This window comes from Rhamphochromis sp. 'chilingali' (genome assembly GCF_963969265.1).
Source record: "Rhamphochromis sp. 'chilingali' genome assembly, chromosome: 20".
NCBI classification, from domain to species: domain Eukaryota; kingdom Metazoa; phylum Chordata; class Actinopteri; order Cichliformes; family Cichlidae; genus Rhamphochromis; species Rhamphochromis sp. 'chilingali'.
Genome location: NC_137947.1, coordinates 7,372,670 through 7,516,848, shown reverse-complemented (window position 1 = coordinate 7,516,848; position 144,179 = coordinate 7,372,670). Strand labels below are relative to the sequence as shown.

Genomic DNA, 144,179 nt, shown 5'->3' with positions numbered 1-144,179 from the left:
TGTACCGGCATTATGTATTTAAAATAACTGTATTCTATTACAGTTACCGTTTAAAAAGGTGGTATTCAGAATACAGTTACTTTGTTGAAATAAATGGATTACACGGCGGTCTTTTCCTGATTCATATGTTAGACTGTGCTCTCTTTTGGTATTTCCACGCCGGTGGAAAGCCATTATGGCGAGTAGCCTTCAGTAATAGTAATAAATCACACAGCAGTAGTACATTCATGTAGTTGTAAAAAGCATGATAATATATTAACTAATCCAAAGTATTTGGAATACGTTACTGTCATTGAGTAACGTAACGGAATACCTTACAAAATACATTTTGGGGCATGTATTCTGTAATCTGTAGTGGAATACATTTTAAAAGTAACCTTCCCAACACTTTCCACAGTGCTCACACAAAGTGTCTTCTTCCACTTAAGCCTTCAGTTGTGTGATTTAACCACTCAAACGTTTTCGCAGGAGAGACTGACTGCATGGCTGGTGTCTGTGAAGCTGTCCTTTGACAAGAGAGGCAGCAAAGTGACCGGAGGATGGAGCTCTGAAATGATGATAAAGATGCTCAACATGGGAACTGACTTGACCAGACCATTTGAATATCTGCTGGCCACTGGAAACCTCCAGTCTAAGACAGGTCCTGTCCAAGACTAATACATGGCCAGCTTTGAAAATTCACTAAAACATTCATTCATTCATCTAAAAATGTGCTCCCTCCTCCCACAGGTCTGGGCATGCTGCAGAACACCGGGCTGTGCGTTGTAGCTGACAAGCTCAACTTCATTCGCTACCTGTCTCACTTCCGCTGCGTGCACAGAGGAGCAGCGTTCGCTAAGATGAGGACCACCTCTGTGCGTAAGCTGCTGCCCGAGTCCTGGGGCTTCCTGTGTCCTGTCCACACTCCAGACGGCGAGCCTTGCGGACTCATGAACCACATGACAGCCAGCTGTGAAATTGTGGCATTGACCTTGTCCACCACGTCACTGCCTGCTCTGCTCTGTTCGCTTGGTGAGGACTGACTTCAGGCAGTTGTTGTACAATCTTACCCAGGACCAAAAGCTAGTCCATTGTCTACCACAGAACTAGACTCTATAGATTTGTGACAATTAGGGAGGAGAGGTCGGCGCGTGTGCTTGCAAATGAGAGACATAGCAATACTTTCATGAATCAATTGTTAAATAATACTTTTTGTAAGGTATTCCAATAACAGTGACCTGCCTGTGGGGAAACGTCATTAAAGTAATGCTGAAATAAAAGATTAACTCAGGCAGTCATTGATATACTTCGTAGGCCTGGCCAGGTAAAGTCTCTGCACGTGGCACTGGGTTGAAATGCGTTTGCTGTATCTGCTCGTTTAGGTGTCACTCCTGTGGATGGAACTCCTGGTCGGGCCTTTGCAGACTGCTACCCTGTGGTCCTGGACGGTGCTGTTGTTGGCTGGGTGGAGGCTGACTTGGCTCCAGTTGTGGTTGAATCACTGCGCAGGTTCAAGGTATTGTCTTCTGTTAGCTGCTCCCTTTAGCTGCACCACAGTGGATCATCTGCCTCCATCCCTAGCATCCTCCCCTGTCACATCGGCCCTCTGCATGTCCATCCATGAATCTTTTCTTGCTCTTTTTCTCCTGCCTGGCAGCTTTATCTTCAACATCCTTTGTCCGGTATATCCACTGTCCCTCCTCTGCACATCCAAACCATCTCAGCTTTGCCTCTCTTCGTTTATATTAATTTCTTATTGCCTCCATCCTGGTCTCTCCCAATGAAAAGCTATGATAACATAAGCTCCACCTCTTTTTGTCAGTTCATCAGAGCAGGTCTTGCTACCTACTTAAATCCCTTTTGCTCTTGTTGCTATCACCTCTGACACTGGTCTCCATCCACTCTACCCTGCCTACACTCTCTTCTTCACTTCACTTGTGCACTGTCTGTTGCAGGTAGGGCTGCCACAAACGATTATTTTGATAGTCGACTAGTCACCGATTATTTTTGCGATTAGTCGACTAATCAGATCATCATCCATTGGACGTACAGCGTACAGCTTATTGCACCAGCAGCATCTGGTCTTATATAACTATCATTAGCTTACAGCTTGAAGTGTTTGTGCTAACTAAAAATAAAGACAAGATGGTAGTTTATTAATTTTTAATGAAATTTGCAGATTGTTTCGGTGAAGTTTAATAAACTCCTTGCTTTCTAAAATATAACAGGACACCGGAGTATATTATCCAGCGTCTCACACTTCTGATGATCAGCTGTCTGCTTGAAGTTTATTTAGCTGTGCAAAAACTATAACTTTAATCTTAGCCAAACCGATTTACTCAGGAACAAATAAAATACTAAAGAAAGCCAAACAATAACATTTTAAGTTATCTAAGTGACTTATATATCATGTTTAACCTGAGTAGCGAAAGACAGTGGTGGGTTTGAAAACGATTTGCCGGGAGTCCGGTGTTCTCACGGCTCTAGTTAGCCTTGCCCCCGCCTAGCTAACGAGCTAGTGGGTAACAGACGTCTCCGAAAACGTCGGAGAGCTTTTGAAAATATGCGGTGTCTTGATAAACTGAGCAGATATTTGAGGTTTACACAGCTACATTCTCGCCTGAAAATATGTTAAACGTTTATTTTGTGACCCAGAAAGAATAATAAGAGTAAAGTTAAAACTAACTAGCTGCCGCCATTGTTGACAGCTGCGCTATGAATTCTGGGACACAGCTTCTTCTTCTTCGGGGTTTAACGGCAGCTGGCATCCTTGTACATGCAGTGCTGCCATCTTCTGTTTCAGTCCGTTATTACACCCTTAAATCCTACTACTCATTCCTGCGTCCTTTGTGATCTTACAAAGCTTCAAACGATGCGTCGACTATTAAATTAGTCGTCGACGATTTTAATAGTCGACATAATCGTGACTAGTCGACTAATCGTGGCAGCCCTAGTTGCAGGTTCACGGTATACTAACTCCTGCTTGGTGTCACCTGTGTATACTGTGCAGAAAACTGATCTTTAAAACTTATACCTCCAGGTGTTAAGAGAGAAGAAGATTCCTCCCTGGACAGAGATTGTCCTGGTTCCCAAAACAGGCAAGGCCAGCTTATATCCAGGCCTGTTCCTCTTCACAACACCTTGTCGCATGGTGCGGCCTGTACAGAACTTGGCTTTTGGCAAGCAAGAGTTGATTGGCACCTTTGAACAGGTAATGTGTTAAAAGTGGAGGGTTTTTTTGTAGCTGTAAGAGCACCGTTTTAGTCCGAGCACCTTTTCTCCTTTGCCTGCAGCTTTACATCAATGTCGGAATCTTGGAGAATGAGATTGAACCAAGAGTAACCACACACCAGGAGCTCTTCCCTCACAGTATGCTCAGTGTGGTGGCAAACTTCATCCCATACTCTGACCACAACCAGAGTCCCAGGAACATGTACCAGTGTCAGATGGGTAGGTTATTTGAATCTTTTCTTTGACAGTTTTGAGCAAACCTACATTTTCCATGAACCACTGTGCTCATTCCCCTTATTTCAGGTAAGCAGACTATGGGCTTCCCGCTACACTCTTTCATGGATCGCTCTGATAACAAGCTGTACCGGCTCCAGACCCCACAGAGCCCACTAGTCAGGCCTTATATGTACGACCACTACGGCCTCGACAACTACCCCAGCGGCACCAACGCCATCGTGGCCGTCATATCCTACACAGGCTACGACATGGAAGATGCCATGGTGAGTTAAATGAAACTGTTCTCTATTTTTAATCGGGATAGGGTTGAACTCTTGACACATGTTGTTTTCATCAGATTGTGAACAAGTCGTCATGGGAGAGAGGCTTTGCCCATGGAAGTATCTACAAGACGGAGCTGGTGGACCTGGCAGAGAAGGTGAAGGGAGAAGACGGCGTGGTGTTTGGAACCAAGCCAGGCGACCCCAAAGTGAAAGAAAAACTAGACGCTGATGGACTGCCCTTCATCGGATCGGTGCTTCAGTATGGAGACCCTTTCTACAGCTACATCAACCTCAACACTGGGCAGACCTTTATCTCCTACTACAAGTACGCGATAACATTTTTGTAGCAGTGTGATCATTTTTCATCAGCTCAGTTGTAAAATACCTCTGTTATTCACATTTTATGGTTTCTCTTCTCTGTTTGCAGGAGTCAGGAGGCCTGTATTGTTGACAACATAAAGGTCTGCAGTAATGACGGCGGCTCAGGCCGCTTCAAGCGCGTGTGCATCACTGTACGAATGCCCCGAAATCCCACCATCGGTGACAAGTTTGCCAGCCGCCACGGACAGAAGGGCATCCTGAGCCGCCTGTGGCCGACGGAGGACATGCCCTTCACCGAGAGCGGCATGACTCCGGATATCCTGTTCAACCCCCACGGCTTCCCCTCCCGTATGACAATTGGGATGCTCATCGAGAGCATGGCCGGCAAGTCGGGCGCCCTGCACGGCCTCGGCCACGACGCCACACCCTTCACCTTTTCCGAGGAGAACTCGGCGCTCGATTACTTTGGCGAGCTGCTTCGGGCGGGCGGCTACAACTACTACGGTACGGAGCGGCTGTACAGCGGACTGAGCGGTCAGGAGCTAGAGGCAGACATCTTCATCGGCGTGGTCTACTACCAGCGGCTACGTCACATGGTCTCCGACAAGTTCCAAGTTAGGACGACAGGAGCACGAGACAAAGTGACCAACCAGCCCGTAGGAGGAAGGAACGTGCAGGGAGGCATCCGTTTCGGGGAGATGGAGCGAGACGCCCTGCTGGCTCACGGCTCTTCATTCTTACTTCACGATCGCCTCTTCAACTGCTCAGACCGCTCAGTGGCTCAGGTGTGCGTTGACTGTGGCAGCCTTCTCTCCCCTTTGTTGGAGAAACCGCCGCCCTACTGGTCATCCATGCGCCACCGTAAGACTGTCTGCACCCTGTGTGGCAAAAGTGACTCTGTTGACTCGGTGTCTGTTCCTTATGTCTTCCGCTACTTTGTAGCTGAGCTTGCTGCAATGAACATCAAAGTCAAATTAGAAGTCAAGTGAATTTTATAGGATGTAAAGATTCATGCCTTAAAGCGCCAACCCTGCACACTTTGTTCAGACGGGTCTCAATAAAGCTGCTCAAATCATGCGTGCCAACAGAAGACGATAAACGCATAACATGATGTCCATGAAAAGTTTTATTAGCCCCAAAAACATGACCAAGTATCAGTGTATGATGGGATGCACGGGTTGACAATCTTCTGCGATGAATAAAAATGTTCAGTATCAGGTTAATTTGTCATTGCTACAGTAGAAGTCAAGACTACTCAGATCCATTAAGAGAAATTATGAAATATTAAAAGTGCCACATTGGACTAAAATTTCACACATGACCACAAAATGCACTGGAAATATAAAGTGTCCTGAAAATGTCCCCTTGGGGAAAGTGTGTGCTTAATACTTTACTGAGGTGCTACTAACAGTAAATTAGTGTAAAAGTGATCAGGATGAAGTAAAGGCACTGAGCCCGTTTCCCACAAAATCGTATTTTCTTCAAACAAAACTGTTTCAAGCTTGATTAAATAAGAATAAATTAAAACTGTCTAAAACTATTTCATCACAACAATGGAAAAGAGGGAGGGGTGAGCAGCTCTGGGTGAAAGGTGAGTTGCCTACAGTGCTGGGATCATTACTTTTTTTTTTTTTAATTAATGCGTTACATTACTCACTGGAGAAAGTAATTTGTTATACCACTCATGATATTAAATACATTAGCAGCCTCTTATATAAACCTTACCGGGATTTATGCTTCAGTGAGAATGCTGTGACCACTGGTGTAACCTGTAAATACACGTTGGCTCAAAGTAGTCGACAAACACTGTCGACCAGTTCAGTACGTCATTTCCTCTTGTGCATTTCCAGCTACTGCTTTGTTGAGGTTTTTGGATTTATTAGTAAGAGAATAATCGTCTCAGTATTATGGATAAATAATAATAGCGTCAATATAAGGACTAGCAAATGTCAGGAAATTCCTGGAGGGAGATTACTCAAACTATTGGAATCACCACAATGAAGACCTGGATGCAGGAGGAAAAGAAGGCCCAGTGTCTTGACTGATACAGCATGTAAAACATAACCACATGGTAATTAACACATACTGCGCCGGCACAAGTATAAACGCTAGCAATGAAGACAGCCGCTTGCGTAGTTTATGTCGTAGGCTCTACAAAGCAGAAGTCTAAATCAAGCCTTAGGCTGCACTCCCACAAATCCCAGCCTATTGAGGACATAAATATTCTCTTATTTTAGTTTTAAGTGTGACTGCAGAGCAAAGTTTAAACAAGACTTTGAATGGGTCAGCACTGTGATTCTACTGTAGAAATGGAGGATACAATGCTGACTGCTCATTACTGCCTTTGTTACCTACTAAAGAGCAGGCTTTGGCTGCTCAGCTTTAACATCTGCTTGGCTTCCTGAATGCTAGTTTGTGTGGGCGTGCTGTATGTGCTGATGCTCGCAATGAGACGATGTTGTCTTAGCAGTATGATGCAGTTGTTTCTGTCCTGGACACAGTTTGCACTTTACCTGTACACTCTTGTACTTTTGTGCAATAAAACAAAAATAATGTCCATATTCTCCAATTTTCAAAAGTCTAAAGAGCAGGTAACCTAGTAATAGGACGGCTGGTGATTCAGTCCCCATCTGCTCCAGTCTGCACGCCTTGGGCAAGATACTAACCCCAAGTTGCCAATCCATCGGTGTATGACACTGTGAATGTTAGATAGAAAGCACTTACATAGGTAAGGCATAGAAAAACAGTGCTCGTATGAATGGGTGAATGAGGCAAGTTTTATAAAAGCACTTTAGTTCAGTCCATTTAACTCCTCCCAGCACACAAGCTGAAATTAGCTGATTATATACACGTGTTTTTATTTCATCATGCAGGTAACTTTGTGTAACTGAAGAATAAATTATAACTAATGTGATTACTGAATTGAATACAGAAATGCATGTGCTATGGAAAAATTTAACGTGATTACAATAGGGCATCAGTCTGAAATGCCTTGAACCCAACAGTGCCAATGTCAAAAACATGCTTAATAATCTCGTACAAGTATCTTAACTGTACTCGAGTTTTTAACTAAATGCAATTACTTTGACTGCCTCATGTGTATAATAGTGAAGCTTCAACACACATTTTCTTACAGACTCTATGTTCAAAATTACGGTGTCTAAAATCCCAACCAGAAACCTCAAATTAAAATGCACCTCGTTGAACACTGGAAAACTAATAGGAGTAGTACCGTAATTGTCGGGCTATAAGCCGCTACTTTTTGCACAAGCTTTGAACCCTGCGGCTTTTAGTCAGGTGCGGCTTTTCTATGGATTTTCCATGATTTTTGTGATATCGTAAGACGATTTGTTTTGTTTGTTCCGCTGTTGTACGGCACTACGTTGCCTGGCGGAAGGATCGGGGTTCAAGAGTGGTATGTTAGTCACATGTCCGTCCGCCAGGCAACGTAGTGCCGTACGAAGTAGCGCGAAAAACAAACTTCAAAGTAGCGGTACGCGTTCAGCGGGAGGCGTGGATGACGAGCGGCGATAAACTTGCGAAAAGCAAGTTATGCTCAACTCCACCGGTGGATTCTGACAGCGTGGAAAAGTGCGAAAACATCCACGATCACCAACGGATTTTGAAGGGCTGGACTGCTGCATGATGGAGAGGAGGACACCGCCACGGCCCTTCTGAGGGTGTTCGACTCTGACACTGACAACGAGGATTTCTTTGGTTTTGAAAGTGACAACGAAGGAAAGAAGCTGAGAGTGGATGACGAAGCCATCCTGAGCCTGTTCGTTTCCGATATTGGAGAAGAGGACTTTGGTGGTTTTAGAGCGCAGGAAGAAGAGAAAGATGGTGAATGACTGACTTTTCTTCTTGTTAAAGCTGTGTCACTGCACCTGAGCCTAAAAGGTAGGCCGAATCTATTTTTCTGGTGTGCTGTAGGCTACTGTTATGTACTACATGTGCAAATATGTACCCATAACTTGTTTTTCAAAATATTAATAAAAGTGGTGTGTCTCCAAACAGCCATCTCTTTCCTGACAATTCCCTTTATGCATATTCTCTTACATATGATAAGTCAACATTGAAACACCTGCGGCTTTTAGTCAGGTGCGGCTAATGTATGTACAAAACAGGATTTTCCCCTGATTTTAGCTTGTGCGGCTAATATTCAGGTGCGCTTTGTAGTCCGGGAAATACGGTAGTCATATCTAAATCAATTATATCAATAGGTAAAAATTCCCACAACATCTCAAGTAAAACTCATTCACTCTTCACCAGTTGTTCTTATTGCAGCTGTGCCAGAATATCTGGTAATTCCAGAACAGTAGTGATAGTGTAGTCTGGCTTCTCTGACGCGCCCCCCCCTGCACTATTAATCCAAACTGTGGCCCGAACTCCGGCATTCAAGCCCCCCTGAATGTCTGTGTCCAGAGAATCTCCCACCATCACACAGTCCAGAGCCTCTACCTCCAGCATGCTGAAACACAACCTGAAGATGGAGGGGAATGGTTTCTGCTCTTTGTGTTCTCCTGCAATCACAATGGCATCGAAGAACTCCTCACATCCAGCCGTCGCCACTTTCTCTCTCTGGGTCTGGGCTACGCCGTTGGTCAGCAGCAGCAGCTTGTATCTGCTGCGCAGCTGTTTCAGGAGGTTGCATACTTGAGGAGAAAGAGTGAGAAGCTCCAGACGACTGCTTTTCCACATGTTATAACACTGAGCTGGCAAAGAAGGCGTAGAGCAATTCCCTACAGTCTCCTTGATGCTTTCCTCCCAGTGATGCGCACGGACATCATCTATGGTTTGACCAGCTGAGCAGTCAAAATTCTCATGGAACAGCTTCTGCTTGAACTTGTCACAAATGGTGCAGACGGTGCTGTCATCAAGGCCCAGCGTGGTCTTCAAAAATTCACTGGTCTGTATGAAATTCAGAAATTCACCACAAGATGTTAGCCTCCAAAATCCTTTTTTCATTTTATGCAAATGCAAAAAATAAAAATAGTCATCTGTGGCTGAAGAACAACCAAAGATACAAAGAAGGGCATTTATTTAGGTGGTTGTAGGGGCTTTAGTATTCTCGTACTCTAAACAAGCAATTTTGAGGTGCGACAGGATTTTAGTTCCTCACATGTATTATGTGCTTTTTTTCCTGATTTTTCCATGCTTTAGTGGCATTTGGAATTGTTGTAGCAAAAAAGATATATATAAAACAACTTTTTTTTTTCTAATCTCCCTTTCTTTATTCTCTTGTACAGTGTGAGTGTCGGGGATGGTCATCTCAGACGCACTGCTCTGTCTGTGAGCACACCCATCCACTAGCTGTTCAAAACTTTGGTTTGCAAGGATTAGCCAATCCGAAAGTTTTAGAAAGAAGGACAAACGGAGCCCCTGCCTGTTTAGTGATTAGCTGAATAGTGGCCCCTTCCGGACTCCGTATGCGGTCCTGCCAATCGGACAATAAAAGTGAAAACTAGGCAGCAACAGCAGCGCAAACGTCCATAACAGCCACTCAGTTAGTTAAAATAGACAATAAAGAGCCCCGAACTGAAGACAGTAAAATAAATGTATCATTGGGTTGACTGAAAGACGTCACTAGTCTACGCACTTCCATGTAAAACTTACAAAAACCGACTGTAATTAGCTGACGGAAATAACTTAAATTCTAGGCGAATAATTTCTTTATTTTATTACCTTTTTTAGCGCCACTTCACCTGCTCGACTCGTTTCAATGAGCGTGTTGTCCAAATCAAACAAAATCGCTTTCACAGCCATGTCGTCAGCGGTAGAGGAGTGCTCTATCATTCTACGCCAAAACGCTGGTCGTTTGCGGAAGTGCTGCCGAGTGAAACGATTCATGGGAGTTGTAGTTCTAATTAACATCAATCCATTGCTATGTAGCTGTTGGATGGAGAGAGACTTCACATACTTAATTCAACTTCTGCTTCTCCTGAATTTGAATATTTGAATGAAATGCAAATGAATGAAGTTTTATTATTATTATTATTATTATTATTATTATTATTATTATTATTGTTATTATTATTATTATTATTATTATTATTATTATTATTATTATTATTATTATTATTATTATATTCCTCCCTAGTTATTCCCTCTTATGTATCCCCGGTATTAATTGTTAACAATTTTTTGAGAAAACTAAAAAGAACATGATCGTCACGTGAATCGAATAGCCTTCAGATAGTTCCCGGAAGTGCTTAGCGGGTAATTACAATATATAAATACAGAACTTCAAAATTGCCTTTCCTACTGTAGTTTGTATTATACAAAAAGTGTAGTTAAATCTGTGGATAGTTTAACTTGCAAGCCTTACCCTCATATATTTTAAACTTGGTCTTTTTTTTCTTTTTTCTTTTTTTTAAAGAATGCTAAATAACCACAGTCAAATAATAATATAATTACTATATTTTCTTGGAACAAAATAAACATTTTTAAGTTAATCATTTTCTGACAGTTGTTCTTCCTTGTTCTTTCAGTCATGTCGTGATAACTCTGACCGCTAATCTCTGACTAAGACTTTCGGGAAACGACATAATGGGACTGTAAGGTGACTATAAATGATGATTAAGTGCACTAGCATGAGGATAAGTGCTCTTTCTTATTAAATACAATGCACACTTAGTATTTCGAATGACTTACTCAAAGAGCTCTGGGCATTGTGATGTTTTTCCTCGCGATGGCGCCATTAAAACGAGGTATTGCATTCTTGCGTCCAGCATTATGTTGCAGATGAGATTCCTCGCTTTTTGTAATGACAATAATTTTAGTTCTTGTTTCCCCGATTAATAGTTACTAATACCTTTGATTATAACTTTATTCACAATTTGTCAAAATATAAATACAAATATTTGCAAGCAGTACAATAGTACAAGTGATATTTACTTGAAATGAAATACATCAAATCAATCAAGAATCTGATCACAGTGACTCAACAAAACACAAAACATTTACACAGTTTTTGGAACTCAGCATCTATAGTGCATTGGTCTTCATGATTTAAACAACTTGATGAGATGTATTCTATAGTTCATGACATAAATTCTCATTTATATTTTTTAAACTGGAGTTTTTATTTTAATCCTTTAACTATTAAAAAATAATAAATTAAATGTTACTGTCCATATATAGGTTTTAATTTGTAAGATTTTTTTTTGCTATATCGTGCAATGTATTGGTTTAAAAAGTCACTGTAAAATTTGTTCAGGTTTCTCAGAAAAAGAAAAAAAATCACACTGAAAGGTCCCAAAAACTCATGTATCAAATATAATAGTTTTGGCTTTACAGCTTTAATTTATATTTCTAAAGCCCAAATATAGCAGCTTTCCTAAACGTATCCATTGCCTCATTGTGATTTAGACTCTGTGCACTATTTTCCACAGCCCTAGTTCCCTTTTAATGCGTGCACTTTGTCTGTGTCCTGCTTATCTTAACCACCAGAAGGTGATGATAGAGCAGGAAACCATCAGTGTCATCGCTTGTCTACATAAATTGCCTACGTGACTCTTGACCAGGCATATTTCTAATTTAAACCATATTCCGTGACACACACTCTTTCAAAATAAAAACATACCTCAGTTCTTATGCAACCTGTCCTTAACGCTGTCTCATCTGGCAGTGAGCCAGAGGTTCACACGCAACAGTGTGCAAGCCTGTTGTACTCTCGTACCAAACCTGATCAGAAATCACAACAATCCTTTCTCACGTTACTTCAGAGGACTCTGTCTGCAGCTCGAGCGATTGTGCCTTTTTACAGAAACTGGGGCAAAAATAGTGTGGGAGGCTTAACCTGTTTTTATCTGCCAGACCAAACAGCACTTGATGCTTGCATGCGAAGGATACGCTTATTCAAATTACAGACGTGCATTAAATGAATCCAAAACCTCTTTTTTTTTTACTCCTAAACTTAAAAGGGGAAACGAAACATAAACAGTGAATGAGTGAAGAGCACACTTACAAGTGTAAAGATGGAATTTCCCCTCTCATGTGAGGGGGGTGGGGGGTACAAATAACTTCCCTAATACTTGTCACTCTTTCCAAGAAAGTGCAGGCATCTGAATGACCGATGAGACCTGGTGTCTTTGTGTGCACGACAGCCATCCTCCTTTATCTGTATGGGTAACCGTGGCTGCACAGTCACACGCTATCTCTCAGCTGGTCACGAATCTCCTGCAAAAGACGGTTATTAAGGGTGCAATTCCTCTTTGTAACCTTTTCATAACAGGAATATGATATCAGGGTATTTTTGATCTATTTTTCCCCCTCCACTAGTTTAAAGATATTATCATCACCTGTTTTTCTTGTGACCCTCACTCGGCTCTTTAGATCCGAGGTGCTCATCTGTGTTTCTGATCTCTTTATGTGTGTGTGCGTTTGTGCTTTTGGCGTGTCTTCTGCTCTCTCTGGACTAATTCTGGGTCAGGCCTACAAGTCATTGGGACAGGTGAGTGTAGGATATCAAAAGAAGGTGGTGATCATTTGTTATTAAATGGATTTTGCTGCTCCGCCTCATTATTAACAGCAGGTGAATATGGTTACCTGAACTTTACAGGCATGTTCTGAGTGCTACGTGACACCAGGCATGAATCATAGGAATTGTGCAGGTCAAAAGATATGAGGATCCCCTCATGTAGATAGTACTTCATCTCTTCTTCTCATAACCAGGTGACACAACGTTTCATTAAATCATTGAAATATCTAAATGCTCTTCAGTTCTGAAAGATTTGGATCTGTCATGCACGCTGCGTTAGGAAGGATAACTGAAACCTAGTTGTCCCTACTTTGTAAAGTTGCCTCCAACAAACCTCCCTCTGATATAGAGACAAACTGCCACACACACATATACACGTACAAGTGAGATTTAATCGAGTGTAGGGGAATGCATGAACTACAGTCTAAATAGAGAAACACTGGTGTGTCAAATGGCACTTGTTATGGAAGCAATGGGATGAGTTTTAAGCTGCACGTACACACAAACAAAATCAACACAATCCGGGGCAGGATGGTGCCTCCTCGGGCGGTTATGAAATGCTCTCTGTGATCAAGGAGCGATACGCCTTTCTGCACAGCTTATATAAATTGTGTGACCTATAGAAGTGTCTCCTCTACAAGCAGCAAATCTCAATAGTCAAATCTTAAGCTTCATGCGTCTCTTGGGTACTAAAAAATCCAAATGCACATAAACTGTCCACTTTCTTAGTGTTTTTTTTTTTGTGGCTGATTATCATCTGAAATGTGGCTACTATGAATGTTCCTGTGTAGGAGAATATAGGACCTCCCATAGTAGTCTGGCTGGTTGCCAGTTCTTCCACTAGCCTCGGTTTCTGTGCTGATGCACCTGAGCTCTCCTGACCAGCCACTGAACCAGCGCACCAGCAGGGAGGCAGGCAAACTATGTGTGGGCAGTGGAGTATAGCACCGAGAGCATCAGAGCCATCAACACAGCAATCGAAAGCCAGTATCCAGAGGGCCATGTGTGAATTTATACTGTGCACATTGTCAGTGCTTTTTTTTGTATTTGAAATCATAAAGTTGCACACTGCATCAGATAAATGAAACTTCTATGATAAAAAAAGACAAATTTGAGGTTAATAATTGCTGCTGTTGTCTTGAATATATATCTTTCAACCTAAACAAATGCTTAAACAACTATCTAGTCAAAATTGGTGTCAAATATATTTAGTTTATTATGCAATTTTCATAAAACAATCTGTATTTAAATTCACCCTCCTAAGTGTTTACTTTTAAATCCCACATCTCCAGTTTGTAAAGCACTTTTTTACTGCAAATTAATACAAATACAAAGGAAAGACACAGACCAAACCAACAGGCTCAACGTATTAAAGTCCCAAAGAAAATTTCCCAATAAAATTATTTCATTTTGTTAATTTTCCAGCTCATCGAGTTTTCATTTCCATGAGCTGAAAGTGATGTCATTTCCCTAACACCTATAAGGATGTTGTATTTTATTATTACGGGCCTATTAAATCAGAGACGCTTGTTTTTTTTGTATTTGTTCCGGCAGGCCTACAAAAAAAAGAAAAAAAAGAAAAAGAAATTCCACCTAACGAATAATTCACAGATTTCAGAAGAGGTGCGTTCATCTTAACAGTAAGCCCTGGACGGTGACTCCCTTCCTCGTTTCTATTTAGGCAGGAACAAAGTCGCACGAATGACTCAGGATGTTAAAAATACACAGAAATGCTGCGTAACCGTGACTTGAGATAATCTGTGACTGCTGGTTTCACGAGAACGGCCAAGAAGTTGCAACAAGCTGAAAAGTTCCCCCGCACTGCTCTGCTGGCATGTCGCTGACATTAATTATAATGTCACATTTTTACAAGAGAGCAAAATAAACTGCCAGCAGAGTGAACCAGCTGACATATGTTTCCATGCATCCAATTACTTTTGCTTTTCAAAATGTACATTTATGTCTCTTTAGGTGTGGTCAAAATATGGCTTTTTGTCCCATTTTTAATTATTGGAAAATTCTGATATATTTTGAGGTGACTGAGTGAGATTCAGACTCACAATACACTAAACCAACCTCAAAATACACAATAGGAAATCCCTGTTATACATTCATGTTGTGAATATAATGAATATCGTGGATATCGTGTGTGTGATGACACAGCAGCGATGCTGAATGATTCTACGTCGTGTCACTGTATGCCAGTGGTGCAGTTTTTCAGGCTGACTGGATGAAGACGAGATGGGGGAGGCTGGGACAGATGACTGGATGAAGTGGATCCGACGCTCTGATGGTTCCTTCTCACACGTGCAAGGAAAAACACAACACACATGAAACCATAGCCAGTCGCTTGTACTGCAGCTCCTGAAAAGCAATTTAATCTCTTATCAAATTATTTTTTTTCTATCTAGGACTCTTTCAGTCTTATTTAGAGTTTTAAAATCTTGGTCAATACAAATTAAAAGAAGGCAGAAACAGATTTTTATAGCACTGCTTCCAGTAAGAATGAAAGGAAAGGCTGAAAATGTAATACAACACTGGAAACAGAGTCGACTTTGTAGCCAAAAATCTGTCAACTTTAGCAGGTGATTTGCAACTCCTACTTTCCCATGTAATCTTGAAACTCTGACATCATGGGTTGTCGCACGCCATTTGCCTTGGAAAAACCCCCAGTGGGACATTTAGAAAGTTCCAATCAACTGACAGCAGGTGATTGGTGAAGTCCCATGACTTATCACAGGTTTCCGACCCATTAAAGATGATGATAAAATCTTAAAAAAATCTAATGGCCCCTATCATGACTGAGGGGTTAGGATAAGATATGTTGTGCGTTTCAAGATTCTGTTTCTTTTTGAGGTTTTCCCCAATTAGTTTTCATTTCTGGGAATATAATATTTTTTTAAAGTAAAAGTTCAAGTTCTAGTTTATTTTGCACCAGGGTATTTCCTCATTTTCTTCTTGTTTTGTTCTTTTTTTCTGTAAAATGTTTACTAGACATAGCTTTGCAATATTATTTTCACTAATTCTAAAAAGAAATTGACACGTTTGTGGAATTTGTTTGTTTGTTTTTTGTTGACTTTTAAAACAGATTTACAAAGCAGCACACAGAAATTGCTCCATTTCAGACAGTCGGTTACTTTTACATGGACATTAAAAACCCCATTATGAGTCCTCTCCTGACTGGGAGTCATATTTGGGATCTGGCATTTACACTGAACCTGGTAAAGCAGTTTTCTGATTGTGTGACTGCCCTCAGTGTCATAACTGTAGCACGCCAGGCTGTTCCAAACCAGGATCCGGCCTTATCCAGGTTTTCTGAAACCAGCAAGCATATGGCAACACATTTTAGGATCCTACATTATCCTTCTCTTTTAAAAGGCCACTGTGGGTAAACTGAAAGCTCAGCTCAGCATCTAGTAAATGATAAATGACTTTTTTCTAGTCTTATTGCCCAATCAAAGCACTTTAACGCTGCCAAATTAATAACTTCTCTTATCGACAGCTGGAAAGCTTACAGATTAGCAAGTTATGTCACGTTTGTTTTATCTGTAAAAACCACTGAGTAAGAATTACAACATGTGGTGTTATAAGTGTTAATTATGACACACTGTAACTTTATAAAAACTTTGTGTTTTGATTTTATGGATGCTGAGAAGACAAGTAAAGTGGCCAAATGCCCTCAAAACAACCTAAATAATTATTATTGTACATGAATTTTTAAAAAAAATAAAAATGTTTCAACAGAATTGCGGGCGAAACATTACTTCATGTATACACACACCACAGTGCGGTGTGTGTATAATGTGCAGGGCTCTTCTCTGATATGACAAAAAACCCGCCCCCGATCAAATCTCCCTTTCCGTGCGCTCTCAAACTGGATCATCAGCTCGAAAAAAAAACCCGGAGGTGGAGAGAACAGATGGCGTTTAGCTGCTTGACACTTTCCATCTGATGTTTTTTTTTTCCTTCATCGGGGAGGAGTGTTGCCCCAGTGTCATTGCAGAGGTTTTAAAAGAGGCTTCCAGATGGAGGCTCTGGCACTGACGTGGAGGAGACATGACTCTGTATGGATTTTGTGTGTCATTCCTGCCTGTCCCTGTCTATGGGCTCACTATGAGATCACCCACCAGTCGCCTCCAAACGTATGACTTTAGAGCCATGACAAATAAGCGTGTCCTCTTTCAGTATGGAATAAAAGCGTGATCATTTAAAGGAAAAGTCACAGTCTTTTTCTGGTCATTATGACTCTGTGTGTAAACTTGCTTCAATGTGTAAACTGAAATGAATGTAATAATCAGTGCATCAGATTGAAATAACTCATTTTGCATGTCTATGCCATGTCACAGTGAGTTGCAGAAACCTTTGTAGGTAAAATGAAAAATAAACAAATGAATTGTGGGATAATATTTTGTATAATGTGTCCCCAAATGGCACACATGATCCAAAAACAGGTTGCTGTAATTTGGATTGTGCATGGAGTTGTGTTTCTTGTGCATCCTGTGCCTCGGGGATTTGGAAAAGTCTTCTTTTAGCAGGGACTATATGGCTTATGTCATTACATAATTGGATCAAGTGGGTTTTGTTACCTGGGCAATGAAATCAAGCATGCTCCAAACTATACTAACCAGTTCCCATTAACACACCCCTGAAAATGCTGCTGGCAGAGAATATGTGATTTATTTCAAACTTAAATCTAAAATACATATCGGAAGAGAAACCGTTTGCGTTTTAAAGATGCTTTTTTTGACTCGTTGGCATTAACCAAAGGTTCGGAAATGCTGGTGGGTTACATTCCACGCTCAACATCCTGTGGGTCTTTTGACAGAGCTCTCTCGTGAAGTAGGACACCAGATCTGGATAAGGGTGGTGACGGATGGCCCCCAGGAAGACTGTTAGCTGGACCCTCCTTTTATCTCACCTGGCTGGGAAGAACGAGGCCTCTGACCTTGGATGCAGAAGCTGAAGGGAGCCTTTGTTGTCAGTGTGGCATGGGAATAACGTTGGATAACAAAGAGGCCCTCTCTGCCGGGCAGCAAACTCCTCTTTTCATCTGTAACTTCTACACTGGTGAGAGTTACACCTGTGCCTTTGTGCAGGCTGTCAATGAGGTTATACAGCAGCACTGTTTATCTGCTGTTGGCTAAAACGATTCCAGCATGTGGAGCAGAGGGATGCGGAGTCTTAAAAGAAAAAAAAGGAAATATAAAAATAAGAGATAGGAAACATGAAGCTGTGACAACAAACAAAAAGCAGCCTAGGCCTATTGCAGTGTAACAAACCGAGGACCTTATCCAGCACTAACTACATGCTTTATCAAAAAAGGAAAATTGAAACCTAATTTTAAAAGCAGGAAGGGCGTCTGTCTCCAGAGTCGAAACTGGGAGCTGGTTCCACAGAAGAGGGCCCTGAAAGCTGAAGGCTCTGCCTCCCATTCTACTTTTGATATCCAATTATAAGCCCATAGTGTGAAAGCAATGTGCTCTGTTGGGGTGATGTGGTGTTATGAGGTCTTTGTGAGGTCTTTACCAAGACCATGGTGCATTCATGATAAGCAAGTGGGTGTAATGTGTCCTGCCAGCCAAGAGAGAAATGGATCTCCTACTTTATGTTACATGTAAACAATATTGCAACATGAATTTCCCAACACGGTCTGGAGTTCATGTGTGAACTTTAGTGGGGCGTTTTTTTCTTTCTTTCTTGATGAGGCACAAAGATAAGTCTAAATAAATCCTAATGTTGCACCATGTGTGCTGGATCTGTCAGCACAGGTGATTCTGTGCTAACGTGAGAAAAAGTAAAAGCAAAAGTAATAGAAACTAGTAATATCCCACCTTTTTTTGGTAATCATTCGGTTTTTATCTGCCTTTAAGTGCTTCATGTTCATATTCCAGATAGGAACTGTGAACCAGCTGAAAAGCATAAGGAGTGTCTATTGGTCAAGTGGCCACAACCAATTCAGGCTTGGTAGGAATGACAGTAGGACAGAGAGGCCAAAAGACATCAGTCACTATTTGAAATGAAAGCCAGTGCAGAAGTACTTTGAAATGCTTTACACATGGGCTGCCCCCACAAAATCTTTGGCTCTATGTTAGTAATTTTTCCCCCCCCACAAGTCAATGTGACATTATTATGTAAATGTACTCTTCAGATCAATGTGCTTGTCACACAGTGGAAATTTGTATTTATCTTGTATATTGTTTTTATTCTGATTTTTAGTGTTTATGAGTGTCGTTTTATTTGCATGGTTTTATTCTGTTTCTGTTGCATGGTTTTTAGTGTTTTATGTGACATGGTTTTTATCCACTGTGGACTGGCTGCACATGGGACAAATTAGCTGATAGGGACCACCTGCTGAGGCAGGGGTGTGTCCAGAGGTGGCCTATCAGCTGTGTAAAGACCTTTTAAAAACAGGCTAGCTGAGCACTGAAGGGGAGAGGCCCCAGACTGGAAGGTTAACGTGAGATGGCCAGCGTGACGCGGCGACCCAGTGACCCAGTCCTGGCCTCATGGAACGGCAACAGTAAGAGACAACGCGTGTGATCGGCAGCAGGGCAGAGGTTTACCTCTGCCTGCATTTGTGAGTAGGGTCTCTACTGTTGTTTACTGGGTGCAGCTGGATTGGGAGAGGGTCGCCAGGGCCGCTTCTGGAACCATTGTTCTGGCCCCTATTTGTCATTTTACAGGACACCGATGCAAGGGGAGCTGTGGCGCTGGTCGCATGATGGATTCGGGTGCAGAACACAAGCCGGGCTGGGAAGTGATGGGCCAGCGGAAGGACAAGAAGATGGGAGGCTCTTTCTTGTCTGTCGAAGACGAGGCTGGCGTGGCCTCTGCTCTAAAGAAGGAATTCCTGGCCTGCTGATGGACCCATAATGAACATGTGGCATAATTATAGCAGGGTGGGTTTTAGTGAATGTAGAAAATGGTAGTTTTACGGGTTTTAGAATTGTTTTATTTAGTTTTAGTAGATTGACAACATTTTATTACGTACATTTTAAGGGTGTTTTTATTTGTGCTCCCTGGCCTAGTAATAAACTGTTTCTGATCAGACCTGCTTCCTCTCTGTGCCCGTGGTATCTGACTCGCTTGCTCCCCCTTGTATTTTAAAGAATCTTTCTTTTTAGCGTGACATTCTGGCGCGACCGCTTTAGTGTCGTTGCGTGTTACATGCTGGTATTCATTTTGAAAATAATCCCATAATTAGGAAGGTTTTAAATGTTTGGGGATGTGATTGGCTTCACTGACGTGCTTGGTCTGAAGCGACTGACTGGGAACAGCAGGTCAGGAGGCTTGTTCACGGGTAAATCCAAGTCACATTCAAACAGTTTCAATTGCAGTGTAATGTAAAGCCTGCAATCATGCGTCATCTGTTGGTGAAGTAGCCAGGAGTTTTTCCACAAACAGCTTTGCTGTTCCTTAGCAATCATTCGAATCAGTTTTCCATTCACTGTTATTACAGCTTCTTCTGTTAATTGTACAAACAGTCCCTCAATGAAGTCTAATATTCATTTTTGTTTCAGTAAGTAAATGTTTGTGCATCTTCCTTTATGGTTTACACTTTATCTACCTCAATCCCACTAACCAGAAAAGATGGCCTGACCATAAAGCTATTTTTCGAACTTTATTTGTCTCCAATGTGTGAACCAATGCGTGCCACCATCAGACAGCTGAGATCACAGCACTTCACTTCAGAGTTTAGAAAATGAAGTGTAACCAAGTTCTTGTTTTTCAGCTTAAAGAACACGAGGAGTGTCTGCTGTGTACATGGCACATTCAGCCTGTACCTGCTTTAGCGGTGACTATGCTTTGGAGAATTTTTGTATTTGTTCTCAATGATTGATGCATATCCTGAAGGTACATAAAGTACAAGCTGCAAAAGCACTTAGATCATTTTCCGTGACTAAGAAACGGTGAGTGAGCTGATAGTGATGTGTTGGGGCTTGGGTTTGTAAGGGCAGCTATCTTTGCTAGTAAGCTACTGATGACCCAGACTATGGTTACATTCCAGGAGGGATGTTAGTGACTCAAACGCCTCTGAACAGGAACACAGTGTTTGGAGCAGAGATAATTGGTGGGTCGTTAAAAACGTAATCCTGTTACTGGATTATGTTTCTCATGACATGAGAGTTATACTGTAAATGTGTACATTTTATCAGATTTCATTGTACCTGCATTGCCAAAAGCACTCATACATTACACGTTTATAACTGACTAGTGCATCTATAAAATAACAGAAAGTGTCCCAGTGGACGTTTGGTCTTTTCCTTTCCCTCTCTTTATGTTATTATCACTTCACTTCTCTTTTGCTAACCTGGCCTTCACCCCCTGTCAGCTCCGGTATAATAAGCGCAGAGATAATCATAATGAATAATAATTAAAATAAATAAATAGAATAAAAAGAGAAGCCTATAGAGAGTCTATAGTGCTGCTATGAACTCCCTTTAGAAGCAATGAACCCTTAAGAAACAGCCCAAAGAGACCACATGGGACCACCCTCCTGTAGGCCCACCACCTGCCAGAGGCGCCGTAGGGGACGGGTGCACTGTCAGGGGCAGAGCCTCTGGATGGCCAATCCCTGGCTATCTAGGCTGGCTATTTAATAATTTAAATCATGAAATGTTGATTTGAATTTGTAAAAATAAATATTGTAAAAAAAAAATCTTTCAAAATTTAATTCACAAGGATATTTTTAAACATTTTATATTAATTACACACAAAGCTAAATATTTCAAGGCTTTTTTTTTTGAGAGATGATAATGGCTTATAGTTTATGGAAATCCCAAATCCAGTCCAGGGTCTCAAATTACTAAAGATCCAATGTAGATTTTGGACATTTCTCATTTACAATACAGAAAAGTCCAACTTGTGCATTGACTTTGGACGTGATCAAACACTGGACCAACAATGCAAGAAGATGAGATGGCACAGACTGCAAAAACTTCACACGGGATTGCAAACACTTTGGATTCAGTGTCTCTCCAATCTTTCTCTGAAAGACTAGTCCAGAGAAGAAGCCTCCGACGCTCTAACTGGTTTAGGAGTTGGTTGACTCTTAAAACAGATATGGTTTTTGTTGCAGAGCCATTAGCCTTTCAGAACAGCTCTGAAAGGCTAATGTTTCCCAAAAAACACCTTTTTCTTAATTTGCAGTGCGTTTGACCTCTCACCATAGAAAAGACTTACTGTGCCTTTCCCTACTCATGGAGAGTGTTTATGACCGCCTGGAAAACTTTCAAGTGTTCTCCATGATCAGGGTTTTATGTATGGAATTAGACTGAGGGATGCACCATGTTTATGCCTTTTGAATAGTTAGAAGCTGATACTCAAAATGTTTTTCAATAATGTGAGATACTGGATTTATAACTACAACAAATAAAGGCATGAAATATTTTACTTGAGAAAGGTTTATGGAATATACAGTCCAGACCAAAAGTTTGCGACCACTTGAAAAATGGCAAAAAAACATAATTTGCATGGCTGGATCTTAACAAGGTTCCAAGTAGAGCTTCAACATGCAACAAAAAGAAATGAGCATGCAAATTATTGAAAACTTTTTTTTGATATTCTACATTGTTGAGATGCACAAGTATTTGTGGATGAATCTTAACCCCTTACAAAATTGTATATTTTTTTACTTAATTACTTTTAACATTTTTTGTGCTAATTTTTAAATAATTAATTAAAAATGCCCAAGGCTGAAGGTTCCTTCCATCTTCACGGTCAGTCACAGATATACAAAAAACACCTTAATGCATTTGCCTTCATCAGAAAAAAAAAATATGCAAGAGTGGGTAAGAAATGTGGTGTAGAAGATATTTTCCCATCCCTCCCCAAATCCAAAACCAGGAAGCTGTAAATTGTTTGATAAAAAGACTCAGACAAAATGGCACCACATTGTTGTTTACTGTACCTGCCTGACGGTTATTTTCCGACTAAACACCAGAGCAACAAAACTGAGCCAACTGTGCAAACACAATGGCAGCCAACAGTGAATACAAGGCAGCGATAAAAATAGAAATGTGGATATATCACGTACTGCACAGGTAGACAATCCATTTTTAGGAAATATGTCAAGTGATGCATGGGGGTAGGCGGGATATGCAGGCTGTGACACACACTGAATTTTATTCCATTATCCTCTGCCACCAGGGTTCTTCTCTCTCTTTCACAGAGAGTTCCAGTTGAGGTGCATTGCTTTCTTTCTCAGGGTGGGACAGCAGTTGCCTTAACACAGTTAAGTGCTTGTAAAAACATACAGACCATAGTGACTGCCTTGTTGTGTGAAGGTGAAATCACGCCATACAGTATTTAAATGAGGTCCACTCAAACCCTCTGGTTTACAACACAATGGATCCACAAAGAAACAAACATACTGAGCACGTAGCGTTCCCATCAACACCCTAATCACACGATTCTTGGATCATTACTGGGTTTCGATTTCATATGTTGCGTGTTCCTGCGTTCCCATGAATTACACTTACACTACAGCTGAGGGATTGCAGCAGATGTTGACATCAATTAGCAACGAACAAACATGCGAAAACAAAGGTGTGTCACAAAGTTCTGAGGAAAGTGTTAAATTCAGCAGGCGCATGTACTGTACACTGAGACTTTACACACCACGGTGGGAAGCTGTCAGTGCCACTCTCAGCAGCCTGATAATTACCAAACACTATTTTAGTTGCACTGGCAGGAGACACCTGGCTCCACTGTCACTAAAAAGGCCTCGATGCCCAAGTGAGGCAGGGTACGTTTGAACATTTGGTAAAGATATGCAGCTGGTTTATTTGTAAGAGTTACTTTAACCAAGTAGAGTAACAGTAGCAATAACAGATATTACTATTCTCTGGCAGGTATCTGCAAATTAAAGCATAAATGCACATTTTTTTAAATAATTGCATAGGAGGCCTGCCTGACCTACTGGTTCAGGGGGCTCAGGGAACTTTAAAAAAAACAAAAAAGAGTGGTGCCAACAAGAAACATTGATTAACTCCTTGGACATGCAAAACTGACAAAAAACGAGAGGAAGATGCCAAACAACTACTAAGAGATGAAAACAAATCCTCTGACTGAAATACACATTTACAATTATTCAAACAGGAAATTAACCTCTTAAGCCCCAACGGCCCCTGAAATGGGGGTTAACTATAAATGATGGATGTGACTAAAAAGACATTCTGTGCCTTTGTGTGTGCATGCATGCTGTTCTCTCTCCAGCTGTAGGACTGAGAGCCACTCGAATTGTGCTTCAATCTTTTTTCTTCCATGGAGCAGCAGCTTTCCGAGTTCCTGTTTCAACTGGACTGATGGCTTGAATGCCTCAAGCTATACAATTGGATTCAAGTGTTGCACTTGAGTCTAGTTTTGAGGTACTTCTTCAATTTTCAGACTCCAATACATTTCAAAAGGACTTGTTCCTCTGCATTTACAGGGCACCTGCAGTGCTTTAAAATAAAAGTCTAATGAATATTAAGTCAAACACTGAGAAAACCTACATGCTGGCTGATTTTTAAACACTACTGACAGACATTAACCTTATAAAAGTTTATTATTTAAGCAGCACCTGTGTCCCAGCTGTGTCCGGTAATCATTTTGCAATCAATTTTTTCTGTGTTGGGGCAATGAGGTGACTAACTTGAACTCAGGACGACAGCAAGTAGGTCCTGCTGCCTTTAAGAAGAATAAAATAGAGTAAATAATAATCAGAACCATAATCATGTGTTACTGTGCTCTCTCTTGTTTAAGCTGACATGTTTAATGGACCTGAATATCACTACTGATGATAAGTATTAAAAAAGTTTTATGAAAGAGCAGCTTAACAACAAGAAAAAAAAAATGCTAAAGAAAATCACATATTTACATAAACAAGAACAGGAACATGAACAACTAGATGTGACATTACATATCTCAATGCATATTGACTTTACTCACTATTTTAAATAACATTGCATTGTATGTTCCTTTAATGCACTTGTTTTATACAAGTGTATATATAATATATATAATATATAATATATATATATAATATATAATATATATATATATATACGGTATATATATATATATATATATATATATATATATATATATATATATATATGACATATGAAATCGAAACCCAGGCCTGAACCCCCTCAGTGAGATCATTAACAAGACTGGCTACGGATACCGACTACGGAACGGAGCAGTTGTCAGCCACCTCCTGTACATGGATGACATCAAGCTGTATGCCAAGAGTGAACGAGACATCGATTCACTGATCCACACTACCAGGCTATACAGCAATGACATTGGAATGTCGTTCGGACTGGAGAAGTGTAGTCGGATGGTAACAAAGAGAGGGAAGGTAGTCAGAACTGAGGGGATTGAACTACCAGAAGGCAACATTGCAGACATAGAGGACAGTTACAAGTACCTGGGGATCCCGCAGGCAAATGGGAACCATGAAGAGGCCGCTAGAAAAGCTGCAACCACCAAGTACCTGCAGAGGGTCAGGCAAGTCCTGAGGAGTCAGCTGAATGGTAAGAACAAGATCCGGGCCATCAACACGTACGCCCTGCCCGTGATCAGGTACCCTTCTGGGGTAATAGGCTGGCCAAAGGAGGAGATAGAAGCCACTGACATAAAGACAAGAAAGCTCCTTACCATGCATGGAGGGTTTCACCCCAAGTCCAGCACCCTGAGGCTGTACGCTAAGCGGAAGGAAGGGGGCCGGGGACTGGTGAGTGTCAGCACCACAGTCCAGGATGAGACAACGAACATCCAAGAATACATTACTTGTTAATACATTGGGAAGATGGCCCCAACTGACCGAGTGCTCAGTGAATACCTCAGGCAGCAGAAACCCAAGAAAGAGGAGGGAGACGAGGAACCATCATGGAAGGACAGGCCCCTGCACGGTATGTACCACCGGCAGATAGAGGAGGTGGCTGATATCCAGAAATCCTACCAGTGGCTGGACAAAGCTGGACTGAAAGACAGCACAGAGGCACTAATCATGGCAGCACAAGAACAAGCTCTGAGCACAAGATCCATAGAGGCTGGGGTCTATCACACCAGGCAAGACCCCAGGTGCAGGCTGTGTAAAGATGCCCCAGAGACAATCCAGCACATAACAGCAGGGTGCAAGATGCTAGCAGGCAAGGCATACATGGAACGCCATAACCAAGTGGCCGGCATAGTGTACAGGAACATCTGTGCCGAGTATAACCTGGAAGTCCCGAGGTCAAAATGGGAGATGCCCCCAAGGGTGGTGGAGAATGACCGAGCTAAGATCCTGTGGGACTTCCAGATACAGACGGACAAAATGGTGGTGGCTAACCAACCGGACATAGTGGTGGTAGACAAACAGAAGAAGACGGCCGTAGTGATCGATGTAGCGGTTCCGAATGACAGCAATATCAGGAAGAAGGAACACGAGAAGCTGGAGAAATACCAAGGGCTCAGAGAAGAGCTCGAGAGGATGTGGAGGGTGAAGGTAACGGTGGTCCCCGTGGTAATCGGAGCACTAGGTGCGGTGACTCCCAAGCTAGGCGAGTGGCTCCAGCAGATCCCGGGAACAACATCGGAGATCTCTGTCCAGAAGAGCGCAGTCCTGGGAACAGCTAAGATACTGCGCAGGACCCTCAAGCTCCCAGGCCTCTGGTAGAGGACCCGAGCTTGAAGGATATATATATATATATATCTGCTACCCTATAACAGCAGGTTGCAACTAGCCTTGATCTTGATTGCAACACAATTGGCATTTAAATCTAGTGGAGATTTTATTGTTCTTTCAAAACTCTTTTTATTTTGTACCTGTTTTTATGTGTTAGGACTGACTCATTATATTCTGTGCACTACAGCGGGTCTCTGCTCTGTGCACTGTCCCTGCCAAGTACACTAGCTGAATTTTAAAAATAGATTTTATATATAATGCTTCTTAATATTTACTTTTTTGTGGATTCGCAAGCTACCATGCAGGGAGGTAATCCCTTTTGGTTAAGCAGATAATTAGAGCAGTAATAAGTTCAAACTATGCTTCACCATTCTGCAGAAACACACACATATAATGGTTTGTCATCTGCGAGTCTCCTTAATAATGTTTTTTTGCTCAGTTTTTATTCTAAACGTTTTATAACTCAATATAAACTCAGTATCGCAAAAGTACAAGAACAAAAGACTGTTGAATCTGCTTTGTGTTGTTGCCTTCAGATAACAGATGACAAATATTCGAACCGAGCCTACACCCATGAAACTCGGTGTTTGCATACCTTTAGGGAGCACGCAAAACCTCGATAAGTTCATATTTAGGCCAACCAAGAAAATATTACTTGGCCACTCATTGATTGTGCTGATCTCAGCCTCCTGTTGTCCTGTTACCCTCCTGAGGCTCACACAGACATTCCTCTGACTCTGCCCCACTGAGGTAAGCTCTTCTAAGGCTTTTAACTAAAATCTTGATATGCATGCAAGCAGCATTCATCTGATGTCGTGGAGTCTTAATAGCTGCTTCTGAAAGATTCCTCATTAGATATCGCACCGCCCTGCAAATCCTCCCCTCCCTCGCTCGATCTTTTCGTGAGAAGAAGGCGCAACAGAGAGCTGTCCGGGCAGAGCTCCACACGTGATGGTTGCAGTGTAACAATAACTCTCCGACAGCTCATCTTACCATCTTACCTGCTCCTGTCTAGTGAGCATAAATCAGACACAGGCTACAAGCATTTGCAAAACAGGGAGTTTGTGCTGTTAAAAGGGAATGAATGCATTTAAATATATTTTAAAAAATCCTGATGCAAATTTCAAAAGCCCTTTGAAAGTATTTGTGGCTGCAGAGCAAATGTCTCAGCAAGCGTGTTTGCGTGCATACATGAAAGCAGGAGTTGAAGATTACAGAGCATTGCGTGCTGCTGCAACCTTGTCCATCCAGTTTGGTATGTTTCATTCAGCCTGACACACACACTCAATTACCTGGTTATAAACAGGAATGTAAACTACAAGGAATGTCGACAAAAAAAAAACCCTACAGGACAGAACACAGGGACTTTTATGAATGGGAAAAAAAGCTGTTCTCACATACCATTCATAAATTTGCTTCGATGCACTCGCAAGACAATCCAAGCCTGCAGAGAGAGGCTAATACAATAAGCTGTATTGTTGTGATATTAAAATTACTCAGTGTCAGTTTTGGGGGAAATTACATCTTACAATCTAAAACAAGTAAAAATAACCCGAAGTTGCGACAGATATTTTTCATCTGCTGATCAAGTTGCTTGTGTGCTGTAAATGCACTCATTTGAATGTTCTTCCTGCTTGTAAAAGTTATCTGAGGCTGTCACAGCACATCGAAGTCTCACTGAGACGGAGTTAATCCAGAGTGACAGGCCAGATTTTCACCTCTCTGCCAGAGTACCAAAGCCATGACAACATTTTCTCTTTTTTTTTTTTGTTCCACCGAGACAAAAGTCAAACAAACAAACAGTCCCATACAATCCTAGTGGTGCTTTATGCTCCTTGACAACCAACCGGCAGAGGTTTCGATGGGAGTTGATGCAGCAGCACAGGAAGTTATGTCACAAAGGCTCTGAAAAAGATGCTTCTGCTCAACCTATTACAATTCACATGATTTTGTAAATGGAGGATTGCCAGACCTGCTTTAAGGTCTCAGTGGGAACACAACAGAAAGAAATTCTCAGTGTTCTCAGTGGATGTGCTGCAGCGCACTACAACCAGGCACTTATTGAATAAAATGGCAGTTAGAGGTCCTTCTGCCAATCCAGACAAGAGGAGAAGATTCAGTTCAACTAAATGAGTACCCAACAACGCCACTAATTAGAGTTCAGTCTGAATTAGTAGAGCATGTCGAGAAACACTCAAACAATGTTTGACATATATATACATCAATTAGACCAATCAATCAACAGCAGTATTGTAAGTTCACCCCCGCAGTCACGAAGGTTTTACACAAAATTACGTGAACGTGTAAACTTGGTTTTTTGAGAATAAAGGATGTTAAATGTTGAGAAGTGGTGTCTTAGAAAAACAAAACTAAGCTTGTGGTTTTACTCCAGCCTGCTCTCAGACAGGAACTAAACATCAAAGGATATTACAAGCATAAGACTGTGTTACAGTGAATTTAACTTTTTAGGTAAAAAAGCAACACTGGGGGCAACAAAGCAAACACTGATAGTCATCTTGCGATGATAAGGTTGTTTTTGTTCACAAACTCTTGTCTGTCGGCACATCCAGAAGACGTGTAGTAACCCAGACACCTGACAAATGTGCTACAGACTCTCACTCGAGCCATATTCTGGCCTCCTCCACCTCTGAGGAACATCCTGTATTTTGGCTAACTGCTGTTAAACCAACAGAATCCAGCAGTTTATTTGGGATTTCCCTCAAAAACGAGCGTGTTTTTGAAAATAACACTGATGAGCACTGTGAGACTGAACCAAACTCTATGAAGCACAGAGCATGTGGGTTATAGAACCAACACAACATGCTGAAAGATGCCAAAATGTCTTGTAGAGCTAAAGGTACAGCTGCAGTCATTTCATAATTATTACACATAATCATCTGATTATTTGTTAACAGACAATAATATATTCACTCAAATAAAGTAAAGCACGCATGCACACACACACACACACACACACACACACACACACACACACACACACATGCACAATGCTGATTCTGGCCCCCTCCACCCTCCACATGCTGAGGAGCTCTGGTAGTTTTGACAATGTTGTGACAACACGATGAGGACATTATGCTTGAGAGCACTGTCACTGCTGTCTCACAGTCAGTTTGGATCTTTTCACCGTGTGTGTGGTTGTGTGTACATGTAAAAATGTTTCCTCCTAACACAACAGGTTCCTTTGTGGTACAGGGGCCAAATCCCCACTATTCTCTTATTGCTTTGACTCTCAAAGATCCGGGGTCGTGACTCTTAGTTTCAACTTTGGCTTTATTTCTACAACTTTGCTTCCCATATGGAAAAGATATATATATATAAATCTTATAAAGTTTTTATCTGTCTTGTATGAAACTTGTATGAAAAGCATACAAGAGTGAAAACACATATAAGATCCCTTGAAAAATTATATAATGAAACTTGTATGTTTTGTATACTTACTAAAAAAATATATGAAAGTAATGAGAAAGTGGCCACTTTCATGAGTAAATCGTATATGTTTTTACTATTTCTTTTCCATATGGATTTCCTTCTATTTAACTCCATTTACCTCATCTGCCGTTAGTGAAAATATACAACAGCTAAAATGAACACAGACCTTTTTGGATAACTAAACAAAAAGATAACTTTATAGTCATTCAGTGGCGTCTGGGCTTAACTTCTCTAGCCAATTAACTTCCTTAGAGACTCTTACTTCCTGCCACTTAAGTAAAGAGTTTTATGTTATACAGAAATTTATTAGACCACCTGTAATAAAAACAAGAAAATACAAATATTTGAGAAATCTGTCAAAACTTCTTTCTTAAATTTTTTTTTTACTAAATTCACTGAACTGATTTCCCTTTTTTATACCCAAAGTTAAGCCGACACACAAACAGCTTTCAACCACTAAACCTAATTTTTCTGGTCAAGAATGCAAGTAATTAAATGTAATTTTGCATGTTAATTAAAGAAAAAATACTGGTAGATTAACCATTTCAGAAACATTAAAAATGATTTTGGTAAATTAACAATACTGTTAATTTAAGACAGATGGGCTGCACACTTTGTATATATTACAATATATTGAGTGGTGGGCAAATAAATCTGTTAAGCACGGTAGTAGCTTAACAGATTAACTCAAATTAGTAGCTCACAGTAGCTGTGAGGCTTTTGAATGATGAATTGAAGTTATCCAAACAGTGAATTTACATGTATTAAAATAATTAAATAATGATGGCTTGATTAAGAGCTCCTTTTGTTAAATTGACCACATTACACATACAAAAAGAGAATGTGCATACGTGAACTCAGATGATGTGTTTTGCTGTGTTGCTCTTTCTGTATTCCTCCACCCTTCCTTCTCTCAATAGAATCAGATCCACTGGGACTCTATTATATTTCTGTCAGGGGGTTTTTCAGTCTAAGGGGTAGGGTGTGGGTGGAGAGGAAGTAGTTTCCAGCTTAGGAAACAAACTACTTATTGCACGGTGGTATTTATTGCTCTTTGTAGGACTTTTTTAAAACTTGATGTACCACCCTCATCTATAAATGTTTGTCTAGATTCTTTATGTATTTGTTATACATCAATAATTCATGACATTTCATAGGGAAGAATATAAAAATGCTGCGATCAATTGAATGAAAGTGTAAACAGTTAATATCAGTAAAAGGATTTAGGATATAGGATATATTTCCCAGCAATAAAAAACATTAAACAAAAGTTAAATAAAGTAAAATAATTATAGTAGACTAAAGCGGACAGTGAAACAAAACCAAAAACCATTTAACAGAACAAATGGGCAATGAATGTACATACATGTTTCCATATACAGTACACAGGATTATATGTTAATGCTCACTGAAACATTTGTAACTGCACAACTTCACATATATGCCAGTAATTACTTGGACACTATTCTGTGATATTAAAAAATCTACATAAAAGAGCTGTGTTGCCTTTTTTATTTACCGTGCTGGACTTTTCTAGATTGACAGCATCTCCTGTGTTATCATGACGCCTGGATGAAAAGCTCACACATTTTAAATGAAGTGAATAAAGTGAAGTTTCAGACACAAAGAATCTGATGAGGAAAGCAGTTATAGACAGTTCAACACTGGACCAAATTCTTTTCTTTCTTTTCTGTTTGCTCGGTTGTTCTTCTAAATCTGCAAAAACGTTCTGCGCTGCGTGGACAGAGAACAGACACCTTAACAGAAACTAAGAATCAGTCGATAATTATTAACTCATGAAACAAAATTCAGAGACAGAATGGCTGTTACTTAATTTTGTTTGAGCACACAAAAAGCAAATCCTTTCTGACTTCTAAAATTTGTATTTACTTCATTATGCATTATGCCCATGCCTGTGCTGAAGTACAGTTTGTAAGTGATGATATTCTTTGTTTTTCTCAACTGCCTGATGCCAGCAAAAAAAAAAAAAACCTGAACTACTTCCATATGACTCCGTCTGATAGACTGTGAGTGCTGCATCAGCAGGAACTGCGGGCCCAAAGGAAATACCAATCCCCTAATGAAACAATAAGCTAAGAATATACAGTTCAGAGCTTGAGTTCAGTATAATAGAGGATCTCATGTGGCTTCTTCCTGCTAGCCTCATGGCCCGGCACTGTCCTTGATGAACTGCACACAACTGTCTTTCGCATCAGCTGATTTACAGAAAATGCAACACGATCTGTAAAATAACCTAAATTATGATCACACCAAATATTCAACATGCTCCTCACTACAAATCAATTCATGTCACTTTTATATTTACTTGCTCGAAGCATTTCAGAGTTTTGAATGTACATATTTCAGCCGTTCACTGGTTCCATTCATAATTCTGCCAAACAGCCCAAGCAAGTTTCAGGTCTACTTTACATGGTGTAATCATACATGTTCCCGCTTTAACCGTTGTGTGATTAATACAAGTGATGTAATGGTGTTGCTAATGCCCCAAAACAAAAATCCAGCCCTACTTCTGTAAGTATTGTTCCAGTACAATCAGTGCTTTATTTGTTCCAAGCGTCATCGCAATTACGAGCTAATACTTGTTCCGGGGTGTAATAATTTCCAGCATCTTCGCCATGATTGTGTAGAACCAAACTACAGAAGGGTAGAGTCACTATTTTTCAGCTATTGGTATCCAGCCATTAGAAAGACATCGAGAATCCCAGATAAAAGTAGCAGAAGGGTGTCCGTGGATGTCATAATACAGCCGAGCAGGCGACCTGTGAGACGACCTTCTGATTACATTTCTCAAAATGAACCCAGGATGTTCATCTAAAAGCACAGTTTCTGTGAAACTTAAAAGCAGCTTTAAACACCAAAAAGTTTAAAAGAAGGAAGAAAAAGACAATCATTTCCACGGAAACCAATGTTCTGTCCGCACCATCCACCTTCTTGGGCAACAGATCATTTCAGTGTTGTGGCTGGGCATTTTATACACCCTTTGTTTTCACATGACTGGCAAAATATGTCACAGTTTAATGCTTCAGAGGACTGATGCTGGATTTGTTCGGGGTTTACCAGCCATGAAGACACAAACATAAGACAACAATGTAATGTGATACAAAGAATGAGAGCGTTTGCATAGCTTTGGTATGCTGCATTTGTCCTTTCAAAAACCATGTTGTTAAATTGATAGGATGGAAATAAAAACCAGAAAGCATGCCATTTTCTTTTTTTTAAAGCTTGAATTTGATGTCAGCAACACTTTTGAAAAATGTTGGGATAGGGACAAGTTCATACTGTGTTACACAACTTCTTCATGGCTGCAGGCATCAGAGACGAGTAGATAAGATAAGATAGAACTTTATTAATCCCTCGGGTGGGTTCCTCTGGGAAATTCGATTTCCAAAAAAGCACAGCACCGACAGAAGTTACAGAGTTATACACACACACATATATATAAATACAGAGACAATATAAATAAAATATACGAAGGGGATAAATAGAATAAATAGGAATAAAAATAAAAATACAAGTGAATTGCACATTTCAAGTATTGAGTCTATTGCACTGTTGACTATTTACAAAAGTATTGCACAAAAGGTATTGCACAGTGAGGTGAAGAGGCACTACAGCTTAGTTGTTCCCTCCTTTGTCCTCCTGTTTCCCCTCCCTCTCCCCACCAGAGAGGAGTTAAACAGTCTGATGGCGTGTGGGACAAAGGAGTTTTTAAGTCTGTTAGTTCTTGTCTTTGGGAGAAGCAACCTGTCACTGAACAGACTCTTCTGGTTGTTAATGGCCATGTGCAGAGGATGCCCAGCATTGTCCATAATGTCCATCAGTTTCTTTAATGTCCTTTTCTCTGCCACTGTCACCAGAGTGTCCAGCTTCATGCCGACCACAGAGCTAGCCCTCCTGATCAGTTTCTCCAGCCTGGATGAGTCCTTCTTTGCTGTGCTGCTCCCCCAGCACACCACAGCATAGAAAAGTACTCCAGCAACCACCGACTGGTAAAACATCCTCAGGAGCTTCCTGCAGATGTTAAAAGACCTCAGCCTCCTGAGGAAGTACAGTCGGCTTTGGGCTTTTTTATACAGGTGCTCTGTGTTGCATGACCAGTCCAGTTTATTGTCCACCCACAGCCCGAGGTACTTGTACTTGTTGACCACCTCCACCTCCTCCCCCTCTATCTGAACCGGCAGTGGACCTGCTCTAGACCTCCCGAAGTCCACAACCAGTTCCTTAGTCTTTGAGGTGTTGAGTTGCAGGTGGTTTGTGTGACTCCATGCGACAAAGTTCCTCACCAGACTTCTGTACTCCTCTTCCTGATCATCCCAGATACACCCCATGATGGCTGTGTCGTCTGCAAACTTCTGAATGTGGCATAATTCAGAGTTGTAGCAGAAGTCAGAGGTGTACAGGGTGAAGAGAAGAGGGGACAGCACAGTTCCCTGTGGTGCTCCTGTGCTGCTGACCACTGTGTCAGACGTGATGTCCTTCAGCCTGACGTACTGTGGTCTGTCGGTGAGGTAGTCGGAGATCCAAGCCACCAGGCAGGGGTCCACCTCCATCCTGTTCAGTTTTTCTTGAAGCATACAGGGCCGGATGGTATTAAAGGCACTGGAAAAGTCAAGAAACAGGATCCTGACCGTGCCTTTTCCCCCATCCAGGTGTGAGTGGGCTCTGTGTAGGAGGTACAGGATGGCATCCTCCACTCCGACACCCGCCTTGTATGCAAACTGTAGTGGGTCCTGGGCATGTTGTACCTGTGGTCGGAGGAGGTTGAGGAAGAGCCGCTCTAGAGTCTTCATAAGATGTGACGTCAGTGCCACCGGTCGGAAGTCATTCAGCTCATTGGGCCGGTTCTTTTTGGGGACCGGGACGATGCAGGATGTCTTCCATAGGGCGGGCACTCTCCCCAGTCGCAGACTGAGGTTGAAGACTCGTTGTAGGGCAAATTCAGTAGTTTTGAAAAGCCATTGTTGCTTCATACGGGATTTCAGCTTGTTTGCAGAAGCTCTGTGGCTGCTGGATGTGATAAAGTAAATGTAGAGGAACAGATGAAATGAAAGTATGAATCAGCTCATTATTGTCACAGTAAACAATCCAAATATTAGACTGGCACATCCTTCATTTCCATGACAGAATCATATCTATTTCCATTTTCACCCAAGTCACTTGGATGAGTGACGAAATGTTTCTCCCACTGAAAACGCTACGTCCAGATGAACAGAATCAACCTTTGGAGATCTATTTTCATTATTGCTTAGTTTGACGATCAAGGCTATTCACTGCTTGTCCCTTCTCTACAGAGATTACCTGAATCTTTTATCACATTATGTTCTGTATATAATGATTTTTAATTTAAGAAGCTTTTTTTTTTAAATTGTTCATCTCTTGCAGGTTTTTTTCCCAATGCATTTCCTGTCCTAGCATTTCTAAAATGATGGCACAATTTTTTTTTCAGATAAGTAAATTAATAAATGCATTTTACACTTTAACCTTATGTTATCTAGATAAATATGGGATTTTAAATGATCTAGAAATCAATTTGCTTTCCATTTTCAGCTATTATGCACACAGACTGTATATAAAAGATGGACAAATCTTTGGGGTCTAAAAAGTGTAGCTAATGCAAAACAGGCAAAAAGCATGACGTTTACAGAAAATTTCCCTTTTCCTCACTTTATTTATGACATCGATAATAATAATTTCTATCATGTCAGTGGTAAGTGACTGACTTCACATAACAATAAGTGACGTCAAGGTGGCCACATCAAGCTTTTAGATACCGTCTATAATTACAAAGCGCCCGCTACTTTCATAAACCAATGCTATTCTAAATGCAACTCCAGTTTTTGCTTTGCATTTCTGAAAGTAACCCCTCATGATGACATTATTATGATCTCAAAGCTATGCTAAATTACAGCATTTACTGGGAAATTGGGTTTGAAAGAAACTGGTATTAGTGAGAAGGGAAGCTAAAGTGAACAGCTGATTTATGTTTTTGAAATGTAGGGTCAGCTTTTGGTTTTGGAGCCAGATATGTGTGTGGCCATTTGTCCTCTAGGAGCTTTCTGCTTGGCTACTTACAGCCAACCACAGCTGCCTATTTTCTCCTCCATCAAATATCCCTGGTCTGGTTCTTATGGTAAATAGGAGCTCTGTGTGGGACAAGAGGCCACACTTCGTGTGACTTCCTCCTCTGCGGGTAACAGCCTATCGTCATCTGTCCGTCATCATTAATTTCTTGTAAAAACACCAAAGACAGGACCCGGGAGGGGGTCGTAGAGAAGCGGGTTAGCTTCCCTTTGAGTGCTGCTTCACCTTTCACCTTGCACAGGGAGGAAAAGATAAACACAAGGGGGGAGACAAGTAAGCTTCAGTGACTTTTAATGACAGAGCCGGTTTGGGTTAGAATAGCAACTCTGTAATCCTGCAGAGACTAGATAAGATTAGGCCTCATCAAGCAAGTAGGAAGAAATGGCAGCTTATCGTGTTCTGTTTTCCTCTGCATTTGTCTGTATGTATTTGCACAGATTTGTGTTTTGTGCATGAGGTGGATTTAGATATACACACTGTGCACAAACATCAGAGGTCATGTGGTTCATCACTTCCTGAAGGATGCAGTCGTTTGTAACAACAGCTCTACTTGGAGCAGCACTCGGTAAATGAGCAAAAGCATGTCTTCACCAATTTTCATATCAGAGGTCTTGATCAAACTTGTCGTCAAAATGAATTTTCACATAATCCTCACCCCATTCCATTCACACAGTAATCTGCAAAAACAAAACACCTCCACATTCATTAAAAACTATTCACTGGTTATTTTCCATGGGCTTCTTGTCAGTCTCTTCAATTAAGCCAATAAAAACAACGACTGACAACAGTTGCGAGGATGGAGGCAGGCAAGGCTGTTTTTAGTTGGCGTGGATTTGAAAAGCGCAGTCATGCAGCTGAACACGTAATAAGCTTCCCATTCTTCCCAAAGAAACACCAACAGTTCAGTCGGACTCCGCAAACCCTTGAAAAGGTTTCCACCACCAGTAACACAAAAAATCCGACATGGACGCCGATTCAGAATTCAGGGGGAAAATGCCCTTTCAGTGTGAGAATGGAGAAGAGACGCCTTCACGGGCTGCTGATTACACTTTGGCAAGGGCCTCCTTAGAACTTGGCCAGACAAGAAAAGACCGTACAGATAGAAGTACCTCAATGAGCGCTCAGTTAATCCGCAAGGTCATTAGGATACTTGAAGCACTCATTAGCATCATTCTCATGCTTTTACATGGAAAGCTGGTGCTTTTTTTTTCACCGTCAGTTAAGAGAAGATAAACATGGGATTTGTGGACTTCTGGGAATTATTGGGGTGAGAGTTGGGGGGGAAGGTTATTGTGGGACAGTTTGACATTTGGAGTCACTGAGGTCGCTCTGTTGTAATGAGGCGCTCGCGGGCGGACCAAAGTAAAGGGTTTGCCCTGGCGCTCAACTCTCCCTGTCTCATCGCCAAGCCAGATGACAGTTTCGTTTGGTGTAGGAGTAGTTAGACCAATCACACGGCGGCGGGCCGATTCATCTCTAATGGAAAGTAATTAACAAGACAGGGCCATACAGACAATCCTAATGTGTGTTTTTTCTGTGTTTCTGTTAGTGTGTGTATCTGCACTTCTTGAACTTACTTTTATTTCCTCTACTAAAATCTTGCACCAACTTAGCAATAGAGAGAGTAAAGAATAGAGCTCAATAGAGCTCAACAGTGATGCTGAAAAATGCCATTTATATTCTCCATGGAAACTGTAAAATCTAAAGTAGATTTACTATGTGTGACACTGTGAGTTTCGTACTCCATTAGAAACCACAAGTCTTTATGACATCAGACTTTTTAAAAAAAAGGGCATTGTATTTGCGAAGTCGTGGAAAAAATCCTATCCATCCTGATTTGAAACAATGATGTCGTTGATTTGCAGAGGCTGCTGTAAAGTGTGTGAAACTTCAGGAAAAAACAAAGCATTGTACCATTGTCATGACAACTTGTAGCTGGTTGGCTCTTTATGTAAGGATTTCTAAAATATAAAAAGTAAATAATAAATATGAAAATAAATGTGGAAATTCACTTGTGGAAATGGAGTGTTCACAGTTTTGTCCTATGGAGGCTAATGTCAGCTAAATGCTAAATGCTTAGCATAGTAGAAGATTATAACTATTTTGGGAATTTATTGTTACTGTTGTTAGACATATTAACCTGGTAATAACTTAAATCAAAATCTTTATATTTACTTTTGGCTATTTGGAAGAATTAAAATAAAGTGATTGTGCCTTTAGCTGTTAGCATGATCATATAGCTTATTTAGTAAAACATGCTAACATCTGCTCCTTAGAGGAATCTGTAAATATAGTTTTTATGTTTTAGATTATACTTTTGGTCTCTTTGGGGCTGTAGAGTAATGTGTAAAAGCAACTTTAATGATGTAATTGAATAATGCCATTAACAACAGTGCTAAACAAAAGCAGTTAGCGCAATACTGACCTTAATTTTGAGCATTTTTTCAATCCCTCATATATATTCATTTTCCTTTTTCTTTTTCCTCTGGGCTGGTCTTTACCAACTCCTTGGAGGAAATATCTAGCAGTAAGATGTTTCATTATGTTCATGATATAGCTGCTTACTATGCCTCAGCATATATACAGTTCCTAAGAGCGTTTTCACTTATATTAGCGGCTTGCTATTCAAAGGTTTGTAAAAGTGCTAAGACTGAATCAAAATGGTAACAGGAAGTTATACTGCAAGAACAATGATGTTAAAATGCTTTATGCAGCTTAAGTCATTTTACATGAATACTTTACAAAGTATTCACCTGATCCACTGTCTACACAAAAATATTGACTTGTGCAGCTTTTAAATAACTTTGCATACAGCTCTGAGCAAACAGTTTTGTTCTTTTGAAGCTGTTTTCTTGCTGCACTGAAAACTCAGAACAAAGTGCTGACTCAGGTAGAGTTTCTGTGGGGTTATTTTCAAGTCCACTTCCAAGAACTGCATTGTGTTCTAGTCCTTGTAGATGCCAAAGCCCCTATTGTGTTATAAATCACAGAAAACTGGCCAGTGACACAATGAATTACTGCCTTTTGAATTACTTTCAGGGTTTAATAATCAGCATAACTAATCCATCTGTTCATTTTTATGAGAATATCTCAAAGATAACATTTATCTTCATACCATAAATCTGATGATGTTTTAATTCAAGCATGACTTGTAAACTCTCATGGGCATGCCAAGATTGGAATAAAATATCTTTATATATTTACCAAGCCTCAGTTATATATTTACCAGCTTAGCAGCTCTTTTCTGTGCCTATCCATGACAGGCAGATGGAGGGAGACCTGTGTTTAGTGAAGCTGTCAGCAGCTTTCCCTTCAGTTGTCACCCCTGTGATGAAGCACATGTGCGTGACTGCACGGCACCTTTAGAATAGCCTTGGGCAGTCCCCTCTATTCACAGCACTGATTCACAGAACATGATAAGGCCCACAAGTGCTCTAAAAGGCATTCTTTTCGTCCAAGGTCGTGCATTGCTCCACAAATAACAGACATAAATCAGTGTAATGGCCTAGTTTATTAATTATTTGTGTTTGCAGGTTATGCAATTTCCTGGTATGTCTTACCTTGATTTTCCTTGCACAAAACTATGCTCTGAATGTGAAAAATGTTGCTGGAAGTAGAACTGTGCTGTGCTGTGCTAGGCTGGAACTTTACAGTGCAACTGTACCTTTACCGTCTAAGCAAATCATCACCTGCACACACCTTTGTGAGCTCCTCCCCGAGCTCCATGCTCACTCACACGCGATGAGCAATTGAGCTGTCAGTCAAACAGGAAGGGAAACTGGTATCAGAGCTGCTAGCAAGGAGAAGCTTCAATGAAACGCTTGCAGAGTTGTGTAGGCCTGTATTTCCTTTTGCAGCTTTGAAAGGATTAACTTAAATGCCATGCACTGGTAAATTTCAGGTTTAAGGACTTTGTAACTCAGAGTTTATACAATATATTTGAAAATGCAGTGATACTAATAAAGATTAAAGGTTGCTTACTAAAAATATAGACTTCAAATACTGGCAACATGATGTGTTAATGAGATAGATCATTGATGAATAACTTTTTTTTAGACAAATAAAGATTATAAAGGATGTTTCTTGATATATACTGTAATTGAAAGGCATGTTGAGTGACTGACTTGGACACTTAGGAATATTTGATTTCTTTTGCTTAAGAAGAACTTGGCTTGTTTTTCAATATGTTTGAACTCATTGTCATTGCATTGTGAAGCAGTCTCAAGAGTTTTTATTTTAGGATTTGACTAAAAATGTAGCGCTAAACACTACAGGATTATTCTGTACATTTTCACCTTGCTTTTTTTTTTAAAGATGTTTAGCCTGGCTTTTTAGTTTGGTTTGAATCTTAAAGTAAACAAATAAACTGTCTGTATTTAGATTCATGACGGCAACTTTACGCTTAAACTGTTGATTTGGCCTCCTAAAGTTCCTACTGTCTCTGTAATAGGTCCTTCTGTCTTTTTTAAAAAAAAAATCTCCAATAGGCTTTGATTTAGTAATGTTGGTAAATTCCCTTCACTTGAAGCTGAAACCGTCACTCTTCAAAAAGGGATTCGACTCTAATATAGGCTTCAGAAGAAGGAAGTGGTAACTATGATACCCCATTTAATCCCATTTGCCTCAATCTTTCGTGGCAGAAAGAAGCGGTAACATTTTTTATCATTTTGTATACTAACAGCAACAGGAAATACCTACAAGAGCAGATAAATGAGTCCACATTTCCTCTCACCATTCAGTGGTACAGAGTTAAACCTATAACCTGCTGAGTAAAAGAAGTCAGCAGTTCCAGTTTTTTGTATTAACTGTGCGTTTTAAAGGGTATATTGTGTTTAGAATGATTATGATGAGGTCACGTTTGGGATTATTTACACTCTGGAATAAAAGGCGGATGGACGTGCTTGGTCTAACAGCCGGGTCCTGCCAGCCAAGGAGAGGGGCCAGGCACTTCACTGACTTGTCCCCACCCTCGTGTATCGGTTCCTTATTGGAATAAAAGAAGATCACACACTGTCACCTTATGAGAAGTTTTTCAAGCAGCAGCAACAGCAGCAGTGGAGGGTCTCGTCTCAGTAAGTCTCTACGCCCTTTACATTCATTTCATCTGAATACATTAACATTACATTAACAACCTGCTTTTACACACTTTATTTATAATGAGAAAATGTGTGTTTTAATTAAAACACACCATATGGACTAAAGTGATTGAAATACTTTTTTTAAAGGTCGTCAGACCCTTTTCTAGATATCATGTTAGGCCACAGACAAAGTATACGCTTAATTAACGCAGAATTTTCAAGGAAATTTGAGGTGTTATTGACCCGTAATTTTCTATCCTAATGAAATTTGTATAAATGTGGTTTTGCGTGTACTTCTATAACATAGTTTAGACATGTAAATATATACGAAAAGTATTGTAAAATCCTTTTTCTGGTCCTTAATAATTTGGATTACATTTCGTCAAAGGAAAAAAGGGGGAAAGAGATGGAGTTAAACTGGCCGTATTTGATGGAGTTGGATATTTCTGAATTTAATTTGAAGATACAACAAACAGTTCAAATTTGCGCCTGCAGCTTCTCTGTGAAAGTTTTGGGTCACGGGACACGAGCCATCGTCTGAGCCGCTGTCCGCGGTGCTGAAGCGGGTTTCCCGAATCACATCATTTCAAAACCAGACCAGATGTTAGCAGGAAGGCTCGAGCGGGGCTCTGACACTTGAACAATACTTGCAGATTCAAGAAAACTGAAACAGATTGAAACTAAATCTACACAGAATTTAATAGAAGAGCTATAAAATCAACCCGAACTCCGGATTCTATTTTTTAGATTAAATCATAGAGGGGAACAAATATTTCTGTCATTTAAGACTTGACCAGAATCAGCTAAATATCTGGACAGTAGATCTAAAGTTCCCGTTCGTCCACACGTGTTTGTCATTTGAAGATCTGAGAGAGAAACGAGGGTGTATAACCTGCCGCTAGAGCAGCTCCGATGCCCGGCATGGCTGTTAATTGGGGGGAATTAATGAGTCACAACACGGGGTTCGCCTCCTCCTGGTGGCTCGAACGAAAAGCGCACCCTCACACCGTCACCCTCGAGCATCAAGAGAAGTACTCCGCCAACACACCGAGCCCTGCGCCACGGACATGTGAGCCGGGAGTTTGTAGAAACAAGAATTTGTATTCTCAAAGCCGAAACACCAAAACGAGTAAAGGAGCAGCAAACATGGATTCTAGATCCCTTTAGCATTTTAAAGCGTCCCCATCACCCCGACTGCGTTTCTACATTTGCAACATACAGGCTGTTTGATCACACGCGACCAGTTCCCAAAACGAAATATATTATATCATTTGATTTGATCAATATATTTATATAATATATATTAATGTATATATATTTTAAATACAATATAAAATATTTTTTTAAAACTATGTTTTCATAAAAAAGTAAAGCAGTTAACAGTTAGCGGGTCCGGACTATATAAATTATTTGAAAAGATTGAGACTGTGTCGGGTGTTACATAATTCCCTCAGGCAGACTCGCACGTCGTTACAAGCACTTGGACTTGAAGCCATATTATTTAATACCGCATAGAAAGACTACTTATTCTACTTATTCCTTGTATTATTATTATTATTATTATTATTATTATTATTATTATTATTATTATTATTATTATTATTATTATTATTATTACTACTACTACTACTACTACTACTAATAATAATAATAATAAGATGGCAAACTATATTTAGGACTTGCAACTGGCAGTCCTGCTTTTATATTTTCTTAGAAGAATATCCAGTCATTTAATTAACGTATTGTTTAGGTCCCGTTGCCTGGGCGTGAGCTATCATAAGAAAGAGAGTAAAAGAAAAAGAGTCAGTGAGAGAGAGAGATGTGTTGGTGGTGGGGGTGACACCCTTTTGCAACAAACCTGCCCACTGTAACAAAGCCGTGATGTTGCGCTGTGTGGGGATAAATTACTTCGCCTGGTGTTGTGGGGCTTCAAAGCATGAGCAGGCTGCGGACAGAGAGGACGGATCTCCCACACAAGCTGCTGCACTGCCTGTGGATGCACAGTAGGCTGCTCACAGTCTGTTACTTTAAATCAGGCTGTGTGTGAGAGATACGCGCTAACCGGACTCTCTTTTTTTTGGAATGATTATTTTATTTGTCGAGGTTCTAGTGCTGTCCTTCGGCTCACAGAGAAACGTGTTTGATTATTATTATTTTTTTATTTTAAAGAATATATTTTTTTATTTTTTGGATCAGGCGCATTCAATATTTTGGAAAAATTCTAAAATATAATATTTTGCCATGAGGGAAAATACTAGGTATTTAATTATGCATTTTTTTCTACCCCATTTAATTGGGGTATCATATTTCAAGCCTTTAATCTGCAAACATATGCATTTAACAATGATTTTATGTCTTGCCTGCAGCATGTCTATCATGGATGTGACAGTGGAGGGAGTGAGCCCAGCAACTCCGAGGGCTCTGTTAGTGACATGCATGACTCTGCTGGTGTCCCTGCACCTGTTTCGGTGGCTGTGTCGGCAGCGGTCCCATTCCTGGCCGCCCGGCCCCCTCGCCTGGCCGGTCATCGGGAACGCACCGCAGCTTGGTAACGCACCGCACTTGTATTTTACGCGCATGGTGAAAAAATACGGCGACGTCTTCCAGATCAAGCTCGGCAGTCGGACGGTGGTGGTGCTGAACGGGGGGTCAATCAAACAGGCGCTGGTCAAGCAGGGCTCCCACTTCTCCGGCAGACCGGACTTCACCTCCTTCCAGTACATCTCCAATGGGAACAGCATGGCGTTTGGCAACTCCACGGGCTGGTGGAAGATGCACCGCAAAGTGGCCCAGTCCACAGTCCGGATGTTTTCCACAGGAAACCCCCAAACTAAGAAGACATTTGAAAATCACGTGCTCAGCGAGGGCAAAGAGCTGCTGCGGCTGTTTCTGAGGAAAACGAAGGAGGACAAATACTTCCAGCCTCTGACCTACGTCGTGGTGTCCACTGCCAATATAATGAGCGCGGTTTGCTTTGGGAAGAGGTACTCCCATGAAGATGAGGAGTTTCAGCAGGTGGTGGGCAGGAACGACCAGTTCACCAAGACTGTAGGCGCAGGGAGCATAGTGGACGTTATGCCCTGGCTGCAGTACTTCCCCAACCCCATCAAAACCATCTTTGAAAATTTTAAGAAGCTCAACCTGGAGTTTAGTGAATTCATTCGAGATAAAGTTGTGGAGCACAGAAAAACAATCGATTCAAGCACCATCAGAGACATGACTGATGCCTTTATAGTGACGCTGGACCAAATACGAGATAAGATGGGACTTTCTGAGAAAGACTATGTGTCCTCCACAGTCGGGGATGTGTTTGGAGCAAGTCAAGACACACTGTCGACTGCCCTACAGTGGATCATCCTCATTCTCGTCAAGTAAGATTTTTTTTAATCATTTTAAAAAATGACTTTATAGAAGGAGTTATTTATATGGATAAATAACTGCATGATAAATGACAGTTTATCTTCAACTTGTTGCTAAGGCTCTGCAGAATTGATGAAGTTTAGCTGCATTTGAGTTATGTAACAGCCCACTGGAGGTGTGTGTGTGTATGTGTGTGTACGTGTACTGGCAGTAATAAGCTGAAACTTCACACCACAATGAAAGAGAACAAAATGCCCAGTCAGCGTTTTAAAATCTTTAGTGCCATTTAATCTGTCCTGTGCCTGATACCTTTATCAGTGGATGGATTACAGAGCCACTATTTTTTTTCTGCTTGAGTTGTGGCAAGGACTACTCGTGTCTATGGACTATCTAACATGATCCATTTAAGCTGTTAACATCCTACAGGTCACCAGTCATGCATCTAGGTGTAGGCAGTTAAATTAAACCTCATTTTATTTGGAGGTGGGGGCAGGTGGGGGGGGGGGGGGGGGGGGTGTTAACGGCAGAAACCATTTTCTAACGAAAAAGATTCTTCATTCCACTTTGTTCACCAGCAAGAGTGTTTAACTTCTATCCTGGCAGTAGTCACCTTAAATGTGTGTTCACCTGTGATTGCAGGTATCCAGAGATACAGGTGCGTCTCCAGCAGGAGGTGGACAAAGTGGTGGACCGGAGCCGTGTCCCTGCTATCGAGGACCAGCAGCAGCTGCCTTATGTCATGTCCTTCATCTACGAGGTGATGCGCTTCACAAGTTTCGTCCCTCTCACCATCCCCCACTCCACCACCACAGACACATCCATCATGGGCTACACCATACCAAAGAACACAGTCATCTTCATCAACCAGTGGTCCGTCAACCATGACCCAAGCAATTGGTCCCAACCAGATATCTTTGACCCAGAGCGCTTCCTGGACCAGAGCGGAATGCTGAATAAAGACTTGACCAGCAACGTGCTCCTCTTCTCCCTGGGCAAGCGGCGGTGCATCGGCGAGGAGCTGTCCAAGATGGAGCTGTTCCTGCTCACAGCTCTCATAGCGCACCAGTGCAACATCACAGCCGACCCTGCAGTGCCGGTGAAACTGGGCTACAGCTATGGCCTGACTCTGAAGCCTCACCCTTTCTCTGTAGCCGTGTCTGTGCGCGATGATATGAAGTTGCTGGAAGCAGCTACCAGTCAGCCCTCATCAGACTCACAAACAAAAGAATAAATTAGATTCAAACTATAAGGTGCTAAAAGACATGAAGGCAGAGGAAAACGTAGAAACTTTTGTTTGAGGCTGAGCACCATATTTAATGTCTGGAAATCTCAGGCCACTGCTTTTGCTTTTTGATCTCATATACACTGTTTAAAATGTTTCATGTACCAGAGTCGAGACTGATTTAACAGCCTTTGATTACTGACTTATTCTAATCAGGGCCAGAAAGAAATAGCCTTGGTATCCAAATCAAAGAAGATGTACATCTTGTAGACGCCATCTCACCTGGATCAATCTCACATCTAACTTCAAAAACAGTCTCACATGCCAGCCAGCAATTAGGCACACTCCTTTGATTCATCAGATTAGAGGACTGCAGCACATCGCCAGCTGTGAACGGGACTTTCAAAGAAAGTCACACTGTGGTTACCTGAGTTCCAATTTACTGAAAAGCAGAAAGTTAAAGCTGTCAGTTAATTTGTTTTATTGTTGTTGTTTTTTTGCTGTTCTTTTGTGACGTCAGTTAAAAGAAAACAAAACAAAAAACAAAAAAAAAACCAAAAAAACAACAAAAAACAAAATATGATTTTCAGGAAGCTCTTAAATTCTCTTTCTCTCTGTATTCTTTGTCTTTGTGTTTATTTTCCTAATTAGGGCTCCAAACCCTTTCCAGTGCAATATCGAACTTGTAAAAGCAAAAATACGTGACATTTGAAGGTAAGCACTAAAGATTGGAGTTAATCCATTTTTGTGTGACGAAACAGAAAGTGCCAAGGTCAGACATCTTGCCAATAAATAAGCTAATAGCGGAGCCTAAAGCTTCATATCTGCTAACATTAAATACCTGACTAACACGCAGTTGTTGTTGTTTTAATATAAGGTATATATGTGTAGATACTCAGGAATAAGGCTGATAAAAGCCAAATAGTACCTTTTAAGTGCTAATGTGATACATCTATATTCTGAAACCTGTTGTAGATGCTGTTTTAAAGAACGAGGCAGAGGAAAACAAGGAGTACCCCGAGCAGACATGCTGAAGGGAACACTTGTCTCTTCTTGCTGCCCAGTTCATGTATGAGAAAGTTAATAAAGCTAATATTCGATCAGTGTTGAATTAGGGATTTGCTTCTCCTTTTGTTTAAATTTCAGTAATGAACCGAACCAGTTATGTCCTCTTTTGATTTCCACACTCATGTTGCCAGTAAAATTTCTTTTACCTTTTACTTTTTTTTTAATCCTATTTTTCTGTTACAGAAATGCTGATGAAATTGGCTTTGAGACAATACAAGTACTTTGTTAATTTTGTTTATAGACTCATCTAATTGCTGTGTGAGCACTGGAGACTAATAGACTGACTGTAAAGTCTTGGATTTGAGCATTTGTTGGCTTGCTGCTGATGCATTTGAATGAAATTCTGGCTAAAAAACCAACCGATTTTAGGTGTTAATGCATTTACAGCAGGCGGAAAAGCACGATGTCTGTGGACTTGTTCCACTGATGCTGTAATTCGCTTGATGAGATCAGAAAAAGTTGTATTGAAGATTAAAGCCGAAAGCATGACGAAAGTCAAGAAATACCTCAAATCCAACAATTTACATTACCTTTACCTCAAATGCGTTTTTTAATAGAAATATATACATTTGTGTAGATTTTTGGCACAAACAAGACATTTAACTCTGCTTAATGTAACAATACAGTGCTTTATGCTTCTGAGTACACAATGCTGCAGCTGTGATGTTATCTTGAGTGTTTCTTTAGTCTGTAATGAGATTGTACAGTTGTATAATAAAAAGATTTCTTTTTGTTTTTCACATTTGTAGTTGGCTCTGTTGTAATCAACTTAAAGGGAGAAATGATTACATTTAAAAATCTGTATTTAAAGCTCATAAATCCGACCTGATTAATAAATCACTCTGAAAGTGAAGGACCCTTCGCCGGGTATCATGTCAGGTGGGAACAAAGGAGAAGTGTTGGCGAGGTGCCTTTCCCTTCTCAGCATTTTATCTCACTCTGTCAGAACATCCTGTTCTTGATCAGCTGGATGATTATAGAAAGCTAGCCAGTGCACGGCCAGTTCAGACAGTAGTTGATTACTGATATGCCGTTCTCCACGCAACCCTTTGTCCATTTCTAATAATACAAAGTGAAATCTGAAGACTAAATAGTGCCAGTGAAGTCATGTGTGGCAATGCTCCAAGCATAATCTTTATGAATGGGAAGGAAAACCGTGGGCTTTCTTCAGCTGAAATGAGAAGACAGATGATAAATGAGTTAAAAAAGAGCAAAGAAGCGGACAATATTGTGGTTAATGCACCCAGTGCAGCTGCACAGCAACTTCAGGTATAACTGCAGGGATGGGACAAAAGCAGTAACCCACTGAAGGTTGATATCGTCTGTCGCCTTGCATTTCAGGAAGCTGCAGAAGGAAGCAAATATTCTTCTGTACAGTAACAGAGAGTGAAACATACAGACAAAGTGCATGGTGACTGAATGAAGGTGACGAGAAATATCATGCCTTGCACAGATGGGCGCGTGCTCTATACAAGCTTGGTGTGCATAAGAAGGGCTGTGGTGGTTTTATCCTGCTAAGAAATTCAAAATATTGCAAGAAGTGGCGCTAAGACGCATCCTATGTCATTACAGCTTAGACCTGTCAAGGCTGCATTAACAAGATTAGCATGAAAGCTTGTATCCTTTATTGGCTGAAGATAAAGCACGTACACATGCGGCCCATTCACACAAGATCCATCTGCTGTTGACTGCAAGTTGTGTAACTTAGACATAGCTGAGCTTAGATTGTGAATGGAGGGATATACGGAGATCTGAATGAATGTGAGTGAGATTAAAACAGATGTGGTATTCAGACAGAAGGCAGCCAAACTGTTGAAGCCCGCTGCTAGGAATGGTGTGATAGAACTGTAATGACACTGCACGGTTAAGTTAAAATGATCTTAACCGTTAAAAGTTAAAATGATCTTAACCGAGCAAGTTATCAGCAGGCTGTGAGCAGCAGGGGTCAAAACCTTCATAAAGGGGTTAAGTTGAGATCAAGACAAGATCAGATTGGTCAAGATATAAAGACACGAACAGAGATCAGTAGGAAGTATGAAAACAATTTTGAAAATTTTGAAGGTGATACCTGCAGTGTTATATAAATGCGGTCCTCTCTTGTGGAGGGACAGCTGATTTGAAGACTAATTTATGTAGGTCAAATATGGACCTATAGCTCTAAAGTACCTGGGCCTACAACAGGGTTAAAAGAACTTACTGTAAGTTTGTTTGACTCTCTAATCAACTTCAAAATGGCATAGGTACCATTTAATGAAGATAATGAAGAGCTGGGAATGTCATACAATCACTCTGTTACTGAATGATTAAACGGACTATGTAGCTCATAACCTACAGAGGAAACATAAATGTACCACATGAATTGGTACATTTCATGTAGCTAAAATCTTTTTAGCTCTATGAATACATCCAGGATTCAATAGCTTGCAGAACCACCTTTAGCAGCAATGACTTAAGCAATTGTTTTCAGTCTCTATCAGTTTCTCACATAGTTGTGGTGGAATTTTAGCCCACTCTTCTTCACAGTGTTGTTTCAGTTTATCGAGGCTCGCAGTCATATTCGTTTATACGCAGCTCTCGTAAACTCTTTTGTCCAAGCTTTAGTTGTCAAACAGATGGCCTCACATTTCATTCTAGCATACATTGGAATACACAGGAGTTCACGATTGACTCCTGTGGCGGCAAAACAAGCCCGAATCTCCACCCAACCACCACCGTGCTTGACAGTTGGTATGAGGTGTTTCTCTGAATGTGCTATGTTTAGTTTTTGCCAAATGTGGTGCTGTGCATTATGGCCAAATAGCTCTACTTTGTTTTCATCTGCCCAAAGGGCAATCCTCCAGAAATCTGGTAGTTTTTTAGGATACAATTTATAAACGTAAACCATGCTGCTGTTGGCAGGCTTCCTAAACAAGCCTGTAGACCACAGGTGTCAAACTCCAGGCCTTGAGGGATTTTAGATGTGTCCTTGATCCAACACAGCTGATTTCAATGGCTAAATCACTTCCTCAACATGTCTCGAAGTTCTCCAGAAGCCTGGTAATGAACTAATCATTTGACTCAGGTGTGTTGACCCTGGGTGAGATCTAAAACCTGCAGGACACCGGCCCTTGAGGCCTGGAGTTCGAGTTGTACATCTAAGGTTTGAACCTGCAGTGAGCTTGCTGAGATGTGCACTCACCAACACACACCAAATGTCCCAGATCAGCAAAAATATTAACACAACTGTTGTTTTTATAGAGGTGCTCACTCTTGCTGATGATCAGTTATTTAAGTGCAATTATTATTTAAGTATCAGCGACTGGCTGCCAATTACCCTTTTAATTCCCATGGAAGCAACAACAGCATGTACCTTGTTTTACCGTAGGACTGCAAACAGTTCTGTCAAGGTTTTATTTTTCATGACTGCACAAATAGATAGTAAATTATCCTTTGAACAACATGTAAATAAGTTGAGCACCAGATAAATAATTGCTGTCCATAAAAACTTGTTTGGACAAACTTGAATCTTGTGGGACGACAGGGGATCAGCAGAGAACAACTAGCCTAGCTAAGCTTGGTCACATTGCCCCCCAAAAATACCATGTACCCTGTAAAAGTCTAGAATTTGCTCTTGTTTGTGCCTCTTTCGCACTTATTTACATTTTAGTCATAGAAAAAAAAAAACCATTAGTTTCTCTAAAAGAAAACAAACCAGCAATAAACTCTAAAGAAAAAATGTAACCCCGTTTGACTCTTTAACTCCTCCAACCTTCTAAATGCAACACCCTGTCTGCAAAACCATTAAACAAAAAGTTTGATAAACTGCACGTCTGTTTTATGATCAAAAACATAAATGACAGCCCGTCAGTTTCCGGGATAACAAACAGGTTATAAATCTGTTATGCAACAATGGACAGCTAGTGTGTGCACACACATCCAGACCAACGTGTAAGTGATTTCTGCAGCTGTCTCAACTCAGACTTTTGATTAAAGAGCACAGGAGGCTCATAAAATCAGCCAGGAAAGGTGAAGTTTTCATTCCTGTATAAACAAACACCTGTACTCACTTGGGAGGCACCCTTTTAACATGGCTCTACTGCGGGAAAAAAGAAAAGAAAAGTTGAAACATGACTAGGCGGGTGGGAAGTTAGCCTGAATGTGATCCAGTAACAAACTCCGAATTGCCCTGGCACAAAATGTACAGTCTCCGTAATCATGTAGGCTCCAGCAGGAGCTTGTTACACTCTGTTGATTCTGGATTAAGATCAATTTAGAGTATAAGGAAAAAAACAAAAACAAATAAATCACTGTATAGCTTAATTATAAGTTACAGCTTACATAACTTTACTCCTCAGCAATAAAACCTCAAAAAACATAAACAAGACAGACAAGCTGGCAAATTTGATCAGGATTGCACAGATTTAATTGTAGATTCCAGTACCATCAATCATTAAACACACACTGTCTAAAATACAGCACAAGTATAATGCATAATCTCCATCCGATGCGATACAACCTTGAGGAACTCGTTATGGCATTAGAAAAAAAGAAAAACATTTGTAGTGTTGGTAGAAAAATACATAAAGCGACAAAGCAAAATAATTCATTTTGTAAGTAGACTTAAAAAATACAATGAAATAAAAAATAAAAGCCCTAAACTAATTTCCAGTATCAACAGCACCGACGTTTTCAATCAATATGCACGTTTTTCTTCATTGAGTAGAGATAATAATAAAAAATAACAGCTGAGAATATGTAAAAGAGTAATAAAAGGAAACATTCAAACTTCATTTCAATCTGATTGGGTCACATTTTAGTGGCATTATGCAACCAGGAATTCAGTGCTGTGTCATGATAAACAACGAGTCTGAACCTGGCATTATTGATCGGTTTTAATGGACAGCCATCAGCCCTGTGGTTTTTGTTGTTGTTGTTCTTGTGTTTTTGATGGCAAAAAAACAAAACACACCCTCAGATTTCCTGTCAGTGACTCTTTTTACATGAACACCAGATTCATTTGTTTTTTTTTTAAGTTCCTTGAATCCCAAGTCAGATTTGGTTTTCCATATTAACTGAAACATATCCATTTCACAGTAACCAGTACAATAACGTGTACTATATATGCAGCATAATGACACCTCTCTATATACATCAAACACCTTTTCGGTTTCCTGATTCATGTGGTACATGTTACATAGCTCTCCAAAAAAAATGCTGACTCAGAAAAATTCCTAACATGTTTCAAACTAATCACATGTGAGTGTGTCAGAGCTCAATTTAAAAGGTTTAAAAAAATGAAAGCGTGGAAAATCAAATGTTCTTGGTGACCTATGAGAGGAGGAAACCTTCCAGGAATAGGAACTCTGGAGTAAAAGGCGCTTCTGTTCAAAAAAAACCTGTTGTGTTCCTGTACAGGTGCTCTTTGAATCTATTAAGAGGAAGTCACTGACATCATTTATGGTTTCATTTTTTCCATGATCTGGCAAACATGCAAAAGGGCACATTAAATACAGGACTTCAGGTGTGTGGTGTACACACAGAACTTGCTGCTGTCCAATACTACACTTCATTTGGTGGTACTGCTGTCACAGAAACTGAGGAGCAGGAGGTAAACGAGTTTGAGTCATGATCAGAGAATTTATCTGTGAGAAAATAATCTCATAAAGTCTGCACGTGAATGTTAAAAGAGACTATTATTGCTGGTTTGTATCGGGAGGGTGGTGGTGGCTGTTCAGTGGTCACAGCAATGCAAAATGTTTGGGTGCGTCATTGTCTGATGTGATAGGACGGAACAACAAACCCTGTTTGTCACTTTCCCAAAAGGCGACAGGTCTGTGTCATCAACCTGAGACACACTGGAATTAAGTTTCCTATCAGAGCAATCGGACCTCAGAGAATGTCTGCTACGCACTGCTATAAGCTGAAGAACACTGGTTTAGCTCACTCATTTAGCTGGAATCCTTTATGATGATTGGTTTCTACTTTTAAAAATTTCATAATACAAATATGACTGGAAAGGTACAACAGATGATCTGGATGCAGTAGCCTTTTACACCCACGGGCGCTATCTACACTCACAGAGTGAAATAACACGATGGTCTATCACATGCAGCTGCAGTACTCGCAAACTGATTCCCAAAAACCTTTCCTCTGCTGTCACACTCCAAGTGCTGGGCACAGTAAACTCAGCTCCTTTTGTGCCTCTTCATTCTGAAGGTAAAACACATGATAATGAATGAGTAACACCTTCAAACAGTTAAATATCTTGGTTTAATTTGCCTATTACAGCAGGCTATGATTAGGGATGGGTATCGAAAACCGGTTCTTGTTGAGAACCGGTTCCCACTGTTTCAATTCCTTGGAATTATTTGACATTTTCGCAAACGATTCTCTTATCGATTCCAGTCGACAACTTTTCTCCATGCCCCTGGTACACTGCTGAATGACGTCACCACGTTGCGGAGCGTCATTTACCTGGCAGGAAACACGGCGCCTAAGCGGCTCAAACGCTAAAAAGTTTGGTTATACTTTACGAGAACGGATGACAACAGGGCAACTTGCAATACTTGTAAGTAGATATTTCATTTAAGGGGGGAAATACTACGAATATGCAAAAGCATTTGCTCACAAAACACACGTGATAACCTTAAATGAATGTCATGTTTTTAATTCCACTCCGGACTCGTGAATCTCAACCCAGCAGCAGCGGTAACGTTTGCATGTCCTCTCCCGTTAATGCGGCAGGTAAATAATCAACTAACAGTGCATATTATGTTAGCGCGATCTGCCTTATTACCAAACTTGCCATTACTGTGCATTTAGGTGACCATGATGAGACAGACAGAGTCTGGTTGGCTCAGATGCTGGCAGTTGTCGCTGCAGTCTACCGGTAGCGTCTCCTTTCAGGCCAGGATAGACGAATGTCACCGAGCAGTGACTAAGTTTGTGGTAAAAGGCTCGCACCCATTTGCCACAGCAGATGCCCCCGATTTTTGGTAAGTGAATGTGTTTAATTGTAGGCAGGGACATTACTGGATATTCTTGTGTAATTGCTACAGAATAATTTATGTTATACTTTGTTATTGCTACAGAAGAATATTTATTTTACAATTACAATTTTTTCCCCGGGGACCCTGTGACACCCCACTGAAGAGCCACAGGCTGGATCTCTTAAGGATCTCTTAAGATCTCACTGTTGGGTTTGTAAAGCCGTGCTAATCCTAAATTTCTACCTTGTTCAAAGAGAAGATATAAAACAAAGTTCTAAGCAAATCGACCTTAGTGTTCTCCTTTGTTTTAAAAAAGAATTGATAAGAGAATCGATAAAGAATCGAATCGTTAAACAGAATCGAAAATGGAATCGGAATCGTGAAAATCTTATCAATACCCATCCCTAGCTATGATGCGTTTTTGCTAGCTGGATTAGATGAGGCAAAAACAAACAGATCTGAATACAGACGGTCCTGAAGTGTACCTCTTTGGATTCAGCACTCATTGAACAAGCAGCTTGACACATCTTCTTAGCCTTTTCGCACTGACCCAAGTCTTTGTAGCACTACCAAAGAAAAGACCCAGAACTGTCAAACGACTGTTTTGTCCTATTAGCATCTGTAAAACGGTTTATATTTCACAATCCAAGTACTGATATGTTTAGTACTAACCTTAGCCAGAAACACATAGTTGAGTTTAGAATAAGCTGGATGGAGCTCCTCGACCTGGTTAAAAACACAGACAAGAAAAGTTTCATAAGACTTAGTTAGACATAGTTTTCCAACGACCGCAAAAGACGCTAACATTTGTAGCATAGAAATAAAAAGCTAAGGTGCAAGTGCAAAAAAACAAAACAAAAGCGGTTAGAAGCAGCACCAAAAGGAATCCAATCCCCAAAGACACCACATGAGCCCATGTCCAATTTCAGAGAAGAAATAAAATACTTTTAAAACCGGTTACAACAGTTTTGACCTCTTAAGTCTTTTCCCCATTAGCTAACCAGAGCTAGTAACCAATGAGAAGTCCCAAGAACAAACGTTGACTTCGAATACCAACATGTCTACTGTGAAAGAAACAAACAACTAAACACATGCTGGAGTCATAAATAAGGCACCACAATAAAAGTCCACAAAATAAACGTCCATCTTTTATATACAGTTTATAGATTAGGTCAAAAACATTCACATCACAGTCTGGACCTACACCAGAACTATTACTAGATTTTGACAGACCAGACTTTATCTTTCTATTTTAATCTGTGCCGCTTTTTCTTTGTTTTTTTTTCTTATGGTAGGTAACGTATGTACACGTGTGATATTCAGCCAATCAAATCCTTTATTCAGCACATGAATACAGAAAATCCCACAAGACAGCCAGCTGTTGACTACATACAGACACTGACACAGATATAGTGATATACTGTTGAGCTACTTCAAAATATGTTGCATTGCATTAAAATGTATGCAATGCAACACAATGCAAGTTTGTTCAGTTGAGTTGAGGCGCTCCAACTCAGTACTTAGACAAAAGCAGACATATCAGCAAATTCCTCTGAACTGAGTGTCAAGCTAATCACACAGACAGAATCACTGTCTAAAAACGATAAAAGCCATGCTGTCATGACTTTCATTCACGTCTGTAATAACAGCTTCTGTTACTAACTGAAGCGTGTGCTTTTGGACTACACATGAATATTTTGATTTCACAGAGCTTGCTTTCATTCTGAGAATTCGATCTTCACACAGAAGGAGTAACAAGTTTAGTCTGCAGCATTAAATATGTCAAGAACGGAGCCGCATCTCTACACTAAGCTCTAGCAAGGCTGGGGAGGTGTATAATGTTTTAGTTAAAGCTTCTCCAGGTCACTGGTGACATGTTGTAACTGTGACCACCTGAATCAAGCTTATGGTCTAGAAGACATGAAGATGAGGCATGCATAGGAATATTGGCCAAAAGCAAAAGTAATTTCCCCCACTACATAAACATTTCCAATGTAGGAACAGAGATTAAGCCTTTCTAAATACAGAGGGTTTGGGCTTTAAAAACAGGGAACAGATGCAACCTGCAGGCAAATTGCAACGTAGCACAAGATAAACAGGGGTGTGATTTAAGTGTTTCATAACTGAGGTCAGAACAAGTATTCAGTTAAAAAGTACAAAAACATAAACCACTGAATAAGAAATAAGTCTCACTTCTTGGTTTGAGGACATGGACTGAATATTACATATAACCATCATGCTTAACTTTCTTGGTAAACTTTAAACCTCAGACGGCTACGCCCATCGTTTGTGCTCAGAAATGATTGCTCTTATTTGTACAGTTCATCGTGCTTCACCCCACTCTCTGACTTTGCCTCAAACACTTTATTCAGATGTGGACAGCATATTGCTGTCCACATCTGTATAAATAAATAAATAAATAAATAAATAAATATATATATATCGAGAGAGAGAGAGAGAGAGGATGTGGAGGGTGAAGGTAACAGTGGTCCCCGTGGTAATCTGAGCACTAGGTGCGGTGACTCCCAAGCTAGGCGAGTGGCTCCAGCAGATCCCGGGAATAACATCGGAGATCTCTGTCCAGAAGAGCGCAGTCCTGGGAACAGCTAAGATACTGCGCAGGACCCTCAAGCTCCCAGGCCTCTGGTAGAGGTCCCGAGCTTGAAGGATAAACCGCCCGCAGGGGCGTGCTGGGTGTGTGTGTATAAAACATCGCAGAATAGCTTAAGAAACAAAACACCAGTACCTTAAGGAAATTCTTCAGTGCGTCTTCAACTGTGGCGCTTGGTGGTTCTCCAAACAGAGTTGAAGCAACTTTCCTCTCAATCCACGATAACTGAGACACCTGAAAACAAACATCACCAATCAGAAGAAAATTGGCCACCTTGGCTTAACATTAATGGATGAGAGGGGTAATGCTACAGTCAAAGGCATCAAGTCAGTGATGAAATAGTAACAAGTTGGAGGCAGTCTAATTTCAGTTTGCAGCTGAATTGGTTGAATTAATCTTTACATGTAATCTGTTTATGACATGACGATTAAATGTGATAGAATGGCAAATCTTTGCCACTATTCTAACAACTCATCTGCATAATGTCTCTTTGCAACAGGGGACTGAACTCTTGTTGCCAGCATGTTGTATTCTAGTTATATTTCTATGTAAAAGCAGGGTTTCTGTGGGCCGCTCTTATTTTGCAGCGATTGTGTCACTATTTGTGGATGAATTTCTGAAGTTCTGTTTTATACCTATCAGGTTCCGACTATACTCTGAATGTACAGTGATGGAAAAAGTATTTTCGCCTTTGTGATTTCTTATTTTCTTCCACATTTTCACACTTAAATGTTTCAGCTCGTCTATCTTTGTCTGATTCTAAAAATTTTACGTGAAAACCTTCGCAAGAAATGCAAAAAACTTCCATCCAGTTTTGACTCGTGTGACTGAGCCATAAAAAGCAGTGCATCACCGCCCCTTGTAGCTAATATTTAAAAGCCTATTTTCTGACAGTGAATGAAAATTAACTCATTCACTGCCAGCCATTGGCAGTGAATGAGTTAAACCCATTAACTCATTCACTGCAATTGACGGCTATAGACGTCAATGGCAGTGAATGAGTTAAAGAACTGTTGTGAATAACAAAGACAATTAAACTTTCACAAACTTTCACACATCCTCTGACTTTTGACATAAAAAACAAACAAAAATAAACCCCCCAAAGAATTAGGTGTAGGTACAAACTTCTAAAGAACACTTAGTAATGTACGTATATATGTATACATGTGAGCCAATATTTATAACTTTGACCCTATGTGGATCATAGAAATCTAGAATAAAGTCAAACTTGCGCACACAATTCTTAATTTTTAGAGTTATTAAAGACGAATGTTGTAAAATCTAGAGAAAGAACAGTTCTAAGAAATCATTAAAAGCCCAAAATGACCCTGACATTCATGCCAGTGATGATTGTATGTAAACGTATGACCACAGCTGTATTGCTGCCATCTCTTGAGCTGTTTAGGTAATGTTGATGTTCAGTATGTGACATCCAAAACACCCTGGATAATGTATAAAACAGCAGCATCTCAGACCAAAACAAATGGTCTCATTTGACTCTGATATACACAACATGTAATAGAAATGACATCTCTGAACAAATATGAAGAAATGTAACAGTTAAAACATAGATTAAAATAATCTGCACCCATTTACCAGCAGGACTGGTTACATATCATTTTTCAGAACTCTTACAGCCAACTTCCTGTTATTTTACTAGTGTTTCCATGACAACGGGCACCCCCGTCCACTTCTGCTCTGCTACTGACACCTTTTGCAGAAGAATGTCACCAGCCAGCAGCAGCTTCAGCCTCACACAGTCATCAGAGCTGTATCTAACTCCAGGTGTAGAATTGCTCTGGCAACATCAGGAAATTTCAAACAGAGATGCTGGCTGAATGTGAACAGTAGGTCATTGTTTAACATGAATGCCCCGTAGACAGCCCGTAAAATACAACCCCTGAAAATATCAGGTGTTATGAGCAGCTCATAAAACAACAGGAACCGTCAAAAGCAGAACGTCTGGAAATTTCGATCTAAACAACAGCAATTCATCATGTTACGTGCGTTTCTGAAAAGACTAGACAGTTACAGAAACAATCACGTGCTGCATCCCAAATGACTGCAGCTACCGAGCGAACACGAGCCAAACAGAAACAGGATGAAATTATCTCCCTGGTACAATCTGATTTAAAGCTAACAATGGATGGTGTTAACCTCCCATAGCGCTCTCTGTGAATATCGCAGAGGGAAAAACAAACCTTGAGGAAACCTAAACAGTGGAAATGAATGAGGGGAAACCGTGGGTGGGTTAGCATAGGGAGGTGGGAGGTCACGCAGACACGCTAGCCTTCATAAATGTACATCATATTGAGCAGAGATAGAGATGTGCTGTACTGGTCACATACAGCGTAGCACCAGCGGCCCAGAAGGTAGTAGGACAGCGGGTCCTGCGGCTTCAGCTCAATGGCTTTATCCAGATGATCCTGAGAAGAGAAGCAGACAGACAGAGAGAAGATTTTCACTGTTGATTCATAGCACAGCTGCACCGCCTTCTGTTCTGACCTGATCTGTCCTGCTTCACCAACCCACAAGTATTTCACAAACACCTCTCACACACGCGATCTAGTCGAGCTACCGCACACTCCTGGCTGTCACGCACCCTCCCTCGTTCTTTCCATTCTTCTTCTGTTTTTTTTTTTTTTTTTTTTTTAAATATCTTCCCTCTCCAGGGCTCTATCTCTCGCTTTCACCTGTCAAAGAGTTTTGAGGGAAAACAGTGTTTGCTAGAGGCTGCTGACAGAAGATAAAATGCTACGTGCTGCTGTTCCACACTCTGATGCAACTTAATGACTGTAGGAGGGTCTTATTGGCTTAAACTGTGAAAATGACCATTCCTCTTTAGCCTAAGCACATGGAGAATGCAATGCCCAATATGCATAAATAGATGTAAAATGCATTGTTTGCATTATATTATTATTTGACCATTCCAAGAATTTGCAAGGTCAAAACTAGCTCTCCGTTCACATGCCTTACCTTAAAGACGTATCCGTTCTTTATCTTGTTTTGGATGGTGTCATATTCGGCCATAATTCCACACATGATGGCATACCTGTGGGGAGACACTGCTATTAGAGGTTCAGGCCATCCTACTCTTAAACAAGCTATGTGAAGAAACACCCCAAATAACCCTAAACAAACAAATCGTACCAAACAGCAAATTAATATTTAATGTTTTCAAGCCTGTATGATATCATAAAGGGTTCAAGGAACTGAAGTTGCAGGAACCGTATTGGCAATTCTTCTAACCCTTCTGCTTATTTATTATTTGGCACCAAATTTGTTGTGTGCAATAAAAACCTTTGAGTTCTGGAAACATGAAAGTTCATGAAGTGCTTCCAGGTCATCCAACACTCAGACCCAAAAACTTGAGGTGGTGCTGAAATAAGTTTTACAATTACATTCTACCCTTATAAATATATAAATGGAATGAAAACAGCCAGATCCTAGGATCCAAACTGCATATTTTTATTAATTATATTCTGTATTTGTTTTTATTGCGTAAACCATCCATGCAACTGGGACATTTGTCACACCACTGTGCTATAACACTGCAACTTGAGCCTTGGCTCTCTGTGCTTGGTGCTTCTTCAGGCATAGTACAAGTTTCTAAACAACAGAGGGGCCATGACTAAATTCAGGTGTAAAATGTAGTTATTGTTGTAAAGGTTGTGTGGTTTATTTGCAGCAAAACTCAGTTTCTATCTATATTTTTTACCAGATTGAAAGGAAACTAGCCTTAAAAGGAAAACCTAACCTCTAACATCTTTAGCTTTTCACACAATTTGGATTTTAAGCAAAACAACGGCAGCATCAGGCATTCTCGGTTCCCCGGTTCTGACAAAACAGAAGTTAAACAATGATATTTTGCAGGGGGCGGTGAGAAGCACAGAGATGGTCAGCAGCACCTCACAGTCACACCACCTTTTCTTTGGGTCACTAACAACCAAAGGGCCTCCAAAAAACCCACCATACTCAGTGGTCTGTGGAAAGACTCCTCATTAGACAGCACCAGCAAAGATAAGCTGCTCCACCTTATTCCCCCGCTCTCTAATTAATACGCTGGCCTTGGACCAGTGGGCAGGTGGAAGCGAAACAAAGGGCGATTTCAGCTCTGGGATCTGTAAGTCAGCATGACACCGAGGGTTCGGAGAGGAGAGGAGTGAGCTGATCAAAGCCTTTTCACTGCACGGCTGCTTTAATCCTGCTGGTACTCTGTCAAACACCACCGAGCAACATAAACACCTTGTTATATGAAGGATCAGTGTGTGCAAAGGTCATCTGACAGCGTCGCCTGACACGGTGGCGGTGATGGGAGATGGAATCTACAACTGTACGTGTGTACTACAGTGTCTGGTATGTGTGAGTAGATTTTTTTAGCGCAGTATAATGAAATGATGGGGGCTATGAAGTAAACTGCAGAGTATACTACACGATTAGCAGGTAATTACTAAATTAAGATCATGACGGCAGAAAGATTAATCTTATGAGCAAAGGAGGAGATTTCATTCAGCTGAGAATGTTCCAACTATTATCTGATCGGTATCTGATGAAAATAAATTCACAATCATTTTGGTTATGGTTGGATGAAACATCATAAAACATGAATCTTCACACGAACTACTCACACTTACTGGAAAATTGTCAGAGATGAGACACGCGTTAATCACATCACTTTTAAATGCTTTAAATTGGCCAAACACGGGCAGATGTAACTTTAAACAAAAAAGACGTGTTTATTTTTCTTAAGTGGAGCAGGGTGTGCCCATGCGCCCACTGGTTGGCGCTTGATGAGTGGAGCGCTCTACAACATCAGAGGAGCAGAGATGCTATCTGTCTGCAGTTGTGCTGCCTGGCTTCCAATGAAAACACACAGCTGGATGTAAATGCTTTGAGCAAATCTTTGACTGGCAACTAAATATCTGCAGATAGGAAACCAAGCCACGACACAGTTGGTTTGCACGTGACCGTTTCACTTAAAAAAAAAAAGTAAATTAGTAGTTAAAAGCTGCTCACAGTATTTAATGGTTCACTGTTAGCAAAGAGTTAAAGCAAAAGTTTTTCGTTGGACATTGCTGCTTTTATAGTCACTTCCAGTCCGCTCTTTATAACTGACCATTTTTTTCTCCCTTGCTTCTTAAGATGCTCAACGGTGACCTATGAATCGTTCAGGCACAAAAAAAAAGGAATAACCCAGTGTTGAGTCTACAGATAACAGACAACTTAGCAAAGAACAATTTTAAATTGCATCTTTATGCACTTTGTTTCTACCATCCTGTTGCAAAAACACTTAATTTGTTCCATTTTCTTTAGCTGATCATCTATAAAAATGCCACAGAGTTTGACAGGCTTAGGATATTTATTTTAGACCATTAAGATGATTCTCAAAGGGGTATTACCTGAAAACTAAACAGTAACTCAAAGCCATGTCCTTAAGAACTGGGAGACACTGACACAGGGCCTGAGAGAGCCATCTGGCCCTTCATTTTATCCATCTACTGTTGACTGAAGCCGTATCAATAAAGGTCTCACAGGAGAAGCAGCGTTCAAAGAGTGATTCTTAAGGAAAGGAAACACGGAGCAAAGGTTGAACGACGGTTAATCAAACAATAACTTGTCTTAAAATCAGTTGCAACATGTTTTATGGAGTGATGAATCCAAATATGAAGTTTTTGGTTCAAATTGTAACCAGAATAGATTGAGATGGTCAGCTCGAAAACATAGTGGAGGCTCTGGCATGGACTACATTATTGACAAATTTTCATCCACAATGCACAATGATTGCTTAATTTTCCACATGACAATGATCCCAAACAGAACAAAAAGGCAACCAACAAGACAGAGCTTTGAATGTCCTGTAAGAAATATGGAGTACTATTCCTGAAAACTACTTGAAGTACTGAAAAATAAAGGTGTGTGTGCTATGTGTGTAGATTGTTCCTGTATAAAATGTCTCAAATCTCTTGAATGGATTAAATAAATTCAACAATTTGATATGTTTTGTAACTTTATAAATAGAATGTCATTGCTTCAGCGTGTCAACATGAGGATTAGCCGTTTTGGTGTTTGTTACCCAATCTCTGTAAATTAAATTCTGCTGTGATTAAACTATAAAGCAATGTTTTGACATTGTGGCAGCAATTTTTGAAATACTTTTAGACAATAATAATTAACCATGAAAATCTATCTACAAATACGTACATCAAAAAGTCCAATGGGCTCTAATGACATACATGCATTATGTACGTGTTGCAATATGCTGATGTGATTAAATGCAATAAATCTAGACAGTAACAACACGAGGAGACCAAATACAACCAAAGAAGAGCAACTAAGATCAATTATTTCCCAGGTGACAGCTGTGGGAAAGATTGCCCAACATTCAGCTTACTGCAAAGACATATTTTAGCCTCCCACTCAATGATTAACACCAACATTCAGCATGAAGCAATTCAAACAGTGTTTACTAACACATGTTCCCCAAGAAAAGATTTGGTAGAGTAGCTAATTATTGGACCATTATTGGACCAGCAGCTGGACTGTGGGAAGTAAGCAGATGTCTGTCTGGGTTAGAATCTGCAAACACCATACAGGAGATCAAGTGTGGCATTTTGGGGTTTATTGTCACTCTGTGAAAACAGGATTGAAATGCACCAGATCCTCAGTGGAGTGTGGGCAGAGGGTAAGTGGAGGGAGTGTATGAGGAAATTAGATGCGAAGGTGTACAAAGGTGCGTTTGCCCTTAGGGTCTACCTGCTGTTGTTTATCCTTTCATTTTTACTGATAGTTGAAATTCTATCTCATATTTGAGTCTCTAAGGCAAGAAAAGAAAAAGGAATCAGGAAAGAGTACAATAACAGGAGGACAGAGCTCTTAATTGTGCAAGGTCAGCCTACGTTGTTAACAGACTCAATATCACCGACTATACTTGGCAAAAAGCCCCAAGTCTCAGCTGCATGGAAGAAGCAGCAGATTGACTTTCACATCCAAACACACAGAGCTCATTGAACTTTACACCATCAGGCACCTGTTCAGACTAAAAGCCGTACAGAAACAGGAGGAGAAACTTGAGGAATTTCGGCTAACCTGTGTGAGAGTATGCGAGTTTGCTCAAGACAAAATTAGTTGATTTTGTTTTTCTATGCGTGGGAGACGAAATTCATGGCACGATAAGTGTTCCAACGGTGTACAAAGAGGTGTGAAGTTTAAGCAGACACAGGCTTTCCAAGGCTGCTGGGAACACAGCACAGTGCTGCCACCAATTATGAGGCACGTGTTTAAAATTAGGGTTGTCATTGCAAAGTTCAAAGTTACTCCATCCTCCTGTCCTCCTCTGTCTCCCTGCTTAATCCGTGGGTCTTTGTATCATCAGTGAGGCTCTAAAGTCGGGGATTTACTTTGGATCAATGAAAATGCACCTATATACAAAGCCAGAGATACAAGAATGCCATCACGCCTCCCGTCAGTCAGATTACACAAACCGGCCTCCACGCTCAATGTCCCCAAAGCCCCACACGTATGCGTATGCATTCATCTAATGTCATACACGTGGTCAATACATTAGCCCTGTAAATAGACACAATAGCTATAGACTGAGTGCTTTTGAAAACTGAAACCTGGGAGAGGAGAAATTGAAGTATTAAGAGTTGACATGGACATAAAATTTATTTTAGTGCGGAGTACACTGGTAGTATGCAGGGGTAGAGGTGCTCTTTGAATAAGTTAAGTGCCTCTACACACATCCAACTTCAAAAGAGTCCTTATTCACCTTCTACTCAAAAAGACTGCATGACATAATGGGAAAGTATGTGTAATCTCTCCTAAGGTGACCACTGTTACCTCATCACTTAAAGCCTTAAACAACCATAAAACCCCAGAGAGGATGTGTTTTGTTCTTGTATGAGGTCCTACTGTCTCCAAACTTTGGTTAGTTATTATTTTTTAACAATAGTTTTAAATAAGGAAGTCATTTTTTTTGTTTTTAGTATAATCCTTGTTTTTGATGGAGGTGTAATGATGACGTCAACATCAACGTTATCAAACGTAGACACATAAAAAGAGGTTTCTTGATTTCTTTTTTTAAAACGGAATGTTGTTTCTTAATTTTTTAACAATATTATTCAATTCATTCCAATTTTATTTATATTGTGCCAAATCACAACAACAGTTGCCTCAAGGTGCTTTTAGAGTATAGCTACTATAGTAAGGTCATAACTTTAGCATTAACTTTATTCTACATAACCACATGTAAACATACACACAATGAAGACCCTTTGATCTATAACTTGTTACCGACATATTCCTAACTACATTTGCTTATATACCAATATTTGCTAGCAATTTGCGAGCAACAGATATGGTTGATACACTGGTCATTCGTCATTTCATTACTGTCAGTCTCACTGCTTTAAAAAAAATGAAAACAAAACAGAAACACAAAACAGTGCTTCACTGAAACTGTGAACCAAGCTGAAACAGAAAACTAAGAGTTCAGTAAGGTTTTTCTACTATTTCTGCAGAATGTGTCATCTCTCTTAACTAGGGATGGGTACCGCTGTCCGGTTCTGACATAAACGGTAGTAACCAGACCGAAAAGCAGCGCACATTTCGGTGCTTTATTTCGGTGCTTTTTTTCCCTGAGCTGTGATACACTTCTAGCCAATCATTTTACGTTTCCGAGGATAGTAGGCGGGCCCAGGTACGTACGTTCAGTTAGAGCAGAGCTACAGATTAAAAATGTCCAAGGCGAAGCGGTCAAAAGTCTGGCTGTACTTCACAGCAAAAGATGCAAACTCAGCAGCCTGCAACAAGTGCTTTAAGCTGATACTGTGATACTGTCAAAGGAGGTAATACCAAGAATCCGATGAAACACCTGGCGCCGCATAGCGTTTTTTTTTAAAAGCCCAGAAATGCGCCGTATGATAGCTTGCTGCGAGACCTCACACCGAGCACATCTACTGCGGGTGGGTTGCCTGTTATCGGACCCGGAGTTAGCAATATCCCCCAAAAACACGAAGAGGAGAGTCCTGGCCCCTAGCCCTGTCAGTGTAGCAGAAATGATGACGGATGATGATGCAGCAGCAGCCGTTCTTCTCTGCGTGAGTAGCTTAATGTTGTTCGAGTGTAATTTACGTTGAGTAGGCTAACCACGTTATTACATTAATGCACGTAAGGTGAACTAGCAAACACCATCATAGCTACATGCGGCTGTCTTCTTGTTTGATGGCAGATACTCCCTTCACCCTGGCCAAAAAGGCTAAAATGACCAAAGAAAAAGTGGAAAACAGTTAAACATGAGAGGTTTTGGACAAAGTTTGTGTTTTTTCCCATTGATTAAGCACTGCTTCCAGCCAAGAGTGATACCATATATGCCCCATAGCTGCAGAAAAGGCTAACTTTGTTATCTTTTTACAAAAAACCAGCTGAACATGAGAGGTTTTTGGACCAATTTTGTGTTCTCCAGTCTTTAAGCACCGGTTTGAGCACCGGCACCGTTTCAAAAGTACTGATTTGGCACCGGTATCGGATAAAACCTAAACGATACCCATCCCTACTCTTAACTCTTGGCACAATCAGTCAACGCATCATTAAAAGGCAGACCAAGCTTCCAGGTTGGATTTACTTGTCATGCCGTTTGTACCAGGTAACAAAAATCGGGAGTTTCCCTAGAAGAAGAAGAAATACTGAAGCATGCCAGCAGGTGTGACATTATTTAAGGTGGGTGACACTGACAACAGTAAGGATTTGCTTACCTCATTAATTGAAACTTTAAACATAACACAGCAAATTGTAATTTTTTTGCGTTAGATCTATTTTGATCTGGTATCATTCAGAGTATACAGTATTGGCTGGGCGTAATGAATGAAGTAACATAACGGGTGGGGTTCTATAAGGAGTAGTTCTGACTATGGCAGTACAAACATTTCAAAAGCTTGACCAAAAAAGACAACACCCATCTATTGAAGATGAGACAACCAGAAGATACTGCTTATTGTCCACGTGTTAGCTGTGTAATGGATTCAGTATGTGTCCAAGTCTTGGTCATGATGGAGACAAGTGCTGAAAAGTAAAAGGCTTGGAAGATTTTTTTTGGCAAAAAATATTCAGTTATGTTTTTAAATAGTTTGAATTTGAATATACAAATATTTAACTTGAGCATCTTGACATTTTCACTAAATTCACACAAGAATCCAATAGAAATTTGCAGCAACATTTACTTTGCATTTATGTTGGAGAATTCTCCTCACGTTGCCGTGCGTACTTTATCTGAAAGGTAAGAATGTCAAATCTTGTCATAAGAAATTGTTTTTCTCCAAGTGACAGTGGATATTTTCTAAGGCTTTGATGCAAGTGAGAAAGGCTACTTTAGTGTCCATTAAACCTTGATCACGTTTCTCAAAATAATGTCCTTTAATGACCTTGTAGTACCATATCACCCCATTAGAGCACTTCGCTCTCGCACTGGCCTACTTGTTGTTCCCAGAGTATTTAAGAGTATTTAAAAGTAGAATGGGAGGGAGAGCTTTCAGTTTTCAGGCACCTCTTCTGTGGAAACAGCTTCCAGTTTGGATTCGGGAGACAGACACTATCTCTACTTTTAAGATTAAGCTTCAAACTTTCCTTTCTGCTAAAGCATATAGTTAGGGCTGGACCAGGTGACCCTGAATCTTCCCTTAGTTATGCTGCAATAAGCGTAGGCTGCTGGGGGATTCCCATGATGCATTGAGTTTTTCCTTTCCAGTCACCTTTCTCACTCACTATGTGTTAATAGACCTCTCTGCACTGAATCATACTTGTTATTAATCTCTGTCTCTCTTCCACAGCATGTCTTTATCCTGTCTTCCTTCTCTCACCCCAACCGGTCGCAGCAGGTGGCCCCGCCCCTCCCTGAGCCTGGTTCTGCCGGAGGTTTCTTCCTGTTAAAAGGGAGTTTTTCCTTCCCACTGTTGCCAAAGTGCTTGACAATAGGGGGTCATACCATTGTTGGGTTTTTCACTGTATGTATTATTGTAGGATCTACTGTACAATATAAAGCACCTTGAGGTGACTGTTGTTGTGATTTGGCGCTGTATAAATAAAGTTGAATTGGAATTGAATTATATCATGAGCAGTAAAAGATACAGTAAAGGTAACAAAATTGTTTATGTTGTCCGTTTTTGAATTATCTTCAAGTTCCCTACAATAAATGTTATGTAGTAAAGAATACTAGGGATTCAAAACATTTTCTTCCATGATCCAAACTTAATTTCCTGATGGAGAAATCATGTCATTTAGAACTGCTGTCAAGGGGAAAGGCAAAGTCCTTCGAAGTAAACTAGACAGTTGACTAGTTATTCATTTCAGTGAGCCACTGGCTCGATGTTTCGGTTAGACTTTTGAATCATTTTACCACTTAGAGTAGACCAAGCAATTTGTCCCTTTCTAATCATGATGCCCTATTACACTACCTGGAATACTATTGGCTGCAATAGACACACCCCACCGTGAAGCATATTTGGCCTAGAAAAGCCAGGGTAGGTGTAGAGACATACTTTATGTGATATGCCATGCAAACTGCAGATACAACAAAGCAGGTTTGTTTAGACAGTCCCCCTCACCCAACCTGCTCGACTGTCACTCATAGATGCAAGGGTGACAGGAGTTTACTGGCAGCCATTTATAAATCCACTGCAATTTCAATAACGATTTGGGCTTTCAATTTTCAGTTGTGCCTACACCGTTTATCACTTTTACATCTTTGACTTCCAGGTAAATCGCAATCAATCAATTTAAACACCTTAAATGAGGTCACACGGCAGAAAAAAGGTCCAAAAAGACATTCTTTCACTGGTATGTAAAGTCTATAAGTAGTTTCAGTGGCTGAGCAGAAACTGACTGGCAGCCTGTTTAATCAACATCTGTGAAACTGTGACAAGCTGAACAGCATTCAGGAAAACAGGTGACAAGTTTTCTCACGGCATCAGTACACTAAGTAAACAGTTACCTCAGATATAAACTTCCTTGCAACACTGCCTGGCACCGTCCCCACTCCCTGCCTCCTCCCTTCCCAAAGTGCAGCTTTACCTACTTTGCTCTGTCCGTTCAACTTAGATGCTGTTTATGCTCGGTTTAAGAATCTTACAAATTCCATCAGTGGATACAGGATTAAGAATTAAGGTTTTTTCTTTTTTCAAAGCCGTTCCTCTTAATTAGCTAAACAAACACAGCCTTATTTTTCACCTGCTGTCTCGAGTGCTGCGGTATGTGCATGAGCTAATGCTAATTATTCCCTAACGAACAGAACAAATAGGACTTCTGGTGCAAGCGGGCCGTTTTCTGTGAGAGAACTTTGTGTGCCTATACATAAAGTAACCACATAATCTCAATTACACTGGACACTCATTTATGAAATGCAAGTACCAGTAAACACTTTAAATTGGAAACGTTTTTTAGAATGGCCTCCATTAAGGACAAGTTTAAAAAAAAAAAATAAAAAAGCTAGATAAATGTGCTCGCATTTTATTGGAGCTGTGCGCGCGTGTGTTCTGAAGAAATCATAACTGTATCTAGTGCAATTTTCATCTCTCCGTTTCAGCCACAGATTCCATCAGTCAAGTTTTGACATGAGCAGTGTTTCAGATGGAGGAATGCATTGGGGCCTGCACAAATACAAACGGGATGCACGCCATCAGGCCCACTATGCAGAGCTAATTAAAAGCAAGGGGATTTTTGCTTGAGTCACAGACTGACTGGGGTGGTGTACAAGTGGAGAGGAGGTATTCCTGATATCCTTTCCTTTAATTTGTCCGGGGATAATCTGTGACTGCCACTTACACTAAGGACCACAGAGGACAAATAATAGTCATTTTGTCTGTTAGCGTCAGATTCAACAAAGGTATCATTAAATTATGCTGATGTTTTGTGACAAGAACATGTAAAATGAAAATAAATGCCTTGGAGCGACCTGTTCAGCAGCACATCCCTAAGCGCTGAATACGTACGGCTACAAACAATGCATGTACAACTTGCACTGCTGTGAAGCAACTAACAACCTGCAGAAAAAGTTAACTGTTGCAACTTCTGCAGACACGAGTTACTCCACTATAACCGTCAGTCGAACTGAGCCAAGCTTGTGCTTACATTCCTAAATTGGATGAGATGCTATCAGGTGGATGAGGGGCTGATCCGAAGGAAGGAGATGTTTGAGATGTAAGCTACTACTATCTGACAAGCATACATGCTTTCAAAGGATGCGGCAGTGCTCTGCTGAAGGACACCATTTCACTCGTATTTTACATATTGCAGGGCTTTCTGGTTGGGTGTAAAGCATAAACCAACAAATTCATATTTAAATTGCTTTTTTCATTTACCCGTGTGAGTTTTCTCTTTTCTTGTTCAAGCTGCATTTAGTAGGCTACCCAAAGGAAATGCCTGAGTCAGACGTTCATCTATTCAAACACAGAGGAACAGGCGCTCCAGGGTAACAAGTCACTCAACCCTACTGACACCTCTGATCTGGGGAAAGTACCTGCATTTGTGCTTTCATTTGGTCTCATAGCATTTAACTTAAAATTAGCTGGATTAGAAATCTGCATAACATTGATTCTCACATAATGGGACTTCTCTCATATTCAGGCTAAGCCTCATCTCAGACATCTTTCATTGCGAAAATCAGAAAGAGTTTATTGAACAGAAGAAAGTTGCATTTAAATGATAACAAGCATAAGGAAACGGCTCAGACCTACCACTGATGACTTTCAGCACATGTAGGATTTAAGCTCACTGCTTCCTCGCCAACTTTCTTCCCTGAGAGGAAAGAGAAAAAGACAGATAAACGGATAACGATCCTCTGCTGAAACATAAATCTGACACACACTCTGCAACCTGGACATTCTTGTTCTACGGGACGAAAGAACAGAGACTGGATTAGTACAATCAAGGGGTGTGTTGACTAAGAAAGCACAACAGGACACACATAAATCAAGAAGCATCAATGGGCACTGGATTAAAGCAATAAAACAGAAGTTACATCAAATGCAATCCAGGAAGACAGCTCAGTTTTTAATCCTTCATCACTTAGTGGAATGCGTTTCATTTTGTCCGCTCTATTAATATCTAAAAGAATGTTAAACATGATTCTTTGCTACTTTAAAATTTCAAGGCTTTGACACGTTCAAATGCTTTGAGACAGGTGCCTTAGCAGGAAGCACCTGGCTGGCTCTGCTTAGAGGTACAATGATGAGAAAGGATTACAGAGAAACAGGTCAGTCCAGTATGAAAACGAAAACAAACAAACAAAAAAAACAAAAAAACAAAACAGCCTCTGTTTGGAAAAATAAAACCCACTGTGGTCAAATGTAAACGATTAAGAATAAAGCAAATTAGGTCAAAGAACAAAGTGTTTGTTATCATTAAGTTAATATGAAAGTATCCTCTTTTTTGAGCGTATTACCTATGTACACAGGACAAAGATGGCAACATAAAAGGACAATTTTCTGAAGTTAACTTCAGACACAAGTATTGTAAATGCTCCTAGGGTCACCTAATCCTTTTAACACTTAAAGTAGCTCATAGGAGACATTTTGTTGTTACATTTTTTTAATTTATAGATAAAAATACACAAATGTCAGTTTTCATCTGGAACAGTCCAATCGTCAATTGAAAAACTGTCTTTGTTTCATTTAAGTGTACAGTACCATTAGCTCCACTGAGCCTACACTCACCTAGGGCTGGGTATCGTCACTAATTTCTAGAATCGATTCAATTCCGATTCACAAGGTCCCGAATCGATTCGATTCACGATTCGATTTAATTCGATTCAATTCGATTTGAATCTGGGAAATTTTGACAGTCAGAAATATTATAATTCAGATCAGTACATTTACATATTTTTGTATCTATAAAAAGGAAGCTGACACACGCAAGACTTCATCACAGGTGTGAGCATCACAGCAGATGCCTTTGTGTCAAAGTAGCTGAAGATAAAGCACAGAAAAACATGAAGGTGATTTTCCTGGCCTAGATTTTATAAAAATATTCCGCAGTACATCAAAAACGAAAGAAAACCATTAATCAACATATGAACATTACCTCTGAAGTTACAGCGGTTTTATTAGAGACACGGCGTTTTGCATTTTGCATAATTTTAAAAAGTTTACATTTGTTCAGTATTGAACAGCAGAAATTAGGTTTTCTTTTCGGAAGTAAGTAAAACGAAAAAAAACGTAGGCCGACAGCCTGTAAACAACGGTAGACTTGTGCGTAACAAGCAAGCCAATAATGAAGTACAGAGAGAGAGAGAGAGAGAGAGAGCTGTGGCTCGTGGTGGAAGCAAAACAGTAAAAGTCAGAGTGAATTCATGATGATGTTTATGTGAAGCGTAGTTTGGATCTTCTTTTGCTGCTGGTTCGGTCAATATTGTTTTGGAGAGACATCAAACTAACAGCTTTAGAATCAGCGCATAAAGGGCGTGAACACAAAGCGCGGACCCACCGACAGATCAGAATCAGCGAGCTGTCGGCTTTCAGCCCCGATTGTGAGAAAGGCGACATCTAACTGATTCTGATCCGCGGGTCGCGCTGTGTGTTTAAGTCTTTGTGCCGTGTTCCTGCTCTCATTTACTGTCTTAGCTGTTTGGTGGTTGTTGAAAGTTTGTGAGATTTCACGTGAGATTCTGGCATTTCGGGCAAAATAAATTTATATTAAAAAAATCGATTCAGGATTTTAATGAATCGATTTTACGTTATCCAAGCCAGAATCGATTTTAATTGATAAATCGATTATAAAAACCCACCCCTACACTCACCTGCCACCTCATGGATTACACCTTGCTAGTATTGCTGCTTTGTGGCACAGATTCAACAAGATGCTAGAAACATTCCTCACAGGAATCCAGGAAATCCCACAGCCACTCTAATGGACTGAGCTCTGGTTACAGTGGAGGGTATTTTGAAGTCAGTGAACTCTGCCACGTTAGAGAAACCACTAACATCACTGAGATGACACGTTATCCTGCTGAAAGCAGCCATCAGAAGATGCACTTTGGTCATGACGGGATGGACACGGCCAATAACAACACTCAGATAGGTTGTTGCATCACACCACCGCCAACTGCCTGAACCTTTGATACAAGGCAGGATGGATCCAAGATTTTAATGCTGCTGACACCAAATTCTGACACAGCCAATCATTTTGTCAATCTTCTACTGTGTAGTTCTGGTGAGCCTCTGTGAACTGTAGCCTGACCATTCTCTGTTTTCAGACCTAAAGATGGCTGTGTGGAACAATCCCAGTAGATCAGCAGTTTCTGAAATACTCCGACCAGCCTGTGCTACAACGACTACACCACATTCAAAATCACCTTCAGTACTCATTCTGATGCTGAGTTTAAACTTCAGCAGGTTGTCTTGATCATGTCTACATTACTAAATGCACTAAGTTACTGATTACATGATTAGATATCCAGGTTAATGGGCATCTGTACAGATGTACCTAAAAGCAGCCATTGAGTTTATTAGAATTAGAACCTAGACTTGTTGAAATTAAAAAGATGAGGTACTAGACACCAATGTTTGGGGGTTTACGTTGAACAGAAATTAGAGTAAATGACTAGAATATAACACTATACAAGGATCTTTGCACTGGTCATTGCAGAAGTTGTGACTCAGTGCTGTTTAAAGAACTGAATTTTTCTAGAAGTGTTGTGTAATTAACTTAAGCAATATGCTTAACTGAAGATACTGAAGATACATGAACGTGTTGCATCCAAGCTAGTATGACAGATAAATACCAATCCAGGGCTATGTTTTGTCCAAGCTTGCCAAGCACTCCTGCCAATTCCCTGACATTGCTTAAAACCACATTTGGATTTGGGTATTCCAGATGAGACACTGACTTTTGAGGGTTGGCCAGTGTAACAGTCGGATTTATTATAAGATAACATCTCATATCCAGCGTAGAATGCTAGTCAAACGAGACATGAAACAAGTTTTGGTAATTTACCAGTCTCTGCGTAGGTCTTTTTCTCCTCCAGAGTCAAGCTGATGTCATGGACGTCACAGTAAGCTCGGGTTAGCCGCCAAAGAAATGTCGAATTTTGTCCAAACTAGAGAAGTACATGAAAGTACACAACTCCATCACACTGTTTTGTATTTATTATGGAGACAAACACGAATTAATGAAATGTATATGCACCTCTTCTCTTTGTTCCAAAAGGATATTAAGACTTTCCCGTTTGTCAGACTCACAGCCCTGATGCAAACGGTCAATCTGCTCAATGAGGAGAGACAACTTGTCCACAGGATGCTCTTGATCCCTCTCTTCTGCATCACTTAGCTCATCCTCCTCTGAGTCTGTCAGCGCAGTCATGTACCTGTAAGTACAAACAAATGGCAAAAGAATGAGGTGCAGCTTCATTTTGCTGTCAGCATGTGCAATTAAACGTTACTGATGTGGATTAGAAAGCTGTGCTGAACGCGTACATGCAGACCACACCGTCTCCATCCTGCTATCAGCAAAGTGCATACGCTAAACTCAAGAAGAATTAATAAACCGCCCTACATGTGAGGTGAACTCACCCCAGCTGAGGAGCTTTTCAGATCAATCAAAATCCTGTCATCATGAGAATTTTTACAAGCCACTCTGTGCCACATACTGATTATAAAGAAGCCCTATTCACTGCCTGTTTATGCACAAAAATAAAAAAGGCACCAGGTTTGTTTATATAAGTTGGTCTGTTAATTGTTTAAAAATACTAGCTCTTAAGGAATTCCTAAAGTCTAACTTTAGTTACCTGAAGGCTTTTTCACAAACACAAGGAGACTTGTTTAGCACTGTGAGGCACGCAATGCCTGTGTTAGAAGTTTTATGGTGCCCTTTCAATGGCTGCACACGCACACTGACTCCCTAAGCTAACACTTAAATAGCAATGGCAGAAAAAAAATACCCATATTAAAAAGGCAGGTGAAAATGAAAGACAGACAAAGGTAAAAAATATGAAAGGCTTCTATTAAGTGTTGGCAGTGGCTGCATATGCGTCATTGGTGGTTAAGAGAATGTTTTGGGCTGTGAGCCATGGTTCTGAAGGGATGTGTCGGAGCGGGCCTCAGACATAAACCCTGTGGACCCAACAGGTGCCTTGTGCTGCTTGCCAGTTCCACCCCATAACACACACACACACACACACACACACACACACACACACACACACACACACACACACACACACACACACACACACACACACACACCTGGGTGCAGTGATTACAGGAGTAATATGAGGGCATTTGAACTGCAGAGATTTTCCTTAGCCAAGAAAGCAACTGTTGATGATGAAGTGCCACTACAGTAAAAGTCAAGTGCACAAATCGACTTATACACTGAAATTATGGGAGTTTTTCCCACTTTTCAATCAATTTTACTTCAATGAAAATGCTTTTTAACCCCTATCAATATTTTTATACAAACAGTTAAGTGCATGATAGTTTACACTGTAGGAAAGGTGACCAGCTACTGAGAAATATTATATTCCCAGGGATCCCAGAGGCTATGTTGTCGGGGGGCTTTTTCCCCGTGGTAGGCTCTCCCATGGCAAATTGCTCCTGGGTGAGGGACCAGACAAAGAGTGATTCAAAAACCCCAATGAGTGAAAGATCTAGAGAATATCTCACCCTAGCCCGGGATAGGGTTACTGGGGCCCTGCCCTCGGGACAGGTGGGGAAGGTGCCCAAGGGCGAGTGCCTGGGGATGGGCCTTAGTCTAAGACACACCAGGCAGGCACATCCCAAATGAGGGACATGGGCCCACCCTGCAGTAGGCCCGCCACCCGCAGGAGGTGCTGTAGGAGTCTGGTGCAGTGTGTGCTGGGCGGGGGCCAGGGGTGCAAACCCTGGTGGACTGATCCCCAGCTCGAACCCGAGCAGGGTTCTGTTTCTGGACTTCTGTGCAAACCAAAGTTTGTCCACAACGAACACGATTTTGAAATAAGGACACCCAAGGCCACAGGTCGATGACAGATTTTGTAATCGTATCATCAGATCTAAGGCCGTATGTTCTGGACACTTGGGTGAAGACAGGTGCCTAAATGTATAGTGAGGGTTACCTTCAACTCTTACCACCATTGACAGCATTCCGAGGGAGAATGGGGACATTGAGTCCGAATAGACCATGTTTAATACCTTAATTGCTGAAGTTTCTCCACTGAGCTGCAGCCACAAGGTGGTTGGTGTCTGTCTTGGTGGTAACCTTTGAACCAGATGGTGGGCACTGAGCCAGTTAAACAACTCCTTGGAGGCATCCACTCCAGGGGATGAAGTTTACCCAGAGTTCTTGAAAGCTCTGGATGTTGTAGGGCTATCTTGGTTGGCAGGAATGAGAATCAGCATCTCCAAGTCGGAGGCCATGGTCCTCAGCTGGAAAAGGGTGGAGTGCCTACTCCAGGTCAGGGACAAGTTACTGCCCCAAGTGAAGGAGTTTTTCCAATTCAATTTTCTTTATATAGCGCCAAATCACAACAACAGTCACCTCAAGGCGCTTTATATTGTAAGGTTTACCCTACAATAATACATACAGTAGAGTTTAAGTATCTTGGGGTCCCACCAAGAGGAAGCCACAGGGCAGACCCAGTACATGTTGGAGAAATTATATCTCCCAGCAGGCCTCTGGGAACACCTAGGTGTTATCCTGGACAAGCTGGAGGAAGTGGCCGTAGAGAGGGAGGTCTGGGCCCAGATAAGAGAAAGAAAGTGGATGGATGGACTATCGCTTTTACCACTGTTATAAATTTGAGAATTGGACTGCATAAAGATTAATCATTTGCCATAATGTCTGGAATCTATGAGCAGGGTTTCTTTCCCGCGAGATGTCTTTAGGAGCGATCATGGCTCAAGAGTTGGCAGTTCGTCTTGTAATCAGAAGGTTGCCGGTTCGAGCCCCGGCTCCGACAGCCTTGGTCGTTGTGTCCTTGGGCAAGACACTTCACCCATTGCCTACTGGTGGTGGTCAGAGGGCCCGATGGCGCCAGTATCCGGCCTCTGCCAGTGCGCCCCAGGGCAGCTGTGGCTACAATGCAGCTTGCCATCACCAGTGTGTGAATGTGTGTGTGAATGGGTGGATGACTGAATGTAGTGTAAAGCGCTTTGGGGTCCATAGGGACTAAGTAAAGTGCTATACAGGCCATTTACCATTTAACTTCAGATGCCCCCTCTGCCTTACTTTTTATCATTTGTGAGCGAAATGCATGCACTTGTAACGTGAGTTTTTGCAACAGTGAAAGACCTCTACATCAGAACAGTCTACGGGTGGAGGAGAAAATGAAAAAACACAACCATACAGCAATATCTGTACAGGGACACTAAATGTTGATATTTTATTAAATACATTTAAATAACAGCCATTCAGTCAAATAGTCACAGCCTGACTTGAACTGACTGAAATAAATCTCAGAGAGATTGTTGAAGGTTTACAAATAATTGCTGTATAATTTATAAATGCAGACAGATTGCCAACATGTTGTCAGTCTAAATGAACACAACCTGAAGGGCGTCAACTCAGCTGGCTGCCAGCTGGATGCATCTGGTTATAGTCCTATAAAAGAGGAAGGTTCCTTAGCACAAAATTAATAACTGAATGTGAATTTCTGTTAAATGTGAATTGCTCTCTATTTAGTTTATTGCCAACTGTGCTGATATTTATTCCTGAGAAAAAAAAGCATGTCTTATTTTTTGAAATAAGACATGATATTGAAATAAACTGATTGTTTTTAGAACGGAGCATATTTTTCCCCATTTAGTGGATCTGGCTTTTCATGTGTTGCACATAACAAATATCCAAATATCTAAATAAATACATAATAATAAAAATAAAATCAGATATATGTATTAAAACTTGGGTCATTAGAAACATTAGTTAGCACAGTTTAAAACAAGGTTGCAAGAGTGTTTTCAGCAAGGGTAAATCTTATTGCTCCAAAGTCCAAATTTTTAACTACAGGATTGATTTTTATTTTTTTAGCATTAGTCAGGAGTTTAAATAACTGATTCATTGGCTTGTCACATTCAGCAGCTTAGCAGGAAACAGAGAATCTCTGTAACTGCAAAAGAAACCAGACTTTGCCTCATACATATTTTAATCTCCGTTTGTTTTTATACCATCATTTTGAGATTGTAGCAAGGCTTTGGCAGACTTGCTACAATCTCCCTCTGCACACTAAACCCCAAAGTAAACCCTAATACCTGCAGGCGAAGCTCAAATCATTTATTGGCCAATACATTTCAGCTTAAAAAAATTTGAATGTGGGTGCTTTTGTGTTCTTACTTTTTTTTTTTGGTCTAGCTGCAACACAGCACGCTGCACTAACTTTCACCAAAAAAAAAAAGCCTTGCATTTATCTTTAGCCTCACTGCACTAGTCATTCATTCTCTCATTCATTCATCCTTTTGTCTTTTTAATTCATTCAACAGCCCTTTTTCCCTCCCTCACTCCCTCTCGGGTGGAGAGACAGGCAGTGGCGTACTGAGTGATCAACGCATTCCTGTCACGCCATTCCACGGTTCATGAATCACTTGAGTTGAAAGAAAAAGAAGCTAAGAATCTATTTGTCTTACTGTGTGTTTATGTAATGTACATATGTTTGTACAGGAACCATTATTATGTTGGCGGTGTTACTAGCAGCGCATAGCTCTGAAAGAACAAATCTAATTAAGTTTGGGTAAGGGAAAGGACCTCACAAACAAAGACAACAGTATTACAAGAGAGAGAGAGAGAAAGGGAGAGAGACCTTCTGTGACTATAATCATGGTGCAGATTAGTGAAAAACAATGACTGACTTCGATCATAATCTTTGACACCTCGGTATGACCCTGAAAATTGACCATTTGGTCAAAGCATTTAACAGATAACTACCAGATAATGTAGCAAACATGGATAATTATGTATTAGATTTTGCACAGCATCACACAGAATGATAAATGGTAAATGCACTGGTTCTTCTATAGTGCTTTTCTAATACACCTGAGCACCCATTCACAACCATTCATACATGCATTTTTTTCTATGCTTGAGTCCTTTCTAATTAAAATTCACACACATTCATACGGATACATCCGAAACTAACTTGGGGTAAGTATCTTGGCTATTTAGCATGCAGACTGGAGCAGCCAGGGATCAAACCACCGACGTTCTAAGTAGTAGATGCTCTACACCTGAGCTACAGCCACCCCCATATAGCGTGACAATGAGAAAAGTGAATAATGTCTTCACTTTACGATTACATCATTCAGCTCATTCAGATTAAAAGTCCAGCCCAAGTCCAAGTGAAGTGTTACAAAGAGGAATTTATAACAAATAGCTTTACAAGCTTAAATTCATGGAGATTACTGTTATATGGAAACACCTAAAGAAAATAATAACAATATACAGGGAAAAAGCAAGTGCTGCATGGCTCTAGAGGTTTATCCAACAGGTGTTTATTAGTAGTGTGAACACAAGCTCAATATAAAAAAATTTAATTAAAAAGGAATTGCTAAATATAATTGCCAAAACTCATGTAACAAGTTTATTCTTGGTTTGTTTTGCCTGCTGAATTGCTCCAAGAATAAACTTGCGACATGATTTTACCCTAAACAGAGTGGCTCAGCAACCCCTCCTCCTCCTCCTCCCCTTGTTGTTTTTTTTTTAAAAAAAGTAGAGCTTTGGTAACACAGCATGGGGTTTCAAATGCTGCTAATTGAAAGAAACCCCCTAAAAATGGGTTCATAATTAATTTTATCCAGTCAGTACTGGATCCTGTAAAAAGAGAACTTCTTGGTTTGTAATCAGCACCATGCACAAAGCTGTGAACAACACTGTAACTCCCCATTGCAACGTTAATGGTTCCTGAAGCTTTACTTTCATTTTCAAACAGGCTGTGTGCTCCCTAGGGGAGATCATTCAGTGTGTAGAGCCTAAGGGGGCAAAGAAGGAACCTCTTAATAGAGCTTACTAATGGCAGTTTCCACGGTTACCGCCTTCAAAACAAAACCCCAGTTACCATCCCAACATCACCGGGCCTAAGAGCATGCAGCTCAGCTTATTCAGAGTCTGGTGACAGGTCCAATGAAAGCCTGCTGTGAAACAATGCCTGACTGACTGGAGCGAATCCAGTTATTTATTCTCCATCCCTCCCCCTAAAAACGCTGATGTCACCTTTCACTTTCCCTACCGACCTACAAGCCAACTGACAGCGTCACTGACTTTCTCAACATGACCCCCTGCGTTGTGCTGGAAAAAGATGTGGGTGATAAACAACGCATCATTCATTTCTCACAGTCACAAGATGACACTGCACATTAATAAAGAATAGAGCCATTCATTCCAGCCACGTTATTTTTATCTCTACTGTGTATCCATAAATAGCACTTCTATTAGGATATGATAAAATGTTGTTCCTGAAATAGCAGATGAATAAACAAGTTTTGAAAGTGGGGATGTACACAGCTGCACATTTGACATTTAGCTGCAATGTCGCCAAAAGTAAACAGGAAAGAAACACGTGTATGAGAGTCATCAATGTGACCAATAAACCTGTTAGAAGGTCACAAAGATATTTAAGATAAAATAAATTACAGCAGAGTGTTTGGCAATACACAGTAAATAAGAAACAGAGTATAGAATAAGCAATTTATCCGACAGGTTACTCTTTTTGTGTGTTTTATTACACAACTTCCTGAGTTTGATGTGTTGTGATGGATTGCTTCCATTAGCTGGAAAAGGTTTTTAATCAGCTAGGAAGGATCATAACTCTAGTGACAGAGGATTTGACAGCAGGGTGGCAGCAGCACGTTTCTTGAGAATACCAAATGTTGCTTTGTTCTTGTAGCAAAACAAATAAGAACAGCAAAGAGTAAAGAACACAGCTCAAAGAGCTTTCCAGTGAAAGACATGTAGGCCCATAAAGCCCACAGAGCAAACTGGAAGTCAGTGAATGACTAGATTTGGTAGTTTTAGATATATTCACACTATGATTATATACATAAATTGTTGAATTGAAATGATGACTGACCCACAGACTCTGTGCACCTGATTAGTTGTAATAGCTAAATCACTGTCCTGATCAACCTCTCTCTGCATTATTAATGCTGAAGCAGACTAAAATTAGTACTGGGAAGCAAACTGGAACAGTATCGGTATTCCAGTTTTTCAAGCTTGACGTGAATTTTTCCAATACTACTATACCGATGAACAGGAAAATAGACAAAACACCCACTGTGGCTTTTCAAGGGTTTCAACATACAAAATTACCGACTACCAGGAGCGTCATGGAGCAAACTCAGAGGTTCTAATTATATGACACAACAATTATTAGCAAACGCTTCACTCTAAAGGAGAAAACAACAAAGCAACATAAATCATTTGACACTAGAGCATGATTAATACAGGATTTTTAATGCCGATAACATTACTGCCCTCTATTGGGCAAACTATACAATGTAACACTCCTTACATAGTTGAAGGGTGTTTCTGTCATTTTTTATCCGTTGTAAATTCTGACACCAATAGGTTATCAAGTAGCTAATAACAGCCAATATAATCAACTTGCTGATAAATTGACTAATTGTAATCCCCCCCCCCAAATGATGCCACCGAATAGCAAGAGCGTTAATGCTAGCTACCAGCTACTAACAGCTGTCCTGCAAAGTTTGGAAGAGAAAGCTGAAAGGAAGTTTGTCTTAGCTCTGCTGTGGAAACAGTAAAAGCAATGCAAAAAGTGACATTACACTAAAAGCAGAACAGGCCATCTGTTTAGGACTGATTATGAAGACCTCATTATATTAGTAACAGAACCTAAATGGAATTTATTAATTATTTCGATTTTTTTTTAACTTTATAAATTTATTTTTTCATGACGACAGTAAAATTCATTATATTCTAGAAAGTCCTGAAAGGTGAATTGGCCAACTAGCAAGAGTTCTATACATCTGGAGGAGCAATTGTTGGTCAAAAGTGTTGGTGCTAATGGCCACCTGCAAAATAACCGATCTCATTAAGATGAGTGAGCATCAACCTTTACTCTCTATACCACATCATCTGAATATAAATTAGAGATGGACCAATCCAATATTACATATCGGTCCGATACTGACCTAAATTACTGGATCGGATATCGCATCATTTTGGAGAAAGCTATCCCAGAGAAGTAAAGCAAGTGTGTAAGTTCATCTCTGAATGTTCGTAAAGCATTCCCACGTTAAGCTTAACAACCGATATATGGAGCGACTGCCTCTCTCTCCCTCCCTCTCCTGCTGCTACTTCAAATTGAAACTGATCAACAATCAGCTGATCGGCTTTTCTGTCGCGACCCCCGTCTCTCTTGTTTGTTTTTCACCCACTTTGCGGCAGAAAGAGGAAACCGGGCTGAACAACAGCAGCACGTTTAAGCTTGATAAGCTGTTGTTAGAATTTATTTAAGATTACTTTCTACACCAGGATCTAGCAAAGTTTTGCCAGGGGGGCAGGTAGGGCATTAACAGGGAAAGAGGGGCACAAAAACATACTTTTCTTTCTAATTCTCATGTCTAGCTTTTAATAAATAATTATCTGAATCTTACAACCAAAGTTTTCATCTGATGTAAAATGTATAGAAATCCATTATTGTATATACACTCTACAAAAATATAAACGCAACACCTTTGTTACTGCTCCCATTCCCCATGGGATGGACGTAGAGACCTAAAATTCATTCCAGATACACAATATAACCATCCCTCCCAAACAGTGGTCACAAATCAGTCCAAAACTGCACATTCCAGGGTGGCCTTTTGTTGTGGGCAGTCTGAGGTACACCTGTGCACTACTCATGATGTCAGATCAGCATCCTGATGTGGCACACCTGTGAGGTGGGATGGATTATCTCAATATAGCAGATGTGCCCACTACCACACATTTGGACTGATTTGTGACCACTGTTTGGGAGGGATGGTTATATTGTGTATCTGGAATGAATTTTAGGTCTCTACGTCCATCCCATGGGGAATGGGAGCAGTAACAAAGGTGTTGCGTTTATATTTTTGTTGAGTGTAGTAACTATTAAGTCAAATTTATAACCTAGAAAGCTACTGTACTTTTTCCTTTGCAATTCTGTTGAAGAAAGATGTTGAATCTATTTAATTACTGTAGAAAAATTATAGACTTCTGTGCATTTTTTTTAACACGTGCTTTAAATTCAAGTTGATTACGTCAATTAAGCATTATGGGGGGGGGGGGGGGGGGTCCCTATTTCTTTCTTTCTTTTTTTTGCTGGCAACCCTATTAGTTAGGTTGTTTAATATTTCCACTAAGTACTCTTTAAAATACCACAATAGGGAGGATGGTGTAGGTTTAAGTTTATTAGATTGATCAGTGTTGGTGGACTATGAATATATATATATCCTATATCGGATTTATATTGCTATCGGCAGATATCCAAATTCATGATATCGGTATCGGACATAAAAAAGTGGTATTGTGCCATCTCTAATATAAATACGGATTAAATACTGTACAGCGAAAACTTGATTAAACAATGTTTGACTGAAACTGTTTAACAGATTAAAATGCTAATGGAAAAAAATGCCTTTTTTGCATCACGTTTATAAGATCGGGTCTATAAAGAAGCAACCTAAAAGGGAGACGTGGGTGGTCAAACTTAACAGATATAGGTCAGAGACCAGCCAATTTGACGAGAAACGCATCAGACAGCTGAAATGGGTGCATAGTATAAACTATTTTCCTCGAGTTAACAGATGTGTTTGTTTGGCTAATAGCCTTTCATTGAAGAATAATCTGAGGACATAGACGTGAATGTAGTGGATATGGACAGCTGCGAAGCAACACCTGCATGACGTCACAGGGAAGTTAGACTAAATCTTTTAATCACAAAGCAGACAATGAACTTCTTTTTTTTTTCTAAACATTTCTGTGTGTTGATCAGGCTTGCCCGCTAAACAAAACTCCTTCTTAAATCTGCTTAAATCAACAACTATCCGATGTCATAAATGCTTGTTTTTTTGGAAAAGGAAAAAAAGAAGTGGTAATGTCCTTGAGCTACAGCGACGTGATGTGAATAAACTCAGTGGGAACTGTTTGAGGATTTACAAGTTCCTACAAGACACCTTTAAATGAGGCCTCTGACAGCTTGGCACAAAGACAGTGTGATTGATGGGTCTGCTTACCTGCAGAAAGGTAGCTTTGAGGAAGTCGCCGTGACACATGAGCAGTGAATGGAGTAAACAGCTGGAACTTCTGACCCTGTACCCGCTTTTGATCAACACTACGCCGCTCTGTAACTCTGCCATTATGTCACACTAATTGTTCTCTTGTTTGAGTAAAACACATTATTGCACTCAGGTTGGAGGCAGGCTGTACTGCCAACACTGGTCACACTTGAAGTCTCTTTGTAAACAGAGGACAAAGTTGATTCATAAAAATAATCTTTGCAATTATGCAAACAGAAAAGTATTACACTTGAAGGAATGACCTCCAGAAAGGTAGAAAAAAGTGCCTTTGCCTGGTCACGATGTGCACATATCATGTTTTGCAGCAGAGCTTGCTTTCGGATTGGTTGAAGGTCCTGTTTACACTTGCACGATGCCCTCTGTTGGAAACCTGCTTCTTTCTCCTCTGTGCTGTTAGCAAATCATAAAGATTAAGATAGTTTTTCTTTTTCACCCGCTTTTTCTGGAAGAAAGAAAGAAAAGAAAGAAAGTGTACTTTATTGGTCCCCGTGGGGAAAATCCCTCTCTGCATTTAACCCATTCACTCAGTGAAGCAGTGGGCAGCCACTGGGCGCCCGGGGAGCAGTGTGTAGGGACGGTACCTTGCTCAGGGGTACCTCAGGGTAGCTGTTCAGGGGAATCGAATCCCCGACCTTCCGATCATGGGGCCACCACTCTACCTACTGAGCTATCCCTGCCCCTACAGAGAGGTAAAATGTTAACCTGAAATGTTTATGTGAAAAAAAATGCACTAATCTTGCTAATCTTAAGGATTTGGATTTCAGCAAACTCATAATATCTTCTACTTAATGCTTAGAGTGTGGGTTTTACGGGGATAATTTGTGGAGATATTGTGCTTCGAGACGGCTGAAAAGACACGAAGAGGCTTTTGAAAATGGATGTGAGGATTAGAAATCTTAACTAGGAGGGGGACGCCGCTCACTCCCTAAGGGGCTGGAATTTCTTCACTCCACTGTTCCCAGCTAACCCCCACACCCTCTGCTCTTACAAATAACAGAGCGGCAGGAAAGGCTCTTTAATTATAGGAGGTGTGTGCGTGATGTGATGTCTTTTAAAGCATAATAACCCCAACTGTAATTAGGAGCATTTGATGCGGCCGATGGCTGTCACTCAAAACCTGTGAACACATTTGCTAGAGGGCAGTCTGACACCTCCCAACTGTTTCTTTAGCCAATCAGGAGGGCAGTGGTAGCGACCTGAAAAGTTTATACATCATGAAAGAGGGCTCCTGGTGTCTTCTAAATAAGATCCAACTAAAGTAATTCATGCGCTACTGGCACAAGCAACAAGCACACCACTAATTAAACACTCAGAGCACGCTGGATGTTCAGTTGGCCTACTTTAAGTTGTTTTTTAAAAAATCTGCTCCAAGGCAGTACGATAATCACTGGGAGGATAGTAACAGAGATGGGGAGGAGTCATGCACCTCTGATCCAAGGCTCACTGCACACCTAAAAAGAGCGCGGCTAGGATGTGAATAGAGCTGCACCCAGTGTTGTGATGTCTCTATGGCACTTGACATACTCCACTTCCTCCATAAATAAAGCAGGGGGTCAATCCAGGTTAAGTGGCTGGATAAAGCATGCTAAAATATCCTCTTTCTGATTTGGTGCTCACAGTTTATACAAGTTTGAGAGTTTGCGTGTTCAGATTGTCTCTGTTGGGTCCAACAAAAACTTAAGTGCTCCTAACCGGTGAAAATATTAAGGCCCCGGATTAATCGTCCTTATTTAACTGCTGATAATGTTTTGATAAGATGAGATTTTAGCTGGTTGTCCATTCACAATAGACACACCTGTTGTTTATGTTATCTATGGCTGGCATGAGTTCAAGACATCTTGGCAGGGGGTGGATGACTGGGCATGCGGTGTTTGATTGGTCTGCTGTTATCTGCAGCACCTGAGGCATTTCTACATACTGTCACATATATAATTTAATGCAAAAAAACAGCAAGCGGGTTTAACTGGTAAAGTAGGTGGGCCAAAAGTCTCCTAAAAGCAGATAATGATCAACAAATACGGCTGTTAACGTGTAAACTAACCCGAAACTAATTTACCACTCACCACCTGTTAAGATATTTATCTGCAGTTTATTTTTCTGTTTGCTTCTTTGTGATTAGAACTACTTTCAGTAAGAAATGACTACAGCCTGATGATTGTATGGATATAGATAATTAGCATAAAACTGATTATAATATAATTACATTTATTGCTCTTCAACCATAAAGTGAGGCAGATATTTTCAAACCTTTTACTCAACTGTTATATTCTACAGGCTCATGGGGTGTAACTGAGTGAAGTGTGCTGGACAAACGGTGGAACAATGTCACAGATTCTTTGTGTCCATATAAAAACTTATTCATACTCTATACTTTATGAAGATATAAAAGCCCACTCTTGCTTCAGGTCAGGGAGATTTGTGGGCATTCACTTATGCACAGCATTTTAGTCAGATTGAAATCTGGACTTTGACTGGACTGTTTTTTCAGTCACTCTTTTGCAGATTTGCTACTTTGCTTGGGATCATTGTCCGGTGGCATGGCTAATATTTAACATTCTAACTGAGGAGTTATGTCTGAGATTCTTTGAGCGCTGCAGAGCCTGACCTTGTGGTGAATTTTCTGGGATTTCCACTCCTGGGAATATTGATATTCGTCTTGAAGGTTATTCACTTGTTATTCAATCCTTCTCATTGTATAAATGATGAACTCCAAATTGTTAGGAAACAACTATATAACCCTTCCCAGACTGAACAAACAGCTGATATCTGTCCTCCTCAGCAACTAACACACCTGAAGCCTCCAGACCTGCAAACTGATAAAACATCAGCGTTCAGCATATTTACAGTTGCTGATGCTCAGATAATCAAGTACATGTGATTAGCAGCAGATAACTCCTCTGGATACCTATATGATTTCACACTAAACTGTTCTATAGTTTGCCTTAGTTTTTGTTAAATGACACATTAATGACATTAATGGCTAAAGACCAGATGATTTCTTATGTATTGATACATAAAACATTAGAACTGAAAGAAGATGTACTCAGAACATCACTGTTCTGAGGTTTTGGAGATCTTATTCAATTTCGTTCTGCTGAATTCCTTTAGTTTTTATTGCTATCTTAATTCCTGTTATTCTAGTGATGTTGAGTTTTGAATTCTTATGTTTTTGTCGAGTTTTCCTAATTTTTTGGCTCCTCTTTTAATGTCATTTTATTATTTTGCATAATTCTACTGCTCCAGGTGTTTTCCCGTTGGCCCTTCCTCTGTCTCATCTATGTGTTAAGAGCTCATTATAGTCACCACAATGGTTGTGTTACAGGCAAACAGTGCAAATCACTACAGGTAAGTCACAGTTTCCACATCTGGTTCTAAATCCTAATCAGTCCCATCTTCCCCTTCATCTTTATCAAAGTGTCTGTTTTGTTTTGTTGTATTAAATTGGAACTCTTGATTTTTTTTGCGTGTGCTTTCTGTTTCATTTTGGGCTTTTGCTTTAGCCAGATCACAGGTTCCCTTTTTGCTCAGTGACTCACTTCACGTCACTTTAATCTAACTAGCTGTTTGGCTCCCAGGAAACCACAGAAAACCATATACTTTTCCCTTCACAGAACATGAAATAAAAGTGAGATTAGAATTCTTCTTAAGTGCCTTTTCATTCCCACATCTTAAAACAGACCACAAGTGTGCATTATCTTTTGTTTAACTTTACTTGCAGCACATGCTTTTCTTACACCACAGATTCGCTTCTGTGATAATGTTAAGATTTGTTAAGGGTGTAACAATTATGAAACCAAGCCAGAAACTGCAATAGAGAAGTCTGTAACTGACTTATGGAGACAAACTAAGTGTTACTCACTTAATCCCTATTCTATAATTCACAAAGAAAGAACAGTGAAGGACACAATAGTCTTACTTTACAAATATGTCATTATTATTGAGCCACTGCACTTCCTGCATCAGCGTATCAGCATTAGTACTGTGATATTGGCAGATTGGCCACATGCAGTGTGTGTTCCTTAACAGCACATGAGGTGCACATAAAATATGTGCACCTCATGTGCTGTAGATGTATCTATTTATTCGATCTAGCGGCTTCTTCATCACTCAAAATTCAAAACTGCTGCAGCTAGTGAGGCTGGTGTAATGGGATGGAATTGTAAGTAAAAAGTAGCATTTGTTTAGGTTGGGCATAATTTTGTGTGTGAATCCTGTTAATCTGATATTTTCAGTTTAAGTCTATATGTGTCTACGTGTATGTGAGCAAAAGAGCGCTTTGGAGGAAGTCAAATGACTTCTATGGCTTGCTGAGAGACAATTCAGGAAAGCATATTACTGTCATAGAATCTGTTAATGGAAAAGATTCTGATGTTGTTGTACATTTGCTCAGACATTATTAAGAAATCTCTAACCAGATAATAAAAAGGGAAAACTGTTTTCAGCTTTTAAAGTACTCACCCTCCTTCACTCTCTGCTTCCTCTGAGCTCCGGCCTGTAGCTCTGGCCTCAGCGACAGTGGCCGCAGTTCTTTTCCTTCGTGTTGGCGTAGTCCTGTGCAGAGAGCCAGTTCGCCGTGCCTCTTCACGTCCCCTGAACTCCTCTCTGACCTGGTCTTGCAGCGATGGCAGAGCGTTCTTCAACGCCTTCATTTCATCCTTCAGCTCTGACACACACTGAATCAGGGCTTCAAGGCGATCCAGCACTTCGGCCTGACCGCTGGGCAGACCAGGACCATCCACCAGCGTGAGACCATACCCTTGCTCATTAGTATGGTGAAATTGGAATCCCAGGCACGAGCCTCTTCGCCGAGACCTAAAATTTTGGTAACACACCACAGCCAAGCTGACACCAGCCACTCCAGCCAACGCTCCCAAAACCAGTACCTTGCTGTCTGTCTGGGCCATCCTGCAAACCTGAAGATACGCGAAGAAAAAAAAACAACCTGAGGGTCACTGACTGCAGAAACTTTGCTGTGAAAGGAAGATTGTAGTTAATGAATTGCTAATTCTTTTGAGGCTGCGGCCATCCCTTTTGCTTTCACACCTTTTCTTACCACACTTCTCCCTTCCAGTCAGCTTTGCATGAGTACATTTTGATACAACACTATTGCCAACAAGCAGCCATTTCAGCATTGACCTTCTGTGGCTCACCCTCCCCATGAAGGGTGTCTATAATTATCATAAGCGCAGCTCTCATGCCAGCATTCTTCTACATGACTGTGGTTTTGTGAACTGAACTAAACTCAGAGATATATTGTATTTATACTGTTTGAACAGCCATTTCCTCAAAATGAGTTTAATATGTTATGATAAGTTTGCTACATTTTTTGAGCTTTTAAAGTGCTTGAAACACTATAGCTTCAATATAATGGGTTTAAAATATATTTGATTTTCACATCCTTAAAAAAAATGATGGAAAATATTGAAAATTTTCCATGATATAATTTTTTTCCACCATGCTAACAGAGAAAAACAAAAGCCCTTTCACTCACATGTGTCTCATGACTTGCATGAATGATCAGTGTCTGAAAGGAGCATTGTCAACACTGATTTCAATATGTACTTAGTTCTTGCAGAAAGATTTGCCTGCACAGGGTCTACTAAAAGTGAAGCAAGGACACAACAGCGAGAGTTTAACTATACGGAAAACAACATTCCCCTGTTTGGATAATAGGCTATACTTTGCTTTCTTTAAGACAAATGATCATGGCATTTAAATTCACATTACACTTCCGACCAACTTTAGCATTTAAACCCCTTTCTGATTAACGAAGCACCAGATATGAAACACATAAAACGAGACTCTGCCAGCACTGAAATTTCTAACATTAGTCAGCAACAAAGTGTTTAAACAAAGACACATGCTAGTAGTGGCTAGCCTCAGATAATTGGATCAACACATAATCTTCAAGGGAGCGTGTCAGCCAGCAGTCAAACAGCAGCTATTGCAGCCCGAGCACATTAAGAAATTTAAAAGCTTTCACGGTTTTCCTTAGCAGTACCCTATGAGATACCACAGCTTCACTAGAAGCACAGAAGATATCTGTGTTAATTAGCTTACAATATCATGAAGTTATGCTGCTAGCTCTTAGTCGCCAGTTACCAAACGACGTGCCAACGTTAAAAACAGAGCGACACGCTAACGTCACACAGATACAAAAACATAAATTGATCGCTTTCAGTAACAGAGAATCATCTCGAGGTCTTACATGAACAAAATGTACGTAAAAGTAATGAAAAGTGACATTAATATACACCTTACTGTAAGGTAGGGAAGGAGGCACTTGTCGGCTTGACAGCTATCTGGTGCGACAGCAAAAACATTCCGTGCTGGCTCAGGCGCCGAAAGGAAGAGTTCCGGTTATGTGCCAAAAACAAAAATTGATTGCTGATGGTTCTGTGTGCTTATGTTTAATATATTTGGTTAAACTGGTAAATAGAATGCTGTCGACGAGTTTATGAATGGGCTATATATATATGAAAAAAAGAAAATAATAATAATAAAGAAAGCCTGTATTGCAATGACTTTTGTCACTGCGCTATTGTGCCTTATCTGTGTTCTACATTATATTTTATTGAGCCCTTTTTTGGCCACTTCAGATATTTAATGCATAGCTATTAGAATATATCTGTTGTAATTTCTGCCACCGCTGCAGTTTCTGCTGTCACAAGATTTCTCTTGAAAATCACATTTTAAATTTCAATGAGACATTTCTAAAATTATTAATTAATTTATTCATCTATCCCTTTTCTTAACCTCTTATTCTGAGGGGACAGAAGGTTCTCATGGCATAGCTGTCATAGAGTGATAAGCAAGATACTCCCTGCACAGGTCACTAATGCATCACAGGGCCACTAATGACATGTTTAGTAGAAAGAAAACTCCAAATTTACATTAGGTCTGCTTCCCTGTCTGTATTTAAGCCATTCATAAAAGCAATCCTTTCTACCCTCTACCCTCAGTGCACAAGAAACTTTATTTTGTTAGTTACTGATTTCTTTTGAGTATGTTCATTTGGGAGAAGCAACGGTGTAAGAGCCACTGCTTCTATTTCACCAGGCAGAATGTGGGTGGACCATTTCAGTTACTCCCACTGATGCAGCTAAAACCCTGTTGGCTGTCAAATATGCATATCTGTGCTACACTGTGCTTACATGCATAGAGCACGATGTGGCTTTGATGGAAGAGACTTCTCAGGCTCCAGCTCTAATTTTAACAATTCTAATACTGCTTACTGTGTAGTGTGCAACAGCATTGATCTAGCCCTGTCCTATTTTTATTTTTCTTCCCAAGAGACAGACTATATTGTTTTGAAGGCTCTCCAGATTGTCTAAAGGGCTTTCAAAGTTTTCACATAATGGAATACTATCAACCATGGATTGGCTGAGTACAGAACAAAAGGCAGCAAACATGTAAAGAAGAGCTTTGACATCTTTCAAGAATCCTGGAAACCTATTTCTGAAGAATAAGAAATGAAATAGGGTTGACTAAAGATTTTTGCACATTACTGTATATTCAGCTGAACGTGTGCTCGCATATGCTCTACGTGGCAGTACAGGCCTACACTCTAACAGAACAAAAACAAATCACAGAACATGCCTTTTCCTATCTTCCAACTATCTCTGTGAAACATGTCCTTCATGTTGATAAAGTGAGCTTTGATATGAAATGGATAATGCACAAACAACATCCTTATATGCCATTCAGATCCTTTTCCTTCTTGTTGCACTCCAATGTTTGCACTGCAGTCACCTTTTTTAAACTTTACTTGTTGCATCTGTCAATTTATTTTTCAGTTTCTAAACATTCCTCGCTTCAATTTTTTCTCAACTTGGCTTCAACATGCGAGTTAATAATCAGGCAAAGAGTGATCAAGGTCCACTACAATAGCAAATGTGCCAGAACTGCATTTAGAAAACACAGATAATAACTGCTTCAAAATGTTATGTTCTTTACAATTACAATCTCTAACGAAAGTGCAAAGGCTTTGTCATCTAATTAGTTTTTAAAATTCCTTTTATGTAAAACTAGTAGCAATTATTCTGAAATAATAAGCACAAACAATGACTCACCGCTGTGTATGCTTCACTCACACAAGTGTCTCTCTGCAGTGAGCCTGAGCAGAATGTCCTCCAGGATTTAAAAAAAACTGCTAAGCACACGTATTATCACTGCATAAACCTTGGACCTGCACTCTGCAGTCATGGAACTGTCCTTACATGGTCTGATTAAACAGAGAAACACTAAAGCCTAAAAAAAAGATCTTCAAGGATATCAAGCTTTATCTGATAGAGTTTCCCTAGTTATCTAGTTATCAACATATATCATGTCCAATACAAATCTCCAAAAAGGTGACCTTGAATTATGGCAAAGGCCAAAAATCATTGAGTTTTGTATTTTTTTTAATCATCCTTTTCTGTTTATTTACATTAGTATTAGCTGATCTTCTTCTTCCTTCATGCTTTTTTTAATCTGCACATAAAGACAAGTTCATGATTAATGGTTTGAGAAACATTTCATTCAGGGGAGGGAAAAGAAAACAACCAACAAATGTCCTTGATGACCTTACGAGTGGGTGAATTACATAAATGACTTCTTTCTAAGTTGACTGTGTTTATTTGATTTGGAAGATGAACATGAGATCTCTAAATGGATGTTTCCTTTAGCCTATAGAGAGGGAGGTAAGCACACTTTCTTGAAAACAGGGGTAATGAGAAGTTCCCTTGCATAATATGCCGTGGGAATCGCTACGTGCAGTTTCTTCCTTGCTCTCTGAAAGCTGTATTGTTCCTTAGCCCACAGCCTGCATCCAGTTACCACAGGGAACAAAAAGCCCACCTGAAACCCAGAGGCATGGTGGTGCAAAAAGGAGAAGAAAAAAGAACAACAAAGCTTGGCCAGCAGCTCTGGGTTGGCCCCACAGATGAAGATATGGCGATAAGAGAGGCGCACCCAGCCATGGCCTTGCTCCCGTCGGGTCAAAGCTTGGAGATGAGCAGATATTGTCAACGATTTTGTTTTATCCACTCAGCACGCATCTGCCAAAACTTTCATATCGCAGAATTGCCTTTGTGCACACACAGAAGCTCATCACAGCTGTCAAACAATATGTGGGAGAAATAAGGCATCGCTATCAGAACTGCACACACAAACCACAGTGTGAAGCCTCATTGTTCCCTGTCGGTCTTGTAGTAGGAGTGTTCATGTGCATGACATGCCTACCTCAGTGGGAGGAAAAACTTCTGTATCAGTTGTGTGCCGTGTTAACAGATAGTTTAAAGACTCATTCAGCCATGAAGATGTGGCTACTGTTGTGTAACAGAATGCACAACATCACGTTCGTGAGGAGCTGGGGAAGTCTAACTCACAGCACTACCTGATGACTATCTCAGCTGCAAGCACTCAGTGTTCTTATCCTCAGGTCTGCCAAGAGTCTCAGCTGTAGTGAATTAATGTGTACGTCCCCCAAGGTTAGAAAACCAACAAAAATCAACACAAACCTGTGAGTTGCATCCCAGTTAAACTGAAATTCTTCCTGCTGAAAGTCATGGTCCTGCTTGTGCGGGGGATTATGCTATGGTGTCTGGCAGGTTAACTGGGTTAACCAAAATTAGTTTTTCAGGCTTCATCTGTGGATGAAACATGAATATTTTTCCAAGACATGATCCCAGTTTAAAAGTATTCCCGTCAGTCTGCAATAGCGGCTTCCAACTGCGGTATTACTCAGCAGCATGAATAGCATTCCTGCATGTTTGCATGGCGAGCTGTCTTCCCTTTTCCCATTGCCAAATGAATCAGTGTCCGTTTCCTACATAATTTTGGCTTGAGCTGTAAAAGTATGCACAAATAATAACTATTGTTCTAACTGAATGCAGTCAAAGTATAGACGATAACAGAGATTAAGTGAACATTAAGTGGCCTTGAACTTCTGTCTCCTCATCATTTTCAAATTAATCATCTCTTCTTGCATTAATTTTTTTTATGCTCTCTTTTTTCTGTATGGCAGGTTAACCATAACCCCAGCATTTTTATGTTGATGTTGTATGGACATTTACATAAAATCCCAAGTCTGTTTTTTCTTTTGTTGTTTGATTGGATCCTTCATAAGCTGGTAAAATATGTAAAACTGCCACACAAGACATGACAAGCACAAAACCTTGTAATAAAGCAAATGTAAAAAGAAAATAAAAATGATAATAATAACAAAAAGATACCAAAAATAAGTAACTAGAAGTAATTTTTTTGTGTTAGTGATAAGTGACCTGCTCTTTTTAACTTAAAGCCTTGGAGGAGATTAAAGGACTGCAGCAGAGTTTAGTCTCAAGAGTCAACAGAAACACAATGTTTTAAAAATGTTAATTCATTGTATATTCAATTATCTTCAGACAAAATGAGTATTTCAGCTGTTTCCTGTTGTTTTCTTTCCTAAAAATATTTCTTGGTAGAAACAGGAAACATCATTTTCTCCCTTGTCTAATCAAACTCCCGTTCCCTTCTCTGACGGTCACTGCACCATGGTGTGGCAAACAGAAATAAATGAACTCTATGTTCTGAAACAAAAATGATTATAATTGCCATACCCAAAACTGTAAACATATTCTACCGAAGCCAGAATATATATTTGCATCCTCTTCCAGGTTCAGAAGTGAGATCCACCCAGGTCAAGTTTGGTAATGGCGACCCTGTTGGAGGATTAGCCTGTTAAAGCTTAAAATCTGAAATAATTGCCAGAAAATTTATTGAGCCATCTGACAAAATTATTTAAAATTTAAATTTACATACATGACTTTTAATTTGTAATTTATTTGTGATATCTGGCGGCTTGTTTTTTAATTGCTTAAAATGCAATTTATTCAGGTTTTCAGGGGGGGGAAATCACACTGCTGATGTAGAAGTCTCAACAACTGAAAAAACCCTGTATTTATCAAATATGACACACTAGGCATTAAGGGGTTAGGGCACTGTCTTCACTTACCTGACTTGTCGGTGCTGTGCATGTCTTATATTAAGCGAAGTCACTTTCGATAGCACTCACCACACCATAATGTGTCAGATTGTTGCTTAAAGACTATACAAATCATCAATATGACATCAAAACTGCGTTTTAAAGGTAAACGTGTTACAGTTGTTTTATTAACTACACCAGTTTTCTAATTCATGCACAGTTTTGCAGCGTTTCATATTGGTTATAAAGTGAATTAGCTTGCGTTGCACAGATTTCCATCCTGGCCATTTATTTGGTCCAATGGCTTCTAATCTGATCGTTTCAAAATTCAACCAACAGCAGCTTTAAGGGGGTTTTTGGGGTTAACAAGTTATGAATTCTAGGAAAACCTAAGACAGGCCGATTGCATCGAGAGACCTCTCTGTGACTTTTGATTGCGTAGTTTAATGATTTCTTCCTTCCTTGTATCCTCCCCTGCAGTGACAATCAGTCATGCAATCGGACACTGAGCATTCCTCCAGAAGGAGATACACATCACTAGCAAATTTGTGGGCCAGATTTCTCTTGAGATTTTTGTCCACAACAATAAAAATGTTTATCTACTCAAAACATGGAGTACTTGGTAGGACTACATGATTGCCTAACAGCACAGCCAAATACAACAGCAGCACATAGCTGTCCTTGAACTTTGATCAAACCTCCCTGTCCTCTCCATTTACTATGTAAACACACAAGGTCATGACACTTATCTTCTGAGAGATTAATGCAGTCTATCAACAACATTTCAGCTGTCAGTATTTTAAATTTATGTATGAAGGTCATCCTGTGCTGTAAAGGGGAAAAATATGTTAATTATTTATCTCATTGAAATTACTCTGCATGTAGTAAGCTGAAAGTCAGTGGTAAAATGAAAGTGAAAGTGCTTTTTTTTTCTTTCTTTTTTTATATGTAGGCAAGATGTGGCCAGAAGGTGGCGCCTAAAGAATTAGTGTTGAGATGCACCAGATGGACGAGCTGTGGATGAGGATCACTGTCAGGACTGGATATTTGATGCAACGGGACACATTGCTCAACCTCAGTATCCTCAGCAAGTCTTTATTTTAATAGAACAAACTAAGTTTCATCACTAGTCTCTGCTGACTGAGACACAACAGCCCTGTGTGGCTGAGAAGAGAATAAATCCAAGATCAAGATAATCTGCTCTTAAACACAGCCTGCACTTGATGTCGACAGCTCCAGACACATTATCCAGTCAGCATTTGTGCATGTCAAGGTGAGGACAGTATGAGTCATGTCTATCTGGTTACATTATGTCTGCTCTACTCAGGTAGACCAAAATAAGATAATTAGATATTATCAAGTGCAAATCAAGCTCCACTTACTGTCTGTACAAAACACCAAAGCCATAATGCCATGCAAGTCTGTAATGTGTTTTAAAATATCTTTTTTGAGCTTTTACGCCTATCATTACCAATATAGTAAAGAATATAGGAACAGATGTCAGAATAGCACTCTCCCAGATGACCAAATAATCCAAAATAATTCAGTGTCTAATAAAATCAACCACATCATAAAAAAATAAAAAGATATGAAGAACTTGAACATTTGGGTCGGCTGTGGATCAGGTGGAGCCATTTAGAAGGCCAGTAGTTTGATCCGAGATCCCATGTATCAAACACTCCTTGAGCAAGATGCTAAACCCTAGAGTTTAGCACCTTGCCCAAACTTGCCCAGACTTTAGCCTCTGTGCTTCTGTGTGAGAGAGCGGGAATCTTAGTTAAAAGTGTTTAGGTGGAAGTAAAAACACTGTATAAATATGTGAGTCTTTAGGTGAATAAGAATCACATTTATTCAATTGAGTAGAAAGTTGCTAAATAACCATGTTAGCTGCTAGTAAACATTACACTAACATCTAAGCTAATGTGAATGCTAATCTGCTAGCTGATGTTAACCTCGTTTGTATTACTAGCAAAAGCCCACCCAGGTTTTCACATTTTGTTTTAAAGAAGTTCCAAATTCCATATTTAGTGGTGACTTAAACATAATTCCATCATCGAAATTTTGGAGAACAATTTTTTTTGAAACACTTTAACTACAGTATACGCCAACGAGAACATAACATGAATGAATCCCAATTTTTTTGAACCACTAATGCGAGGCAGGATGGATCGAAGCATCCAAGCTTTTAGGTTGTTTACATCAAATCCTTAAACTAAGATCTGAATTTCACAGCAGAAATCACGACTCTTCAGACCAGGAAACATTTTCAAAAGCATATTGAAACTGTGATGTCTATGTTACCATGAGTCAGCTGGCCTCATAAAGTGTTTTGTCTCTATTACAATATCAGGGCTGAACATCTTAAAGCTTGCCCCTAAAAATATCCCCATAATTTAACAAAGGAAAAAACCCAGGTAAACTAGTAAAATAAAATAAAAAAGAAACTGTAAGATGTAATAATATAGCCTGACTTAAATAGCATTTAATTACACTGGAATCATGCCCTCAGTTGCAGACTGTACTATAGAGTGTGAACAATGAAATGAAGCCAAATACAGTGAGAAGCTAATAATTCAGCATGTGCAGTAGTCTCAGGAGACTCTGTTGCTTCAAAGAGCAACAGAAGTTGTAGTGCTTCCTTGTTTTCTTTTAATCAATCTTTAATGATTTCATAAAAAATGGAATGGTCAATCTACTGAATTCACTATCACGGCAAGAAAGAGGTGAGTCGTACACAACATCACAGAGTTCACAGCTATTAATGTTGTCTGTCCTCAGTCGGTGTAAATCGTGCTTTCTATGCTGATGGGAATGTAGACACAGTATAAAAGGTAAGATTAAAGAAAGGAACTACAAAGAGCTTGTTTCATGTAGTTGCAAATGTTTTATTCATCTCACATTGAACTGCTGCACCATCCAACACTTTGTCTGAAATCTTTAAATCATTGTGTTTTCTTCTTTTTCCTAAAGTGCTGCTATCAGAGGACATAAAGGTTACATTCTAGTTCGCACTGGCCAAACCCATGTCAGACTTTCTCCAACATTGATCGTCACGACAATATCATTACACACTAGCAGCTAGGACAGTAAAAACTTTGATTCTTCTGTCTTGTGAGCTCATGTCCGGCCATAGTGAGATACTTTTAACCAGAGGATAGAAAATACATGAAAAGTGGCTCCCAGATGTGCACATATGTGGCCATCTGGGAGCAGTAGTCCAACCAGTAGTCCAACCAAGAGTTAAAGTAGCTCTATGAAGATTTTACTAGAGATCTGAACAAAGATTTAAAAATACAAATAATTCAATCAACCTCATCAAGAGAACTTAGAGAAAATAAGAAAGTGGCTATAGACAGAAAGAGAAGCAGGGTTTATCTGTACTTGTAGTCAGTGTTGACAGTGTTAGCCAGCAGCCAGAGGAAGCCCCCCACCCACCCACTAAAATTCCACAACAAGCAAAGACACTTCAGTCGGAGTCAGGACAAGCTGGACCCTAGCTGGAATGCTCAGTCACAGTGTTTCTTGTTTATTGGAATGCTAGCTGTGCTTCTGCCTGTTCTTTGTCACATATACTAAGCTGAGGGTCATCCTAACCTACAGTTAAGCTGGCAATTATTCATACGCCTTCCCTGTTTTTATGTATTGTGAAACAATGTCTATCCTTTATGTTTATCTGCAAAAATATATAAGTAATGGTGGTACAATAGGTATAAACACTTTTTTAGTTTTATTGACATCGATAATTATCCTCAAATTTTAAGGCAAAATACAAAAATTCTTATAAACGTCACAACTTCAAAACATTTTAGTTTTGATTAAATATCTAAATTTCCTGCACCATGATTCTAAAATCACATGTTGCCAATATATCAAATGTTACTGTGATAAAGACTGAGGAGCTCAGTGTTGACTTGAGGTCAAGATTTTGCTAGCCCCCATGACGCTACGTGGATTCTCTTTTATAATTATTTATTTATGTGTTGTGTTATGTTGGTCTGTTTTTGGTTGTCTGTGTTTGTTTTGAAAATGTGGATGAATGACTTATTTACTGCAGACCAAATATTCCTGTGAACTAAAGTAAGTAACCTGAACCTTGTGACTGCCCATAAAGAGGTTCAAAGCTAAAACACGGCTGCAAAACGATTCCAAGTTCACAAGGCTACTGTACAATCCATCATGGGAAGCTCAAGAACACTCAGACACTTTGAAAGTTCCAGGTTGGAAGTTCAAAGTGTCCCCAGTCTTGGCATGGAAGTCATTAGCAATCCAATAACCACTTCCAAGGCCATCCTGAAGAATCTGTCAAACTAGTGGATACAAATTTCAAGGGCTACACTTCAGTGAACTCTTCATTATGTTTGTGCTCAAGCCCATGCTTCTGAAAGCACATTTGGCATTTAGAAAACAGCGCTTGGAGAAGGGAGAAGCTTTCTGGTTATTTATTTTGTGGTCTTAGGAAACAAAACTTGAGCTTTCTGGACACATGGGCACAGCCTTTGTATGGAGGACAAAAGCAAGGAAGCATGATGGTGGGAACTGTGGTCAAGGTCGAATGGATCATGATCATGACCCTTGAAGAAAGTGCAAGATATTCAACCTCTAATCTGGGTTTATGCCGTAACTTCACAGCAGTAAATTCACCAATAATCGTGTGAAGGTTTAGAAGTGGGCATTTCAAAGTCCCGACCTCAGCGCCAATGAAAAGTTGCTGAAGGAGCTGAAATTCAAGGCCTTCAACCTAACTCAGCTGGAGGTCTACGGCAAGAAGGAGTGGTTTAGGATACAGGAAGTTAAATGCAGGATCATGGTTACGAACTACAATAACAAAGTAGAAGATGCGATTAAGCAAAAAGAATATTCTGTTGATTGCTATGACGGGTATGTGTAATTATAAACACTGACATTTTGCATTATTCTCCATGTTAAAAGTTAAAAAGCATTAAATCGTACTATTCTACTATTATGTATTTGAGCCCTTTGGCAAATTAATTAGGTAAATGATATACACTGCTTCACAAAAAACAAACAAGCAGGGTATGAATAACTGCGGGCTTAGCTGTATATTCTGCCACTCGCATCTCGCTTCTGTGAAATACTACTTTTTATGTTTGTTTATTGTACTTTAAAACATTAGACATGACCATATCTTGGCCCGAGACAGTTTTAATCCCAAGGATTTCACTTCCTCCTTAGGTAAACGTTAAAACAAATGCTTGTGTTGTGCGTCACTTTCAAATCCCACACATCTGCATCCAGATTTACTCATGTATTTACTACTAATTCCACATCCCCACGGATAAATCATTAAACACGAATGAGAAGAATCTCTGGCACCGCCTCTCAGTGGCTCTTGGTGACGCTGATTCATTGGCCACAGGTTTTTATATCACAATACGATGACTTAAGAGACTATTGTGAAATGATGAGTGTATTTTTATTGCATGACAAATATTCTGACGTGACTTTTTATACTCTTTTATCAAATTTAGTCCTTTAAGTTTAACAGGAATTAGTAATAACGTTTTTAAAAGAATCTTAAAAAAATAAACTCTATGCTCAGTGAATCTACTTGTAAATTTGTAAATTTTTGTAGTAAATTGTAAATATTGTAAAACTTTTCTTCTGTCATTTAATGGTCGGGCATTGTACAGCTACAAGCATTTCACCCCCATGTCATACTGTGTATGGTTGTGTGTGTGTGACAAATAAAATTTGAATTTGAATTTGAATTTGAATTACTTATGGTAAAGTAGTCAGTTTTTACTGCTCACCCGCTACTATTGACTTGTGATAGCATCTGATTTGCTCATTTCCTGTGGGCAGACAAGTGACCGCGCCACATCCTAGAATTTTAGCTATGTTATCAGTATTTTAACAGCAGAGTAATGAAAATAAGACTCACATAATTTAACTGTAACTTGGGCGGTGCTTCCTTTTTAAAGGATCATTCCGAGTCTTACTTTCCATCCTTCGTAAAAGCTTTAATGACACCGTACTCGCCAAGTTGATAGCTGACACTGGGAATGTGGTGATACTGTTAGCAAAAACACGAGTGACATGAAACATGATCGCATAGGTTCAAAAACTAACCATCCGGTTAGACAACCGTATCTAAAAAGAAAGCAAGGGCCCAAGCTGATGATTGCCAATCACTGATTATCATCTAACTTTGAGTTTAACTTTGACCTCCCGTACTTACCTTCTCACTTACTGAGAACAACATCATGACAGAAAAAATAAGACTTCAGTTACATAAAGCAGATTTATCCTTTAAACCTTTGGGAGATGCTCGTGCCAGCTTATTGTAAACTCCGGCTAGATGACTTTGTTTTAGCGACGCCGCAGTCCCGTAAATCAGCTCCCTAACCATATGTTGGCAAGTGGAAATTAAAAAAAAAAACAAGATAAACAGTAAACAATGCATCTCCTCCCCCTCCTCTCCTCTACCTCCAGTTTCTCATGTTTTTCTTGCTCAGGCTTTATTTGTGTGGTTGCTGAGTGAAAGCCACCACAGTGGCAAAGAGGCCCAGAATAGCCGAGGGTGGGGAAGGCCAGTGGACTTGCATGTGGGCTGCTGAGCTGTGTGCTCTGTAGTGTCTCTAAACCATCCGCTGGCCTGTGGAATGGAGGCTGCTTCCTCATGCATGCCAGTGGTCAGAGCCGGGCCTACACACCCTCAACTATTTCTGTCCTCTTCTCTTACTCTTTTTTCACAGACTTACCTCCTCTTTCTTTTCTTCCTTTTCTGCCTTTAAGGCTTTTAAAATATGTGAAAATGCACTGGAAGCATGCACGAGGATGAAAGGTAGGAGGAAAATAGAGTCCGAGGGGGAAAATAACTAGATTGACTTTGCCCTCTACCCTAATTTCCACTTGATTTTGTGTCAGCCTGAACAGAAATAAATATAAATTTTCCTGTTCCTATTTTATAATTTATTATGAGCTAAATAACTTTCTGCCAAAGTTAGTTGGCTCATTTATTCCACATACTCTCCGTTTTCAACCAGTCCCATCTTATTTTTGGCAGCTGTGCTGTAATATAACACCAGTGACACAGGAATATTTATCTATTTTTTCCTCCTCCTGCTGTAAAATGCTCAGGAGAGGGAAACATTTAAATTTAAATGGAAGAAAAATATAGTCACCGAGTTAAATGCGCAATGCTATTTCTAGATGTTAAAGAAACAGTAAGTGCTGCGAGGAAAAAGGATAAACACACCCCGTAGTGCCGTTAATCACAGCGTCGGTCATCAGCGTTAACGATAACACCGACATTCCTGGGGCGTTACTGCAGCTGATCACACAGTGATGTGGAGCTGATTAAGTCTAATTCAGTGACTAATGAATGTTTAGCTACCTCAGGGCAGCAAGAGAGAAATGCAAACCATTCCTTTTTGTTTGGTATCCGAATGTGTCGGCAAAGTGCGCCTCTGGGAAATATAAATTCTAAACAATGTAATGGCAGGCTGCTGGGGAATTTTTCATGCGTACAGAGAGAGGCATTGTTTCAGGGAGGCCTTAAGTTAACATTTGTTACTCTCAGGCTTTCTTTGCAGGCCTAAATGTGCACCGTTCAGCGACACAAAAGACCATACGAGTGAAATATTGCCTGTTTGCTTAGATGCATTCCAGACACCTGGTGAAGCAGAAACGCACACACATACTCGACACACAAGAACGTGTCGACTGAAAACCTGTACAGAACTTAAATTGCTGCTATATCTCCCACTCAAACACTCTCACTCCCTCTGTCATCCTCTTTATTCACAAATGTATGCACAGGCTTACTGTATTTTACTGGTCTGGATGCACGCCAGCCGGGCCCACCGTATTTCTAAAAGAGTGCATTACAGGCATGACAGACGGACCGTAGAGGCCCACTCATTGTGGGTTAGTAACCTGAATTGCCCCTGTTGTCAAACCCAACACATTTCAACCAAGAAATGAAAAGAAATCCTGTCAGAGAATAACTGAATGTCAGGCACCAATGCCATGCCCTCACATCTCACACAAACGCTGCTTTTATATTTTCATATATAAATGTGTAACTTTGAGAATGCTTTTTTTTTTTTTTTCATTCTTTTCTGCAAGAAACACACAAAGACAAAAAACAACCAACTGTTAACTCACATACTTGTGCACATAAGAATGTCCTTGGAGTAGGATCCTTTGAGGTCAAGACTGAAATACAGGCTGATCATATAATACAGCGAAATAGTAATAACAAAAACATGTGCAATAAAATATTCTCTGTTCTCTAGAAAACTGGGGTGGGCACTGAACAGAGTCTAAAGTGACAGCCATGCAAAAAATGTAGTCTTATTGCAGTGCTCTGGGAAGAGTCAAAGGAGGAGTTTTTGGGAAACCAATATCACAGAGACTTCTGGGATTAGCTGTCAGCTCTGTGTGCTGCTGTACAAATGAAAACTGTCTTCCCAGAAAGTCATAAGCTTGCAGCAACAGCAGAGACTTTTCACAGGTAGCAGAACAAAAAGAGAAACATACGACACTGAGTTGAACCCAATCGTAGAACATAGTTTTATCCCTTATAGTCCTTTTGCCAAGAACTCATCCATAATCGCCTCACCAGTATCCTTAATCCACACTTCTTTAATGTGGGGAGAAGAGGCTGCCAAAGAAAAAAAGACCAAAGGACTGTGAGATTCTTCTTGTTTAGAGGGAAGCTGAATATTCAGAGACCAGCTGGGAGATCTTTTATGGTAGATAGGGCCTTACAACCAATGTAAAAGAGAATCTTCAACAAACATTGGAAAAGCCTTCACTTGCCTTAAAAACTGAGGATGACACAAAATAAAGTCATCGAGCTGTTTGATAGATTCAGATTTAACTGAGAGTGAGCATTTATTATGTATTTAATCACCACTTTGCATTTATTTATTAATGATTTTAACCTCTGGCTCTCTTCCACAGCATGTCTTTGTTGTGTCTTCCGCTCCTCACACCCAACCGGTCGCGACAGATGATTGCCCCTCATTGAGTCTGGTTCTGCAGGAGGTTTCTTCCTGTTAAAGTTTAGCTTTTCCTTCCCACTGTCACCAAAGCACTTTCTTATAGGGGGTTACATGAATGTTGGGGCTCTCTGCTTTCTTTGTATTATTGTAAGGTCTTTAACTGACAATATAAAACACCTTAAGGCCGCTCTTTTTGTGATTTGGCGCTATATAGATAAAAATGAATTGATTCTAAAAAAAATGATATTTTCAGAAAGATGTTGGATGTGAGCAACATACAAGGCAACATTTATTTGTTTGAGCTTCAGAATCTTTCCAACATGCTCTCCAAAAATATGTTTAAATCAATATTTTATTTTCTAAATAGCATTGAGGTCTTTTTTTGGATTGTTTTTGGACAATTTTTGTTTAAATGGGCCAAACATTTTGAATGACTCATAGTCACAAAAAGATTTCCATTTATAGCGACGTACAGAGCCGCCAAAATTGATTTTCACTGAGAGAAACACATGGTCAGTTCAGACACTTCTGTATATCAGTGGCCGTAGATTTGGATTTGATGACAAGCCCTGGCTCCAGAAACTTGGTGATAACCAAGCACAGATGGGGCAGGTCAGATATGTCTTCCCACATGATTCAGCCCTGATATTGGGATGGCGGGGACCAACACTGACCTTGCACCCCCCCCCATGTCAAATACATACCACATGGGAGAAGTGTAGATATCCGTTTGATCAGCCCTGTGGGGGGATTTGATTCCCAGATGGGGATGGGGTGTTTCTCTGTCTTCAGCCTTTGTATAACCCAGCTACCATGGGCAGAAGAAAGCTGTTGGCTTGGACTTGAGCCTGACTCTCATCCTTTTAGAGTTTGGTTTTCCATGACTGATCTGACTTGTAAGGTTAGGAAGGTGCTGCAGTGGAACAAAGCAGGATGAAAAATCCCTGCTAATCATAGCAGAAGAACATAAAGAGTGGCTGAGCAATGGTAACAGATGCATGTGAAAATAAATGTTTCTCTCTGCCCTGGCTGAATAAAAGGTTACTTCATCATCATCCATTGTTTTGCAATAAACTGTAATAGATACAAAGTCACTGTCTGTCCGGAGACAGAAGACTGGAGTCTGATTTGATAAAAGAAATCCCAGACTGTACTGTATGCAGCTATCTCTAATATCACTATAATTTATTGCCTTCTAAATCAAAGCAACATTGTATAGGGCAAATTCTGTAGTACAGTATATTGCATAAGCCTTACCGATAAGCCTCACTCATCTATCATGTCTACCTCAAAAGCTCTTTAACAGAACAAAAGTCTTTACTTCTCCAGTAGCTTTCAGCCTAATTAGTCTTTAAGGTGTTCATGCCAAAAATCCTGTAAACTACTATTACAGTTTGAAGTGATTATGAGTCGTTTTAATGTGTGAGTCGCTCAAAGGTGGGAAAAGTACCAAAGAGGAAAAAGAAGTGCAATTTATCACCAAAGACAAACTTAGTAGTAAGTAAATAAGTCAGTAAGTGCTTTACATGACTAAGGCCAGGATTATACATCAAAGGCACGTCATAGTTCCCGTTGAATGAGGATATATGCATAACTGTTGTGAAACAATCTGCTCATCACCCATTGATTTGTAGCTGATGGCTGTTCATTGGTGGACAGTCCAGACAGCAGTTTCCTTTATAAGGCTTTGATCCTACAGCAACACTGGGAACCTCGGATTGCCAGGGACAAAGGTGTATTCTCTGACCGGTTAACCGACTGCAGGAGGTTACAAGCTGTTGCTGGGTGTAACTGGTCAGAACACTGACTTGTCTGCAAACACTTGCTAACTGACTGCTAAGCAGTACTGAAAGCTAAAAAAATCCAAGGAATTTGATATCAAAGTAAAATTGTCCCTTACCATGAATCCAAAAATTTGCAACTTTTATTTTGAAGGCAAATGGTCTCTATTTTCAGTTTATGTTATACTCTTTTTAGTTTCACTACAGCTGTAGTAGCTGGCAACAAACTATAGGCAACTGCAGAAATCTACCAGTGACCAAAGCAATCGCAACTAGTTTCACTTACCAATAGCCAGCAACCACTCGCCAACCAGTTGGGGAATATATATTTTTCTCTAGTGACCAGTGATCACTAGCAGGACGCTGACTGGTCTCTAGGCCTGTAAAACTAGAGCTTTAGCAATACATTTCACACCACCAGTAACCTCAAGCAACAACTTGCAAGCAGTCAAGTAACACTTGTTTTTACCTAAATACCGGTCGTTGTCAGGTGGTTACCAAGCAGTCTCTAGGCCTGTATGGCTGGGGGCTAACCATCTGCTATCCTTCACTCTCATTGGCAGTTGTTTCAATCACTTGCTTCAAAGTTGAGAAAAACTGGGGACTCACCAACTTTATATCACCACTAATTCGCCCACTTTCACTTGAAGTCACTGAATGTCACTGCCACGTCTCTGCTAGTTGGTTCCATCAGGTTTGTTGCATTTTAAGGCCCAATGAGTGTTTTTATCTGGTGCTTGTTACTATGTTGCAACAACCCTTATCTTTTCCAACTTTTCTCCTCTGACATTATTCCAAAAGGTAAACTATTTTCAGCTGAGAGTCACGTGGTTTAAAGAGGGAAAAGAAATCTGCTCTGATGGCAAGTTTACTGAGGACTGTCAACCTCTAACCTCATCTGATTTGTTTTGAAAACAGATGCTACCAGCACAAAACTGCTGTTATAGTCAGATGTAGCAGCTAAATGCTAATGTTTCAGTGCTAACAGGCAGATCTTTAGCACATTAGCCAAAGTACACAGCAGAAAATCTTCTTTTTTTTGGATACCAAAGTTTAATCTTGATTAGTTCAGTTATATCAACCCTTCAAAAGAATCAAACAATTCAGTTATTATTAGCAGCTTTTCACTGAAATATGCTGTCCTGCTATGATCATTGCTAAATTACAGCAACATAAGGTCCTTTATTTCATTACTACAAGAACCGACTTTATGTTTAGGTATTCTTCTGGCTCTGAGCACTCAGATCATTCCAGGACATTCATTAACTAAACCTTTAATCGAGAATATTGGATGCTTACAGGCAACATTAGATCATAATTAGATCAGTCAAATGGGTCAGAAACTACTAATTTGTTAACTGGAAAGATGCAATTGTGAGTTAATTATCAGCGCACCTTCCAATCAGAGTCCTCTTCGATGGTCTCAGTTGATACCACACACGTTCCTGTATCCAAATGATCAAATGCCCTTCCAGCTCTTTTCTGGCCTCTGTGTCACGGCTGTTGGCACACACTCAGTTTGACTGCACACGCTCGGTGTCTCAAACCTTCTGCACACGCTCACTGGCTCTGAATACAATAAAGGCTGAGGTATCCCTGGCATTTGTGCAGCCCCCACATCAGCTCCCTCTCTGCCTCCTTTTGACACATACTAGAGTTTCTGAGGCGCGAGCCGTTATTACAGGCCTCCAGACAATCCTTTCTGAGCTAATTTCTGTCTTTAAGCTGAGAAACGCAGAGTATGATACTCTGTGCGGCATGTATTGTTACATAAAGTAAAGGGACACCTAAATAGAGGTGGAGTGGAATGTCAGTCAGAGGGATTCATTTGGTGTTTAGGTGTCAAGTTGAAATACCTGCGGTGTTCCTGCCTTCTGGCAACAGGTTTGGGCAGGCAGCCGCATCTATCACCAGACTCAGCGCTTAAACTACAGAGTCGACGTTACCTAAGAGTTACAGCAGGTAGCATTTCAGAAACACAGTTTGAACATAGACAAAATACTCATCACTGCATGTTTTCTCAATTCAACAAACAATCAATAAGATCAGCACCAACTACAATAACCACCGTCAGAGGTCAGGGGAGCAGACAAGGGGAACAAGATTATGTTAAGCTCACACCATCTCCTTCAACTAGGCTACCAAGAGCCCAAAAGAGATTTATCCTTGGCAAAGTAACATAAGGACAACTGTAACATCTCTAAAGTTGGAACGAGAAAAATGAGAGAAGCCTGACTGCACAGGGTCACCATAACAAGCAACACTGCTTGAATCCAAAGTCCTGGGGGTTTAGTCATCCTTCTTCCTGTCATCTCTCTTTTCTTTGTTTAGCACCAGATTTTGTTGCTTTGACTTCTTAAACACAATTTATAATGATGATGTGCCGAGTAACTTGCTCATGGTATTTTCATGCTATGCTATTTATACAATGTGATTTTGTGGTTTCTTGGAATTCAGACATTTTCTTCCAGAGTTAAATGGAAACCAAGGAAAAGCTAAGAGGACAGTGGAATACTGGATCCATTATCAGATGACCAAACACGCCGTGACTCCACATCTTGATAAGAATATTCTGCTCTGTATAAATGTAAAGTTGTCTGCTAACATGTTAAGAATTACTGTAGCATGTGGCCATGACATGCAGTGAATGACTTTATCTGATGGGTTCTGGAAAAAACAAAAATAAACTACAGTGATAAATTAGGCCTATTAGGAGAGACAGGAGTTCCACGCTGACTTACATTCGCTGTTTAAAAGAATGAAATTGTCAAATTAAACCTATTTAGATAATAAGTACAGCAGATGGAGTCCTGGCTCACATCTTCCCATGCCTTTCTGGCTTTCCGTGCTCAGCGCTAGTTTGGAGCCAGTCGTGTGCTTTGCTGCGGGATGTGCGCCGTATGCGGAGCTGCCGCTAAAATGATCACCAAATGCATCGCCCCCCCCCCCCCCCCCCCCCTAAAAAATCTCACAGGAATGTGTTTCTTATTTTTAAATAACAATAAAGCAATTCTAAAAGAAGTATGGATGCAATCAGCGCAATCAAAGTGATTCTAAGTCGGCAGCTGGGAACCTCCAACGCCTGTAATGAACCGAGCTTTTGGAGATAATCTCACCAGATGTTACGAAGCACATTTCTGTTGCTGGAAATGAAACCACACATGCTTCTATGTAAAGCTGATGAAAAGTGGCCAACACACACATACACACACACACACACACACACACACACACACACACACACACACACACACACACACACACACACACACACACACACACACACACATGCAGTTATTCTGATAATGTAAAGTTCAGAAGAAAGCTTTTAGACATCATAAAAACTCATTATAATCATCTGTGTTATAACTTTTGCTAAATGTAATGAAAAACATAATTATGGATCAGTGATTCATCTCATCAGTTGATGCTTCCAGTAGCAACAAATAAATTTAATGTGTCAGCTTTAAACAGAAGCATTTTCCTCTTCAATCAGGGAATGTTATTTACTGAGTGAGCAGATAAGAGTTTTATAAATCAAACTCAAGCGACAAATGGATTCCCAGCAGGCATCCGAAGAAGCGTGAAGAAAAACAGGAAGCAATCATTCCATCAGATCGGAGGTAGCCCAGCAATGTTGGGTTTCAGCTGAGGACACTCTCAAAGTCGATCATGTAATACACTCCAGGTTCAGAAACAGAACTAAGCAGCTATTCACTTGTTATCTTACAGAAATGCTGAAGTTTTTTCCTGTTTCCCTTGTGACCCATAACACTAAAGCTTCACTGTCTGGGTTGATGCCACATAATTGCATCCAAACATCAGTTTACTGATATTATTTAATCACATTAGAATTATATAACCACTGCTGAGAGCATGCTCCAAATTCCAAGACTTTCCCAGAATCTGCCAGGAGCAAAAGAATAAAGATCTGCTGAGGACATCGTGTCTCCTAACCTATCTAAAGATCTCTAACAACACAACATGAGACATACAGTGAGTTTTGTTAGTGCTGGCATACTCCTCCCAACCCCTCACCAAAACAGGTCGGACCTTTGCTGGCCTCAGCTTGACTTTAGCTGGTATTCTATTCAGCTCAACCCTATATCATATGGGCGAGGGCAGCCTGCCAGTTCTCATAGACTTAATAATCCTTTGGCTGTGGATGGACCAGGATGTATGGTGGTGGAAACGGACAACCACAATCTGATTGCAAGAGGGTTGCCTGTGGCACAGCTACTGGAATTCCAGTGGGAAGACTCACTCCTTGCCCTGTGATGTATCGCTTGCTCTCTTTCCACGGATTCGATCCAGACATCAACACGCTAGCGTGGACGCGGTCAGATAGCCTAATTGTAGAAGAGAGAATATGTCTCTGCAAAGTTAAGAGGAAAAAGAGGGAAAAAAAGCTCTTCAACTACTCCTACGCTATCATTAATCTGACATGTTCAGTGCATTCCTGGAGTTACTTTGTGATGAACTGTTACATGAAAGTAAAATTACTCGTACATTTTCCCCCAGAGTGTTTTCTTGTTTCCATCTCCTGAAAGCTATCCTTCACTCTGCTGCGGTTTGTAGGACATTGTGCTGGTGGAGAGATGCATAAAAGTAATGACCGGAGAAAATAACATTAATTTCAGAGTGTTGGCAACCCAGCTAGAAAATAAAACAGTCATGCCCTTTACTCCAAATGCAGCATGACTGAAGTTGCATTGTGCAGTGGTCTGTTTATGCACTACTATTTTAGCACCAGTAGGCCAGAAAAAAAAATTCTGTAAACCTGGGGTGATGAGACTTAAATTGTTATCCATTTTAAAAATGCTTACCTTCACAACTTAAAAAAACATGTTACATATTAAAAACATTTTTGTCTCTATAAGTCATCAAAAATGTGACCGCTCTTCTATTTGTATGGTTTGTTTTTTTCCATAGATTACCTTTTTAATTGTTATTGCATTGCTAATTCCAGTCACTGATCTGGACCTCTGAACTACGCTGTTGTCTTCGTTGGACAAAGACAAAAATTATGGTCTGTTCAAAGGTTTTTTACCAGATACAAAGAAATAGTTACTGTAAGTACGTTTAGGTAGTGCATAGCTTCAGATATTTTACAGCAAAGAAGACACAGATTGCACTATTTTAAGTAGCGTGTAATTACCTCTTAATATGTGCCTCACCTTGCTAACCGAACCAAGGATTTGGCAGGTTTTTAAAAAGGGACCTTGGTGTAAACCACCACACTATGAAGCCTTATTAACCTTATTAAAGGTGCAGGGTGTAAAACCGAAGCAAGGAGCACCTAATTAGAGCTGTGGGGAAGATTGACTGAGACTCATTGTAGGCTAGTTGTTTGAGCCTTGACTTATTGGACATAGTCATTTCACTTATTGTTGAACCAAAAACATTGATTAGTATATTATTATAAAACACAAGATGATCGATAGAAATACAATGCCGCTTCTTATCACTGTGATGAACATGAACGATGGTTTCTGTAGGTGTGTTTTACATCTACAGAAGGTTATTTTTTGAAAATAGCCTGAAAATGAGTCAGACACCTCCAGCTCTGACCTGTTGCATTCCACCTTTCACCTTAAGCAAAGTTTGTACAGTTGCTAAAATAGACACAAAAGCTACCTCTGGTGTGTGTGGTCTGCTGTAATTCAGGATTGCACGTCACCCACGCACACTCAGAAAAACATTTTGGGAGCTGGCCACAGAGCAAGACAGTGTTTAGACTACCCACAATCCCCTCCTCTCCTCCGCTCGACTGCACATCTTCTGCAGTTGGAACGCTGGCCAGTGCCCTCAGGACTGGGTCCCTCCCTGTGTCCTGCCTGTGAGACATTGCGAAATGTTCTCTGTCAAGATGAAAATAATGAGGACATGAGCACCTCTGCACTTCTGAGGAAAACAATGATAAGTACATGTTTGGATTTGTTTGCAAAAGATTTTGCTCATAGTTCTGGTATTAACAGTTGTGAAATGTGTTGACAAATGCCTCTGAGACCCCCCTCGAGGACAGAAGGATGAATGATATTGTTCTAGAGAAATATTTCTGCTATTTCAGAGTTGTTCCTTTTGGAAACTATCTGAGTGCTCCTTATATTTAATCAGGAAAAAGCAGACTTTCAAGTTGGCCCTGGAAACCGTATATCATATGTCTCTCATGGTTTGGATTATTATCTTACCCACAATATATGTTTCCATTTCAAATAATATGTCAAGTTATCTGCACAAAAGGAGCAGAAACATATGTGAATAAACATGACCTAATGTGAACTACTTCATCAGCCCTGCAGATCAGAGCAGCTTCACCCCTTAAATGCTGGTGCTTTCTTGACATGAACTATTGGCCTTCATGAAGATTTTCACTTTGCCATTCTCAGTGTTAACTTTATGCTTTTTTTTTAAACTATTCTTTGATTGGTGGGCTGAAAAACATGTTCTTTAAATTCAGTACACCTGCAGGTGACTTGGTGAACCCTTTTGGCCTAGATTTAGCCAAACAAACAGTTACACTACCACCACGCTTCACAGACGAGATAAAGTGCTGATGCTCAAATGCATTATTTTTCCCTTCTCTAAAGACAACACTTTGCATTTAAACCGAGACGTTCTACTTTGGACTATTTAGGCCTTTTGGCTTGTCCATGTGATCTTTAGCAAACTGCAGATGGGCAGCAGCATTGTTTCTCTATCTCCTGACCTTTGTGGCATTGTAAGGCAGTGCAAACCTTCAAACTCACAGCTAAATTGGACGATTATGATGCTAATAAGGTTTCTGTCCTATTTTACTGAAGTGCAGCCTTTGATATGACAGATCGTGAAAGACTCATTCACCATCTGGAGCAGTGAGTTGTCCTTGAATTGTTTCAATCACATATCCTTGATGAAAATTCTTCACCCAAAACTCTGATGATCAATAAAGAAACTCATTCCCCTGTAATGCCACTCTCACCATATGCAAATCTTCTTCATTAATATTGCCCCTTTGCTTCTGTTACATCCAAGATTGTCATTTTTTTTTCATCTTTCTCTGTTTGTGTTTCTGTATGATTTATTTTTACTTATGTATTATGTATATATCTGTAATGGGTTGCTTGTTTAAATAGTTTCTTGCCTTCTTAATGGGGAAGTCAGGTTGGTACACAGCCGAAAGCACTATTTGACAACTGTTAGAATTCATATTATGGCAAGAACCAATCAACTAAGTAAAGAGACACTACAGTCCATCATTGGTTTGAGAGCTAAAGATCAGTCAGTCCGGAAAATTGCTAAAAGTTGTCCCAAATGTCCCCAAGTGCAGCCAAACCCATCAAGCGCTACGACAAAACTGGCTCACATGAAGACTGCCCCAGGAAAGGAAGACCAAGAGTCACCTCTGCTGCTGAGGATAAATTCATCTGAGTCACCAGCCTCAGAGCTCCAGTAGCAGACACATATACTGTTCAGAGGAGACTGCGTGACTCAGGCCTTTATGGTCAAATAGCTGCTAAGAAAAGCAACAAACAGAAGAGATTCACTTGGGCCAAGAAACACAAGAAATGGACACTAGGCCAGTGGAAATCTGTGCTTTGTTCTGATGAGTTCAAATTTGAAATCCTTGGTTCCACCCGCCATGTCTTTGTGCGACAAAGAAAAGGTGACTGCATCGTCTCTGCATGCATGGTTCCCACTGTGAAGCATGTAGGAGGAGGTGTGATGGTGTGATGGTGTGGAGTGTTGACACTGTTGGGGATGTAGTCAAAACTGAAGGCACACTGAACCAGCATGGCTCCCATAGCATCCCGCAGCAACATGTCATCCCATCCAGTTTGTGTTTAATTAGACCATCATTAATTTTTCAACAGGACAATGACCCCAAACATGCCTCCAGGATGTGTAAGAGCTATTTGACCAAGAAGGAGAGTGATGGAGTGCAGTGCCAGGCTGCCTGGCCTCCACAGTCACCTGACCTAAACCCAGTCGAGATGGTTTGGGATGAGATGGACTTCAGTGTGAAGGCATATGTGATACTACGTTATACAGCTAAAATCAAATTAGAGAACAGTGGCTTTCTCCTTGCAATCCATGCCCACCATTGTAATTTACTATCCTCTTGATGGCATCTCAAAAGTTATTACACTCTCATTAAGTGATATTTGTATTGTCGTCCACTATTAAGGAGGTTTACTGTAATCTTCTGTGTCCCTTATTTAAACACAATCTGCCTAACTGCGTATTAATGGAATCCAAACTCATAGTTTTGTACTTTTTGTAGGCCAGTGGACATAAACAATTCACATTTTAAGTCCTCAGAAACTCCATTTTTTTTCTCCCGTCCTTAAACACGTGCTCTTAAAAACCAGGTTGCCCACTTACACCTGATGCTGAAGAGCACCTGAATGTCACCTTCAGATATAATTCTGATCGTGATATTATAATATTTTTTCCTTAATAAATGTTTTATTGTATTAATTTTATTTAATTTGTTGAACTCTTAACCTTAGGGGTTGTGTTAAGACTTTATGTTTTCGATCATATTTAAATATAGAACATCTCAAAGGGTTCACACGCTTGTTTGGCAGCTGTAGCATCACTTTAGTGTCAGTGTTTCGAATTGCATGCCTTAGAAGCTTACCCTCCCTTATTAAGCAAGAGATAACGCTGTTGCATTTACCATAATGGGTGTGAAAACGAGTCACATAGCAGCTAGAGGAGGAAGGGTGAAGCCAGTGGATGTGTCAACAGAGTGATGTGTTAACAATCTTAAGCTGTAAGATGGAAGAAATTCATCAAACACACCCAGTGTTGAACATCTTACTCCTTGTGAGGTACTACAAGCAGCAGAGCGGCAGATATGTTAATATTCTGTATTCGTCTTTAAACCTTCATTCGGCAGACAAGAACAGGCTTGTTTACCTGACTTACGATCAGTACGCGGTGTGTCCGTTGGAGGAAAGTGACATCAGTGTAACCGTTCAGAGAGGACAGCTAAACACAGACGGAGAAACCAAACAGGTTTCACCTCACAGAGCCTTCTTGTTGAAGAGGCCGAGACACGAGCCAAAGCAGACCGAGGAAAATTAGTCTTGAACTGGAATTTCTTAAAAGCCTAATTCCACCCACAGGGTAACCCAAAACATAACTTGTGATGGAAAAGCAAAAATAAAATGACATGCATCTTCCTGGCAAATGCTGTATACTCAACAGAGCACGCTGTAGAGCACACTGTGTGCTTGTGATGCTGCCACTGGTTTGGAAGAAGACTATTTGAGAAAGGTAGAGGGGTAGAATACAGCGTTGTGTTGTGCAGTCTTTTCAAGTCTCTTTGACCAATTGTTACAGTATCCTTGGACTATATATGAAAACTATATATTTGGCTACATTTATTTATCTGGTTAGGTTTATTGGTCCTGGTATTAACCATGGTTGCCTGTGTCCCACTGTCATGACTTGCAGGAAGAGGCATTTTAGTACATCGAAGCCTTTGTTGAAGTTTTAATGTCTGCTGTTGAAAAAAAAGTCTTTGGGATGTCTTGCCAGAGGCTGAATTTCCCATCTCTTTGCCAATAAGAAACTTATCTTTTATGGGAAATTACTTACTGTTTCCTTTTTCAGCATGGTTTAATGAAAAGACAGGGTTGTGTGTTCTACTTACAGATCATGTGCAGGCCACACGGATGCCGCGATGACATCACCCTGGGGCGACATGACAGCATGACGCTAACAGGGCTCCATTCACAACTGCGGTTTAACTGGTGCTAAATAACGCCTGTGTAAGTTAAATAGAGGGTGTCTTTCAAACTGTGAGCTGGTCGCAAGCAGACGCAACCCATCTGCATTTAGTTCAGTGTGAGACTTTGCAAAGAAGTATACAAGGCTAGTTATTAAAATGCTCCATCAATCATTTATAATATAGCAGCAGGGAGAAAGCAGATTAAGGAGTAATGAGCTACCCAAGTCAAATTAACCAGGAACCACAAGTGGACTGTTTGCAGAAGGATGTGCTGCTTTATATTCCAGACAAGACTGGAATTGTTTTTTAAGTGCTATGACGAGATTTGAAGACAACATCAGACACACACAAGCACTGTCTGAGCCTTCAGCACCCCTTCCCTCCTCTACCTTCACTCGTTTTTCTTTTGTAATACAAGCAGAGATGCACACCTCTCCACCTCTAAGCTGTGCCAGTTACCAAGCTGATAGGGGTTTTATCCCATACATGAGTAAAACCTAAAAGAAATGGAAGCACAGGCAACAATACCTTGACTTTAGGGCATAATGTTAGAAAATGATCATACACTGCCTCATGTCTCTGTCTATGCACATTTAAAACCTTTGTAGGGAAAAAGAGCTGTCCTTGTGCTTCCTGTAAGTCTGACTGTAAATGTCCCCTGCACGTGCTGCAGTGTTGCAGCACTCTGCAGTAATTAGTTCAGTCACACGGTGTTGCCTCAGCCTGCTGCAATTTTTTTTTTTCAAAATGTCTATGCACAACATAAACAAATTTTTTTAAAAAAGGCACTGGAGTGCAGGCTTTCAGCTTGAGAGAAAAAATTGGAGAGTATGGGTGTGCACATGTGATAGACAGATAAGGTTAGAGAGGCTCTGGAGACAGCCAGCGTGTCTGCCGGCTATGTTAACAGAGGAGTTCTTATCAGATATGGAGAGACAGAAAAGCAGTGAGGGGAACGCAAACTCCCAGCGTATATCACGGAGGACTAATTTAGAAAGGAGACAGCCAGACATCCCCTAAGGAATTTGCTCTTCTCCACGCAGTGCTAATTTTTTTGGGACTGCGAGACCAGAGCTTGCGCTCGCTCAGCACCGCAGCTCCACCAAGAAACAGGAAGCAAGGATGATCCTCAAACACCGCAGAGCAGCCTAAAAAATCCCAGCTCGGGGGAGGAGAGAGGACAGACATGCACAGGTGCTGCTAGAGGGAGAGAGACAGCGAGAGGAGAGAGAGAGAGAGGAAGAAGCAGTGGGAGTCAGGGGAGGAGACTTGACTTGTTTCAGTGAGAAATCGGAGAGCAATTCCAAAACAGCTGTCCGGCAGACGTCCCAGTCGACAGAAGTGCAGCCTCGAGGCAGAGACGTTAGGGCAGTGTCAACAAGCCACAGGAGCAGCACAGCAGCCGCTGAGCTCTCTCACACACACACATACAAGCACGCATATCAACCAGGAGCTGCAGCTTTCAGGAGAATCGCAGCGACATCAAGGAGACTCCAGATCTCCCCCGACAAAGCATCTGAGGTGAGTGACAGAAGGAACTTCAACTTTCATTTCTCACTCTCTTGCTGTACTGTAATCTGAATTGGAGAACAATAATGGGATGTAAGTGAGTTTTTTGGGGTCTGAGTGAGTAATTGTAGCAGAATGAAATATTGCTTGGTAACAGTAAAAGCGTGCATGGTAAGTTAAGCATTTGTCTGGCATACATGTAACACAAGAGCTGAACTGTTCAGAGCAACATGATACCCTTGCCGCTTTCCAAGAGAGACATTTTTAGTCCGACTACACGCTTAAGGCATGTTCCTGTGAAACGCAGAGCTGGCTTAGCCCTCATCTGTCTAGGGACGCAGATTCTTGAGGAGGTTTTTATGGTTATATTGAAGAGGAAGGGAAAAAAAACACATCTTCTTTGCCAGTATGTGTTTATTTTCTCTTCATGTTTCATACTTTTCCTGCTCATCTCTGCCAAGGATAACTCTAGCAAGTGTTGGCCATGCTTGCGGGTGGCACAAGGGGAGTGAAAAAGAGGGGCAGAGCAAATACTCCACCCTGCTATTCAGCCGACTCCCAGCACCACCACCAGGCCCCTCGAAAGTAAGGCCTTTGCCTATAATTGAGGGTGGTTTTTTTGGTGTTTTTTTTATGTAACAAAGAGTTCGGGCTATTTTGTAAGGCTACCATTACCCTGTGTGGTATGTGCATTTGCTTTTTATAACAGCCCCAAAATGAGGGTCTTTCTGCTATTCAAAGGCGTAATAGAAGTCAAGGCCATGGTTAGATGTCAGAGGAGTATGTGGAGACTTCAAATTTTCATGAAGTTGCTTTGTAGAGACAGTGGGAGGAACTGAGACCAGCTACAACTGCTAATAGCATGCTATTTATTTTTAAGCAGCACTGATGATATGCCAGCACAGTAATCCCATCACTGGAGGGATATTTTTGGGGATGCCAAGTTTCTATTTTAAAAACAGGTGAAGTCATATACCGGTCATATTTTAAGCAGCTGCACCCGCTTTTTTTAGAGCACCGGTGAACCCTAAAGTGTCATCAAACTGTAGCATTTATATAGGCCACAGTAAAGTTACACAGCCTCTCTAAATATACTGGCCCAGTTATACTGCACGTGACTTTTAGATGTCCAGAAATAACCAGACAAATCACGAGCTGTTAGTTTAATTACCAGATGCCAACCCCATTTTCATCACCTCGCTCCTTCTGCTGCCCCCTTGTTTGTATCTAAGCCTCTGCGCTTGAACTGATGAGGCAAAGCTCTACTTTTAAAGAGGCTGGAGTGGCTCCAGATCACTTCATGCCCAGACAGATAGCTGTTGCTGACCCAATGACACAGTCGTTTTATCCAGCAGCTGAATGACCGGCTGCTGGGGCAAGCTATTCTGAAAGGAAGGTGCCATCGTAGCCTCACTTCCTGGGCAGTGCAAATGCTCTGGTCGGCATTCTGCAGCAGTGGCGCCAGAAGGTTGTCAGACCTCTCAGCACATGCTTGCCTTGCAGCCTGTTTTTGGAGTAGCTCCAAAATGAGGGTGCAAATCTAGACTTGGCTGTGAGATACACTAGAATATACCTGCTCAACTATTAACAGCCTGCAGAGTCACAAATGGATTCATTAGGTTGGGAGCCCATGAGGGTCCATCCTGGAACACCCTGAGGAGCTGCAATTGATTGATTACCACTTGGGCCAACACAAGCTTAGCCTACCATTGCTGTGATTCCCCACATACACACAAATCAATAGTAAATTAGTCAATTTCTCATTAAGTTAACGTCCATATAGAGTTTCCACTGTAGGCATGCACAGGCAACCAATACTTGAAAGACCAACATGAGGACATTTTTTTCCTCGTACTTTGCTGGTGGCCTTTGAAATTCCAGTCATATTTGCCATATAAGCCAACTGAGCCACCAGCAGGATGACTGATGTGAAGGTCAGACCTTCAGGCTTTCACCGTACCAGCTGACTTCTTACAGGCCACAAGTGTTGACCTTGACTAGAATGTAAAGCATATGTCTCCTTGTGAGAGTTGCAAGTGTTGAGCCGCTCTGTGGCTAGACCGTTTCTGTCCATACTATTGATTTAGGCCGACATCATCATCTGCTGCAATGCACGGGCTGTCCAGAGAATAGCACAGCCAGGCATTTGGAATAATTTAATCAGAACAGTGCAATAATCAATAAGGATGTACGAGAGGAAGGTTTTCATCCAGGAGGGCAGCTGTGACCTCCTGCTCTTGGGAAGAGCAGTAAAAAAAATGTATAACACATGTGGATGTGCTGTGCACTTGGAGTGCACAGGAAGCCTTTTGGCTTGGTGCTGTATTTGTTCCGCTTCCTACCCGAGCCCAGCTTCCCACTGCAGTGAGCATCAGCTGTCAAGGTCAGAACGAACAGAGGAGAGATGCTTAAAAAAAACTGGAAAAAAGAGAAAAGGAAGAAAACAAGATACAGTATGAGAAATGCTTGAGCTAAACAAGTACAGGATTTTGCCATGCTCCCCCTACACCGACACCCCCATTAAATACTGCAGCACATCCTCTACTCCCTCCTCTCTTGTCCTTCCCTTTCTCCCCCTTCACTATTAGCAAACAAACACGCTCTTCAAACACATGGCATGCATTCAAAAATGCTATCTCAGGCACCTCGCGCAAACACTCACTCTCACACCGGCACTCAAATAAGACAAGAACCCTCAGAGAGCAGAGCTGCCATTTAACACACTCACACATGTCATAGCTGTGTATAGCTCACCAGCGTTTTGCAGATGATGATAGATATATTTGTCTTCCAATTACAGCTTCTACAGTAAGAAGATTTAAGCTTGTACTCCAAATACATTTTATTAAAGATGTAGTGGAAAGATTTTGATGCTGCACCCAGCAAAACAGGTTGGAGACACAGGAAGTCATGGTCAAAACGGGTGATTTCCAGGCTGCGGTTTGGATTCAAATTCACAGCAAGTGTCTGTCTCTCTGGCTGCATGCTGATTTGCCTCCTGAATAATCACAGCCTACTTAAAGTGGCTGTGATAAGGCTGTTGCAGGGTGTCTGTATGCGTCGGTAGCAGCAGGAATGTGGATGTTTTGTCAGTGAGACGTTTCTTTTTTTCTCTTTCTCTCTTTTTTTAGTGGGGGTGGACTTGACCGCCCAGGCACTTTTGTGCAGCGGTGCTCTCTGTCAGACAGTCACTGCTGACAGACCTCTCATAAGTAAATATGTCTATAAATGGGCAAGCTCTCTTCTCACTGGTGCTCCCTCCCACCCCCCTCATCACCCACGCACCCTTCCTTTATACTCCTTTCCCTTTCTCCTTGGTTCCTGCGTCATTTCAAATGTTCTTTTTACCTACACCAAACTACACGATAGGCAACGTGGTGATATTCTCGAAACGGCGGCATGCAATCAGGCACTTTGTAACCAATCCAAAATCTCTTTAATAGTTTCTACTCAGTCTGATGTGCTGCAACCTAACTGCTATCTCCCACTTATTAATCAGAGCCAACCTCATCAAAGCCAAATCAATTCACAGTGTGCACCATCTTCTTTCTTAACATCCACTTACAGTGTAATCCCTCGCTCTCTCCCTCATTCACACAATCCCCCCTAAACCCCTTCATCGCCCCCCACTCCCTCTTCTGGGTCTCCACCTTCTCCCATCACTCTGTGCGTGTCTGAGCAGTAGCTCGCTCCTAAAAAAAGACTGTTATCCTTCTAAAGCCTTCCTTTGCCTCTTCTCTCTCAATCTGCGGTCCAGCTGTTCCACATTAGCACGTCCAGATCTGCGGAGGCCAAAGCTGGCTCACGTGTGGAAATGCAAATAGAGGAGTAAAAAAGCCTAGAGACCCAGCCCTCCTCTTCTTTGTGCTAGCTTGCTAGATGCAAAGTGTGGATGAGGGTCTTATTTTCTTGTAGTATTTGGTATTAGAGTTTATTTCTGGAACCGGTGTTGACTTCTTTTTCTTGAGTAGAGGTTTTGTATCAGCTGCAGTTCTCATCAAACAACTTCCTTTCATTGCTGAGGTCAAGTTTTAGAAAAATGCTGACGCATTCTGCTTTTGTCTCTGATTTCAGGAAAGCGCCCATTCGACCTTTCTATATTGCTGAACATCACCAGCCCTGCTCGCAAAGCCAGTTGCTGATCAATGCTGCGATCATTTTTGGAGTCCTGTGTGGAGGCGTGCAACTGAGAATGTAACTTGAGCTTCTCCCCTGGGGGAACTGCAACATCAAGAACTTATAGAGGACTTCCAACTGTTCTAACCTGCATATCTGAGATTTCCTCTTTAGAGACAGCCATGCCAGCGAAAGCACCTATATATCTTAAACCCACCAATAATAAGAAGGGAAAAAAATGTCGCCTGAGAGATATTTTGTCACCTGATATGATCAGTCCACCTCTCGGGGATTTTCGCCACACCATCCACATTGGCAAGGGCGGGGAAAGAGATGCCTTCGGAGACATGTCCTTCCTCCAGGGACAGTATGAGCTCCTACCGGGAAAAAGAGACGTCCACCCACAATACAGTGTCCAGAGTGAGTTTCTGCGAGCGAACAGCACAGGCGACGCTTCCTTCGTCGAGACTCCCTCACCAGTACTCAAGAACGCAATCTCCCTCCCAGCTATCGGTGGCTGCCAGGCCCTCACCCTTCCAGTGATCTCTTCTGCCGTGTTCTCCATGCAACCAGGGCCATTGGAGGACATCATGGGACCGGCACCTTCCACGAAACCTGACACAGCTGAAGATGTGGAGATCTTGCAGATGGATGCTCTGTTGCGCTCCATGAACATCTTCAACAATGAGCCCTCATCACCCTCCACAGATTTCCAGTCAAAGCCTGACGTGCTCTTGGATCTGCTTGAGAACACAGATAAGTCCCCTTCTAAGGAGGTTGCCAAAGCTAACAAAATAAACAAGAGTGAAAGCAGATTTGACAATCCATCATCCTATTATATCAATGGTCACAGCAACAGCATCTGTAAAGCTAATGGAAGCTTGAACAGCAACACAAGCAGCTTTGACAGCTTGAGCGGGAAAGGAGACTTCCAGGGCAAGAGCTACGATGGGAGCGGGAGTCTCATCGGCAACGGTAACTGCAACAGTTACGGACACTTTAACGATGACATTACAATTGGTTTTAAGCAGGAGCTTTCCAAGTACAATGGAGAGTGGGTGGACAGGGACAGTGGGGTGGAAGATGGCCGCATTTGTGATTTCGAGTTTGAGTTTACCAAAGAGAAGAGCACATCACAGGATTCCCTAGCCCAGATCACAGGGTCATTCCTCTCCCTCGAACTCGATCTGGGCCCATCCATCCTGGACGATGTGCTCAACATAATGGATAAACCCGCAGCAAAGAGCAGGCCTTGAGCTGCACTGAGTCCCCAAGAGGAGAATGGGAATTATTAAAATATAGCCACGCGGAGAGAAAGACTCATAAAGCAATCAAAATGGTGTCTGGATATATCATTGAGATGAAAACCAGCTACAATAGACAAAGCTGCTTATGTTTTTATTGTCAAAACATTTAAGCATTCTTAAATTCTAGCTTCTATGGAGTGTTGAGTCTTCTTCTTTGTTTTGTTTGCCATGCCATTAGCATGCTTAAGATGCATGTGCTTTTTGAGTTACAGCTAAAACAGCCATTCTGTCTTTGATTTTAAATGACTGTAACAACGCTACATGATAGACTGACGCTCTTATGTTGAAAATATGACAGCTTTTAGGTCCTTTTTTTACACTCACTCTCGATTCTCACACTCTCTAAGAACATACTGCATTTTGTGACTTCAAGTTTGTTAAACAAAGCACGGTTTCGTTTGTCACATAACTCATTTGCCACATTTCAAACAACCAAACACTATGCATATTTGTGTTTTTAAATCTTTAACACAAATAAATTCATTTTCCCCGTAATCTGGCTATCTTTTCTTACAGGGAATGTGTGCAGCAGCAGGAATAAGAGTAGAGTCCCAAGATGATTAGATAAGGTACATTTCATGATGTACTGACAAAGCCTTTGTATCAAAAACCAAAAAAAAAACTATTCTAGAAAAATTATATTTCTCATGACTTAATGAGCAAAGACAGCTATGCCCATAAAACAAACAACAATTAAATATGGACTAATTAGAAACCACATGCAGTGCAATTAGATTCAGTATCATTAGGCAAAATTATTTGAGCCTTTATAATTATGACACAAAACACTGAGCTCAGAGGAGCATACATTTACTGGGGCCTTCTATAAATATATAGTTTTATTTTATTACAAGGTAGTTTATCCCCATTGAGTAATGCCTTACTGTAAATTGAAGTTACTGGGTAAATTAAAGACAGGCAGGGCTGCCTCACAGCAAAGAGGTCCTAAGTTCAAATCCAGGCCTTTTATTTTTGGAGTATGCACTTCCACAACCCAAAGACATGGATGGGTTTAGGTTAACTGGTGATTCAGAATTGGTCATAGACGTGAACGTGAGTATGGATGGTTGCAACAGGCTGGCGACCTGTCCGACCCAAGTAGTCTAATATCATTAGACGTTCTTAGAGTATGTGACACATTATAACAGAACAGAACTGTTGTAATGTGGGTAGATCTGTTGTAGTACAGCTTCTTACGTCTTCTTTATCTTAAAATAAAGGTCAACTGATAAATCAAGTCTGAAAATCCAAGAAAAACAGGCAGACTGACTGAACCGAATGGATCTCCCTTCTTGCCTCTTCCATTCCTTACATTCTCCCTCCCTGCCCCGCTGTGGGAGCACTGGTGGGCTTTCATCTGCCCAGGCAGGCGCCTGCTCCATTTGTTTGCGTGAGGATGGGACAGGCAGAGGAGGGGGGTCTTTGAAATTCTTTGCATTCCAGCCAAAGAGCACAAGTGTCCAGGACCAGACATAAATCAGCTGTTCCGAGTAAAAAGGGGGGGGGGGGGGGGGGGCACTGTCTATCAGCCAGAGTGTACAGAGATATAAGGCTGTGAAACACAATCTTACAACCTTCAGGCAAACCTTGAGCCAGCAGTGTTGAAGCAACAGCCTGAAAGAACAGGACATCAGTCATTACCTCTCCATGCAGTCCTTTGCAATTACCCATCGGCACTGGCCCCCACAGTTAAATTTGCTGTCTGCACAGGTCCTTGAGTGTAGACAAACAGGTCTAAGTCATAACAAGACCTATGGAGGGCAGGTTTCCCCCAACACCCACATATCCCCGTGCCATAATATTTTAGAGAAAAACAAGTCCACCTCAATTTGGTTTGTGTTAGCTCGCTAATTCCATATGTAAATAATTATCTGGCTCCAATTCTGCTTCTGTCATTTACTGAGGCAATGTGGCAAACCGTTCAGAATCCATCAAAGGCCTCAGAATGTCCACAAACAACCGCGAGCGGCTCAGCCGAGGCATCCGAAGCCGCTGCGAAACCAGATGTTGTAGGAGACATGAGCATTTCCCCACGCAAGAAAAACCCATGCCATGGCAGATATCCCAACCACTGGAAAATCCCAACGCTAGTGCTGGAGGATTTGCGTATACTTAGCTGGAGCGCACAACCTCTGAGGATGAGTAATGAAAACCTTAGCTGTCAAGGTAATTGCTATGCTCGTGTCTTCACTGGTCCAACGCTAACTTGATGACAGCCTTCATTTTGACAGGTGTGGACCCCAAGCAGGCTGTTTTTACAAAACAGCTTGTAACCACAGCCCTTCAGTGTGTTGTGTAACATATTAGACATATTTCCACGCACATTCCAAAGTTCTCTCATAAAAAAAATGCCAGGAAATACCAGCATTTGATGAAATCCAACACAAATACTCAACATATGTTACACTCTGTTTATTGCTGAGAGTTCAGCACCCTACACGAGATGAACATTTCTTTAGCTCACCACCTGGGGCTCTGCGTTTAAAGTTAGACAGGCTTTGTGTCGTGTGAGATTGATTTTATGTCATTTCAGAGCCTGAATAATAGTTACTGCATTTCAAGTATACAACTAGATCAGGAGTCTCTTGTGTCTTGTTTCTGGGCTTTAGAGGTCTCCTGGAGCCTGAGGGCAGATGAGAAAAAAGCAGGGAGGGAAGGTGGAAGTAGTCCTGGTGGACTGTTTCTCATTACCACAAGGCCAAGGTGGAAGGTTGACCTGAAGAAACCTCAACTCCAACTGCCTCTGATATTCCGTGATAACACCACACAGATGCTACGCAGCAGCACAATCAGGCAGCTCATTGTGCGACACCCACAGATGTAGTACAATATTCCACTTGTTTCGCTAGCAAGCCACTGCTTAGCATATCTTGATATCGTGTTTTTGTTTCAGTTAGTCAGACTCTCTCTTGGGCTTGATTCACAGCAATGTTCATTTTGTAAAACCTCCATACAAACATTTTTGTTCAGGCAAAACAGTGTTACAGGGAACGGAGGAGCAAATTAGCGATGTTTGTCGAGATAGGGAGGGCACGGGTGTAGCCACCTGCTGCCTTGTAATTTCCCCAACCACTTGGTGTCTCGACAAAAACAGAAACTGACTCTGATGCTGTGCTCTAGTAGAACGGTACACGACACAAGAAAGAAAAACAGGGCATATTCAGGAAATATACTTTGACTGAGTCTGCTGGGGCAAATATCGTCATATAAAAAGCAAGCAAAGCTTTTTTCCTCCAAACACCTGGCCTTACATTGCGTTCCTCCACAGCAATCCCGGGGATCCGACTTCTTAGTTTCCCGGGCTAAGGTGAAGCTGTCATTTCCTAGATGAACAGGCTTTGGCCCAGAGGCCACCAGTGCCAAAGAAAGCACAGCTAAGACCAAGCAAAATTTTCCACCCTACCTCTATAACAGAGCTGTATAATGCACGCACTGTCTTCTGAACATAGAGGTGTCCCTCATAGTCGGACTTGAGCTGCGTTCAGGCAGATGAGAGCGGAAAGTTAAATAAGATGTTTCTCTGTTCACAGTCCCTGGGGACATATGAGATGCAAGCATCAGGATAAAGCTTCTTATGTCTTCACCTGCTGTAACTGTCCTACAGCAGAGCCCAAACTCAAACAAAGTACTTTTCATGCCGCCCAGAGTCTGGGCAGGATAAAATATCTGAGTTATGAGCACAGCTTCTCACAGAGATATTATTGTTAAATATTTATTTTGCTTGCTGCAGAGATATCATTCAATGTTGATACACACTGTACACGTTCCAAAGCTGACTGCCATGATAATCGGGGCCGTGGTTATAGAAGTTTCTTGGGAACATTTTCTTTGGGATGCTGAGCATAGCGCTTGGACTCAAGTGTTCTGTAGATCTGCTGATTTAGCAGCGTAGTGCCGCGGCGCCCTTCCAAAAGACAACAGGAGAGAGCAAAGAAAGTTTATTCTTGCGGCTGAATAAAACGAGCTTGAGCAGGAGTTGATGCAGTGCAGATATGAGCGAGCTCACATGCAGTTTGGTCTGGCAGGCAGCGTATACTTCAGGTTCACGGCACTGTTGACTATTGTTTGGCTGACGGTAACCATAGAGAGTTGAGTTTGTATCTTTAGCACGTGAGGGCCGAGCTGAAAGGAGGGCAGAGAGAGGAGGACAGTTAAACAGAACAGTGTCACCTCACAGGCACCAGAATGCCTCTTTGACAAACCCCAGGCAGGTTTGATTATGGTGCCAGGAGTGTACGACTCATTTATCTGCATCTTTTTTCTTCAGTGTGTAGTTACAGTAGAAGCCTTCACAGGTGTCTTAATAGGACCGAGACCAAAACATACCAAGAACTGTCCAAATAACTTTAATCTGAGTTTTCATCTTTCAATATAGATAGAAATGTAATCTTATTGACTTTTTACAGTTAGTGCTGAAAAAGGTAAGGCCTGATTTAAATTCTTACTTTGAAAGAAGTAACACAAGCTCCACACAAATGACACTTCCCTACTCGTGCCTCTCTATGAATGTGTTAGTTGTGTTATATTTGTGTAGTCTTGATAAGGGTACAGTGGTAATTTCACCATCTTCAAACTTCAATTTCTGAATACTTTGAATGAGTATTTTTAAAAGCTCTATATGAGGGGGGTTGTTTGCTAACTGAGACTTAGTGGTGACTTTGTGTCTCAAATTTTAAACCCTGCAATGTATTCTTTTTCTCTTTAGACACAACACAACAAGCATTAATCTACAAGGGTCACCATCCTTTGTCTTTGCTTAATTAGTGTATGGATACTCCAAGATATCTTCTCCATCCATCCATCTGTTTATCCTTTTTCAGGGTCGCCAGGCAGGCTGGGGCCTATCCCAGCTGTCCTAAGGCAAGAGACAGGGTACAGCCTGGACAGGTCGGCAGTCTGTCGCAGAGCTAACACATAGACAAAGACAACCATTCACACTTACATTTACTCCTGCATTCATACCTATGGGCAATTCAGAGTTTCCAACTGTACTCTCTGAGTACTCTGGCTTCCTCCCACAATCCAAAGACATGCAGTTAGTGGGGATAGGTTCAAGGGAAATTATAAACAAACACAGACAACATGCAAACTCCACACAGAAAGACCTTGGCCTGATGGTGGAATTGAAGTCAGGACCTTCTTTCTGTGAGGCACCAGTGCTAGCCACCGTGCCACCCATCTACTTTGCAAAAGTGTCTTCTTCTACTTTATAAAAGATATCTTCTACTACAAAAAGTCTGTGCTAACCCTACAGTACAAAGTCTCTGAGTTATTCATTTTTATTCATATTTATTCCTGTCTTGGGAGACAGAGAAGGAAACTGAGCCCAGACAGCAATGCACGTTGTCTTCTAAGGCTGCAAGGAAGCGAAACCAAATACAGCAAGTCTTTCTAAGATCACATGTGCCTCTATTTTTTCTCTTTTTTTATGGCATGTCCCTCAACCCAGGGCAGCAACGGCCCATAAGTGTGTTTTTCTGGGTCAGCGATCTATATTCACACATAGGTGGTATTTATATATTTGCTCTTTAATGCATATCATCCAAACAGCCCTCTGAAAAGTCCTTCAGTGTCATGTAGATGGAAGGTAGTGGGAGGGGAATGGGCTTAGAGTTATCTCCCCTTATAGATGTCAATGACATCACTTACCATCTTTTCCTATGGCAAGTCAACAACATCTGTCAGACAAATAAGACGACTGCCCCAAGTCACCATCTAGGATAATCGTGGCCTGGGAGTGGTGTTTACTGGGGAATACATAGCACTCCTAAGAATAGTTTGGAAGGTGTTTACAAGTTAGCAATTCACGTTACAGTTTGGTAATAAGTGTGCAATATCATGCCTATAAATGGTTAGTTTGAGGGACTGCACGCTGGCTAAATTTTGATCACACTGCCACTAACCTACAAATAAATTTTTGGCATGAGACAGTGTTTTTGGTTTACCGACTAGAAAAGGAGGCTTTAAATTTTGACTGTATTTAAACTGGCTAACTACTATCAATTGACCTACATAATACTGGCTAGCTACTTTTGAATACGTTGCTAATGTGGTGCCCAACTAATGATTCAATCTTAGTTTGTAGACAAATTTGACCTGTTTAGAACTTTTTTAGACAGGTAAGTGCATACTTACGTATGTTGTCAGGTTTCAAGATAATAGCTGATGTCCTGGTCTTTCCCATAGGCAGTATAAGCCACTGCAGAATGCATTACGTAAATCTGCATTTAGCTTCAAGTGGTCGTGGCTGTGGTCACAAAAAGACTGGCTCTGGAAGCCAATGGATAAAAATTTCCACCTTTTTATAATGTCTTCCCTCTTCTGCAGATCTACTTCCGGACATGGCCAAAACTCCTCACCTGGAAGGCAACCTACAAATTCCCAACTGTATGTCATAAAACACTAACAAATTGCCAATGTGAACTGGTTATGTCAATGAGATGCTACGTGCTTCTGACCAGATCAACAGTAACAATAGCTTCCTAACAGCTGCATGTTAATTGGGAATTTTTAAAATCTGGAGCTAAAAATTTCTTTTCATTCCTAGAATCTATGCTAAGTCAAGCTAACTGGCTGCTGACTGTAGCATCATATTTAAGAATAATATGTATCATCTAAATCTAAAAAATGAACAGAGTTTTATCTTTTAAAATTTTGACTGGTTGCTTCAGCTTTGCTGACACTGAACAGGGTGCTGACTGCGATGTTTCATGGTCGTTACGACCTGCCTGGCATGCATTAGCCTAGTGCCTTTAAGTCTCAGAAGACCACTGCAAAGCTCACAGCTCACAAAAAAGCAAATCTAAAACATTGTCAGAAAATTACATTGGGTTTATAAAGTTAGTTTGCTGTTTATTGTCTCTTAAAATATCTGAATTTCCAAAATCTTGCTTGTACATAAGGGATGAGTAAAGTGCTGATCTACTTTTTGGAACTGACAGTGGTTTGGTTTTATTTTATCACGTTTATGTAGCAAAAATAAAATGTGAGACAGAGTTACGGTTATAGAAAGAAGAGTGCATGAAATCACCAAGCCCTAAGTTTCAGGTCATAGAAACATTCCTCCCGGTATGGTCTACAGCCTTCAGGATTCTGCCTTTTAAGGTAAGATCCCTCTATGTTTTTCCTTGTCCCTGTGCAAGCTTGATCCCTCTGTCCCCCAAAGGCTCACTCGGTGCCCCCAGAGTCTCTTTTTTTTAATAAGTTGTCACCAGCCAGTCATGCGATCACATCTGCAGAAAATTTCCATGCAGGTTCCTTTCCTGCAGCCCTAAAAATAAACAGCAGCTGGTGGCCATTTGTTTTATGCTTTGTTTGCAGGAGCTTTTACACTTTGTCTTTGCACAGTTGAATTACTGCTGGGCCAGTAAATGGAACAACATGCAGGGAGAGATTAAAAAAAAAAGAAGAATTATGAATGAGTGTTGATCACATTCTCATGGTGTTGTGACCTCTGTCCTGCTCTCAAGAGCTGCATTGTGCTTCTACCTGAAACACACTGCGCCGTGTCTGTGAAATCCATCTCGTTTCTATTTGACTCCATGGGGAGCAAAGCAATATAACAGCTTATACTTCAGCCTTGTTTCATGGGATTGTCAATCATCTGAGCACTGGTTGTCCTCATAACCCCAGTCAGTGTTAAAAATGTCTTTGGCAGAGTCCCAGTTAGCATCAGGATCAACATTAAATGACTCGAAAGAGTCCAAAAACTGAACAATACAATAGTAGCCAGTGTCTGGATGTGTATGTCTCAGAAGATGTCTCAATAACTCAACTCTGAATAGTTTCTTCAAATATTTCCTCGTAAAAATAAACCTTAAAATCTCTTCCCCATAGGTCTGTAATTGAAGTCAATCCGTCATCGAGCTGTCAAAAGAAAAACAATAAATCTACCGGGCCAGCTTGTGCCACGGCAGTGAATTACACAGCATGTGGAATATCATTTTGAACATTTATGTTCCCACTTATCTCAGGTTTCCCACACATCACCTATAACATAGCTGACCTTTCTCAGGGATCACAGCTCAAAGGGTCTTCTCCTTTTGAAGGGGATCAGGTTCAGTGATGACCTCACCCAGTGGCAAGGTTGTTATTTGACTTGGTTTAAAGAATGTGGTATGTTTAAAGGAATGTCCATAGACTGTAAAAAAATGTTTTTAATTGAACTGTGGAGCAGATCACTAATCAATAATCCTTAATGATTGTAGCATGTCTTTAAGGATGAGCCAGGGGCCAATAACCATGCATACGCATAAACAGATGAGTGCTTGCAGGTGTAGACGCTACTGCCTGCAGCCTTTCTTTCTTTTACTGTCTTCATGTGGATTACACCAGTTTGTACTCACGGTTCAGGTAAATGCTGGACTGTCATTTTTTTTCTGTTTATTAATTATACATTAAAAAAATATATTTTTAACATTATAGGGGTGTGATTACCTTGATATGCTGTTTGCTAAATTGTGGACTTGCAACAGCTTTTATCATAGGGAGAAAAATAAAGAAATGAATATAGATTATTACCCAAAACCTAATCTTTTAACAATGTTGCATTTATTTGCAGAGAGTGATCTTTATTAAATATTAATTGTTAATGTAATGTTAGAACATAATTTAAGACTACACAGGTTTTTTAATCTTTTTGTTTATAGCACTGTTTTTAGTGATTTCTGTATTGCTTAATGTTTTAATCCTCTTCCTCTCTCTTTCTATTGCTTTGGCTTGACTTCACTTTTGCTACTGATTTGATTTTAATTTGCAGACTAAAGTGTTGGACAGCAGGTGGGAGGTGCTCCCGTGCTGACAGCCTAAGGTGTGTTAAGAGGAAATGTGAAATGAGATAAAATGACTGCACTAAAATAAAGCTCCAAGTGAGTTTATAAGTTATTTGTTAAGCGAGTACAAAATAGTTGAAAATAGTTGTAGACGTGTCGTTATTTCTCTCTTCACCCTGTATCGACATCTGTTCTAACCTGTACAGCCCCAAATTTCTTCACCATGTGGTGAAACCTGTATGCAGTCTGCTACTCCAGCTGTCTAAAGGTGATGTTGTTTCTCATTCGGAGCGTATGAAAAATCATTCCAAAATAACAACAGTCGGGGGGAAGTGATGTTTTGAAATGAATCTATCCCATCAACCTGTCAACCTTTCTAATAACCTGAAGTTTTGCATTTTGCTGTGTTAAATACAAACTCTAAATTTAAAGTTCCTATTTTTCCTATAATCAAACACTGATGCTGTCATTTTACAAGTAGACTTTTATTCTGCGTCTGTATTGAAATCAGATGAAGGCTCTGATGTAAACAGATGAAGCTAAAAATTCAGCTGATATTCAACATTTAAAATTGCAGCATGTCAGAACTTCAATGGTCCCAGCAACGTCAGAATCAGAAAATGGCGAGCAGCGCCCTCTGCTGTTCTGTTTGTGTCGGATGCTCTCAATATCAAGCAAATAATCAGTGTCTAAGCACAGTCACATTCACAGACACAACTCAACCTTTAACAGAAGGGTCTCTTAGGGTGTTGACGTGAAGCCGATGGGATGTCCATGATCACCCTGACTGATCTCACTCGTCTAGACGGTCCAGTGCCGCCTTGGGACGAGTTGTTGCTGTTTCTTTTGGTTTGTTTTTTAGCGCTAGATAATTGTGTTTTTAAGGTTTTATCCTAAAATATCAACATTCGTTTTTTTGTCTCTTCACATCAGGTATTACACTTTACACTTAAAAAAAAAAAACTATATACTTAAAATACTTATTTAATTTCTTTTGGTTTATTTTGCAACATTTGTTTAATCACCAGTCAATAATATAACACATTTTTTTTCCTATTCCCAATATCTGCAGAACTCTTTATCCCAATAAAGAGGACACACAGAAGAACCTGCTCAAAGCATAATATAGGTATGACCACAAATGTGAGGCAAAAACAGAGAACTTTACAGAGATGATGGTGCCTCTGATTCCACTGTAAGCATGAGTTCATGTAGACATACTTTAAGCCCATTCGCCTCTCATGTTGTTACCTGTTGAAAATTAAGCTTTGGCTGTTTGGTTGGCATCTACATAATGATACTTGAGCATCAGCCTGGGTCCAGGGACCTCTCGCTGCTGACAGATTGTGTATAAAAGCATTATCTGCTTTTTATCATCACATTCTTGTCCCTTGGTCCAGTAAATTAGAATCAGAGTCCATCTATTCACTCTGCAAAAAACAAAAACAAACAAACAAAAAAACTCTCATGGGCTTGACAAAAACTCGTAAATACTGAGATTTCAGTAATTTCCATAATAAAAACATAGATGATGATACAGATAATACCTCCATAATTGAGCTGTGAGCCTGCTGGATGCTAAATTGGCCGTTGAGAGCAGGAAGATAAGCAACAAATAGAGCGTAAAGAACATAACAGGAAGATGATATAAGTTGATATATGCGAAGCGTGATATGTAGCACACCTCTGAGCTGCCAGTCAAGGGTTACTCTAAAGCTCCTTTTGAAAAAGTTATGTTTTACTAATGAGATTATCTGCATTTGCATTTCCCTCCGAGGGCAGGGAGAGGAAGAATGAAAACGACTCAACTACTTTGTGGTCTGGCCTGATCCCAAGTCCTTTGCATGCAACCTGCTAATTCGACCGCCTGGCTAATGACCCGTTTGCGTGCCACACGATCATTAGCGCCCCATCAAAATCGGTCACCAAACATGTCACATGGGCACAACAGCTTCACCTTCTCCCCACCCACCGAGTCACCCAAGGCCAACTGCTTGGGGGGGTGCTGTGTGTGAAGGAGTGGTGGCCATGACCCCCCCCCACACACACACACACACACACACACACACACACACACACACACACACACACACACACACACAGGCAAAGAAAATGTTTTTAATGAATCTTTAATCTGAAATAACAAGACGAAACACGAGGCTAATAGAAACACCAAGAACTAATGTTTCTGGGCCGTTTCCTTCAGTTTATTTATTCCTATGTTAAACAAATTAGCGCTCTAGGAAAAAATGACCACTCATATGTGGTAATGCTAGTCAAAGAAACAGGTGGACTCCCCATTAAACTGATTAAAAGTCATTTTTATTGATATGTCAACCACTGACCCTTGTAAAAATGGGGTGAGGAATATTTCCTGTCCATCAGCGATCAAGTGAGGATCATAAATGACAGGAAGGCTTTTTAAACCTCATAATACCAAATACCAATATTGTGCCACTGTGTGTGACCTTATCAGAGTGTGGATACAAGTGTAAAATTATTTTACTCACTGTTTATAAAGTGAAAAAAACTAAGTGAAGAAACATAAATTACCAACATGGAGTCTTTCAGGTAACATAAAGTGGGATCACAGTAAATGCCTGAAGTCCTACACTGCAGTGAAAGGTAACCCAAGCAATCTAAACTCAGAATACTGTGATCTGTGCTGTGACTCTATCAGCTGGTGTGGAGCTGACAGATCAATAAGGTATTCAAAGCACGCTCTGAGTTGCACGCAGTCATATGAGTGTACACTGGTGCTGTATATTTATTTTGTGTGGTCTGTACATGTGGCTGTAATCTCGGCACATACAGACAACTGGAACACATTTTGCACATTTCTGCACACAGAACAAGAAGAGAAGGCGGCGGGCAGTCATGATCTGATGATCGCTACGGCGTGTGCAAATCTGCTCTGCGTCTCTGACGCAATGCAAAGCCGATGTCAAATATTCTGTTACTGGAAATCTCAGCAAGAGAGCCACAATGTAAGAATGCTTACAGGAAGATTAAAAAGAAAAAGAATAGGCTTGTCATGGTTCAGCAGCAACTATATCTAGTTGCTGCTGAACTAATTATTATGATAAATACATAATACTTTTATTCAGTAACAGCTGTTGGGTAACAGCCATTTTTACACAAAGTGCCCTTTTCTTGATGTGATGTCACTGTTACAATGGGTTATATTAAAGTTATATTAAACTTTAATGAGGTCAGTGTCAGTACAGTTCTTTCCTGTTCTTGGTTTGGAATTATGTCACAGAGAGAGGGGCACCCAATCAGAGGAGAGTTCTGTTAAAAGGACCGGATGAGAAAGAAAGCGTTTGTCTAAAACTTAGAGCCTGAAAAAATCATTTTGAACTGTGTATTAATTATAGCAAGATATTCCAGTAGAGTGTAGTGGGCAGACGTGGCAGCTGCTGGTAAAACTGTTTTTTTTGAGTGGGGGAATCCACAGAATGGATTCTGGGAGGCACATGCAGGCAACCACACATGTTGTATGAGCAAACTGTACTTATGTGTCTTATTTTTGTAATTAAAGGTTCGTTATGGTTTTTCTTCCTATTGATGAGCCAAAACTGGTGCACAGTGTCAATCTAAAGTAACTAACCAAACAGATGAAAGACAAGTATGAGAGTAAATGGATGTTGCACTGACTGGGCTTTAACGCTATCTGTGGAACCACTGGGTGGCAGCCTGCTATCTTTGAATACTTACATGAAAGACCATCATTTCTCTGCCATTCATGGGAGCTATGACTTCCAAATAGTACATAATCCCAACTATTGTCTAAGTTTTCACAGGAATACTGGAAAATACTGGAAAAGAGCAATTTTATTCAGCATCATCCATCTTCCCATCATTTATGCAAAGCAATCCTGTGTGTTCTTCAAGAGTGCTTGGCTTTCCTCCTACGCTCTGGTAATCTAGCATATAAACTATGTTTAACTAGGATTTCAGTGTTTTGTAAATTATTGCAGAGTAATGTCTCAGTCAGAGGGTCAGTCAGCTGCTTTGGGTGCAACAGGAGAGGAGGCGTCAGGGTTTATTGAAAAAAACCTACCAGCGAACAGGTTAAGTTGACAGAGTTTGTAACCCTGGTTTCTGGAACAGGCCCCGACTCTCAATCAGAAGAATGCTGTGAATATGCTGCAGGAGTATAATTTTCAGGAGTGCAATACTCACCCATCTGTTTGGGAACGTGAACAATACAAATAACAAGATAGCATCTTGTGAAAGATGCTGTAAAAAAAATGAAGCACTTATGGCCCTTCATCATAGTTCAGCTCCCAAGTGTAGATATGAACTGTAGCACCCCAACAGAGCACTTTAGAATAGGAGGTAGAGTCTTCAGCTTTCAGGCCCCTCTACTCTGGAACCAGACACCAGGAGATAGACACCCTCTCTACTAGGCTTTAAAGTTTCCTCTTTGATAAAGCTTATATTTAATGTTGGATGGCGTGACCCTGAATCCTCCCTTAGTTACACTGCAATTATTCCTAGGTTGCTGGGGAATTCCCACGATGCAATGAGTATTTCTTCTTCACTTGCCTCTTAACACTCTGTGTTATACACCACTCTGCATTTAATCATATATTATTATATATGATTATCATATATTATATGCATAATTGGTTATATATAGTTATATTATTCTCTCTTCACACTGTGTCTTTTCTTCTGTTTTCCTACTTTCACCCTCAACTGGTCGCAGTAGAGGTTTCTTCTTCAACATGGACATTGTGGAGGCCTATAAATACCTTTGAGCATACATAGACAATAAACTGGACTCGAGGTTTTAGATCTCACGCTGGGTCAACACACCTGAATCAAATGATTAGTTCATTAATAGGCTTCTGGAGAACTTCAAGACATGATGAGGAGGTAATTTAGCCATTTAAATCGGCTGTGTTTAATCAAGGACACATCTAAAACCTGTGCTTTATTCTGTTGCATGCTGGGGGAGCAGGTTGAGGGTCACAGACACCAACAGACTTAATAAACTGATCCACACATGCTCTTTTCTACTCAGTAATGTTGCTGTCAATATTCTAGATATTTATTTATAATCACCTCTGCCAATCCTTGATATTTATTATTGAGTGATTTGTATATATTGTGCTATTTCTTAGAACTGTAAATCTTTAACATATTGTATTGTTAAATAGTGTAGTCTTTTTCTGTTTCTGTTATTGTACTGGAGCAACTGTAACTCACATAATTTCCTTAAGGATTAATAAAGTATGTTGATTCTGATTCCTGTTAAAAAGGGAATTTTTTCTTCTGTCACCAAGTGCTTGTTTATAGGGGAATAATCAGATTGTTGGGGTTTTCTCTTATTGCAGGGTTTTTACCTTACAGTATGAATGACCATTGTGATAAATAAATAAACAGGGACACAAAAGGTAATTTGTTACATTGTTTTTTGTTTGTTTTTTAAACTGTGACTTCTTTAGTTTGCTCCAAAGGAAACATCTCCATCATGTCTGCCTCCATCTTTCCTCTGAGACTGAAAACAGGGATAGAACCTAAAGCCGAGCGTGAGCAGAGTTGTGAACAACATAGTGCCATTTTAACGCCTTTTCATAATGAGCTGCCCTGTGTTTGTATTATGAAAAGCCTCCAGCTGACACTGAACATTACGAGGGAATATTTCAGCAGCTTAATCCTTGCATGCTAACTTATCCATTAAAACCCTAAAATGATCCAATCCAAGTCAGCTTTTCTAAATTACATAAACCTTATTAGAAGACTTTAACAACTCAGAAAGTGGAGCGGTCACAATACGCTCGCCATATGACTGAAATCTCACTTGTGAATGCAGTAAAAATGATGTTGTTTTCGAAATCTCTGCTGTAATCTCTTTGTTGAATTTGCACTGACTTAGCAAGCCATGTGGAAAGTTTTTGTTTGGTCTTAAGTGGTCAGAGTTCAGTTTTCTAGCCTGATTTCTGTTACACACTGAAGGACACCATTTTGTCACATACTCCTCGTAGCTTAATTGCTGTTCCTGTGAAGGCAGGTTGAACAAGATGTCTATAGGAAGTCTTGGTGTCACGGACCTGGCTCTGGAGGACTCGGGGGTCCGTGAGCAGGATGGACCATTATTATTATTATTATTATTATTATTATTATCATTATTAATGTTATTATTATTATTGTTGTTGTTATTTGGGGATGTGTGTTTTTCTGCGCTATGCTGTGTTCAGTGTTCCACTCATATGTAGAGGCAGGGTGTGTACATGTGTGGCTGGAGGACAGCCACATGCAGGCTTGATGGGTGTGGCCCTGCAGGAGGACTGGTCACACCTGAAGTTCCTGCCACACACCTGTTGGTGATCAGGGCCCTATTTCAGGAAGCCGGTTTAGAAAACTCAGAGTGAAAAACGATACTCAGGGTTGAGTAACCCCAAACTGTCCAACTCGGAATATTCGGTTTCAGAAAGGCTGATAACAATTAGTTCAGTCAACGCGGAGTTGCTTTAACCCCAAGTTAAACGCGCGCACGAGGATACATAAAGCCCTGATTAGTGGAGCACAGATTAAGCGAGTCACCATGGAGACGGAGGGAAAGAAGGCGCGGTCAATGTATTTTACAGCGCTTGAGGCCGAAATTCTGATGGCAGCATATGCCGATAACATGCAAATTTTGCGGAAAAAAAGTAACACAGCCTCAGCTGCAAAAGAAAGAGAGCATGCATGGCAAAACATAGCCGACAGAGTCAATGCGTGAGTGTTAATTTAAACATTGATCTAGGGATTTCCACCCATTTAACACGTTATTTTATTATATTTTATTTTATTTTTTATTTCATACATTTTATTTTGTGATGTGATTTGAGCGCAGGTGCAACCCAACAGGCCCCAAACGTTCCTGGCAGCAAGTAAAAATCAAATATAAAAATATAGTCCAAACAGGTAAGGTGTAATTGTATTATGAGCCATAGTGCTTGGTCTGTTTGTCCCATGTAAATCAATTGCAGTTAGAGGCTACATTAATTTCCCCTCTGTAAGCACTTATTGAAATTATCTGAGCACATTACAAGTACATATTTGCTTACTCTGTATGCTCAAATGTGATCCGTTATAGCCAACAGAAAAAAAGCGGAGGCCCGAAAAACAGGTGGGGGTCCTCCACCACCACCACTCACAGAGGCTGAGCAGTTGGCTTCCACATTTGTGATAATGTTGGCAGCATCACATATGATCTTCACAGTGCAGAGAACACAAATTAGCATCCATTACTATAATGACATAATTTGTTAGTTTGAAATGCTACAGGGAACTATGTACCTGTACATTAATGCTGTGGAAAGACTTCCTGTTCACATAGTCTCCTTCATTTACTGAAGGAGCAATGATTGGAATGTGAGTGCCATCTCTACAGCCAATCACGCCTGGGAACCGTGGGAATAAATGTAACATTTAAGTAGTAGTTCAAGTATCACCACATCATGAATTAAGTTTTGTTCATCCTGATACCTGCAATTTTGTGGCATCCCTCTTTGATAAATCTTGTGGGTCTATGACCGGGGAACACCACAAACGAGTACAGGAGACGTTTCAGTGCAACTGTAACATTCCTGACTGCCCGACAGACGGTAGCCTTGGAAACGTGCTCAGCTTCACCAATATTATACAGAAAGCTCCCGTTTGCAAAAAACCGAAGTGCAATACAAATAATATGTACAGAACTGAGAGAATGTCCGCGATGTGTCACATGAGCAATATTAGGCCTGAAGATGTTATTCAAATAAATTATAGATTGTGCTGAAAAACGGTAACGTTCACACAGGAAATCATCAGGAAATGATAAAATGTCCAAACGCGCTCTGATCACTCTCTCCCGGCGGAGAGCTCTGCGGAGAATTTGGGCTTCAACATCTACTGGCTCTTCAAGGAAGGGACACGCCATGTCTGACACTTCCTGCAGTCAGGTTTCTGACAAAGAGGCGGAGAACGTCAGGGTTAGTTGAAGTAAACCTGCTAGGGGGCAGGTTAGCTTCACGGAGTGTGTCGTCATAGTAACTCACTCAGAATTAATCTAAACTCGCTTTGTGAAACCGAAAACCCAGAGTTTTCGTTAACTCAGGGTGTACTTACTCAGAGTTTGCACTAAACCGGCTTCCTGAAATAGGGCCCAGGGCTCGTCGGGGGAGCTACTTAGGAGAGTGTTGGAGCTCCCACCGGCGCGGGATCATTAAGCTAAGACTTCAAGTCAGTGTGTGTAGTAGTAGGAAGTGCGGATCGTGTGTGCGCGCGGGTTCAGTGTTTAACGGTTGCTTCTGTTATTGTCCTGCAGGTGGAACGAGGGACCACAAGGACAGCACACACAGGGTGTGCAGAAACACAACTGCCGGGAGCACGAGCACAGACGTCGGAGGGGAACACACACATGGGAGTCTAGGGAGCAAAGGGGATTTATTGTGCATCTGTTACCTTCACTGTAAATAAAGTGCACTGTTTGCATCGCAGAACCATGCGTTTTGGGTCCTCATTCCCCCATATCCCCACGGTCTGCCAGCCAGACCGTGACACTTGGAGTACGACCAAACAACAAATAGTACGGGGAAAACCCAGTAGCCTCATTCCAAGTGCAGTTGTAGGCGTGCACCACCTTTGTCAGTGATTCCTTCCAGTCTGCTTTTTCCATGTCAGTTAGTGTTCTCAGTTAGTGTCCTCAACATGGACAATAAAGTCTCAAGGTGCAAAAGTATGGACACAAGCTCAAATGGGAATGTCGTTGTAATGGTGGTCAGTGGGGCCCTGGTAATCTTACTTGGCCGCTTCCTCTTGAGGCATTTGCAGGCATGGATTACAAAATGCTCCACATCGCTTTGCATTCGAGGTCAGTAGAACCTGTCCCTTATTAAACACAGAGTTCTTTCTGCCCCCAAATGTCCCATGTCTTTGTGCAGTTCCCTGAACACAGTATCACGATGCTCTTTAGGGAGAAGGAGCTGATCTCGGCCTTTCACTCTCCTATAGAGGACTCCATCATCATTTATGTGCACTCTGCTCCACAGCAAAATTCTGACATCAGGGGGTTCTGCTGTTAGGGCACGACCTTTTGGTAAGTAGTTGTTGATTTTGTGTTGTAAAAAGCGACCGATGATGGGATCTTTCTCCTGACTCACTCGGATTTCCTCTGGTGACAGAGACTTTCCAGCAGACAGTGTGACCGCGTCTTGCATTAAAATGACGGCACTCAGGCTGACAACAACAGTTTCATGCAGCAGATTCTCCCTCTGCAATACTGCACTTTCAACAGGAGCTCTAGTGACACCCTGTTTTACTTCTGATGTGCACTGTGCCATATACTGCTCAGTGTTTAGTGGTAAGCAGGATAGGCCATCTGCATCAGCATTTTTCTTCCCTGGCCAGTATTTGATAGTAAAGTTGAAGTCAGCCAGTTCACTCACCCAGCGGTGGCCTGTGGCATTCAGCTTTGCTGTCGTGAGAACATATGTCAAAGGGTTATTGTCTGTGTAGACAACAAAATGTGGGGCGTAATATAGGTAGTCCCGAAAGCGTTCACAGACTGCCCATTTTAAGGCCAAGAATTCCAGCTGCTTTATCTGGAGGCAGTGTCAGCAACTGGTACAGGGGATTTGCCACTTTTGAAAAGTTTGGGATATAGGATCTATAGTAGGACAGGAATCCTAGGATCTGACACAGTTCCCCCACTGTGGATGGTGGTTTGTCTCTGAGAGCTTGTACAGGGACTATTTCCGCTGGGTCCATGGTATATCTCTCTTCGGACACCAGCCAACCAAGGAAACGTACCTTTCTCTTGAAGATGTCACATTTCTGTGGGCTGAGTTTGACACCATGTTTTTGGTATCTCTGAAGGACGGCTCTGATGTGTTCAAGATGAGTATCAAATGAAGGAGAGTGGACTAAGTTGTCGTCCAAATATGGCTGACAGATTACATCCCGCAGTCCCCTTAAACCAGGGGTCTCGAACTCCAGGCCTCGAGGGCCGGTGTCCTGCAGGTTTTAGATCTCACCCTGGGTCAACACACCTGAATCAAATGATTAGGTCATTAACAGGCCTCTGGAGAACTTCAAGACATGTTGAGAAGGTAATTTAGCCATTTAAATCTGCTGTGTTGGATCAAGGACACATCTAAAACCTGCAGGACAGCGTCCCTCGAACCCTGGAGTTCGAGACCCCTTAAACAGTCCTCCATGCTCCGCTGAAACTCTGCTGGGGCTGAGCTGAGGCCAAAGAGTACGCGGTTCCACTGGTACAAGCCCAAGGTGTGATGAAGGCTGTCAGGGGACGACTTTCAGGGTCCAGGAACCCCTGATGGTATGCTTTCCCCTGATCAAGAACAGAGAACCAGGAGCTGCCATGAAGGGAATCTAGCATGTCCTGAATTCTGGGAATTGGGTGTCTGTCTGGTGCTGACTTCCGGTTGAGTTCCCTGTAATCACAGCACAATCTCAATTCACCTGACTTCTTCCGAACGCAGACGATTGGAGATGAGTAGGGTGACCTGGACTCTGAAATCCACCCACGGCTCAGCAGGTCTTGAAGATAGTCTTTCACCTCTTGGTGCAGAGGCTTTGGCACAGATATGTAGGTCTTTCGAACAGGTGTTGTGTCATGCAATGTAATGTGCATGTTTAAACTGGGGATGCACCCAACATCTTTATCATCATAAGCAAAAGCATGACATTCCTCTCTTAACAGCTGTCTCACCCTTTGTTGTTCATTTTCACTGAGATGGTCCAACTTAACTGGAGGGTCCCACTGAGGTGGCTTATGGCTGGAGGAGGGTGTGTTAATAACCTCATTCACATGTATAGGAGGCTGTGACGAAATCTGCTCCACTGAGTCTTGTGTCTTTTCAGGGGTGATGGGGTACACAGCTTTTATTTCTTCCAGATGTCCCAGAACAGTGTGAGGAATTAAGTTGACATCCCGCTTGTTGGTATTAGCTATCACGACTGGGATGTACACTGACCTGCCCTCCATTATTGTGACCAGTCCCTCTTGAATGACAAGACCCTCAGGCAACTGTGATGGTTCATTCGGGACAAACAACAGACTCTGTCCTGAAAACTGGGCTCCAATGTGTACACGGACATATGTCGTGGTAATCTGTTCAGCAGCCAGACATAGTCCCCTCTTTCCTGCCAGTACTGTGCCCACACTTTGGTTTTGGTCTGGTGACTGCAATAGTTTTAGTACTGATTTAGCAGTGCTGATTTTTCGAACGTTGCGTGATCTTGGTTGTTGCTTGCTCCATTTACTCACAACTTCCTCTATTACATTAAATCCAATAATGGGCAGCTGTGCAACATTGGGGTCACGGATACAAGCATTGGGACTAGAAGACAATTTTCAGGGTTACAGTCCAAAAGGAATTCTGTCTCTACCCACTCATCATATGGGATTTCACTACCATTAGCTGCTAAAGCTACTAGAAATTCTGTTCCCAACAGCTCAGCAAGTAGCCTGACAGTGCTGTGCGGTAGGTGTTGTTCTCGCCATCCATTGTTAATAAGACTTGCCTGAGCTCCGGTGTCCCACAGGGGCTCTACTGGTACCCTATCTAGGTGGCACCGAACTGTGCATCTTTTCCCAATGAGACTGATGAGCTTGGTTTGCCATCTATAACCATTAGATGTGTCACTTGCCAATTTGTTGCTGTTTGGCTCTTTGGGGCCAGTTTCAGTGCGTGTGGAGTCATTTTGTGGTGCTTGTTGATGCGAGGTGTTTTGCACATAGACAGGATTTACCTGGGACCTGGGTGATGAGTGGGCTACTGTGGGTAGCCCCCTCCCGTTTCCCTGGGTGATCCTAGCCTGCCTGCACCCTCGAGAAAGGAGACCTTCCTGACCACAGCGGTAGCAGTGTCTACACAGGTCACCAAGCTGAGCCTCTCTGCACATTTGACAACCTCTAGCACGTCTTGTTGTAGGAGAGAACCGACTGTCCATACTTGACCTTACCTTTGTTGCTTCTAAAGTCTCATTAAACATTTTCTTTACTTCAAGCACATCAGCTTTCCGGCCTTCAATCAGTTTAGCTGTCTCTGAATCCAGGCCCGTATTCTGTCCTTGCTTTTTCTTTGTGGCACCTCTTTCACCCCCCTTTGTCTGAGTTTCATCCTTTCTGTCTGGTTCACTGTTCAAAGGTGGCTGAGTGTGGTTGTGCTGTGACTCTGTGTGTACCTCATTTATCCTTGGTGTTTTTACAGTAGTATTTCTCCTCAGTTTATTTTGTCGCTCTAATTCAAGACTGGCTGCTTCATTTATCTTCTCAATCAGAACCTCATCTGTTACTTGGTAGTTGCTAAGATAAGGCTTTAACTGAAATTTCACGGCTTCACTGAGGAGGCCAGTCTCTAATGAGCGCAGGAACTTGCGCTGAATTAAGTCTGGGCTGAACTGCTCCCCTTCATCATCATCACCAGACTTCCAGAGCAATTTCTCTCTGAGTTCTATTGCCCTGAAGAGAAAGCACTGAGCAGATTCTTTGGGGTCTTGGGATTTGCTCATGAGTTGATGAAGCAGGTCAGCTGACGAGTCTACTTTGTAATGTCCCCTTAGTATAGTTCTTAGTGTGGGAAGTGTGAAGTCCCGCTTCACTTCCAGCAAGTCTCGAAGGTGAAGGCCAGGGCTTACTGCCTTGATCACAGCTTCAATGATTTCAGTCTCTGAGTAGCCTTTCTTAAGCCCGGAATCAATTTGGTTGGTCGAGCTAGTGAAAGATAATTTGTCTTTTTGTCCTGCTTCCCCAATCTGACCCCAGATCTGAAAGTCTTTTCTCAGAGTCACTTCTGGTGTAGTAAAGGGTGCAGGCTGACTTACTTGTTTTTCACTTATCCTAGCAGCACCTCTAAACTCTGTCCCCAACGCTTCAATTTTGTCTTCCAGAACACGTCGTGCTTCTGCTTGAGCTTGTTGGAGCTGACTGTACTCTTGTTTCAGTCTCTCTATCTCACTGAGCTCTGCACGTTGTATCTCCACTTCAGTCGCAGGATGTTCTTGTAATGACTGTACGAATGACTGGAGATCATGGATGAACTGCTGAAACACTTCAGATTCCTCTGCTTTTTCAATTTTGTCCAGAGTACTTTCTGCCAGCTGAATCAGAGCACTCTGGGACTGTCCTTTAAAACCCACCCCTGCTGGTTCGCTGCATTTAAGATGCTGGCTCACCTTGGTGAGTTCCGGTTTCCACAATGCTGTGCTGATCTCATCCTGTAGTTGTTCCATCTTCACCAGATGTTGATTTAACGTGTTCTAGGTTGTTGCCTGGAGCAGGAAATATACTCCTGGCTGGTCCGCCAAATTATGTTACACACTGAAGGACGACAGGGTTCTTTCAGGTGCACATGAAGGTTTATTGAGCTGAAACACAGCAAAACAGTCTCTTTGCTATGACTGTCGCCCGGCATAATTTGCAGATGATAATGGTTGTAGCCACTGCGATGCTTTCAACCAAAACAGGCGCAGCTTGATGACATCATCAACATGCACTATCGCGATAGAGCGGTATAGTCAAAATCGTTGGCCAAATTTATATCGTTTCTATCATATATCATTTATATCGCCCACCCCTAGCACACAAATACGTTACTAGCATTACCCACAGATAATGTGAAACAACTCCCTTATTCGCTCACATTAAACACCATATAAACAAGAATTACACTCCAAACATGTTAAATAAGCATCAACTTTGCATAAATGTATGTAGTGCTCGTATATTGCTCTCACCTGAAACACAGCAAAACAATTCAGTGTTACTGGCGGCTTCCATTGTAATAACTGGCCTGCGTTA

At 40.9% G+C, this 144,179-nt stretch overlaps 5 protein-coding genes across 7 annotated transcripts in view; 3 read left to right on the top strand and 2 right to left on the bottom strand.

Annotated features, from left to right (window-relative positions):
• polr1b (RNA polymerase I subunit B) overlaps window positions 1–5,254 on the top strand; it is an 8,079-nt gene extending 2,825 nt beyond the window's left edge. Inside the window, exons 8-15 of the mRNA XM_080868126.1 lie at window positions 469–640; window positions 730–1,011; window positions 1,362–1,495; window positions 3,020–3,190; window positions 3,273–3,429; window positions 3,514–3,710; window positions 3,785–4,035; window positions 4,138–5,254. Coding sequence (XP_080724252.1) covers window positions 469–640; window positions 730–1,011; window positions 1,362–1,495; window positions 3,020–3,190; window positions 3,273–3,429; window positions 3,514–3,710; window positions 3,785–4,035; window positions 4,138–5,020 — 2,247 coding nt within the window. The 3' untranslated portion in view covers window positions 5,021–5,254. The remainder of the gene's footprint in view (window positions 1–468; window positions 641–729; window positions 1,012–1,361; window positions 1,496–3,019; window positions 3,191–3,272; window positions 3,430–3,513; window positions 3,711–3,784; window positions 4,036–4,137) is intronic.
• Window positions 5,255–5,701: 447 nt separating this feature from the next.
• Window positions 5,702–9,881, bottom strand: nanp (N-acetylneuraminic acid phosphatase; the record flags this gene model as incomplete). Its single annotated transcript, XM_080868127.1, has 2 exons — window positions 5,702–8,942; window positions 9,717–9,881. 2 exons carry the CDS (start codon window positions 9,879–9,881, stop codon window positions 8,310–8,312), a joined length of 798 nt encoding a protein of 265 aa, XP_080724253.1. The 3' UTR covers window positions 5,702–8,309.
• Window positions 9,882–42,715: 32,834 nt separating this feature from the next.
• On the top strand, window positions 42,716–47,259 carry cyp1b1 (cytochrome P450, family 1, subfamily B, polypeptide 1). The gene is made up of 3 exons (XM_080868385.1): window positions 42,716–43,058; window positions 43,167–44,171; window positions 44,800–47,259. Exons 1-3 carry the CDS (start codon window positions 43,042–43,044, stop codon window positions 45,389–45,391), a joined length of 1,614 nt encoding a protein of 537 aa, XP_080724511.1. The 5' UTR covers window positions 42,716–43,041; the 3' UTR covers window positions 45,392–47,259.
• A 3,580-nt stretch (window positions 47,260–50,839) lies between these two features.
• rmdn2 (regulator of microtubule dynamics 2) lies at window positions 50,840–106,502 on the bottom strand. Of its 3 annotated transcripts, none has more exons than XM_080868910.1 (11): window positions 106,350–106,502; window positions 87,715–88,169; window positions 73,202–73,379; window positions 73,010–73,112; window positions 69,754–69,814; window positions 59,006–59,081; window positions 58,378–58,455; window positions 56,165–56,263; window positions 54,091–54,144; window positions 53,904–53,984; window positions 50,840–52,639 (listed from the first exon to the last, which is right to left on the bottom strand). In XM_080868910.1, exons 2-11 carry the CDS (start codon window positions 88,158–88,160, stop codon window positions 52,586–52,588), a joined length of 1,230 nt encoding a protein of 409 aa, XP_080725036.1. In that variant the 5' UTR covers window positions 88,161–88,169; window positions 106,350–106,502; the 3' UTR covers window positions 50,840–52,585. The 3 variants fall into 3 exon arrangements, with proteins under 3 accessions (XP_080725036.1, XP_080725035.1, XP_080725034.1); XM_080868909.1 differs by lacking the exon at window positions 106,350–106,502 and adding an exon at window positions 89,513–89,563; XM_080868908.1 differs by lacking the exon at window positions 106,350–106,502 and adding an exon at window positions 89,518–89,556.
• Window positions 106,503–115,639: 9,137 nt separating this feature from the next.
• On the top strand, window positions 115,640–122,120 carry cdc42ep3 (CDC42 effector protein (Rho GTPase binding) 3). The gene is made up of 2 exons (XM_080869736.1): window positions 115,640–116,196; window positions 120,259–122,120. Exon 2 carries the CDS (start codon window positions 120,483–120,485, stop codon window positions 121,554–121,556), a length of 1,074 nt encoding a protein of 357 aa, XP_080725862.1. The 5' UTR covers window positions 115,640–116,196; window positions 120,259–120,482; the 3' UTR covers window positions 121,557–122,120.
• Window positions 122,121–144,179: the final 22,059 nt, after the last annotated feature.

Excerpts from the sequence above, each read along its gene's own strand:
- rmdn2 (XM_080868910.1), bottom strand. The coding sequence starts at position 88,160 with ATGGCCCAGACAGACAGCAAGGTACTGGTTTTGGGAGCGTTGGCTGGA. Across the intron at positions 73,380-87,714 it reads GAAGCAGAGAGTGAAGGAGG|GTACATGACTGCGCTGACAG; the intron begins GTGAGTACTTTA and ends TTGTACTTACAG. Across the intron at positions 73,113-73,201 it reads TTTTGGAACAAAGAGAAGAG|TTTGGACAAAATTCGACATT; the intron begins GTGCATATACAT and ends GTACTTCTCTAG.
- cyp1b1 (XM_080868385.1), top strand. Across the intron at positions 44,172-44,799 it reads ATCATCCTCATTCTCGTCAA|GTATCCAGAGATACAGGTGC; the intron begins GTAAGATTTTTT and ends CTGTGATTGCAG.
- cdc42ep3 (XM_080869736.1), top strand. The coding sequence starts at position 120,483 with ATGCCAGCGAAAGCACCTATATATCTTAAACCCACCAATAATAAGAAG.